Source organism: Salvelinus alpinus, chromosome 32, assembly GCF_045679555.1.
Source record: "Salvelinus alpinus chromosome 32, SLU_Salpinus.1, whole genome shotgun sequence".
NCBI classification, from domain to species: domain Eukaryota; kingdom Metazoa; phylum Chordata; class Actinopteri; order Salmoniformes; family Salmonidae; genus Salvelinus; species Salvelinus alpinus.
Window position 1 is genome coordinate 8,595,537 of NC_092117.1, and position 144,179 is coordinate 8,739,715.

The following is a 144,179-nucleotide window of genomic DNA, read 5'->3' on the forward strand; positions in this document are numbered from 1 at the left end:
TTTTTGTATTGCATTTATTATATGTTGAGTAAAATACGTTTATTTACTCATATCTGCTGTCTTGCGCCTGACTCCTGCACCACTCCTACACCAGCTACACACAGACTTCCTTACACAAAGACATTCATACCTGAACTGTACCTTTATTTGCCAATGTAGAGTACATGATCAGTGAATATATTAAATGTACATATACGACTTGCTTCCTTGGCACAAAGTTATTTTATATTCTACTTAATCCATAGGCTTCATTAATGTCATTCAGACTGTTTTGACATTGATACAACTGGCTATGATAGCTGAGGTTCATAGCTAGGTTCTGAACTAATATGTATACCAAACGTTTTAGGGTCCATACACAGACTGGCTACATAGCTAGCTACACATCCATAGGCATACAGGTATTTTTTATCCTCCACTGCACAATAAGCAAAAAAAATAGTTAGCTAGCTACGTTACTTCATCTATCTGCATAGCATGGCAAATATCAGCAAGGCAAGCTTAAAAAATTGTACATTAAATTTGCAGTATATGCTTTAGCTAGCTAACGTTATGGTTCTTTACATCCACTGTTTCACAAGACGTCAGCCTGGTTTTCTGGTTGTTTCAGGAGCCCCTAAAACATGAAACAACCAGAATTACAATTTCATACTCATGTCACAACACCCATAAAGCTAGCCAGCTAGCTGGCTAATGTTAGCTAGTCAGCTAGCTTGCTAAATCGCGATTTTTGTAAGTTTACTTTATGACCAAAAAATATGCATAATGCTCTCAACTGTGCATTTTTTTTGCATGATTGATTGTGATGTTATATTCACTTACAATTGCTTTCGACCTACTATTTTTGTCAGCCATCTTTGCTGAAGAAAGTCTCCAGCCTTGGGTCGCGTAGGGTTAAATTTGTCATGGGAACCACTCGACATGATTGGTCATTGCCCAGTGGTCGCCGCTGGTGATTTGCATGAAGTTGGGAAAAGTGTATCTTTTTCACCGCCTCCCACGCCACCTTCGCACTGCCCAAAGGTCCCCGCTATATCCGCTTCTCACCACTTTCCTTCCATTGAAAATGGTGTTTACCGCATGGCACCGCATGCTAGTGAACACCGGCATTAAGTTTCGACTACACAAAAGGACCCGCGCAAAATAAAGGCAAAAAAGGTGAAGCTAGCTAGCGCTAAAGCTAAGGGAGTGGTTGTTGTTACGAATCACTAATTAGGCCAAAAAGAAAGTATTCCCCTAACACAGAAGAACAACTGAGAGATGGAGTTCAAAAAAATACTTGGACAAGATGGAAACTACGGTGACTGTTAATGTTTGCTAACAATCTAACTTAGCTAGCTAGCTAGCATACACACGTTTAGCTCATAACATGTTTCCACTGCGCTAGTGCCAAAGTTCATATAGCTAGCTAGGTTAAGAAGTTATACATTATCTTGTCATTTAGAGGCAACGCTAGTTTAACTCGCTGGCCAACTAGCTTGAGGATTTAACTAGCTAGTAGATCATCTTAGCTAGCTACTGTCACCCAGTTAGCGCAGAACACTGAACTGATCGCCGATTGTGGCTTTCCCTGGGATGGACATGCTCACAATCCTAATCTGCCAAATGCCTTTTTTTCCGGAGGAGAATTTCTAGAACCTTGATAAATCTCGGATGTAGTAAAGAAAGAAACCCCGACTTCACTGTTCCATAAAATGTGAGTACTCGTCTTTTGATAGGACTGCCACAGTTGTTATAGTGTTGTACAAAGTTGATATGATGTTCTTTAAGATATTTATAACGTTTTAATTATGTGTATTTTACACATTGTCATTTACAGGAGAAGCAAAATGAATTAAAGGAGCAGATACACACAGCTGTCTTCACAGTGGCTGAGGTGAGTGCGACCTATTTAAGACTCAGCAAAAAAAGAAACGTCCCTTTTTCAGGACCCTTTCAAAGATAATTCGTAAACACCCAAATAACTTCACAGATCTTCATTGTAAAGTGTTTAAACATGCTTCAATGAACCATAAACATTTAATGAACATTCACTTGTGGAACGGTCATTAAGACACTAACAGCTTACAGATGGTAGGCAATTAAGGTCACAGTTATGAGGAGTTAGGACACTAAAGAGGCCTTTCTACTGACTCTGAAAAACACCAAAAGAAAGATGCCCAGGGTCCCTGCTCATCTGCGTGAACGTGCCTTAGGCATGCTGCAAGGAGGCATGAGGACTGCAGATGTGGCCAGGGCAATACATTGAAATGTCCGTACTGTTAGACGCCTAAGACAGAGCTACAGGGAGACAGGACGGACACCTGATTGTCCTCGCAGTGGCAGACCACGTGTAACAACACCTGTACAGGATCGGTACATCCAAACATCACACCTGCGGGACCTGCGGGACAGGTACAGGATGGCAACAACAATTGCCCGAGTTACACCAGGAACGCACAATCAGTGCTCAGATTGTCCGCAATAGGCTGAGATATGCTGGACTGAGGGCTTGTAGGCCTGTTGTAAGGCAGGTCCTAACCAGACATCACCGGCAACAATGTCACCTATGGGCACAAACCCACCGTCGCTGGACCAGACAGGACTGGCAAAAAGTGCTGTCTGGGGGTGATGGTCAGATTCGCGTTTATCGTTGAAGAAATGAGCGTTACACCGAGGCCTGTACTCTGGAGCAGGATCGATTTGGAGGTGGAGGGTCCATCATGGTCTGGTGCGGTGTGTCACAGCATCATCGAATTGAGCTTGTTGTCATTGCAGGCAATCTCAACGCTGTGCATTACAGGGAAGACATCCTCCTCCCTCATGTGGTAACCTTCCTGCAGGCTCATCCTGACATGACCCTCCAGCATGACAATGCCACCAGCCGTACTGCTCGTTCTGTGTGTGATTTCCTTCAAGACAGGAATGTCAATGTTCTGCCTTGGCCAGCGAAGAGCCCGGATCTCAATCCTATTGAGCACGTCTGGGACCTGTTGGATCGGAGGGTGAGGGCTAGGGCCATTCCCCCCAGAAATGTCTGGAAACTTGCAGGTGCCTTGGTGTAAGAGTGGGGTAACATCTCACAGCAAGAACCGGCAAATCTGGTGCAGTCCATGAGGAGGAGATGCACTGCAGTACTTAAGCAGCTGGTGGCCACACCAGATACTGACTGTTACTTTGGATTTTGATCCCCCCCTTTGTTCAGGGACACATTATTCAATTTCTGTTAGTCACATGTCTGTGGAACCTGTTCAGTTTATGTCTCAGTTGTTGAATCTTGTTTTGTACATATGAATATTTACACATGTTAAGTTTGCTGAAAATAAGCGCAGTTGACAGTGAGAGGACGTTTCTTTTTTTGCTGAGTTTATATCTAGTTCTGGATGCCCCAATGAAGTGATTATGTTTGTTAAGGTCTCTGATGTGGTCCATTGGTAGATTGGCATTATACATCATTGACTGGTTTTCCTAAACAGTTCAATATGGTGGTTTTACCGCAGGGGCAACTATTATTTCTCCTAGTCTCTGTCTCTTTTTCAATCTCTCTCTCTCTTTGTCTGTCTTTATTAATCTCAATCTCTTTTTATACCCCCACCCCTTCTCTTTTTTTCACATGAGTGAGAGCAGAGTAAATCCTTGATATGATAACATAAGGTCTCTGTTGTGGCCCCTTGGTAGATTGGCATTATACATCATTGTATAATAGCTTATCCAAAACAGTAACATATATATGTTACCACTGGATCTCTCTCTCTCTCTCTCGTTTTTCAGATCATGAGAGCAGAGTAAATCCTTGATATGATAACATTATTGGCATGTTTTTTAATGAGTTGTTAATTTCTTTCTTACCAAGGATACTCATGAGATTGATGAGAAATGCCAAACCAAACACTGGATCATATAGCAACACATGGTTGTATGGTTGTGGACTGTGCCTACAACCTGCGGTGCAACACATAAGGGGAAATTGAACGTCAAGGGGTTTAAACATGTTTAGATAAGAAACCGAATGACAGAGATCACCAAACCAATGGGGAGAAATTGCTGAGACTGAAGGCTAGGCTATTTTGGCCATTAAAGGCTCATCTGCCATTTTGGGTTTACCTAAGTTTGATTTGATCAATGGAATGTTCCCTGACTACATGCACTGTGTGTTACTTGACGTGTGAGACAGATGGCTACTTTAAGGATTGATTCTAAGAGCTATGCGCAGCTATAGTACATTGGTACACAAACACAGATAATTGACATACAGTGCCTTGCAAAAGTATTCATCCCCCTTGGCGTTTTTCCTATTTTGTTGCATTACAACCTGTAATATAAATAGATTTTTATTTGGATCACATGTGATGACATACACAAAATAGTCCAAATTGGTGAAGTGAAATGAAAATTAAAAACGTAAAAGTGGTCTGTGCATATGTATTCACCCCCTTTGCTATGAAGCCCCTAAATAAGATTTGGTGCAACCAATTACCTTCAGAAGTCACATTGTTAAATAAAGTCCACCTGTGTGCAATCTAAGTGTCACAATCTGTCACATGTTCTCAGAACATATATACACACACATGTTCTGAAAGGCCCCAGAGTCTTCAACACCACTTAGCAAGGGGCACCACCAAGCAAGCGGCACCATGAAGACCAAGAAGCTCTCAAAACAGGTCAGGGACAAAGTTGTGGAGAAGTGCAGATCAGGATTGGGTTATAAAAAAATATCAGAAACTTTGAACATCCCACAGAGCACCATTTAAATCCATTATTAAAAAATGGAAAGAATATGGCACCACAACAAACCTGCCAAGAGAGGGCCACCCACCAAATCTCACGGACCAGGCAAGGAGGGCATTAATCAGAGAGGCAACAAATAGACCAAAGATAACCCTGAAGGAGCTGCAAAGCTCCACAAGTGGAGATTGGAGTACCTGTCCATAGGACCACGTATCATGACTCAAGCTGAGACCCAAATGCAGACACAGGAGGCAGATGGTTGGAGTTTAAGATGTTTAATGAATCCAGAATGAGTAGGCAAGAGAATGGTCGTGGACAGGCAAAAGGTCAAAACCAGATCAGATTCCAGGAGGACCAGAGTGGCAGACAGGCTCGAGGTCAAGGCAGGCAGAATGGTCAGGCAGGTGGGTACAGAGTCCAGACCCTGCAAGGGTCAAAACGGGGGGGACTAGAAAAAGGAGAATAGCAAAGGCAGGACTACAGGAAAAAACACTGTTTGACTTGGAACACACAAGACAAACTGGGCCAGAGAGACAGTAGACACAGGGATAAATACACTGGGAAAAACAAGCAACACCTGGAGGAGGTTGAGACAATAACGAGGACAGGTGAAACAGATCAGGGTGTGACATCACTTTAAACAATACACTCTACAGAGCAGGGCTTTACAGAAGAGTGGCCAGAAAAAAGCCATTGCTTAAAGAAATAAATATACAAACACATTTGGTGTTCGCCAAAAGGCATGTGGGAGACTGCCCAAACATATGGAAGAAGGTATTCTGGTCAGATGAGACTAAAGTTTAGCTTTTTGTCCATCAAGGAAAACACTATGTCTGGCCCAAACCCAACACCTCTCATCACCCCGAGAACATGATCCCCACAGTGAAGCATGGTGGTGGCAGCATCATGCTGTGGGGATGTTTTTCATCGGCAGGGACTGAGAAACTGGTCAGAAATTAAGGAATGATGGATGGCGCTAAATACAGGGAAATTCTTGAGGGAAACCTGTTTCAGTCCTCCAGAGATTTGAGTCTGGGACGGAGGTTCACCTTCCAGCAGGACAATGGCCCTAAGCATACTGCTAAAGCAACACTCGAGTGGTTTAAGGGGAAACATTTAAATGTCTTGGACTGGCCTAGTCCAAGCCCAGACCTCAATCCAATTGAGAATCTGTGGTATGACTTAAAGATTGCTGTACACCAGCGGAACCCATCCAACTTGAAGGAGCTGGAGCAGTTTTTCCTTGAAGAATGGGCAAAAATCCCAGCAGCTAGATGTGCCAAGCTTATAGAGAAATACCCCAAAAGACTTATTGCTGTAAAAGGTGGTTCTACAAAGTAGTGACTTTGGGGGGGGGTGAATAGCTATGCACGCTCAAGTTTTCAGTTTTTTTGTCTTATTTCTTGTTTGTTTCACAATAAAAAATATTTTGCATCTTCAAAGTGGTAAGCATGTTGTGTATATCAAATGATACAACCCCCCCCAAAATCCATTTTAATTCCAGGTTGTAAGGCAACAAAATAGGAAAATTGCGAAGGGGGGTGAATACTTCCGCAAGCCACTGTATATGCATCTCATGAGAAAGAAGTTAGATTTGTAGCAAATTATACTTTTTGTACAGCAACAACACCTCTGCCACACCTTATTCGATCTTCCCAAAAAACGAGTAGCAGGTGAATAGCACGCTATTCTCATGCTTAAATTCAAGGTCAGAATACACATAGAGAGAAAAGAGGAATTACGTTTCATTTACGTGCAATTTAATCAGGTCGGAATTGGGGGCCAAGTCTGGAGTAAATAGGACCTTGAACAGCTTCTACCCCCCAAGCCATAAGACCGCTAAAGAAGACTGCTGAAAAGCTAATCAAATGGCTACCCGGACTAGATGCATTGACCCTTTTTTTGCACTAACTCTCTTGCACTGACTCTATGCACACACTCTGGACTGTACCCACACACTCACACATACGTACACTGACACACACACACACACACACACAGATAACCCACGCACACATGCATACTGACGCCACACACACACTAACACACACACTCAAAAACCCACTTCCAGACTTACCACAAACACTGCTTTTACTGTCTATTAACTATCCAGGTTGCCTAATCACTTTACCCTATATGTACAGTACCAGTCCAAAAATTGGACACACGTACTCATAAATTGATTATTTTATTGGTTACGACATGATTCCATGTGTTATTTCATAGTTTTGATGTCTTCACTATTATTCTACAAAGTAAAAAAATGTAAAAATTAAGAAAAACCCTTAAATGAGTTTGTCACGTTCCTGACCTGTTTTCTGTTGTTTTGTATGTGTGTGATGGTCAGGGCGTGAGTTTTGGGTGGGCATTCTATGTTGTGTGTTTCTATGTTGGTTTAGGGTTGCCTGGTATGGCTCTTAATTAGAGGCAGGTGTTTTGCGTTCCTCTAATTAAGAGTCATATTTAGGTAGGTTGTTTCACTGTGTTCGTTGTGGGTGGTTGTTACCTGTCTCTGTGTTTGTGTTCTGCACCAGATAGGTCTGTATCGGTTTTGCACGTTTGTTATTTTGTAAGTTGTTTGTAGTGTTCACTTGTTCTTATAATTAAACATGTTGAGCACTGGCTACGCTGCATTTTGGTCCTCTCCTTCACCCCAGGAAGAAAACCTTTACAGAACCACCCACCAAACCAGGACCAAGCAGCGTAGCAACGGGGAGCAGCAGCGGCCCAGTACACAGGACTACTGGACACAGGAGGAATGGTCTTGGGAGATCATGGACGGAAAAGGACCCTGGGGAAGGGTTGGAGAGAATCGCCGCTCTCGGGAGGTGAAGGAGGCAGCCACAGCCCAGGAGCGGTGGATTGAGGAGGCAGCACGTAAGAGAGGCTGGAAGCCCGAGAGGCTCACCCAAAAATTTCTTGGGGGGGGGGGGGGGCTAAAGGGGAGTGTGGCGAAGCCGGGTTGGATACCTGAGCCAACTCCCCGGGCTTGCCGTGGAGTGAGAGAGCGTCGTACTGGTCAGACACCGTGTTATGCGGTAAAGCGCACGGTGTCCCCAGTACGCGTGCTTAGCCCAGTGCGGGCTATTCCACCTTGCCGCACTGGGAGGGCTAGGTTGGGCATCGAGCCGAGTGCCATGAAGCCGGCCCAACGTATCTGGTCTCCAGTACGTCTCCTCGGGCCGGCGTACATGGCACCAGCCTTACAGGTGGTGTCCCCGGTTCGCCTGCATAGCCCAGTGCGGGCTATTCCACCTCGCCGCACTGGCAGGGCTACGGGGACCATTCAACCTGGTAAGGTTGGGGAGGCTCGGTGCTCAAGAGCACGTGTCCTCCTTCACGGTCCGGTATATCCGGCGCCACCTTCCCACCCCAGCTCAGTACCACCAGTGCCTACACCACGCACCAGGCTTCCAGTGCATCTCCAGAGCCCTGTTCCTCCTCCACGCACTCTCCCTATGGTGCGTGTCTCCAGCCCAGTGCCTCCAGTTCCGGCACCACGCACCAAGCCTCCTGTGCGTCTCCAGAGCCCTGTACGCACTGTTCCTTCTCCCCGCACTCGCCCTGAGGTGCGTGCCCTCAGCCCGGTACCTCCAGTTCCGGTACCACGCACCAGGCCTAGAGTGCGCCACGAGAGTCCAGTGTGCCCTGTTGTTGTTCCCCGCACTAGCCTGAAGGTGCGTGTCCTTAGCCCGGTACCTCCAGTTCCGGTACCACGCACCAGGCCTACAGTGCGTCTCAGCCGGCCAGAGTCTGCCGTCTGCCCAGCGGCGCCTGAACTGCCCGTCTGCCCAGCGGCGCCTGAACTGCCCGTCTGCCCAGCGGCGCCTGAACTGCCCGTCTGCCCAGCGGCGCCTGAACTGCCCGTCTGCCCAGCGGCGTCTGAACTGCCCGTCTGCCCTACGCCGTCTGAACTGTCCGTCTGCCATGAGCCTGCAAAGCCGCCCGTCTGCCATGAGCCTGCAAAGCCGCCCGTCTGCCATGAGCCTACAGAGCCGTCCGCCAGACAGGAGCCGCTAGAGCCGTCCGCCAGACAGGAGCCGCTAGAGCCTTCCGCCAGACCGGATCAGCCAGAGCCTTCCGCCAGACCGGATCAGCCAGAGCCTTCCGCCAGACCGGATCAGCCAGAGCCTTCCGCCAGACCGGATCAGCCAGAGCCTTCCGCCAGACCGGATCAGCCAGAGCCTTCCGCCAGACCGGATCAGCCAGAGCCTTCCGCCAGACCGGATCAGCCAGAGCCTTCCGCCAGACCGGATCAGCCAGAGCCTTCCGCCAGACCGGATCAGCCAGAGTCCCTCAGCCAGGACCTGCCAGAGTCCCTCAGCCAGGACCTGCCAGAGTCCCTCAGCCAGGACCTGCCAGAGTCCCTCAGCCAGGACCTGCCAGAGTCCCTCAGCCAGGACCTGCCAGAGTCCCTCAGCCAGGACCTGCCAGAGTCCCTCAGCCAGGACCTGCCAGAGTCCCTCAGCCAGGACCTGCCGCCCCTTATCCCGGTGCCGCCCCTTATCCCGGTGCTGCCCCTTATCCCGGTGCTGCCCCTTCATTTAGGTGGTTTTAGTTGGAGGGTGGTCATTGGGAGGGGGATACAGAAGCGGGGAGTGACTATGGTGGTGTGGGGACAGCGTCCGGAGCCTGAGCCACCACCGTGGTCAGATGCCCACCCAGACCCTCCCCTGGACTTTGTGCTGGTGCGCCCGGCGTTCGCACCTTGAGGGGGGGGTTCTGTCACGTTCCTGACCTGTTTTCTGTTGTTTTGTATGTGTGTGATGGTCAGGGCGTGAGTTTTGGGTGGGCATTCTATGCTGTGTGTTTCTATGTTGGTTTAGGGTTGCCTGGTATGGCTCTTAATTAGAGGCAGGTGTTTTGCGTTCCTCTAATTAAGAGTCATATTTAGGTAGGTTGTTTCACTGTGTTCGTTGTGGGTGGTTGTTACCTGTCTCTGTGTTTGTGTTCTGCACCAGATAGGTCTGTATCGGTTTTGCACGTTTGTTATTTTGTAAGTTGTTTGTAGTGTTCACTTGTTCTTATAATTAAACATGTTGAGCACTGGCTACGCTGCATTTTGGTCCTCTCCTTCACCCCAGGAAGAAAACCTTTACAGAGTTGGTGTGTCAACTTTTGACTGGTACTATACAGTCGTTGCCAAAAGTTTTGAGAATGACACAAATATTAATTTCCACAAAGTTTGCTGCTTCAGTGCCTTTAGATATTTTTGTCAGTTGTTACGATGGAATACTGAAGTACAATTACAAGCATTTCATTAGTGTCAATTTTTTGTTGTTGACAATTACATGAAGTTGACGCAAAGAGTCAATATTTGCAGTGTTGACCCTTCTTTTTCAAGACCTCTGCAATTCGCCCTGGCATGCTGTCAATTAACTTCTGGGCCACATCCTGACCGATGGCAGCCCATTCTTGCATAATCAATGCTGGGAGTTTGTCAGAATTGGTGGGTTTTTGTTTGTCCACCCGCCTCTGAGGATTGACCACAAATTCTCAATGGGATTAATGTCGGCGGGGTTTCCTGGCCATGGACCCAAAATATCGATGTTTTGTTCCCCGAGCCACTTAGTTATCACTTTTGCCTTATGGCAAGATGCTCCATCATGCTGGAAAAGGCATTGTTCGTCAACCAAACTGTTCCTGGATAGTTGGGAGAAGTTGCTGTCGGAGGATGTGTTGGTACCATTCTTTATTCATGGCTGTGTTCTTAGGCAAAATTGTGAGTGCGCCCACTCCCTTGGCTGAGAAGCAACCCCACACATGAATGGTCTCAGGATGCTTTACTGTTGGCATGACACAGGACTGATGGTAGCGCTCACCTTGTCTTCTCCGGACAAGCTTTTTTCCGGATGCCCCAAACAATCGGAAAGGGGATTCATCAGAGAAAATAACTTTACCCCAGTCCTCAGCAGTCCAATCCCTGTACCTTTTGCAGAATATCAGTCTGTCCCTGATGTTTTTCCTGGAGACAAGTGGCTTTTTGCTGCCCTTCTTTACACCAGGCCATCCTCCAAAAGTCTTCGTCTCACGGTGCGTGCAGATGCACTCACACCTGCCTGCTGCCATTCCTGAGCAAGCTCTGTACTGGTGGTGCCCTGATCCCGCAGCTGAATCAACTTTAGGAGACGGTCCTGGCGCTTGCTGGACTTTCTTGGGCGCCCTGAAGCCTTCTTCACAACAATTGAACCGCTCTCCTTGAAGTTCTTGATGATCAGATAAATGGTTGATTTAGGTGCAATCTTACTGGCAGCAATATCCTTGCCTGTGAAGCCCTTTTTGTGCAAAGCAATGATGACGGCACGTGTTTCCTTGCAGGTAACCATGACTGACAGAGGAAGGACAATGATTCCAAGCACCACCCTCCTTTTGAAGCTTCCAGTCTGATATTCGAACTCAATCAGCATGACAGAGTGATCTCCAGCCTTGTCCTCGTCAACACTCACACCTGTGTTAACGAGAGAATCACTGGCATGATGTCAGCTGGTCCTTTTGTGGCAGGGCTGAATTGCAGTGGAAATGTTTTTGGGGGATTCTTTGCATGGCAAAGAGGGACTTTGCATGGCAAAGAGGGACTTTGCAATTAATTGCAATTCATCTGATCACTCTTCATAACATTCTGGAGTATATGCAAATTGCCATCATACAAACTGAGGCAGCAGACTTTGTGAAAATTAATATTTGTGTCATTCTCAAAACTTTTGGCCACGACTGTACATACAGTAGCTGCCTCAATTACCTCGTACCCCTGCACTTTCACTTGGAACTTGTACTCCCTGTAAATAGCCATGTTATTTTTTACTTGTTATTGTTATTCCACCCTAATCTTAATTCTAATGTTATTCACTTTGTATTTATTCCTCTGCCCAAACAGCTTTGTCTTCTAAACACTGAGAGGAAAATCCTCCTGTGCTCTTGAAAGTTTACTTTCTGGAGAAAATTCATTAACATGCTAACTAGAGCTGTATATTCCCAATACAGTACTTCCCAAAAATATTTTGATTAAAAACTCTTGCACAATTTTAGGCAGTTTAATTTTATTACATTAATCAATATTGAAACATCAAATAAACATGCAAAGTAAAACTATCTATTTACAACAATTTCAGCGAACAAAATGTCTACATTCAAATGTTACAGTATGAAACAATTTTACAGGAAGATGTCCCAAGAACGTTGATGTCAATAACACAACATCACCTTGAAAATCTTAGGAAAATAGGCTTCTCCAACGTTGGCCAATCAGTCTGTCAGAGGCAAGTGGGTAGGGGAGGGAATGTAGTATAGTACACTCTCATTGGTCAGGTTGGTTGCTTAGCCTTGCAGTACCTGGACTTGTGTCCTGTGTATCATGTGTCCTGCCATTGCGGATATTTATCCAATACTGTGTCCATTCACTGCAACAAAACAGATCACTAATTATGTAGTTACGTCTTGGGAGAGGATACATTGAGTCTGGAGTCCAAAAAGAGGGGCTCACTTGACAACATTATTAAATAGCAAACACATTTGTTGCGAATCGGCAGTAAAGGGAAATTGGAAATGGGAATTTGTGGGATTCTCGTGAAACAAAGGGAATATTTCCTTAGTGGTTTGATTTAGTGGATCATTTTTGCTCCATTTTGGCTCTGGCTACAGTAGCGTAGGGGATATCAGTGGAACCCAAACACAATGACCATGTAACATACACTGTAACTTGACCGCATTGATTTAGCACTGATCTAGATATATATTAGTTCATTGCACATTTTTCTTCTTTACCATAGACCAAATTCTAAGAGAAGATCAAACTGTTCTTATAAAGTTGCTCTAGTAACATAGAGAAGCATTTTGTATCAAATCTGTAGTAAGTTCAATATAAGTGTACATTCAATGTAAGTAACAGCTAAGTTTGGTCCCCAGTGATAGTATAATTGAGGGCAGTTCTCTATTATATTATATTATTTTTAGATAACCTCCATTTGTATTGCATTACAATCAATACTTATCTTCCCTAGTCTAGCAAACAACCCAATGAAAACCCAAAACAAGCAAAGAAACAGAAAGCAAAATAAAGTTATCATTGGTAACCGTGCAAAACAAAACCGAAATCATTTTTTTTTCTATTTTCATCAGTAGTTAGCTCATTTTCAAAGATATTTGATATTTCATTCTATTGCACTGAACAAGACCATGTTTGGCAGAGCAAATGCATTGGATTGCATTTTAGAAAAAGAGAAAGGCTAGAAGAAAACCCTTATGGCGAAAATGAGATTAACACAGATGTTAATGTTGCATTCTGGTGAATTATTTCAAATATAAACTTCCATTATGTACATTAATTAAGAGAATGCATTACTGTGATCAATATCATAAAACAAATCAATATGTTGTTATTCTATGCTCTGGACAACCTGCTTGTCAATGGCGTTACGGAAATGGGTGAAAGCATTGTAACAGAAAAATGCACTTAATATTTAGGATATAAACAAACATGCATAGATTGTGAGACTGTGTCTGTCTGCACAGGACTATGGAATGTTGCGGTGTTCCTTTTGCATGCTGATATAGCATGCTATTACCTTCGATGGAGGATTTTTCACGCAGCAATGGGAACTAAGAATGAATCATTTCAAAATGTACGCAACAAAGTCAAAAGGGAACCGTGAAGGATTACAAATCAAATTGAAATCTTTGGTCCTTTGGTTATTACTTATATGTGAAAACAGTATCGGGAATATATGACATTCATCATCACACACACAACAGAGAACAAGGACATTGACAAAAGATTGCGGGAGGAAGCTTTGCATGTTAGTTCAACATGCAAAGCTTCCTGGATGATGAACCGATGATTGATGATGACATCCTGTTAAAATACAGTAGCGGTTTCACCTCTATTTAAAATGTCCTAAAACATCTAATACAAGGTACTAGCTTTACGATTAAGACGGCATGTATCACAAAGCACAGTGGAAAATACTATCTACCAGCTCCAATGAAACAATACTGCATATATTACTGTTACTCGCATGTCCACTAGGTGCTGTATATCCACATCATTCTATTGCATTATTACGGCATTACTCCAGTTAAGGTGCTGGCAGTTGTGTCCCTTGTAAAACATACTGGAAACAGAATAGTATGATGACAAATTAAATAAAATGGTGTATAGGTGCCTTTGAGAGTCAATTTCCATAATGTGGTGGAGAGAGCCAAGGCTACTGGATTTATAATGGCAATAAAGTGAGAGAGGAAAAGGTAGGGGGGGGGGTGGGGGGGTGAGAAAGAGAGTGGATGAGAGAGAGAAAAAAAGAGAGAGTGAAATGTCTTTATTCTTTTGGAACTTTTGTGTAATGTTTACTGGTAATTTTTGTATGTTTATTTCACTTTTGTTTATTATCTATTTCACTTTCTTTGGGAATGTAAACATAATGTTTCTCATGCCAGTAAAGCAACTTAAATTGAAATTGTTTTGAGAGAGAGAGTATTCAAGGTTTAAAAAGGCTTCTAAAGTTTGACATTTGTACTTTAAAATGTCACACTTGATTTGCCGTAATGAAAAATGTATCAACCCCTACAAAAAAAGTTATTAATTATTGTCCATATAATTCACATTTCATGTTGCTGCAGGATAATTTTCCTGCTGTAGAAAACTGGCTCATATTAAGGTCCTATATCTGTAGGTCGTCTATGACCATCAGCAGGCGAGAATAAAATAACAACATGGAAATCAATCAATTATGAAAGCTGTAATGAGCCAAATAAGGTATAATAAATGTGGCATGGACATTTTATTCTCCTAAGGATGTTGACTGTACACTATGCCTCACTCATGACATGAATGTAAAAATGTGCATTGTTTGAGAAAAAAACACATGAATGAATCACAGACAGAAACATATGCAAACACACTCCCACACCCCTGTGATTACAAGTACAGGTAGTATGTCCAATAGAGGAGGTTGACAAATACAAAGGAGAGGGGGAAGGTCATCCTGGAGTAATTGTCTATTAAGTGGGGATTCTCCACATGGCAACAGTTTGCAGCTTTGCGCAGGACCTTGCGGAGGAAGACCAGGACAATGAGGCAGCGGTTGGGGGGCTCCTCAGGGGCCTCAGGCTTGGGCTCACTGCCAGTGGGGCTGGAGGGGCAAAGTTCCAGGTCACCTGTTGGCGCTAAGGCCGCCTCATCTGCAGCAGCTTTCTCCTTACGCCTCTTGGCCCTGTTGTTTTCAGCGGCGATGGTGGTGACCATGCCGTTCATCTCCTCGTCAAAGCCTCCCATCTGGTGACCGTACTGGAGGAGGGGAGGGAGAGAGAGCGAGAGTGACAGTGAGAAGAGGATTGTAGAGTACTACCCCAATCAACTGAAGCTCTCATCTGAAATAAACTAAATGGTGGAGATACTTACATCCATACAGTACGAGCAGACGAAACATGGCAAAGGTGATGAAGATGATGATTCTGATGATGATGGTGATGAGGATGACGACAACGATGACGATAATATTAATGCTGACGATGACAATGAGATAGAGATCATGTAAATTATGGCAATGCTAATGATGATGAACATGAAAATAATAACCACACGACTGACGTTAACAATGCCGAAGGCCTCACCATGACAATGTTGGCATCGGGATGGTTAAGGGTGCAGAAGTGGGCCACGGCGTACTCGATCAGGGCTCCGAAGATGAAGCTGAAGCAGATGCCCAGGTACACGTCGATGGCTTTGATGAAACAGTTGGCGTTGGGCAGGGACGTCCTGGCACCCATCATTAACGTGGTCATGGTCAGAACCGTGGTCACTCCTGTCACAATACACAACACAATGGTTGGATGATTCATTAAATGTTTGAAATCATCAAGATGTCCAGTGTCCTGGAGTTTTTTTTTTAAATGACGGACTACATCTGTAGTCACTCCACACATGAAGAATTCAGCTTGAGTTGACTTACCCGACATTAATACATTGAACAAAAATATAAACGCAACATGCAGCAATTTCAAAGTTTTTACTGAATTACAGTTTGTAAGGAAAATCAGTCAATTGAAATAAATAAATGTGGCTCTAATCTATGGATTTCACATGACTGGGAATACAGACATGCATCTGTTGGTCACAGATACAGTACCTTAAAAAAAAGTAGGAGCGTGGATCAGAAAATGAATCATCATCCGGTGTGACCATAATTTTCCTCACAAATATCATTCACATTTAGTTGATTTTACTTTTGATTGTGGACTATGGAATGTTGTCCCACTCCACTTCAATGGCTGTGCTAAGTTGCTGGATATTGGCGGGAACTGGAACGCGCTGTCGTACACGTTGATCCAGAGCATCCCAAAAAAGCTCAATGGGGGACATGTCTGGTGAGTATGCAGGCCATGGAAGAACTGGGACATTTTCAGCTTCCAGGTATTGTGCACAGATCCGTGCAACATGGGGCCGTGCATTATCATGCTGAAACATGATGTGGTGGCGGCGGATGAATGGCACGACAATGGGCCTCAGGATCTCGTAACGGTATCTCTGTGCATTCAGATTTCCATCGATAAAATGCAATTGTGTTCGTTGTCCGTAGCTTATGCCTGCCCATACCATAACCCCACTGCCACCATGGGGCACTCTGTTCACATTGTTGACATCAGCAAACCGCTCGCCCACACAATGCCATACACGCTGTCTACCATCTGCCTGGTACATATGAAACAGATTCATCCGTGAATCTAGCGTGCCAGTGGGGCCATCGAAGGTGAGCATTTGCCCCCTGAAGTTGGTTACGATGCCGAACTGCAGTCAGGTCAAGACCCTGGTGAGGACGACGAGCACGTAGATGAGCTTCCCTGAGATGGTTTCTAACAGTTTGTGCAGAACTTTCTCGGTTGTGCAAACCCATAGATTCATCAGCTGTCCGGATGGCTGGTCTCAGACGATCCCGCAGGTGAAGAAGCCGGATGTGTGGGTCCTGGGCTGACGTGGTGGGTGCTGGGCTGGCGTGGTTACATGTGGTCTGCAGTTGTGAGTGAGGTTGGACATACTGCCAAATTCTCTAAAACAAACTTGGAGGTGGCTTATGGTAGAGAAATTAACATTCAATTATCTGGCAACAGCTATGGTGGACATTCCTGCAGTCAGCAAGCTAATTGCATGCTCCCTCAAAAGATCTGTGGCATTGTGTTGTTTGACTGCACACTTTAGTGGCCTTTTATTGTCCCCAGCACAATTGGACCTGTGTAATGATCATGCTGTTTAATCAGATTCTTGATATGCCACACCTGTCAGGTAGATGGATTATCTTGGCAAAGGAAAAATGCTCACTAAGAGGGATGTAAACAAATTTGTGCCAAAAATTTGAGATAAATAAATTTTTTGTGTATATGGAAAATACCTGGGATCTTTTATTTTAGCTCATGAAACATGGGACCAACACTACATGTTGCGACTCTATATTTTTCAATGTACATCAGGCTAGATGTATAAGTAATATTACAGTTATGTGAAGGTAAGCGAACAGGAGTATGAGTCACTTGTGGAACAGTCTGTTTTCTCTAACCGCCTGCATTCTACAGATGAAGGATCTCAATCACCCTTTTGCAAGATAACTTTCCTGGACATTTTTTTTTCCAGGACATTTTTTACTTGTAGTGTATTTTAGTTTCAAAACAACAAGCTCTCACAGTCTCACGTCAGAATTAGACGTTCTTCCATGTTTGTCAAACGTCAAATTTCGAAATTGTTTCAAGTGTTTGGTTACTTCTCTGTATCATTCCAAGTTTAAGTTAAGGCATTAACTCCGAATTCTTAAGGTTAGGAATGAACTCCGAATGGTTAAAGTAAGGCATCTGCTTGGTGGGTGTGCTTCCTGGTTTGAGGAGCAGTGGTTTACCGATACAGATCCTTGCGGGGACGGAAGACTGGCTGATCCAGAAAGAGACCCAGGAGAGGACCACCAGCAGGCTGGAGGGAACGTACGTCTCCAGGATGAAGTACAGGATGCTTCTCTTCAGCTCAAAGTGGAAGATCAGCTTGGGGTAGTGGCCTGTGAGAGAGAGACAGAGCGAGATGACAGCACAGAGACATGAGAACAAGTGCGCAAGTAGAACCCAAAGGTTCCCGAAGGTTTCAATTTACTACTAACCATCAATTTAAAAGATGAACGTGGCTAACATTTATAGGTAGATTATAATTTATGTTGAGTTGCTTGTCATGCCCATAATTGCCAAAAGCTTCATGCTGCTAAATATCATTTTAGGCACCCCTAACTAAATGTGTCACGCATGCTAATGTTTCATCTGTCACAAGAGACTAAAACTAAACAGTAGCCAAACGGTAGTATATGTGTGAAAGGATAATGTTAGAGGTAGGACGTGAAAGTTGAACCTGTTTCATAGATGGCCTCAGACGCAGAGGTGTAGTGGTCCTCTACTGTGTACTGAGCCAGACGCAGTGTATCCAAACCACTGACCGACTCATTCCCTCTGGTCCAGTAGAACATCACATCATTGATGTTGTAGCCCCCTGTATAGAGAGAGGGAGAGAGAGAGAGAGAGAAGAAGAGAAGAAAGATGATGTCAAGTCAAAGACAGCAAGATGTGTTTTGAAGTAGCACTTTATCACACATACCAATGTTCTACTTATGCATCTAAAATACAAACTACCATCCATAAAATAATGAATAAAGGTTAGCTGGTCACTGAGCTGTAAGTGTGCGACAGCCACAAGCAAGATTTACAATGTTAATGTTTTATTCAAACTACTTTTTATTAAATATGGTTTATTAAATAAGTAACGTACAGCAACAGCCCTCCATTGCTCATTGTGAAGAACTGTGACAGTAAGACTGAATAGGAAATGCTAATGCAAATGCAGGGCAAAAGGGAAAAAAGAAGGCCAGAAGGAAAGAACAGTTTCCTTCCTGCCTAACGCGGCATCGGGTGATTCATACATATTTCACGTCTTATATATATCAGGACTTTACATAAACCCAGTGGTGGAAAAAGTACTCAATTGTCATACTTGAGTAAAAGTAAAGATACTTTAATAGAAAATGACTCAAGTAAAAGTGAAAGTTACCCAGTAAAATACTACTTGAGTAAAAGTCTAAAATGTACTTAAGTATCTGTCACACCCTGATCTGTTTCACCTGTCTTGAGATATTCTCCACCCCCTCCAGGTGTCACTTATTTCCCTGGTGTCTATATCCCTGTGTTTCCTGTCTCTCTGTGCCAGTTTGTCTTGTATGCCTTTCAAGTGAACCAGCGGTTTTCCCGTACTCCTGCTTCTATTCTCTTTTGCTAGTCCTCTCGGTTTTTGCCCCTTGCCCGTTTTCTGGACTCCATTCCCGCCTGCCTGACCTCAAGCCTGCCTGACCTCGAGCCCGCCTGCCACTCTGTACTTCCTGGACTCTGAGCTGGTTTTGACCTTTTGCCTACCCCTTTTGGATTGTTTAATAAATATCAAGACTCAAACCATCTGCCTCCCGTGTCTGCATCTGTGTCTCGCCTTGTGCCCTTATAGTATCAAAAGTAAAAGTATAAACCATTTAAAATTCCTTATATTAAGCAAACCCGACGGCACAATATTTTATTTTATTTTTTATTGACGGATAGCCAGGGGCACACTCCAACACTCAGACATGATTTACAAACAAAGCATTTGTGTCTAGTTATTCCGCCAGATCAGAGGCACTAGGGATGACCAGGGATGTTCTCTTGATAAGTGTGTGAATTGGAAAATTTCTGTCAAGATGTAATGAGTACTTTTGGGTGTCAGGGAACATTTATGGAGTAAATAATACATTATTTTCTTTAGGAATGTAGTGAAGTAAAAGTAAAAGTTGTCAAAAGGATAAGTAGTAAAGTACAGATACCCCCAAAAACTACTTAAGTAGTACTTCGCACCACTGCATAATCCTACAGTCCATCTTACGTAGGATTTAGAAGAGCTCAGTGACACTTTGTAACGCGTGTTCTCCTCCTCTTCGTCTGAAGAGGAGGAGTAGGGATTGGACCAAAGCGCAGCATTGTGATCTGACATAATGATTTATTTAACGAAACCAAAAAACACGAAGAACACTAGAGAATTACAAAAACAATAAACGATGTAGACAGACCTAGACTTGAGAACTTACATAAACACGAAGAACGCCCGAACAGGTACAAACTACATCAAAACACGAAACAGTCCCGTGTGGTGCATAAAGACACAGACACAGGAAACAACCACCCACAACAAACAATGTGAAACCACCTACCTTAATATGGTTCTCAATCAGAGGAGATGAAAACCACCTGCCTCTAATTGAGAACCATATCAGGTCACCCATTAACCAACATAGAAACACATACCATAGAATGCCCACCCACACTCACGCCCTGACCGACTAACACATACAAAAACAACAGAAAACAGGTCAGGAACGTGACATAACCCCCCCCTCAAGGTGCATACTCCGGACGCACCACCAAAAGTCTAGGGGAGGGTCTGGGTGGGCATCTGACCACGGTGGTGGCTCAGGCTCTGGGCGAGGTCCCCACCCCACCATAGTCAATCCCAGCTTCCATATCCCCCTCCGAATGACCACCCTCCTATTCAACCCACCTAAATTAAGGGGCAACACCGAGATAAGGGGCAGAACCGGGATAAGGGGCAGCTCCGGACTGAAGGACGGCAGCTCCGGACTGAGGGGCAGCACCGGGACAAGGGGCAGCACCGGACTGAGGGGCAGCTCCGGACTGAAGGACGGCAGCTCCGGACTGGCTGATGGCTCTGGCTGCTCATGGCTCGCTGACGGCTCTGGCTGCTCATGGCTCGCTGACGGCTCGCTCATGGCTGCTCATGGCTCGCTGACGGCTCTGGCTGCTCATGGCTGACTGGCGGCTCTGGCAGACCCTGGCTGACTGGCGGCTCTGGCAGACCCTGGCTGACTGGCGGCTCTGGCAGACCCTGGCTGACTGGCGGCTCTGGCAGACCCTGGCTGACTGGCGGCTCTGGCAGACCCTGGCTGACTGGCGGCTCTGGCAGACCCTGGCTGACTGGCGGCTCTGGCAGACCCTGGCTGACTGGCGGCTCTGGCAGACCCTGGCTGACTGGCGGCTCTGGCAGACCCTGGCTGACTGGCGGCTCTGGCAGACCCTGGCTGACTGGCGGCTCTGGCAGACCCTGTCTGGTTGGCGGCTCTGGCAGATCCTGTCTGGTTGGCGGCTCTGGCAGATCCTGTCTGGTTGGCGGCTCTGGCAGACCCTGTCTGGTTGGCGGCTCTGGCAGACCCTGTCTGGTTGGCGGCTCTGGCAGATCCTGTCTGGTTGGCGGCTCTGGCAGATCCTGTCTGGTTGGCGGCTCTGGCAGATCCTGTCTGGTTGACGGCTCTGGCAGATCCCGACTGACAAATGGCTCTAGCGGCTCCTGACTGACGAACGGCTCTGACGGCTCGGGAGAGACGGGCGGCTCTAATGGCTCGGGACAGACGGATGGCTCAGATGGCGCTGTGCAGACGGATGGCTCAGATGGCGCTGGGTAGACGGATGGCTCAGATAGCACTGGGTAGACGGATGGCTCAGATGGCGCTGGGTAGACGGATGGCTCAGATGGCGCTGGGCAGACGGATGGCTCAGATGGCGCTGGGCAGACGGATGGCTCAGATGGCGCTGGGTAGACGGATGGCTCAGATGGCGCTTGGCAGACGGGCAGCTCTGGCCGGATGAGGCGCACTGTAGGCCTGGTGCCGGAACTGGAGGTACCGGGCTAAGGACACGCACCCTCAGGCTAGTGCGAGGAACAACAACAGGGCACACTGGACTCTCAAAGCATACTATGGGCCTGGTGCGTGGTACCGGCACTGGTGGTACCGGGCTAAGGGCACGCACATCAGGACGAGTACGGGGAGAAGGAACAGTGTGTACAGGGCTCTGGAGACGCAGATGTGGCTTGGTGCGTGGTGCCGGAACAGGAGGCACCGGGCTGGAGACACGCACCATAGGAAGAGTGCGTGGAGGAGGAACAGGACTCTGGAAACGCACTGGAAGCCTGGTGCGTGGTGTAGGCACTGGTGGTACTGGGCTGGGGCGGGAAAGTGGCGCCGGATATACCGGACCGTGCAGGCGTACTGGCTCCCTTGAGCACCGAGCCTGCCCAACCTTACCTGGTTGTATGCTCCCCGTCGCCCGACCAGTGCGGGGAGGTGGAATAACCCGCACCGGGCTATGTAGGCGAACCGGGGACACCATGCGTAAGGCTGGTGCCATGTATGCCGGCCCGAGGAGACGCACTGGAGACCAGACGCGTTGAGCCGGCTTCATGGCACCTGGCTCAATGCCCAATCTAGCCCTACCAGTGCGGGGAGGTGGAATAACCCGCACCGGGCTATGAACACGTACAGGAGACACCGTGCGCTCTACTGCGTAACACGGTGTCTGCCCGTACTCCCGCTCTCCACGGTTAGCCTGGGAAGTGGGCGCAGGTCTCCTACCTGCCCTCGCCACACTACCTTTTAGCCCCCCCAATACATTTTTGGGGTTTCCTTTCGGGCTTCCAGCCACGTCTCCTTGCTGCCTCCTCATACCACCGCTCCTGGGCTTTCGCTGCCTCCCTCTCTTCAAACGAGCGGCGATATTCCACTGTATGAGCCCATGGACCCTTTCCGTCCAATATTTCCTCCCAAGTCCACGAGTCCTGATTACTTGGCCGCTGCTGCTGGTTCCGATCATGCCGCTTGATCCATTGTTGGTGGGTGGTTCTGTAACGCGTGTTCTCCTCCTCTTCGTCTGAAGAGGAGGAGTAGGGATTGGACCAAAGCGCAGCATTGTGATCTGACATAAAGATTTATTTAACGAAACCAAAAAACACGAAGAACACTAGAGAATTACAAAAACAATAAACGATGTAGACAGACCTAGACTTGAGAACTTACATAAACACGAAGAACGCCCGAACAGGTACAAACTACATCAAAACGAACGAAAACACGAAACAGTCCCGTGTGGTGCATAAAGACACAGACACAGGAAACAACCACCCACAACAAACAACGTGAAACCACCTACCTTAATATGGTTCTCAATCAGAGGAGATGAAAACCACCTGCCTCTAATTGAGAACCATATCAGGTCACCCATTAACCAACATAGAAACACATAACATAGAATGCCCACCCACACTCACGCCCTGACCGACTAACACATACAAAAACAACAGAAAACAGGTCAGGAACGTGACACACTTTATAACAGTGCACATAAACATTTGTTGTAAAGTGCTTACTCAATGTATACTGAAATCTTGAAAGAAGGTTCAGGAGGGCAACTTAATTCCCTTCAATAGTATTTATTGCTGACATGTTTTAGAATAAGCTGTTTACTTTAATTGACCTACATTTATAAGGAATAAAGCCACAAGCTATATAGGATCAACATTTCTTCCTGATAATATGGCTACAGATCCGAAACAGAAAAGTCTCAAAAGTTCAAAGCCCAACCACCTGGCACTTCAGATGGGCTAAAGCAAACATTTGAAGCCAGATCTGCTCCGAAATACACGTTTTCTATCCCCACGTCAACCTTGCCTTTAGAGATTCATTATGAGATGTAGTTTAGTAATTGACCTGCAGAGGGAGATGTAGAATAAGAAGCCCTACGACACGGCTGTAACTGGAGGAGAAGAAATCTCCATTAAACTGGGACACACAGAATCCCCATTTCCTGTTACTTCATTACATTAAACACTCATTATCTTATGGCTCTCACCATCTCCCGAGAGACACAACATGTGTGAAAATCCAGGGAGACATAAGTTATTGAGGAAAGTGTGTTTAATGTAATGCAGAGCACCCTGACGAAAAGTTACAGAGACATTGAAGCCGCTGAGGATCTCTTGTTGTAACTTTTTCAGTGTTATGTTTGTGACTGCCGGATCAGGGCAATGTGCAAATTAGGTATGAAGCATGTGAGGGCGCCGTGGTCCTGTGCAATAGCACGGGAAGGGTTACATTAGAAATTAGGGGCTCTCTTAAGGTGCTCTGAAGCCTGAAAAGTGTACTGCACTGCAGCCTGGAGAGATGAAAGCTGTTGCCTTTTAAAATATCCTGCTCACTGAGACACTGAGATGAGTACATCTTAAAAATGGCTGCATAGAGACTTAAAATCTTCAAAACCAAATCTCGCTAAAGTATCCTCCACTGTGGTGAGCGTGGTCTCATCATTAAGCAACAATCAAACATGGCTGTGAATGTCTTCTGACTCCAGGCCTTTTCTGCTGTCAATAGCCACTAAAATATGTCACCGCCATATCTATCTAAACACCTGGTGCTTGTCTTGTCTTTAAACTTCCTTGTTGGAAGTAAAGTGTGGGCTGGGGAGCGAGGAGGAGCGGGGAGCAATGTTCAAATTTTGGCAGCACATTAAAAATAATGAAACCTCACAGTCTGGCTCTTTTCAGTGTGCTGCTGAAGCAAGGCTGTGTGAGTCTGGGATGCACAGTATACGTTTAACCTGACAGTAATGTAAAGGGGAAAATCCTTGACTTACCTCGACATGTATTGAGTGGGATGAGTGGGAGAGGAGCTCCCTCTGGTTGAGTTTGTTGTTGACATGAGGTTCGAAGTGTTGCTTTGGCAGCGATTTGGCTATAGCTTAGCACGACTTGCTGTCATTAAAGAGTGTGTAGGCGAGCGAGGAAGAGGGAGGGAGAGAGAGTGGGAGAGAGAGAGAAAGAGAGAGATAGCGAGGAAGAGAGAAATGAAGGGAAAAAGAGAGACTTCTGCTCTAAACCCTTTGCGTTCCTCCCTTGCTAGCTCCCTGCGGTTTTGAGCTTATGTAACACAGAGCTACAGCTAGAGCTGGGGCTGTATCAGAGACAAGACAGGCGTGATGCCAATATGTGGATGGCTGGTGACTAACGTGAAGAGGGTTTTGGGGCCAGCCAAGGATAAGAAGCTGGGCCGACGGGGGCAGACACTGTCCCCGTTTCCATGAGTTACAGGCAGCTTTGGGTATGACCCAGTTTTGCCATATATATATACAGTATATACACTGCTCAAAAAAATCAAGGGAACACTTAACTTCTTGTCAATACGGGGGCGCTGTTTTCACTAAGGAAAAAATCTCTCTCTCTCTCTCTCTCTCTCTCTCTCTCTCTCTCTCTCTCTCTCTCTCTCTCTCTCTCTCTCTCTCTCTCTCTCTCTCTCTCTCTCTCTCTCTCTCTCTCTCTCTCTCTCTCTCTCTCTCTCTCTCTCTCTCTCTCTCTCTCTCTCTCTCTCTCTCTCTCTCTCTCTCTCTCTCTCTCTCTCTCTCTCTCTCTCTCTCTCTCTCTCTCTCTCTCTCTCTCTCTCTCTCTCTCTCTCTCTCTCTCTCTCTCTCTCTCTCTCTCTCTCTCTCTCTCTCTCTCTCTCTCTCTCTCTCTCTGTGGGTGTTTTTGGAGTCTGAGTGTTTGGTGTGGAAAGCTCTATCCTAACTAACTAACTTTCTTGATTCTTTTCTTTACATGTTATTTTCTATGGTGGAGGGTTAATGCAATATTTGTTTTTGGCGGTATCCAAAGTTTTTTTTTCAAAGTTAGGGTGGAAGAGGACAGAGTAACTTTCCTGGGGGTTGGAAGGTGTAGTGTGCGCAATGGCTTCTCAGCCTAGCGCGGAGGAGACGCTGTCTATACAGCATGGATTCAGGTGTGTTCCTGAGAACGGAGTTAAGGTGGAGGAGGTTCTGCTCGCGGTCGGTGAACAGGTAGGAGCTGAGTTTATACATTCTGCTTCTAGAATGAACAAAGCTGTGGTTGTGTTCATGAAAAGGGCTAATTTGGTCGGTAGGCTAATTGCTAGCGGAATATTTGTAAGGGATGTGTTGGTGTCAATTTCACCTCTCTCTACCCCTTCAACAAGAGTTGTAGTGGCAAATTTGCCTCCGTTTATCACGGACGATCAAATTAGGAAAGAGCTGAGTCGTTTTGGTAAGTTTGCTAGCGGTTTCCGTGTACTGTCAGCAGGGTTTCAGGCAGATGCCGTTAAACACGTTGTTTCGTTCCGGAGGCAAGTGTTTATGTTTCTGAACAACAACGAGCAACAGCTAAATGTGCATTTTAAAGTGAGGCATGGGGAGGGGCTCTATGCAGGTTTTGCCAGCACAGATAGTCTACGGTGTTTTGAATGTGGGGATTTGGGGCACAAGAGCTTTGCGTGCCCACATAAAGGCCGTAGACAAGGTGAGGATACAAGCGCAAATGGGGGAAATCGAGGTCAAAATGCAGGGGGTAAGGAGATGCAGACAGCAGAGGCTGGGCCTAGTCAGTCTAGAGATGGTGGTGTAGATGAGGCTGGGCCTAGTCAGGCTAGAGATGGTAGGGTAGTGGAGGCTGGGTCTAGTCAGGCTAGAGATGGTGGAGAAGCAGAGGCTGGGTCTAGTCAGGCTAGAGATGGTGGGGAAGCACAGGCTGGGTCTAGTCAGGCTAGAGATGGTGGGGTAGCTGAGGCTGGGCCTAGTTATGCTATGGAGGGTGGTGTAGAGGGTGCTGGGTCTAGGCAGGCTATGGATGGTGGTATAGCAGAGGCTGAGTCTAGTCAAGCTATGGATGGTGGGGTAGCTGAGGCTGGCCCAAGTCATGCTATGGAGGGTGGTGTAGATGATGCTGGGCCGAGTCATGCTATGGAGGGTGGTGCAGATGATGCTGGGCCGAGTCATGCTATGGAGGGTGGTGTAGATGATACTGGGTCTAGTCAGGTTATTCTAGTTGATGAGGAGAGTATAGTGGGGAAGTGTAAGAGATTAGGGGGGGAGGAGGAGGGTGTCAAGCGGAAAAGGAAAAAGGGTGTGGACAAAGGCACCATGGAAATGTTGCCTGTTGCTGTGGGTGAGGCCCTAACCAGAGAGAAAGAGCAGGTGGTCAGGGTGGGAGATAGAGAAGAGGAGGAAAGTGAGTCTGAGGAAGAGGATGAGGAGTTATTTTTTTTAGACTCCTCTTCAATTGGCCCGGAGCTGACAGCCAGTCAACCAGAAGGGTCTAAGTACACGTTGAGAGAACTGACAAGGTTCCTGAATGAGACTAAGGGGAAAAAAGTTAATCTTGAGGCTTTTTTTCCTGATTCTAGAAAGTTTGTAAGATCAGTACAACATGCTATGAGAAATGAGGGGCATGGTGTCCTCTCACCCAAGAAACGGTTTAGGTTGAGGAAGTGGGTCACAACAGTGCGTAAAGGTTTACCTTCAGACACTGTTTAAATGTTTAATTTCTTACTGACACTGGGGCTTTTTGAGCTTTCCTATTGGTCTATTTCTCTGCTGGCTTTTCTCCCACTTCTTATGGAGACTCTTTGGGTAGGCTCGCTTAATATAAATGGTGCCAGAGATGCGGGAAAGAGGAGTGTGTTGGGTGAATATGTAAAACAAAAGAAAGTACAGGTGTTGTTTCTGCAGGAGACGCATAGTGATGTGGTGAATGAAGTTGATTGGGGGCTCTGGTGGAAAGGGGCAAGTGTGTTGAGCCATGGGACAAATCTTAGTGCAGGGGTGGCAGTCCTTTTTGCACCGGGTCTGGCTGTAAAAATGTGCTCCTCAAAGGAGGTGTGTAGGGGCAGGTTGCTTGTTGTTAAAGCAGAGATTAACAACATGGGTTTTGTCTTTATAAATGTGTATGCGCCTAACACAGGGAGAGAAAGAGGGGTTCTATTTGGGAGTCTTAGACAGGAACTCTCACAAGTAGCGCCTGAGGAGACGCTGGTGATCGGAGGTGACTGGAACTGTACAATGGATTTTACAAAAGACAGAAATGGGGAAGAGCCTCATTCAGTGTCAGTGGGAGTGTTAAGGGACATCTTTAATCAGTTTGACCTAGTGGATGTTTGGAGAACTAAACATCCAAACACAAGACAGTATACGTGGGTGAAGGTTTTTGGGGCTAGGGTGAGTGCAGCTCGACTTGATCGTTTTTACATGTCCAGGAATCAGAGCAATAGGCTGCTGGGTGCTACCATTCTCCCAGTGGGGTTTTCGGATCACCACATAACCATGGCTCGGCTGTCTATTTCACCAGGGCCCCGGCAGGCATCTTATTGGAAGTTCAATGTAAAGCTCTTACAAGATGCCACTTTTTGCTCAGGTTTCCAGACTTTTTGGGAAAGATGGGGGCAGCGAAGAGAGGAGTATGAGTCTCTGAGTCAATGGTGGGATGTGGGGAAAGTGCAAATTCGGCTTTTCTGTCAACAGTACACAGCTCTCTCATCCTCAGAGGCTAGGAGAGTATTGGGGGAACTAGAGCGGTGTATTAGTGAGATGGAGGTAGAGATGGTGGGGCAAGGCAATGTAGGCCTCCAGGCTAACTTAGCCGAATTACGTAGGGACCTGGGTAGTTTTTTCCAGGTTAAAGCAAAGGGAGCACTTGTAAGAGCTAGGTTCTCCATGCTCAAGGAGATGGATGCTCCCAGCTCCTTCTTCTTTGGTTTGGAAAGACAGAGCAGTGAAGCCAAGGGTATGCATTGTCTACGGCTGTCTGATGGGCGGGTGACCTCTGTGGTGGGGGAGATGCGGGAGCGGACTGTGGAGTTTTATACTGAATTGTATAGGGCAGAAATGTGTGATCCTATGTGTGCTCAGGTCTTGTTCGCAGGACTCCCTAAGCTCTCTCGGGCACAGAGGGATGAAATGGACATTCCTCTGTTGTCACATGAACTGGCAGAGGCCGTAACCCAGATGTCCCCCGGTCGTGCACCCGGGGTCGATGGACTTCCAGTGGAGTTTTACAAAAAATTCTGGGGAACTATTGGACAGGATTTCTTTTGCGTGTTGCGTGAATGCGTCGAGGTAGGAGAGTTGCCGATGAGCTGCCGTCGGGCGGCACTGACTCTCCTGCCCAAAAAAGGGGACTTGTGTGAACTTAAGAACTGGAGGCCTGTGGCATTACTCTGTGCGGACTATAAGATATTTGCCAAGGTCCTCTCTAACAGACTGAAGTCCCATCTGGACTCTATAATACACAAGGACCAGACATATTGTGTACCGGGACGCTCAATCACGGACAACTTGTTCTTGATTAGGGACATGTTGGACTTGTCGAGAGGTTCTAATGTGAACTTTGGACTGGTCTCTTTAGATCAAGAGAAGGCTTTTGATAGAGTGGATCATGAGTATCTGTTTAATGTGATGTCTGTGTTTGGGTTTGGGAAGAGCTTTGTGAACTGTGTGAAGCTGTTGTATGCTGGGGCGTCATGTATGGTTAAGGTGGGAGGGGCGCTCAGTAGGCCTGTCTGGGTGAGACGGGGCATTAGACAAGGATGCCCTCTATCTGGGCAGCTGTACACACTAGCCATTGAGCCTTTTTTAGGACTGCTACGCAGGAGACTGCGGGGAGTGTGCTGGACAGGCATGGAGGTGGTGACAGGAATAGCAGTCTCAGCATATGCAGATGATGTTTCTGTGATGGTCAGGGATGGGCAAGATATGCAGGAGCTAGAGACCAGTCTGAAGGTGTACGAGGGAGCTTCATCAGCTAAGGTAAACTGGGGAAAGAGCAAAGCTCTGTTATGTGGGGCATGGGGGGATAGGGCTCCTCCTCTGCTTCCAGGGGGTTTGCAGTGGGGTTGTGAAGGGCTTAAAGTGTTGGGGGTGTACCTGGGCTCGGAGAGGTGGGTCAGCAAGAACTGGGAGGGGCTGTCACAGGCAGTGGTGTCAAGACTGGCCAGGTGGAGGTGGCTCCTGTCCCAAGTGTCATATAGAGGGAGGGTGCTGATAATCAACAACCTGGTGGCATCTTCCTTGTGGCATAAACTGGCTGTCCTCAACCCCCCCGCCGGTCTGCTTGCAGACCTGCAACGCAAGCTGGTGGACTTCTTTTGGTCGGGCCATCACTGGCTGAAGGCAGCAGTGTTGTACATGACCGTCCACGAAGGAGGACAGGGCCTGGTGGAACTGGAGAGCAGGATGGCTGCTTTCCGGCTAAAGGCGGTGCAGAGACTGCTGTACCATACTGATGTTGGCTGGAGGGAACCAGCATGCGCGCTGCTGAGGAGAGCTGGCGGATTAGGGTTGGACCGGCAGCTGTTCCTCATGAAGCTGGAGAGGCTGAGTACAGCAGGTCTCTCAGAGTTTTACTCTGCGGTGCTGAGGGCCTGGCAGCTGCTAAGGCCCACACGAGAAGGGGGTGTGGAGCCTGGGCAGTGGGTGTGGGAGGAGCCTATTTTCCACAACCCAGCCATCCCTTTGAGATCGGTTCAGTCGGCCACCCTGCAGAGGCAACTGATGGCAGGGGGTTTACAAAGGCTAGGTGACCTGAGACTGCTGGGAGAGGAGGGGTGGAAAACCCCGGAGGTCTTGGCGCAACAAACAGGAATAACGTCTCTTAGGCTGCTGGAGAGATTCCTGGAGGAGGTCCAGGAGGCACTGTCTGAGCCGGTAAGGGGGGTGTTTGAGAGGCCAAAGGGAGAGGGGCCACCAATGTTTCCGCCACTGCAGGTGACGGCAGAGACTGGAGACTGGCAAGGGGGTCTGGAGGACTTGTTAGATTTTAACACTCCGAGCCTGGGGGAGTTTGAGGGGGTGGGAGGTAAAGCCATCTACAACCTCTGCGTTAAGGTTAGGAACATTAGAAGCCTAACAGGAGTGAAGGCACATCAGTGGCAGGGGGTATGTGGGGCGGAGAGTATGGTGGGTTTTAGATGGAGGGCGCTCTACAAACCCCCAGTACCAAAGAGGTCAGGGGACCTCCAGTGGAGGGTTCTTCATGGAGCCCTGGCCACTAACAGCTGGTTGGCACGGGTTGATCCGGGAATTGGGCAGGGGTGTCCTTTCTGTCAAATGAAAGAAACTGTGATTCATGTGTTTTCTGTGTGCACCAGGTTAATGCCTTTAATGTCTCTGCTGGAATGTCTGTGTGACAGGTTGGGGGTGGTTTTTGCTGTTGGGATGTTTATAATGGGATACAGGTATTCGAGTAAGGAGAAAGAAAAATGTGTTTTGTTGAATTTTCTGTTTGCTCAGGCAAAATTAGCTATTTGGCTAACAAGGAGAAACAGGGTCAAAGTTGGGGGGATAACAGACCCTTTACTACTGTTTAATGGGATGGTCTCTGCGCGCCTTAGGGTTGAGTTTGAGTTCTATAAACTGATCAAATGTGTGGAGATGTTTGAGGAGATATGGTGTGTTGGGGGGGCTGTCTGTATTGCTGGGGAAGATGTTTTGGATATACGGTTGTAGGAGAGGGTATTGTTTTTGTGTATGGTGATGGTGGTTTGTATCATGTGGTAGATGGAAAGGTGAGTATGGTACATGTATGCAGTACAGGATATATTTTTGTTTTTTTATTTTAGGGGGGGGTGAGTTTTAAATGAAATGAGAATGTTTCAATAAAGAAAGACAAAAAGTCAAAAGTCTCTCTCTCTCTCTCTCTCTCTCAAAACCATCAAGCCCAACAGCTCCTTTCCTTAGTACTAAAGTTGCCAAGGCACCCTAGTAGCAGCTTAGGCAGAGAGCTCTGTACATTTTCTTACTATTTATTCACTTTGAAGTGTTTTTCTGTTTGAAGTCTAAGTCTATTTGTTTCCTGCCCGTGAATTCATGGCAAATCAGCTTTCTTAAAATAATAAACAACAAAAAATAGGCTGGTGTATTGGAACCAAATGAAACAACACTAGCTAGCCAACTAGCTAGCTTGGTAGCATTACTAGCTAGCTAGTGTGTTTTGATTTGATTCTAATACACCAGTCTATTTTTTGTTGTTTCTACACTCCACGCTGGCAGTGATGATTTCATTGCTCAGGAAGTTTCCTCTAAAATTATGTAGTAAGCTGGCTTTCGTTGTTATCCTGAGTGTGTGGAGAGCTCAAAAACGTAATCTCGTTTTAAAAGACCAGAGAGAGTCAACGGCTACAGAGAAGTCGCAGTCAGAATGCGGGGACGGCGAGGCACCGGTGAGACACCTTGAATGGAGAGGGAACTGTGTTGACCATATACTCCCTGTGCTCAAGCCATGTGGTTCCCTCTTGACTGTTGCTCCGTCTGATGGAGGCTTCAAACACTCAAAACGTTCAACTCTTGGCTGAAAATCGTTGTCCAGACCTACACTGTCATGTAGCTGTTTTAAAAAAAATGTTTTATTGGTTTTGCTTTTTCAAGTGCTTTGAGATTCTTTCTGTAATGAAAAGCACTTTAGAAGATGAATACATTCTTACAGCTCTCCAGTTGCAAAGTGCAGGTCTGCTTGTCCATGGGGTACTTGGTCAGGTCCATGTTGCAGGCCACAGTGGTGGTGATCCTGGAGAGATAAGAGAGAAACAGTCGTCAACCTCAAAGGTTTCTTTCCCCCTCGCCGAACCACCTCATTGTTTACCCATGTATTCCTTCTGGCCTACCTCTGAAAGCACTACTACAACTGTTTCTGTCCCTGGCCTCTCCTCAATCCTAACCTTCGTTTTATGATATCTCATTTAACCCTTTCCCTATAGAACCCTCTTTCACTCTCTATCACCCCTTCCTTGCTCTCCTCCTGCCCTCCTTATCGTGCCCTCTGTCTTCCCTGGCACTTCAACCTCTGCACACAGCTCCTCTCTCTGACAGACCCATGTCCCCGGGCAGTATGCATCCATATATGGAAAATTCTACCAGGGGTAGGCAACTAGATTCAGCCGCGGGCCGGTTTTTGTCGGGGTGGATGGTCGGGGGGCCTGCAAATTGACCACAATTAAGCTCAAAAAGAGATTGTTTTTAAAAAATAACAATAATTTCATGCCTTGATTACATTGAGATACGATCACATACAGTGGGGTCCGAAATGATTGACACCCTTGATAAAGATGAGCAAAAAGGACAAAAATAAATCATTCAAATACTGAGCTACATATATGGTTAAATAAATGGGGAAATGATATGAATTATACTAAAACAACTGTTCAGAGAAATAATAATAAGTAATACTTGTATATGTTTTTTCTCCAATAGGTAGGGGTCAAAATTATTGACGCCCTGTTTTCAATACATTTCAATTCTTCACCTTGCATGGATAACAGCACTGAGTCATTTTCTAAGACGTTCTATGAGTTGGAGAACACATTGGGAGGGGTGTTAGACCATTCCTTCAGGATCCTTGATATCCTTGGTCTGCGCTTATGGACTGCCCTCTTCAATTCAAACCACAGGTTTTCAATGGGGTTCATTTCGACGCCAAGCCCACCACTGGTGTGTGTGGCCAAAGAGCTCTATTTTCATGTCATCCAACAAATGTAAACACCTGGAGTGTTTATTGGCATTGGGACATGGATTGGAACTGGTGCTTTGGTCAGATGGCATGGAAATAGTGCTCTTTGGTCACGCGCACCAGTGGTTTGGCATCGAAATGACAATGCATAAGCAGAAAACAACCCCATACTTACTGTAAAATATGGTGGTGGATATTTGATGTTGCAAACACACATGCAGTCACACGCATATGCCATGCACACTGTACAAATACAAGCAAAAGTAAAGCTCACACGTATAGATAGATTGGCATGAAATTAACCATACACATACTGTGCCAGTAAAAAGTTTGGACACACCTACTCATTCAAGGGTTTTTCAAAATTTTACTATTTTCTACATTGTAGAATGACAGTGAAGACATCAAAACTATGAAATAACACATGGAATCATGTAGTAACCAAAAAAGTGTTAAACACATTTTAGATTCTTCAAAGTAGCCACCCTTTGCCTTGATGACAGCTTTGCATACTCTTGTCATTCTCTCAACCAGCTTCATGAGGTAGTCACCTGGAATGTGTTTCAATTAACAGGTGTGCCTTGTTAAATGTTAATTTGTGGAATTTCTTTCCTTCTTAATGCGTTCGAGCCAATCAGTTGTGTTGTGACAAGGTAGGAGTTGTATACAGATATCCCTAACGTCCATACTATGGCAAACAGCTCAAATAAGCAAAGAGAAATGACAGTCCATCATTACTTTAAGACATGAAGGTCAGTCAATCTGGAAAATTTCACGAACTTTCAAAGTTTCTTCAAGTGCAGTCGCAAAAACCATCAAGCGCTATGATGAAGCTGGCTCTCAAGAGTGCCGCCACAGGAAAGGAAGACCCAGAATGACCTCTGCTGCAGAGGATAAGTTCATTAGAGTTAACTGTACCTCAGATTGCAGACCAAATAAATCCTTCACAGAGTTCAAGTAACACACATCTCAACATCCACTGTTCAGCGGAGACTGCGTGAATCAGGCCTTCATGGTCGAATTGTTGCAAAGAAACCACTACTAAAGGACACCAATAAGAAGAAGAGACTTCCAAGAAACATGAGCAATAGACAAATAGACATTCATTTTTTATTTAACCTGGCAAGTCATTTAAGAACACATTTTTATTTACAATGACAGCCTAGGAACAGTTGGTTAACTGTCTTGTTCAGGGGCAGAACGCTAGATTCTTCACCTTGGCAGCTTGGGGATTCGATCTAGCAACCTTTCGGTTACTGGCCCAACGCTCTAACCACTATGCTACCTACCGCCCCATTAGACTGGTGGAAATCTGTCCTTTTTTCTGATGAGTCCAAATTTTTGGTTACGACTGCCGTGTCTTTGTGAGATGCAGAGTAGGTGAACGGATGATCTCTGCATGTGTGGTTTCCACCGTGAAGCATGGAGGAGGAGGTGTGATGGTGTGGGGGTGCTCTGCTGGTGACACTGTCTGTGATTTATTTAGAATTCAAGGCAGACTTAACCAGCATGGCTACCACAGCATTCTTCAGCGATATGCCATCCCATCTGGTTTGGGCTTAGTGGGACTATCATTTGTTTTTCAACAGGACAAGAACCCAAAACACAGGCTGTGTAAGTGCTATTTTACCAAGGAGAGTGATGGAGTGCTGCATTAGATGACCTGGCCTCCACAATCACCCGACCTCAACCCAATTGAGATGGTTTGGGATGAGTTGGACCGCAGAGTGAAGGAAAAGCATCCAACATGTGCTCAGCATATGTGGGAACTCCTTCAAGACTGTTGGAAAAGCATTCCAGGTGAAGTTGGTTGAGAGAATTCCAAGACTGTGCAAATCTGTCATCAAGGCAAAGGGTGGCTACCTTGAAGAATCTAAAATATAAGTTGTACAATGTAGAAAATAGTAAAGTGAAGAAAAACCCTTGAATTAGTAGGTGTGTCCAAACTTTGGACTGGTAATGTATGTGCTCACTCACATGATACAGAACAATGCAGTGTATCATTGATGGGGGTTGTGAATCAATTAACAGAAGCCTTGGACTACTGTCCGTTCAGCACCACCATACCAGTCTAAACAAGTCAGCACCACAGACAGCACCTATACCCCTATAGAAAATTCAAGGTGTGTCAATAAGCAGAGGCAGAGACATGCTGTTCGTTCAGCACCACCCCATCTGGGGTGCGTTCAGTTCGCTTCAACGTTTGCCTTGTTGCGTGACGGTTTGTACTGAACAACACATTTCATTTGAGGTACATTTGCTCCTGCTTGGTTGGTATGGTGAGGTGTGGTGTGGCCTGATCAATATGGGTTTGACCACCTGAAATCACAAAACTGCTGAATGTATCTGCCATCTGGACCACCATAATCACAACGTTTTTCAACTGATTGTTCAGTACAGTGCCATTTCCGTTGAATTCAATGTTGTACACCGCTCTGTCGTACTGAACGCAACCCAGTGTAAACAAATCTGTGTAAATAACAATTTGTTCTTAATTGACCTGCCTGGTAAAAAAACGTTGAATAAATGAAAAGGGGACTTATCTAATTCCAATAGTTCAAGGACTTTGCATTGTTGGATCCATGTGTGTGTGTGTGTGTGCGTGCATGCGTGTGTGTGTGTTTCTCCCACCTCAGGGCGTAGAGCACCGTTCCATTGGGGAAGATCCTGATCAGCCTGTTCTCCACAGTGATGTCATGGAGGAAGGACTTTTTGGAGTCTACGATGAAGGTGTCTGGTACCCAGAGCAGCTCCACCAGCCTGCCGTCCAGACTCAGGCTCTTGTTACCCTCAAACACCAGGCGCTCGTCTGTCCAGCGCTGACGCAGGAAGATAGTGGCCGTGTAGTCCTAAAGTTCAATTCCAAGGGTCACCATAGTGCAGTTGTACACAAAAAACTTCAATTCTAAACACTGATTATGTAACATCATAAACATACTGGAATGTAATATGTATTTTATTATCACAATGTGTCATATGACACAGGAAGTTGTCTCACCATGTTGATCTCTGATATGGTGTCAATGCTGGCAATGTCCAAACTCATGCCCACAGTCACTGGCCCATCTGCAGAGATGAGAGATAGACACACAGAGAAAGGGTGAGGGGAAGGAGAGAGAGGAATAACAGACAGAAAGAGAATAGAGAGAGCGAGAGAGAGAGAATGTCCTTGCTTTACTTTCCGTGTCAATAAAGTATACTGAATTGTACTCAACACAGAGAGGGAGGGACAGAAAGAGAGAAAGAGAGAACAAGGGAAACTGAACAAGACATGAAAGAGAAAGAGAGGATTCAGAACACCGTGAGGAATCATAAAAGCAGTAAAATGAAAGTAGTGTTATTCAAAATGCCTCAAGACAAAAAAAGAAGCATGTTTAATTAAGAAACGTATTGCTGAATACTTGACATCAGTGGCAACAGCAAGAGTGTCACATGCAGCCCCACACATATGAATGCTCTTCTTTTCCCCCTCTCTCGTTCCCTCTCTTTCTTTCACTTACCCACTCTCATTCTTGTACTGTATAACACTGTAGTATTTCTGCTTTTTCTTGCCAAAAAACACGGTCGCCTAACCTTTGTGCATGTGTAACCCTGTATGTATGTATGCACGCATGGGGGTAGGTCTGGACCCCAGGAAGAGAAGTGGGTGTGATTGTAACAGCTAATTGGAATCCAAATAAATAAATACTTGCGTGCATACCAAGCTCACCTACACTGAGGACTCTGTAGAGAGAGAGCGAGAGCGAGAGCGAACGTGTGTTTGTATTCATGTGTGTGCATTTCCATGCTTTCCAGGAAGCTGACCTCTTGTGTGGGGTTCATGGCAATCAGGAGTGCACTCATCTCTGCTAATTACATTTGCTCTGATTCGGTTCAGTCTCAGCGATCACTAATCAAACGTTAGGCACGTTTAGAGGGATTCTCTGAAGCAGCAACAATGAAACTGACAAGGGATTTGTGTGAACTACAAACACTGTGTGGAGGATCAAAGGCTACAATACCTTTATGTCACTGTCTCGAGGTTACACTGTATGAACGGATTCCATATTAGGAAGTCACACTGAGTATGCATAACATACTTTGTCAGCTGCTTACTCTTGATATTAATAGCCTAGCCCTATGAATCAAATCTCCATCTGTGTTTTGTATCATGTATTTATTAGTATTTAGTAAAAGCGAATGTTCGTCATTCACATACTGTGCTATGCATTGGGAATGAGATTGCTTCCATCTGCCAGGTAAAAGCTCAGGGAGATTTATGCTTAGCCAAAATATGGTAATATTGAAATGAATATGGGAATATGGTAAGCCACACAATCACAGACAAAAAAAAACACTGACGCACGCAAGCAGACACACACACACATATACACAAACAGCTCCTTTGAGCCTCATCTCATTTTCCAGGGATGTGTGCAATTTCCCTTACTGTCAAAAAAAGGCCTGAGGTACTTGTTGTATCCTTTCATCAGCTTCTGAATGGTGGGAGGCAGAATCTCTCCCTCTTTCACTTCAGCTCTGAGCAGCGAGTTCTCTAACATCCTGAGGAGAAGAAAAGAACGGCAAAAGAACAAATTCAATAATTTAGTGTCCTTCCCCTCAGTGCATTTATCCTCAGTGGATATCAAATGGTTCCTGGTATTCAGCCTGACTATCCTATCGCTGTGCTTTGCCAGTTGAGCTCAACGGTACTTTCTGAATAACTTAAGCTGTGGTAAGAGAAGCACCAGACTAAAAGGCCTCCGAACAATTTGGAATGAAAAGGGAGAAAAGAACAAAACTCATTTTTCATAATTGGTTTACTTCGATCCCAACTGGGTCAGAATACTTGACACATTCCATCCTCAGCAATCTTCAACTCCCCCCTCTTCCTCTACACGCTTGACTCTGCTCATCTCCTGAGCTCAGATCAGCTTCCATATGCAGTTCCACTGATTGTTCTCCTTAAAGGCATGTAGCGTTGTAGGGAGATGATTATTTCACCAGGGATTGAGGGGAGAAGAACACTGTAGAATACATTCAGGCACCTTCCCCCGTGGTGGTGCTGTCCGTTTGTGCATAACAATCTGGAATCTAAATATGCTCGCAAATTGATGAAGCCCTGGAGCTTAGTTAGCGATGTAAGGAACATTGAAGCAAAGCAGATTAGGCCAAGTGTAGTAGGCAGATACAGTACATTCATCTCCATGCGCTAGCAGGGATGTATGTGCCCTAATTGTGCTCACAGTCAACAGCCACTCATTCGCAGTCACTAGAGTTAATTATCTGTTCAAGCAAGGTTGAAGGCTTTTACTCATGAGTCCAGAGAGCATTCGTTGCTGTGTTGAATTTAAAGTCCATTTGTAGACTTTTCAACACTGCCACAGTTTCAGAGGTTCACATAAAACTTGATGAATGCATACAGAAAGACAGTGACTTGTAATGGCAGTAGCGTTTGACACTATCTGAGAGAACTGGACTGTTTATATGTTAAAAGGGATCTTAACTAGCTTTAAAAGCCTCTAGTAAGTGACTTTTTTTTAAGTGTGCTTTAGCTTGTAGTAATCAAATTCCCTACACAACTCTCAGACTGACATGTCAGCCATATTCTAACAATGCAAAGACACGTCATGATTCCAGATGAACTCAAATGCATTCAGGACAGTCTTTAAATAAGAATGACTTTAAGAGTGACTTTTTAAAAAGTCAGGAGCAGGAGCACATAATTCATATTCACTCATAACACCCGAGACTTGTTCTACCTGACCATGTCAAAATCGTTTACAGGATTCCGTGAGCAAAGTATTGATGAAACACTTCCAGGAATGTGTATGACAGGCAGGCTTCACTCCAGCCCTGGAAAGGAAAAGTCATGTTTGTGACAGGGCCCTTCATTATGAAACTGGGTCACATCGAATGACCCATACCTACACACACACGGTCACACACTCCCTCTAATGCGCACGCACACGCACACACTCCCCAGTGTAGGTGAGCTTGGCATCTATAGGAGCTCACATCAAAACACTGCCACCAGTGTCAGGGATGAGTCCATTGAAGCAGCAGTAGCATATACACTGAGTGTACAAAACATGACATAGACTGACCAGGTGAATCAAAGGTGAAAGCTATGCTCCCTTATTGATGTCACTTGTTAAAAATCCACTTCAGTCAGTGTAAACAAAGGGGAGGAGACAGGTTAAAGAAGGATTTTTAGGCCTTGAGACAATTGAGACATGGATTGTGTATGTGTGCTATTCAGAGGGTGTATGGGCAAGACACAATATGTACAGTTAGGGTCTTTGAACAGGGTATGGTAGTAGGTGCCAGGCTCACCAGTTTGTGTCAAGAACTGCAGCGCTGCTGGGTTTTTCCACGCTCAAGTTTCCCGTGTGTATCAAGAATGATCCACCATCCAAAGTACATCCAGCCAACATGACTCAACAGTCACACCCTGATCTGTTTCACCTATCTTGTGCTTGTCTCCACTCCCTCCAGGTGTCACCCATTTTCCCATTTATCCCCTGTGCATTTATACTGTGTTTTCTGTTTGTCTGTTGCCAGTTCGTCTTGTCTCATCAAGCCTACCATCGTTTTTCCTGTACTCCTGTTTTTATTTCTAGTGCCTGTCTTCTAGATTTCCCAGTTTTGACCATTCTGCCTGCCCTGACCCTGAGCCTGCCTGCCGTTCTGTACCTTTCAGACTCTGCTCTGGATTACTGACCTCTGCCTGCCCTTGACCTATTGTTTGCCTGCCCCCTGTTTTTGTAATACACTTTTGTTACTTCGAACTGTCTGCATCTGGGTCTTATCCTGAGGTCTGATATCAACTGTGGGAAGCATTGGAGTGAACATGGGCCAGCATCCCTGTGGAATGCTTTCGACAACATGTAGAGTCCATGCCCCAATGAATTGAGGCTTTTCTGAGGGCAAAAAGGCTGGAGGTACAACTCAATATTAGGAAGGTGTTCTTAATGGTTTGTACACTCATTGTAGTCTGCTGGGATCTATTATTTTGGAGTGAGATGGGGAGAGAAAGAAAAACAGGATGACAAAAAGAGAAAGCGCACAGTTACACGAAAGGTGCTGTCTGTACAATGAGACAAATGCTCATGACGACTAATCCTAGAAATCCTCTAGAGTCCACATCAAAATTATGAGATAATAGATCATAAAATCATAAGATTGTTCTCCCAGTAGATTTATTCCCCACCAAACCTATAACCTATTTCAGACCCAATGTCAATCCCTTCGAGGGGACGAAGGCAGGCAGACTAAGTGAAAGAATCCCACTACTGCCTGGCTCATCACTGTCCAAATGTCTACACTATAGAAACACTGGAGGAAGCATTCTCTCTCCTACCTGCCAAACAGTCTTGGGCTTCATCCTGTGAGCTCTGACATTGTATACAGAGAAGTGGACCTTTGATGGCTCCCAAGGGATCGTCTGGAGAATCAAAGGTTAACACTCCAAAGGGATTCTTCGGCTGTCCATATACAATAACCTTTTTTGGTTCCAACCTTTTTTGGTACCTGGAACCAAAAATAGTTATTCAAAGGGTTTTCCTATGGGGAAAGCTGAAGAACCCTTTTAGGTTCTAGAAACTAACTTTTTTTCTGACTGTGTACCAACACATACTATGGTACTAGTGGGCATTTTATCTACTCAATCATCCGCTATATTGCTTGTGTGTAATGTGTGCGTACTGGCGGCAGAGAAGTCAGGCGCAGGAGAGCAAAGACTATGTTACAACGGTGCAGTTTAATAATAAAAATCACAGTGAACAAACACAATAAATAAATACAATGGGACAAAACCCTTCGCATGCCAGACATAATGTGCACAAACTCTTACAATCAACAATACCGGACAAGGACATATGGGGAACAGAGGGTTAAATACACAACATGTAATTGATGGGATAGAAACCAGGTGTGTGGGAAGACAAGACAAAACAAATGGAAAATGAACGTCGCCCGAACAAGGAGAGGGACCGAACAAGGAGGAAGTCGTGACAGTACCCCCCCCCCCCCCCTTTGACGCGCGGCTCCAGCAGCGCACCGACACGGGCCTCGGGGACGACCCGGAGGGCGATGCGCAGAGCGATCCGGACAAATACGGTGGAACTCCTGTAGCATTGAAGGGTCCAACACGTCCTCGACCAGAACCCAGCACCTCTCCTCCGGACCGTACCCCTCCCACTCCACGAGATACTGAAGGCCCCTCGCCCGGCGCAAACAAGGAGAGGGACCGACTTCGGAGGAAGTCGTGACATTGTGAAAAAGGTAAATAAAAATACAATATTAATATACACCAGTCAAGCTCTTTTCCCTAGATGAAAGCCTTGCTCTGTGTAGTGAGAAATCCCAGCATGCACTCTGACAGACCTGGTACACCTGCCTGCCTACTGCTTCATCACCTGACACAGTAAGGCAATAGTCATGCTGCATTCATAGCCAAGTTGCAGGTGTGAATTTCCCAGTTGTGAAGTCATAAATACCAGTTAGATACATTCATGTTCTTTGAACTCGTTGAGAAATGCATATTGGCTAATGGCCAACAAGCTGCATCAACCATAATCTAAAAGTACAGCTTTCATGCTTGTAAACATTTAACAGAGTTTAAAAAAAAACTTCTCTAGGGTAGGTGGCAGCATTCGGAATTTTGGATGAAATGCATGCCCAAATTAAACGGCCTGTTTCTCGGGCCCAGAAGATATGAAATGCATATACCTGGTAGATTTGGATAGAAAACACTCTAAAGTTTCCAAAACTGTTAAAATAGTGTCTGTGAGTATAACAGAACTGATTTGGCAGGTGAAAACCTGAGAAAAATCCATTCAGGAAGTAGTTTTTTTGTTGGTTTTGTAGTTTACTATTCAATGCCATTACAGTATCCATTGACTTAGGACTCAAATTGCAGTTTCTATGCCTTCCACTAGATGTCAACAGTCTTTAGAAAGTGTTTCTGTCTTGTATTCTGAAAAATGAGGAAGTAAGAGCAGTCTGAATGAGTGGACGCTAAAGTTTCACGGAGCTTTTTCATGCGCGAGACCGAGAGAGTGCATTTCTTGTTTACATTTTATATTGACAACGTTATTGTTCCGGTTGAAATATTATCGATTATTTAGGCTAAAATAAGGTTTGAATATAAACATAATTTGACATGTTTCTATGAACTTTACGGATACAATTTGGATGTTTTTGTCTTCCTGTTTTGACTGCGTTTGAGCCTGTGGATTACTGAAGAAAACGCGAACAAAATTTAGGTTTTTGGGTATAAAGAGACTTTATCGAACAAAATGAACATTTATTGAGTAAATTGTTGTCTGCTGAGTGCAACCATATGAAGATAATCAAAGGTAAGGGATTAATTTGATCTCTATTTCTAAATTGTGTAACTGTTCTATCTGGCTGGCTACTGTTTGTAATGATTTGTCTAGTGGGCTATGTTCTCATAATCGTACGGTATGCTTTCGCCGTAAAGCATTTTTAAAATCTGACACCGTGGTTGGATTCACAAGAAGTTCATCTTTAAACCTATGTAAAATATGTTTTGTTTTCTGAATTTTTATAATGAGTATTTCTGTATTTGAATTTGGCGCCCAGCAGTTTCACTGGCAGTTGAAGAGGTGGGACGCTACCATCTCACGTGCCCAAGAGCGGTTAAGAGAGAACGTGGGTAAATACAGATGCTGTTTCGATACCCATGCCGGACGCGACCGGGCGACCCATGAGGCGATGCACAATTGTTCCAGCATCGTCCGGGTTAGGGGTGGGCTTTTGGTTTCTCTCCCTCTAAAAAACAGGAGAGAAAACAAGTGTAGCAGGCAGTGAATTCTGCAAACAACATTTTGAACAATAGATGTTTTCCTTTGATTCAGATTACAACTGCTCACTTTCAGGTTATTTGAAAACAAAATAATCTCCAAAATATCGTTATTTTTTAAACAAGGTGAGATCGTAAACTCTGCAAACAACGTTTCTAGTCCGAGCATGACAATGGTAAATGACTGTAATTAATACATTCGTTCAATACATTGGAATACAAAATAAGCCGTCCATCCACCCATTATGGGCTTTTAGCAGGACAATAGACCCTTGCCAAGAAGGAGAGTAGGAGGAGAATTGTATCGGTAAGGATGAATGTTTTCAGTTTATGTCAAAAAAGTTGGATTGGGTTTAAATCAGGAGACCTACATGTAGAGATGAAAAAAATATTTGTTTGGATATACTGTAGGCCTACCGTAGGTGTTGTAGGTCTTTAATTTATTTAGATTTTTATTTTGGTGCTACCCGTTCCAAGGTTGGGACTGTAACCACCAGAGGACTTGAAAATGAGCCGGAGCTGAGAGGATCACCGAAACTAAAGGTATTTTGGTATTAGTACATTTTCTTAAAAAAATATTATATAGTCTATCAATGTGTAGGCATGCTGTGAAATAAAATCGATAATTGTGTACTAAAAATGTGAATATGTTTTTGCAGAGCATACAACTATGCCGACAACCATCCGTGGAGATCAGTGGACGAAGGGCTAGACAACAGGTCGCACCGAAAAAAGGCATGGTTCCACAGAATACCAGCTGGGATGGATCCCGAGGCAAATGTGGCTTCTTCATCAACATCTTTATGCTTCCGTTAATAAAATAATTATAAAAATACTCTCGCCAGCTTTGATCCATGCCTGGGCCTGCAGGACACACATTTCTTTGTTTGTCAGACGAATCATTGGGTAGAAACGACAGAAAAAAAAATATATATATATTGGTCATATTGGACATGGCTCCCAAGTGGCGCAGCAGTCTAAGGCACTGCATCTCAGTGGTTCAGTGCCTGGTTCAAATCTAGGCTGTATCACATCTGTCTGTGATTGAGAGTCCCATAGGGTGAAGCACAATTGGCCCAGCGTCATCTGGGTTTTGCCGGGGTAGGCCATCATTGTAAATAAGATTTTTTTCTTAACTGACTTGCCTAGTAAAAATAAATTGTAATGTGTTTTGTTTGGTAAATATGAATTCACATTTGTGGTGCCACTAAATAAACAATGACTTATTTAAATCAATATTGTCAATATTTTTATTATAATTTTTTTAAATTATTATTATGGAGGGAGGTGGAACAGGGAGTTAAAACCTGTTACGGCTCGACGTTCCGAAAGTTTCGACAACATCCGGTGAAATTGCAGAGCGTGAAATTCAAATTAAATTATTAGAAATATTTTACTTTCATAAAATCACAAGTGCAATTCACCAAAATAAAGCTGAACTTTTTGTTAATCCAGCCACCGTGTCAGATTTCAAAAAGGCTTTACGGCGAAAGCAAACCATGCGATTATCTGAGGACAGCACCCCACCATGCAAACACATGAAAATCCTATTTCAACCAAGCAGGTGCGACACGAAAGTCGGAAATAACGATATAATTCATGCCTTACCTTTGAAGAACTTATTCGGTTGGCACTCCAATATGTCCCAGAAACATCACAAATGGTCCTTTTGTTCGATAAACTAATTTTTAATATCCCCAAAATGTCAATTTATTTGGCGCGTTTGATTCAGAAAAACACCGGTTCCAACTCGCCCAACATGACTACAAATTATCTAAGAAGTTACCTGTGAACTTTGTCCAAACATTTCAAACACCTGGGAGGGTGGCTTCAGCTTCCCGCATCGCCATGTCGCCTGGGTTGCGCCCAACCGGCTCCATCCCCCCTTTCCCCGTTAGGCACGGCCGCATGGTGCACCCCCTTTCCCCAATTAAATAGAGATTATTTCCCACTGGCCTACACACAATATGCCATAATGTCAAAGTGGAATTATGTTTTTCTAATATTTTACAAATTAATACAAAATAAAGCTGACATGTGGAAAGCCTAAATAATTTCAGGAGTAAAAATGTCTAAAAACACTGTTTCACTGTTTTCATTTTGGGGTATTATGTGTAGATGGATGGGAAAAAATATATTTAATACATTTTGAATTCAGGCTGTAAAACAAAATGTGGAATAAGTCAAGGGGTATGAATGCTTTCTGAAGGCACTGTATGTTAAAACTGCATGTTTCGATGATCTGTTATAAATATTAGAAATATAAGAAGGTTCTAAAAATGTATTCTCTGTGACATCACATGGTAGGATTAAATGTAAGGGAGGATATTTTCTTGCTCCCTACGTCGCCGTGAATCTCAGTGTTTGAAAATCACAGTTTTTTTTATATGTTTTAACTTTTCATAATGTTATCGGGTAGAACTTTTTAACGTAATATTTTTTATACAAAACCTATAAATGTGTCATTTTCACATATGTAATAACCTGGTATTGTGCTGGAGACAATGAAAATGATTGGAATTGCCCTATAACTGCCGTTATCAAGGTATTTCCGTAGTAGGTGACGTCAGAGGTCTGCATGTGGGAGTAGTCGGGGCTCAGGGATGATAGATGAGTTTCCCACTAGTATTTATCAATTGGTGGGCCATCCAAGTGGATTTTTCCCAGTCATATGTGGTAAATACCCACTTCCCACTTGGTAACGAACGCAGCATGACTGATATAATAGTGCTGGGCTGCTGGTCCTATCCAGCATTATTGGAACATACAGTGATCCCAATAACTGAAACAATGACAACACTGCTGCTAGGAATTGGGGATATTGGTTGATTACTCACTCTCTCTTGCTCTGGCTTTTGTGATCTCTAATCTCTCCCCCACTCCCCCCTCTCGCCCACTTTCCTTATCTCTCTCAATGCTTCTGGGGGATTCAGAGAGGCATCCTCCACAAAAAATCTCTGCAGAGAAAATTATTTATCTGTAAAATACCAAAAAACTGCTGTCCTTGGTAAAATACCAAATCACACTTATGGCCAGTGAAATGGTTCTCAAAGACCAGTGCCACAGTGGGACTGGTCATTGAGTAGGACTTTAACGACCGTCGTAAACTTTCTCTCTCTCTTGCCTTTGCAGTATCCAAGAATGGAATGTCTGAGTGGTATAGAGAGACTCTTGCCCAAAGAACTTCAACATCCAAAAGGGGATATTGAAACAATATTTCTAAACAAAGAATGTGGGAAATGGTCGGTGGGGATCCAAACAATGACTATGTCGTATCATTTGTGAGGTCATTAAAGACAGTATAATGGAAACATTGTAACTTTAACCTCTACGGGACCGGTCCCCCTCCCACACACACGGGACGGTTGAGCTAACGTACGCTAATGTGATTAGCATGAGGTTGTAAGTAACAAGAACATTTCCTAGGACATAGACATATCTGATATGGGCAGAAAGCTTAAATTATTGTTAATCTAACTGCACTGTCCAATTTACAGTAGCTATTACAGTGAAATAATATCATGCAATTTTTTTGAGGAGAGTGCACAGTTATGAACTTGAAAATGTATTAATAAACCAATTAGGCACATTTGGGCAGTCTTGATACAACATTTTGAACAGAAATGCAATGGTTCATTGAATCAGTCTAACACTTTTTTCGCATACAGTGCTGCTATCTAGTGGCCAACATATAAATTGAGCCTAACCTGGAATAGTACATTATGGCCTTTCTCTTGCATTTCAAAGATGATGGGACAAAAAAGAAAAGAAACACATGTTTTTTTCTTTGTATTATCTTTTACTAGATCTAATGTGTTATATTCTCCTACAATGATTTCACATGTCCACAAACTCCAAAGAGTTTCCTTTCAAATGGTATCAAGAACATGCATATCCTTGCTTCAGGTCCTGAGCTAAAGGCAGTTAGATTTGGGTGTATCATTTAAGGCAAAAATAGAAAAAAAAGGTTCCAATCCTGTTAAGAGCTTTCACAATGTATATGTCAGAGTTACATCTAAATGTTGTAAATGTTGTGATTAAATATGAAACTATTTGTGAGAAGATGAAATGTGATTTTAGATTTTAGAGATAATTGTTTTTCATGTAAAGTTAAACCCAGTCAGTAACCAGGCCCATGTGAGCACAGACATTATGCCAAAAGGATGGAAAGCCCCTTTTACCAGTTTGCTTATAAAGGACTCCTAAAGAATTAACACATTTGACCAAAACATGCTGGATTGCTGCCGGTGTAGAAAGTGGTTATAGCAGTACCCTGAATAATCAACCATTGAGACCAGAAAACGTGGAGCGGTGGCTACACGTTGAAATGGTTGCAATTTAAATATAGACCAGTACATTCCTGGGTTGCTACTGGCGTGTAAAATTATTTAAAAAATACTAGACAGTAATACAGGCAGTGCGAGCTGAATACGTGACAAATGGTCTAAAATTACAAGACCCTCTGAAACTCGACGAGTGAAGAAGACTAAGACATGCAGCGCTTGCAACTAGGAATTATTTTGTTCGTTAGTAACAAATAATTAAGCCAATTTGTGTAAACTGAGTCATCATGTAGACTAGGGTTTGTGCAGATGTATAGAATATTGCGACATTCAGAATGCGACTGATATGAGGTAAAAACACATTAATAAGTGACTGCTATCTATAGATATGAATATATCTTACAGCAGTTTAATTCAGAAGAGTGTAACTCGTTAAATATGTTTTCCCATGGTGCTCCAAGTTACTGTGGAGAGGGGGTGGGGGGTTGAGGGCATGGTGATGCAGTGTGGTGGGGTGGAGGAGTCAACCCCGTGTGGAATCCTCCTTTTCAGATCTTGTTTCAGTGTAATAGCGCTTCCCGGGGTCCCTGCTCACACAGAGACGAGGCCGGTGTCAGCCAAGGCAGTGCTCACGCATTTCACAACAGATTAAGTCAGTCCAGCACAGACCCTGCAGAGATCTGAGTAACACTTTCCACAGCCCCCCACCCTCTCCCACTCCTCATCCCTCCCACTCCACACCCCTCCCACTCCACACCTGCACACTTCCATCAAAACAGCTCTCTACCTCTTCCATCTTTTAATGGCAATCCTACTCCCCCCCCTCGTCTGCCTTCTCCCGTAGGAACAATCCCTCTGGCGCATGGCACGACATTCCAATCCCGCTCTACAGCAAGATAAATGGGATACATCTAGATCACTGTAGATCTCTGTATAATGTATTTCAACTATTCTTTTTCCAATCATGCCAAATATGGCGAGGGTTTGGTGCCCAGGAGATGTTATGTGCAGCAGTGTTGGTGTAACTGCAATCATTGTACATGTCAGAATACATAAGTCAGAATCGGGATACAAATTAGACCACGGAAGTTAATGTTTCAAGTTTCATTAGTGGCATGTATGGGATACAGATGGTATACACCATCCAACAAAATGTCATCTATATTCAAGGCCATAGTGCCTAGTAGACTGAGTAGACTGTTATGCATGAAGGATCCTTGCACCTCAAGGTAAAAATGTAATCATGCAACTTAATTTCTCAAATGCCAACTAATGACTTTAGAAATTCGATTAACTGTTTCAATGTGCCCTTTTGACCTCCTCACCCAGCCCAAGGCTAAGTCAGAAGAGGCATTCATTCCCCAGTGACAGGCAGGAAGGGAGAACAGGTGAAAACATATGGCATCCTCACTGTGCAGTTGAAATGTTAGTTGGCTGCGCACTGGATGCTTCGCCTGTCAGGTCAAATTAAAAGACATGTTTTTTTTTCTTACTCCTGAGAATATAAATGTTTCTGCTGTGAAATGGGATTTGACGAAAGATCACGCTGTTCTCTTGCAAGATTATTCATCCCCGCTCTGTTGGGACTTAAGCAATGTCCTCAGTCCCTCACCCACTCGAAGACATCGAGGATGGCACAGCAAAGAAAGTCCTTGAGGCGTTCAGATTAAGAAACTGATGTTTCTTCCTTCCCTGCTATCCTAGCTCCCAAAGCTCTTTGACTGATGGTTGGAGAGGAAAACTCTCTTGCCGAATACTTCATACTTCCTCTCCCAGGCTACTGTGTTTCAAATTCTAAACATGACTCCCCTGAGCGTCAAACTTATTCTCCAAATGTGCACCTTCAGCTGTTTTACCCAACATAGCAATAAAGTTAGGAAAGTTATTTTACATAAATTCATAAAATCAGCATAAAATGCGCCGTGTGCAACCTTTTACTGGCATCTATCTCTGTCTACCTGTCATCTTGGGCTTACTAGCATATGACATACAATGGAATCTTTCATGCCAAATATAACATTTTAGATACATTTCTGCTATTTATTTCTACCTGCAGGCTACAATGTTTTCTTTGTTGGCTTTATTTATTTTACCATTATTTATCTAGGCAAGTCAGTTAAGAACAAATTCTTATTTTCAATGATGGCCTTGGAACAGTGGGTTAACTGCCTTGTTCAGGGGCAGAACAACAGATTTTTACCTTGTCAGCTCGGGATTCGATCTTGCAACCTTTCGGTTACTGGCACAACGCTCTAACCACTAGGCTATATGCCACCTAGCCAGCATACAGCATTGTGATTTTATGACAATTTTTTTGTGAAAGAGCCATTGAAGCCTACTGTGTGTGTGTGTGGCTTGCTGATTGTCTGGGAGTCTTTTCAATGGGATTTTCCAGCCTATTACCCATAGATAATTAAGCTGACGTATTGCTAACTTGGTAGCTACAACTGTCATGGCCTCTGCAAACTCTACAATGACGTACAATGAAATATCCAAGCATGGTTGAGCCACCCTCAATCAACTCTGGCTTTTTTCTTTATTTTCTTTGTTGTTTTTACAAGATTTTTTAACATGGGGGTTTGGTTTAATCATGTAGGATCTCATGTTTGTAATGCAATATGTATACATTACACTACTGCCTCTCCAGAGCAATTGTTCACTGTTCAAGTCAAGAATTTACCACAACATATGAAGTTGTATTACTTGTGAAAGTCAATACATGGTCGATACTAGCTTTGTGGGCACAAATGCAACATGCTACTGTAAGGATTTTAATGATGGCAAAAGCTAGATCTTCCGCCCCTGCTCAACAGGCCACCAATCAGCGTACAATGCTACCCACAACAAAAATAGATTGTTCTTGTGTTACCCAAGACAGAATCCCATTGACATTCAAAGGGAAACTTAGTGATTAAGGGCCGAGCAGTGAGAAAAACAACATCTCTGTGGTTGAGCCACTCTGTCTGACGGATCCATCGTTCAGTTATCTGGGCGCTCATATCGCCTAGTCACTGCTCAGAGAATCAGGCATGAGTAATTGATTGGATATGTGCAAAGCCTTTTATGGCTGCAGCCCGACACCGGTACACCTATGAAAACATCCAGCTCAAGTGCAGGGCGCGAAATTCAAAATCAATTTTTTTTTAATATTTAACTTTCACACATTAACAAGTCCAATACAGCATTTGAAAGATAAACATCTTGTGAATCCAGCCAACATGTCCGATTTTTTAAATGTTTTACAGAGAAAACACCACATATATTTATGTTAGCTCACCACCAAATAAAAAAGAGGACAGACATTTTTCACAGCACAAGTAGGATGCAAGTAGCATGCACAAGCCAACCTAACTAACCTAGAACCAACCTAAATAACCTAGAAAAAACTACCTCAGATGACAGTCCTATAACATGTTACACAATAAATCAATGTTTTGTTCAAAAAATGTGCATATTTTAGCTATAAATCAGTTTTACATTACTGCTACCATCATAGCTACAGTCAGAAATCGCACGGGAGTAGCCAGAGAAAATACAGACACCAACGTCAACTACTAATTACACATCATAAAACATTTCAGAAGAATATATGGTGGATAGCTAATGAAAGACAAAGATCTTGTGAATACAGCCAATATTTCAGATTTTTGAAGTGTTTTACAGCGAAAACACACTATATCGTTATATTAGCTTACTACAATAGCTAGCACACAGCAGCATTGATTCTAGTCAAACGGTAGCGATAGCACAGTTCGACAGATATATGAAAAAGCATCCCAAATTGGGTCCTTATCTTTGTTGATCTTCCATCAGAATGTTCTCCAAGGGGTCCTTTGTTCAGAACCGTCTTTATTTGGATCCAGAACGAACGATTTCCCTCTTGAATTAGCAAGCACACTGGCCGTGCGGCGCTAACCTCTCCTTCTTGACAAAATTCTTGCGTCGCATCACGTCTAAAGTCCAGAATAAATTTCAATAATATAATTAAACTATATTGAAAAAACATACTTTAGGATGATATTGTGACATGTATCAAATAAAATCGAAGCCGGAGATCATATTCACCTTTAACGAGGGTTTTCCAGGAGCCGAGTCCAGGTCCTACTTCGCGCCCAGAAAAAAAAATAAAGTGCGCAACTCTCACTCCAAGAGGTTGTGTTCAATCCCAGGACGAGATAATCAAGTCATTTCTGCTCTCACTTCCGCATGACACCCAGGGGAAGGCGTATGACGTGTTTCTACAGTCCTAAGTGACATGCCCTTTTATAGACAAGCTCTTGAAGAGAGACATCGCTTTTGGAAATCTCACTTCCGGATAGGAAATGGGCTGTAAAAAGAGTTCTGTTCCACTTAGAGAAATAATTCAAACGGTTTTAGAAACTAGAGACTGTTTTCTATCCAATAGTAATAATAATATGCATATTGTACGAGCAAAAATTGAGTAAGAGGCCGTTTGAAAATGGGCACATATTTCCAGTTTTTCAATACGCCCCCTGCAGCCATAACAAGTTAATGGGTTCAGCTGGGGAGTACTTGATGCTGTGTAGGCCAAGAGAGAGTAGAGAGCCCCGTGTTTTGCTCCTCTCCTCTCTCAAACAATGACCGAAATAATGTCCTGTGCAATAATGCAATTCCCATGGAGTGCAAACAGTGATGCACATTTGAATGCCTCCAGTCCTGAAGAAAATAAGCAATTGACAGGAAGCATCTTGATACATCACTGACCCTTCCAGCAGCCATTAAAAGGCACTGCAGACACAACTCGACAACCTCAAGAAGAACTTATTGACAGGATTCATACATAAAATATAAGCTTCTAATTGTTGGAATATGTCTGCTTTTGTCAGACAGTACTCCATTTAATGCCTAGGAATCTTTAGGGACGCAAGATATGGAATTCCCAGGAAGCTAAGCATTTAGGTTGGAAAACCAAACCAAACCTATAAAACCAAACCTATATCGGGTCTGGCCAAGTGTGTTTCTTCAAAAAGGTCTGGAATTGTATGTCTGGCAAATGCCCATGTGTATATATATCTACAACTTTTGGATCAGCCACTGTAAGTAAATAGGAAGGGTAACACTTTACTTGAACACCCAGCGTCATAACACGTTATGACATGGTCATAACCAGCTGACATTACTTGTCAAAACCTGTCGTAATATGGTGATAACACTGCCATGACCCATATATTTACACTTGTGACATATATTGTGTTATTTTATGGCTGTTATGACACCTGTATAAAAGAGTGACAAAACCCACATTAATTCAAACGTGTTTTTTTCCCTGCAAAGAAGATTCCTTTTCATTCTTTACAGTTAGGTTTTTTTTCTCCATCATATTTGAAATAACCTAACATTAGGACCACCCTGTGTCAATTTACTTGGACTAAGAGAATGCACTTTATGACACTGTCAAGAAGTATTATGAACATCATAATCATATAAGCCAGATACTGTAGGCCTATGCCATACATGCCCTTATGTCAAAGACAGTGTCTTGTCCTGCTCCTGAAATCTGCTCCTGCATTCATCCCAGTCATCAGCAACTAAGCATTGGGGTAAGTGCACGTATGACATCAATGTGCACGCAATTACAATGATAATTTAAAATGTTCAATTTCAGAAAATGTTATATAACATAAACATACAGTAGGCTATGGTGTAATTGAATGTTTTGCCTTGTGTAGTAAGTTGTGGGTTTTGACACTCTTATGTAAGTGTCATAATCAGCCATAAAATAACACAATATATGTCAAAACAAGTCTAAATATATGGATCATACAGTATGACCATATTTATGACCATATTATGACAAGTTATGTCAGCTGTTACGACGTATTATGACATGGTTATGATTGTGTCATAGTGTCAAGTAAAGTGTAACCATAGGAAGTGTGTGCTTGTTTTTTTTTTTTTTTTTTTTTTTTTTTTAGATGGATGGATCTTAGTCCAGACTGGTTCAGTAAATGTGACTCACCACCTGGATTCGGTCTTATGTAGCAAAATGTGAAATTGTGTTTTTTACATAAAAGTTGAGACTCAGAGCTACAAAATGGTATATTATACACTGCATTTGAGGAACAATGGGAAAGTAATTCTGCTTTGAAAGTTGATAAATTTGTAAACTCACTTTTGAGAAAATCACCTTTGAATGGGTTGGTATCTAGTGAAGAGCTCTTCTTTGTCTACACTCATTCAGCATCGTTCACACCCTCTTAAGCTTTAGCCCCACTCATCTCGTTTCGCTCTCGGAGTGCACACTTGACGCTCTGGACGATGATTTGTTTACCTCTGGATAACATGAAAACAGCCTAACCAGCTCTGCTGGCAACAATTTCATTCCACTTTTTCCCCCAGACGTTTACTGACACCGGCCATATTCAACGGGTGTTGTACACATGTCACGTAACGTTAGCTAATGAGCCTGCCAGCTAACGTTAGCTAGTTAAACAACAATAAACAGTGTGAACACTGCCTAACATTAGGCTCTAACTAGAAAAGCAAACGGCTCTGGGAAACAAATAATAACATCAGCTAGGGAGCCAGCCAGCTAACATTAGCTAGCTAGCTAACAGTACACTTTAGCTTGAAATAAAACCACATTCTTTCAAAATTAAAAATGTGTAATATATGAAAATGCAGCTAGCTAACGCTAGACTAACTTACCTACATACATCAACATGCATCATGGACGCGTCTCCCTATCAGGAATGCCATGCCACGGTTGCCCTTAGTTTGATGATGTAATCTGTAGACAGGTGTTTTCTCCATCTCTTAAGCGAACATACTCTAATTCCACTGATTGCAATACATGATCCTCCAGAAAATGGAGAGCAACACTTATGCAGCTCCACTACATTAAAAAGTTGCGTTCGACAGGATTACCAAAGCCTTCAATATGGCAGACCAATCCAAACTCCTCTCTCGGCATGTCGGCCCACTCATTATCTCAGCCAATCATGGCTAGTGGGAAGGTTGCTAACTTTTTCTGTGGCTTAACCATCAAGGCTCGTAATTTAACAATTTTATTCGTATGTACAGACGGCATACAAGTTTGTTATTAAGACACATTAAAGTTGACATGTTCGAGAAGGCATTTCTGCCAAAAAAACGCATTTTGATTAAAAAAACATCTCTCCTGTGAAGTCGTGACTAGCGACATACGCCTAGTTTCCTGAATTGGTCACACATGTCAATTTTGTGTTTCTTTGGGAGCAGCAGAGCCTGAGGAGGATATGAGAGGAAGCGAGACAGTAATTAGGTAAGTGGCTTTGGCTATATGGAAGATGACTCAGGGAAGGAAAAGAATACAGAGGACGTGAGGTGCTTGTTAGAATCTAAGGTTCAGTCGAAACCCTGCATTCCCCTGTCTCCAGGCTGGTCTAATTGCTGATGCAGACAGTAGAATGTGCTGCTTTGCAGATTTATTTATTTTTCCTCAGCAAAGGAAAATAATTTAAGGGACAATCATTCATTTTTGGATTGAGACATAAAGCTGGAACTACAAAATAGATGACCTGGGACTTGAACTTCTCAACAGAACACTATTTTACAAATGTAAAAAACCATCAGATTTTGGAGTATAATGTACCTTTAAAACTAAACATCTAAAACAGAACCATCAAATATAGATGTTTATTAACGCAATCTATAATTACTCTTTACAAACTTTTCATCCCATTAGTGCACTAATTGACTTGTTGGGGGGAATGGTTGACCACCCAGAAAAAGACACTCAATAGGATAATTACTTTGGTTTCTTCCACAACACTGGATAAGACAGAACAGGCATGTTAATGAGAGCCTGTATAAAAAAATAAAGATATACAAACAACTTTTTCTTCCTGAGGGGTACACTATGAAGGAAGCTAGATTTACTCAGGGTTTTCTAAAGCTAGCCAGCTTCAGTTAGCTTCACATTCCAGCTCAGGCTTCATTCGCACTATGACAGTGGATATTGCTCGTCAGCCTGCCGCCAGTGGTGTAAAGTACTTAAGTACAAATACTCTAAAGTACTACTTAAGTAGTTTTTTGGGGTATCTGTACTTAAATATTTATATTTTTGACAACTTTTACTTGTATAGTCGACTACATTCCTAAAGAAAATATTTATGTATACATACATTTCCCACTGACACCCAAAAGTATTTGTTACATTTCAAATGCTCAGGCAGGTCAGCAAAATGGTCTAATTCACGCACCTATCAATATAACGTGTTGTCATCCCTACTGTCTCTGATCTGGCGGACTCAATAAACACAAATACTGTGTTTGTAAATTATGTCTGAGTGTTGGAGTGTGCCCCTGGCTATCCGTAAATTACAAAAAACAAGAAAATTGTGCCACCTGGTTTGCTTAATATAAGGAATTTGATATAGAGCATTTACTTTTACTCAAATATGACAATTTACTTTTCCACCACTGTACTTACAGTAAGTGCATTTAAAACCAGACACATTTAGACTTTTACTCAAGTAGTATTTTACTGGGTGACTTTCAATTTTACTTCAGTTATTTTCTATTCAGGTATCTTTTTTTTACTCAAGTAGTACAATTGAGTAACTCTAGCAGGCTTGTACGTTTTACGTTGTACGTTTTCATTGAAAGCAATGAAAGAAAAGTTATCTTGGAAATTCAGCAGGTTACGGTGGGCAAATAGTCTTTTAGAATTGGCACCTTTATGATATTGCTTATCGTTAATGGCATCTTTGGTGCCTTTTGGTGTGCTGATCAATGCATAAGCACCTTTTTCCCCACTCCCATCGATAAAATAATTGTATTAAGTCATACAAAGCTGTACTGTGCATGAAGTTTCGAATGCATTCTGTCACTACTAAATGTGTAATATACTAGGTATTTTAACATTACTATTTTTAAAAACACACAAAAAACATTTGATAAAAATATTTATTCACTTCATCAAATTAAGGGGATGATGATGCAACCTTTGCAAGAGGGAGGGAATCTGATATCATTGGTCATCAACTCGCGGCTCAGACACTTCGTTCAGGGTAAATGGAGTTAACCCTGAGTTAGCCTGCCCCGGAGCAGGTTAGTTTTGAAGGTTTCGTTTCCATAGAAATGTACCTGGCTAAAAGGTGAGCCACTTGTGTGGTACCGGTTATCCCAAGTTGAACTCAGAGTTGACCAAAGTTACCTTGGTAACTTCTCAGACCTGATTCATAGTATAGGCCTCTGGTTTTGACAAGCCAAGCAAAATGGAAACAACTGGGAAACAGTAGGTCTGCACACCAGAGATTTAAAACATTTGGGCAGTACATTTCACTATGAAAATCACCACTTTTTGGTCTGTCTAGCAGACAGGAGTATACAGTGCATTCGGAAAGTATTCAGACCCCTTGACTTTTTCAACATTTTGTTATCTTAAAGCCTTATTCTAAAATGGATTTTTATTTTTTAAATCTCATCAATCTACACGTTTGGAAAATTATTCAAATTAAAAACATAAATACCTTATTTACATGAGTATTCAGACCCTTTGCTATGACACATGAAATGCTGTTACCATTGATCATCCTTGAGATGTTCTACAACTCTATTGGAGTCCACCTGTGGTAAATTCAATTGATTGGACATGATTTGAAAAGACACACATCTATTTAAGGCCCCACAGTTGACAGTGCATGTCAGAGCATAAACCAAGGCATGCGGTCGAAGGAATTGTCCGTAGAGCTCCGAGACAGGATTGTGTCGAGGCACAGATCTGGGGAAGGGTACAAAAAAAAATCTGCAACATTGAAGGTCCCCAAGAACACAGTGGCCTCCATCACTCTTAAATGGAAGAAGTCTGGAACCACCAAGACTCTTTCTAGAGACGGCCGCCTGGCCAAACTGAGCAATCGGGGGAAAAGGGCCTTGGTTAGGGAGGTGACCAAAAACCCGATGGTCATTCTGACAGAGCTCTAGAGTTCCTCTGTGGAGATGGGAGAACCTTCCAGAAGGACAGCCATCTCTGCAGCACTCCACCTACCAGGCCGTTATGGTAGAGTGGCCAGACGGAAGCCACTCCTCAGTAAAAGGCACATGACAGCCCGCTTGGAGTTTTCCAAAAGGCACCTAAAGACTCTCAGACCATGAGAAACAAGATTCTCTGGTCTGATGCAGCAAGATTGAACTCTTTGGCCTGAATGTCAAGCGTCACGTCTGGAGGAAACCTGGCACCATCCATACGGTAAATCATGGTGGTAGCAGCATCATGCTGTGGGGATGTTTTTCAGTGGCAGGGACTGGGAGACTAGACAGGATTGAGGCAAAGATGAACAGAGCAAAGTACAGAGAGATCCTCAATGGAAACCTGCTCCAGAGTGTTCAGGAACTCAGACTGGGGCGAAGGGTCACCTTCCAACAGGACAACGACCCTAAGCACACAGCCAATACAACTCAGGAGTGGCTTTGAGACGGAGCCCTGAATGTCCTTGAGTGGCCCAGTCAGAACCCGGACTTAAACCCAATCGAACATCTCTGGAGAGACCTGAAAATAGCTGTGCAGCAACGCTCTCCATCCAACCTTACAGAGCTTGAGAGGATCTGTAGAGAAGAATGGGAGAAGCTCCCCAAATACAGGTTTGCCAAGCTTGTAGCGTCATACTAACGAAGACTCTATGCTGTAACCACTGCCAAAGGTGCTTCAACAATGTACTAGAGTAAAGGATCTGAATACTTTTGTAAATGTGATATTTCAGTTTTTGGAATTAGCAAACATTTCTAAAAACCTGTTTTGGCTTTTGTTGGGGTAGGTTCCTTGTTCCTTGTCAATCATTGGCTTATTGGTGAAATCAGCAATCAGACAATATCTTTAAGTAAATCAATCAAACCTTTATTAATGCAATTGCAGACAGAAGTTGACAACGGAAAATAGCACGCATGTTTCCGAGTAAGTTCTGCAAAATAGGAAAGGTCCAAGTTGCTTCCAATATGCTTGCGGTCAACCCCTAGTGATGTAACTGCCTACGTCGACACCTTCTACTCATGAAACCAAGCCCATTCATATACAGTTATACAAACTTGCAGGAGAACAATAGTCCAGTGTTTTCTAAGGGCTCAGCAGTAATTTTACACTACCGTGTGGCTTACAGTGGTATGTCTGACTTGTCTCTAATCTCTTTCACTCCCCTGCAGGGTTCTGTGTCTATGAATCTCTTTTAGCCTTGAGGAACTTTCTCACAGACACCCTGTTTTGACTGCAATAACTCACCCATCTCTCAGATCATTTCTTATAAGAGGTAGAGACTAGAAAAGAACTGTGGAACAATATTAAACCTTATAATGCATATATATATATATCTAATCTGTGGTCCAGGACCCTATATATGTAGTTGGGGAGGGGTCTTACAGCCCTTCCCCTTCTATTAATACAACATAAGCATAATCAATTATTATAATAAATCAATCATTTGTTTCAGCCCCTATCATGACCCCAAGGTGACCCCATCACGTCATTATGGGGCATTGTGTGTAGATTGATGAGGAAAGAAACACAACAAAATGTGGAAAAATTCAAGCGGTCTGAATACTTTCCGAAGGCAATGTAATCTAGAATCTGCTTTTTTACGCGTCTTCTCCAACTCAACCCCACCTAGTTGCTTCTTTTCTCTTGTGAAGGCAGCTATCAACAGATGCGCCAACACTGTTCCGAGACTTTCTGCAATATTAAAACCACGGTCTGCTAGGAGGATCTTGCTAATTAAGACGTCACCGTTTTCACTATTGTGTTTGTCTCACACTCTCCCACCCCATCCTTTTGAGATATATGCAATTACATCTCGAGGTATAATACCACTGTGTTATCGTGTTTGTAGGAGCATAACGTCAGTGCATTAGCTTTCAGATTTGATGGACATTCTATAAATATCTCAAAGCAATCTATTATGACTGTGACTGATATGCAAAAGTTCCTTCTAAAACCAATAGGCATGGTGTTCCATAGCTGTTCCCTATCTGGCCAGTAGATTAGAGATTTCAAGTGAAAAAAACAAAAAATCGACATTACAGGAGAATGTTTGGGACACAGTGGATACAGATACTCTAAACGCGTGGCTTAAAAGTTGGACAGGTGTATTTAGCCTGAGGCGCATAAAGAGCAACATGAGTCCCTGGAAGGAGGTGAGGTATGACCTTGCTCGGGGTAGACCTGGCCACGCAATAATTAGTCAAACCTGTGAAGTAGAGTACTTTCCCATCAGAATCCTGAAAAGACTGATGTAAACATTAAGTTATTTAAAGTAGACTGTAGTGTAAAGTAGACTGTAGTGTATGGTTTTGTCATTCACCAGTGTCTCAATGTCTGACGCTGTCACGTTTGTCTGACTTCCAACACCACCATCCCTCTCCACAGCATATAAAGCCTGTGCCAAGGCCACATCTGCTTCTTCACATCTCTTCTTTTCTCCTCAGCCCTCATCTGGGTCCTTTCATATCTGGAAAAGGACGAAGTAGCGGAAGCAGAAACTGATGCTGCTGCAGCGTTGCTCATTCACAGTGGGAATCCAGTCGACATGGATGTCTTGATAGTGGTCAGCTGGTGAACCTACAGTACGTAGACAAATAATAATCACACCTGGAGCTCTATTTTAACAAACATATCGCAATAGTAAAGCTTAGTGCTGGCGGATAGCATTATAGGTTTGGGGGTGTGTCAAATATTTTAGTTATTTTCGCAACCGGAATAATGAGCGCAATAGCTGGCGGTGGTGTGAAAGGGCTGGGTTTTGATGAATAAACATAGGCTGTAGCATTCACACTGATTTAGGGGCTAGGCCTGTTGTAGGTTGCAGTCTGGACATCCCAAATGCCACATTTTGACAATAAGAAAGATTCAATTCACTAGGCTATTGATAAGGCCTGAAAAGACAGTATATCATTTGAATACAATGAAAAAACAACTTGTTTTAAATAAACTGTTAAAATACAGTTACAGGCACCATAATTGCTCCCCATGCGTGTACAATACAGACAAGGCAACTTAGAGTATGGAGGGTTACACAAAAATATAAACTTTTCACAGGAGCTGGATAAAAATCCAAAATAAAGAGAAAAGGGGAATGCCTACTCACTGTTACATTTCTGCCAAATGTAATGTTTTATGTACATCATGGAACCATCTTACAGGTCATATTTGTACTTCTCCAGAAACAGCAGACAAAATTGTATTGCATTCAAGCCATGTACAAGCCATGTACATTCTCACCATAAACGGTGAATCTTTCTAATGAGTTTTGTTTTTTAATCAAATGAAACTAAAAACAATCAGTTTTTTAAGTAATATTACTAAAAAGGATCGGGTTAAGAAGCAAGACATCATAAATCGCTTCTCTAGTTCCATGGCACTGTGTTCACAGAGTGAACACATACATGTCTTAATAATACGCGTAACATTCACACGTACAAAATACTAGGCTCCTGTAAATTGTATCATTGCCTATGAGCAAGGCCAAAAAATTCATACATCTTCCTTTGTTATGGCATTACAGGAGGACTGAATAGTTTGCAGAAGCATGTCTTTGGTAATCAGATGAGGGACACTGAAAATGGATCTGGATCGCCTACTTGGACAAGATAAATGCAGGTATGTGAATTGTGAATAGTGAAAAAGCATGAAAGCAAAAACCTCAAATATTTCAAAGCACTCTCAGTAGACCATTTAAAACCATTTTATTCATAGGCTACTTTTGGCTAATGGCCAGGATAAAAATACGCACTTATGCAAGCTGCTAAACCAGCCTTGATTAAGGGGAGGATAGGCAATGCTTGGTTTTTAATTAAATGAAATGAAGGGAAACCATTCGATTTTTAATGCTTCTAAATACGAGATTCACTAGCACAAAAGGCACATCTCTCCTTCAGTGGGCACTGTGCATCATGGCTGGATGGGCTGCATTTCCCCTCTCCAAATTCATTCCGTTTTCAACTGCATTACAGTTAAGACCTGCTTTTTGTGGGTCTTAAAACTTCCCATTAGCTCTTGATTGTTTATTTCATTCAGGTGTTTTAGTGTCATAAAAGATTACATCTATTGTTGGGCTGGTCAAAACAGCAGGTTATCCTATCCCGTTGAGGCCTTTGTCCTATGCTGTGAAGTCCATCCATTATCCTTCCTCTTATAAATAAAGTTCTCAACTAATTATTTCCATTGACTTACCCGTGATGAAATGATCAGAGCAGACCCTGCACTGACTGCTGTCTTGAGTTCAGGTGTCTTCGCTTATCTGACAGTTCTTGCATCTCATCTCTTTACATATTTTGCATCTCATCGCTTTACATATTTTGCATTACTCTTCTCATATGCATATACTGTATTATATTCCACTGTATCTTAGTCTATGCCCATCTGACATTGCTCATTTATGTATTCTTAATTCCATTCCTTTACTTAGGTTTGTGTGCATTGTGTGTATTGTTGTTAGATATTACTTGTTTGATATTACTGCACTGTTGGAGCTAGAAACACAAGCATTTCGCTACACCCGCAATAACATCTGCTAAACAATACAATTTGACCAATACAATTTGATTTGATCTCCTTGGTGTTTCATGATTGTGGGTAACCTGTTTTTTCCTGTTGTCTTTCCTGCCTTGTTAGAGCAGCCAAATACGGTACAGAAATTGACCATAGTGTTGAACCATTTATTTTAGTCATGGTTACCATAAAGCTTGGGGTTGCCACTCAGCTGTTGTTGTTGGAAGAACTGATGCAGTGGTCTTCCAACATGGCCGCCAGGAAGTGTCGTACGTCACTTGGCAACTCTCTATAGTGGGCTACAGCAGTCATAGTTTTATAGTGCAGTAAAGTGGTCTCTTAACACCCCACATAAACAAATACTACAGTTTACAATAGAATACTATAGTACTTACTATAGAATTCTGTAGTATTCTGTAGTAATCTTAGCCTGGTTGCCATCTCTATTCAGCTATTATGTTCCTCTCCTTGCCACTCCTCTCATTTGCCAAAGAATACTGTCCTTTCAGCAATCTTCAAATGTGAACATTCTATCATTAACTTCTTGAGAATACAGGGGGTGCTATTTTCCCATTAGCATAATTTGCTCTACAGATTAAACTGCCTCTTATTCAATTATTGCTCTTACTATATGCATATAAATAATACCATTGGAAAGAAAACAATCTCTAGTTTCTAAAACCGTTTCAATTTTGTCTCTGAGTGATACAGAAGTCATTTGACAGCACTTTCCATGACCAAGAAGAAAAAAGCAAGGTGTATGCCAGCTTCAACGCTCTGCCTATATATGGTCGTGCCCCCTATGACCCGAAACACACCTCATTGGCCTTCCTCTGGGTGTCAAGAGGACGTCAGAGGAAAAATATCTTGTTTATCTGGGACTGACGTGAAATGAGAGCTAATTCTTTGGCGTGACCGACAACTTCCGGTTGTCTAAATCGTGCGACTTTTAGCTGCGATTGTCTTCTGTTGTGCGGCCATTATGGATGAAAACTATCTCCGTCTCGAAGTTTGTTTGATACATGTGACCAGATCATCGTAATGTATGTTTTTTCAATATAGTTTAATCAGATTATTTGAATTTTTTCGGGAGTTTTGTGGTGTTCCGTTGTCTGAATTTTTTTTACGTTTGAGAGATCCGTGCCACTCGACCGGTACCTGTGCTAAATGGAGTGGGAAAGGAACAATTCTGAACGGAACCAACGACTCATCTTGACAAAGGACACTTTGATCAACATTCTGATGAAAGATCAGCCATAGTAAGACCCAATTTACGATGTTATATCATATCTGTTGTGCATGTGAACTGGCCGTGGGCGCCTAGCCGAATCTGCCTGGTATAGCTATGCTAATTTAGCGCTACATTTTGTTTTCGTTATAAAACATTTCATAAATCTGAAATATTGTTTGGATTCACCAGATGTTGGGCTTTCAATATCTGTACGCTGTGTATTTTTCTGAAATGTTTTAAGATGAGTAATTCGTTATATGACGTTGGTCTCTGTAATTGTTCTGGCTGGGTCAGCACTATTTCAGATTGCAGCTGCAATGTAGAACTGTGATTTATACCTGAAAAATGCACATTTTTCCCCAAAAAAACTATGCTATACCATAAATATGTTATCAGACTGTCATCTTATGAAGTTGTTTCTTGGTTAGTGGCTATATATATTTTTATTTAGTCGAATTAGTGATAGCTACTGACGCAGGAAAAAGCTGTTGGGAGTAAAAATATCGTGTCCTTTGCTAACGTGGTTAGCTAATAGATTTACATATTGTGTCTTCCCTGTAAAACATTTAAAAAATCTGAAATGGTGGCTTTATTCACAAGACCTGTATCTTTCATCTGGTGTCTTAGACTTGTGATTTAATGATATTTAGATGCTACAAGTTACTTGTGACGCTATGCTAGCTATGCTACTCAGTGGGGTGGGGGGTGGGGGGTGCTACCGGATCAGGGTTGGTGACTCGTGAGAAGCTTGAGGAGATCAGAGGATTTGATCCTGATTCGATAACCCTCACAGCTATCATCCAATCACAATGTTTATGCAAATTAGACCGATAGGAAAACGTTCTAATTTAATTCATACATTTGATTGGTAGCATTCTAACATTGGACATTCTGATGTAATACATTTAGTTGTAAACATAAACATTGGGCGCAGGGAGAACAGAGGATTCCCGTTTATTGCATTTTTACCAACAACCAATGTGATCACATCACACCAGAGCTCTCACCATTCAAACTTCTCAGCCAGTTCATTGTGAATGCTGTAGCCTATTTTATATCCAGCAAGCAAGAGTAAGATGCTTCTTTCCTCGAAAATAGTCTATATATTTTTTTTTCTTGCTCAAAATAAGTGACCAAACTATACTGCTACTTCTGGGACATGCATTGGACTAGGCTGGTTCAAGAGCTATACGAAGAATAGAGAGAGGATGGAAGCGAGAGAGGCCAGTGGAGATGCCAGCGGAGATTAATGAATTGCACAAGAAGGGAACAGCGAAGACAGAGATGTGTAAGTTAGAAATTAATTCAAAGGATGGGCTATTAATCCACCATTTGTAGGCTAGCCTACAGTATATATTAGGCCTACAGTGAATTTAGGTGACCACCACCTGTGCTATACAAGCCAGGGACAAAAAATATATTTATCTGATGCACATTTTGTGAATTGAAGTTAAACATTGACAAATGCTTCAGTTTAATTAAATGTGCAATACAAAAGTACAGTGCCAAGGCCTATTTAATAAAACCCTGACTTTTATAGCATTATGCTATAACACTTTAACATGCAGGTCAACCGGGTGGTTGAGCAAATTTTGACAACCAATTTTAAATTAAATCAAACATGAATTTTGTTTGGCATATTTTATCACCTCAACCAATGTCAATTAGTAAAATGATCATGTGGTTTTCATTATCAGACTCCTGCATTTTTGGTTAAAAACCAGGAATTGAATCTTAGCAAAACCGAAACTCAAATCGCACAATTTTAGTACTAATTGTGTATAAAATGGAATATTACAAGACTGTAAAATGTTGTTGACCTCTAAAACATCATTTCGGAATTATGCAATTATTAAAATATTGGTTTTTATTATATAATTTTAGGAACTCTTGAAAAATATGCTCTACCAGGCAGTTGATTTGCCCATTTAAAGAAATTATATTTAGTCAAAGCTAGTCATTATGGACAAATATTATTCTGGGATTTTTTTGTCTGCAAATATAAAATATTTTCATATTCATACCAGTATTTACTGATATTATTCAGTACAAGAACAGTAAACACATTCAGTTACATATATTTTTATATTAATAATATTTGAAAACACAAAAGTATCATTTTATTTATATTTCAAATCTGTCCTCATTTATCCAGGCCTGTCTGGTTTAACCAGACCTGTCAAGTAACTGAGGCAGACATAATGTTAACTAATATATTATTTTTTAGATGAGTTTACCCTAATTGGGAAACTCAACCAGCTGGTTGAGATGTTAGAGATGCCTTATCTATCAAATTTTAAACATTAATTTATGGCCTATACTAAGGCTATTCTTCTGATTTTTTTCCCCTTTCTGATATGTATTTCTAGGTGTGCCAGTTAACCCTTGTGTTGTCTTGAGGGTCAAAAATGACCCGCCACTATGTTTACCAGCAGAGAAAACCCCTAAATGATATTTTTTAAACTTGAAATTTGATTACTTTTCCTAGAGTGACCCCAACATTAGAAAAAGTGAAAGTGATTGCCTTTGTTCATATTTCCATGAAAGCTGTACACCACCAGGGTGTACAAAGATTGTCTTAGGGTCATTTTTGACCCGGCAGTTATAAAATCATTTACATACACACACACACTGGGAAATTGAGATTATGTGTGCTACTGATTGAACTCAGCCAGCAGCTCCTGAAAAAGAAGATCACTATGGTTGGTACAGTTATAAAGAACAAGTCTGAGCAACAAGGGGGAGAGAGGCCTTCTCATCAAAGTTTGCCTTCACCCACCACCACCACTCTAGTATCTTACCTCCCAAAGAGGAACAAGAATGTGGTCCTCCATAGCACACTACACAAAACGGCTGAGATTAGTGATTGTGAGGATAGGAAGCCAGCCATCATCCTGGACTACAACCACAACAAAGGAGGCGTTGACAACCTGGACAAGGTGATTGGAACTTAAAGCTCCAGGAGGATGATTGCCTGCTGGCCCCTGGTCATCTTCCATAACATCATTGACATGTCCTCATACAATGCCTTCGTGATATGAAACAAGGTCAACCCTACCTGGATGCCTGATAAGCGGAACAAGAGGAGGGTATTCCTGGAGCAGCTGGGAAAGGCACTTGTAACCCCACACATTCAAAGGAGGGAGCGCCTCCCCCGCACAGCAGCCTCTGCAGCACTTGTGAAAGCTGTTCAGGGGGATGAATCTTGTCCTGATCCACCTGAGGCTGCAGCTGGGGCAGGCAAGAGGAGGAGATGGCAATTCTGCTCCCCAAAGAAGGACTGTAAAACAAATACTATGTGCTGCACATGTGAGAAATACATCTGCAAAGTCCATGCATGTGCTAATTAGAGTTGATGGATTTATGTTCTTCACATTTTTATTTTATTCTTATTTATTGTTGTTGTTTATACACCTTGTGGGTGGGGGCAATGGTTAAAAAAAAATGGGAGAAGACTAGTATTTTGTAGTTGAATTCCTCATTGTACAGTATATAAGAATACATCACTATGTTGCCAAAAAAGTTCAAAACTGTTATTGTTTCCCTTCAATAAAATGCATTCAAAATGACTTTCTTACTCTGCACATTTCTTCTACTTTCTTAGGCTTTACAAGTGCTATCTCTTGCTAAAACAAAATATGTTTACACCTATGCAGTACCTTTTGGCAATAATAATAACAATAATAATAAACCTCTACTTTAGTAAAGAAAACAATTATGACAGGTGTGTTGTAATAAAAACGAGTGGTGTCCACTGATTTAACTGCAGTCTTTCTGCATTGTGAAGAGGGAAAACCCAGATATTCACAAAATTTGTGATGAATGACAGATTGTTTCTTCATGCAAAATAGATTTGGGGTTTAAAATTAAATTAAACTGCTTTGTTTTTGGGCTTTAGTGAAGGCGTTTTACCCTTAGGACAAGGGGAGTATACAGAATGTTAAGACTGCACAAGGGTTAAAGGGATAATGTAGCCTACATTCTGATGGACTTCAGCCAAGATTTGAGCCTAGGTTTTGAACACTTTTTTAGGAAAGGAGAAATGTGATTTGAGTGTTTTTAAGATGCGCTGATGGCTTTGATTGATGGGTCCTTTTAGCATGTGTGTGTGGCTGTGAGTTCGCTTATTCTCTCTATGTCCATTCAGAACGTTTCCTAAAGTAACCTGTTATATTCCTCGTATAGCTCAAAATTGTAAAAATGTAAGCAAGTCATGATGATCCGCATATGTGCGAGGAATGACAACAGGTGCCAATTTTATGTTTATTTCCGCTCATTAAATGGGATGCAACTGAAACAAACGTAGCTCGATTAACTCTTGTAGGTTAATATTTTCTGTATGATTATTTCACTCTCTCATTAGGGAGTCCTCTCTAGCCACTTTGCACAACATGATCTTGCATTGACACTTCCTTCTAACAAGGGAATGAGAACGTAACGAAATTGTTAAATGTTGTTCTTAAAATTCAAATTCTTTACTGCGCAAAATTGCGCACACCCCTGTTCCACAACATTGTCATGGAAAATATGAATGTTGTTTCAAACTACCAATCAACAACTGCGCCGTAAATCCGGCTGCATATTGAACGTTGATATTGCTGAAAGGCCAGTCTCTTTGGCAAATGACAAGTGATACTACACACTGTAGTATCCCTCGATCATGTGTAGTACTTACTATATAATTGTGTAGTATACTATACTACACACTGTATTGATATACTAATATAACATTTGCATATGTCCCGCCCAATCCTGGCCCTCATATCCCAATATGTGCCACCCATGACTGAAAAACATACATGCCAAGTATAGACCATATAGTGTTCCCTACAGGTTATAAAATTGAGTAGAAGGTCTGAACTGAACAGTTCAGACCACAAACCTACTTACATACAGGTTATGGACAATTTGCTCTTTTAGTGTTTGTCTATTAAGTTCTCTCAAGGAGAAAGTACAAAAATCGAATTAAAAAGATAGTAAAACAATCAAATAACAACACTACAGAAAATAATACAGTGTACTACAATAGAAAACACAACAGTGAGTACTGTAGTATATACTGTGCCTTCAGAAGTATTCACACCCCTTGACTTTAAAATGGATTCAATTGAGATGTTGTGTCACTGGCCTACACACAATGCCCCAAAATGTCAAAGTGGAATTATGTTTTTAGAAATGTTTACAAATTCATTACAAATGAAAAGCTGAAATGTTTTTAGTCAATACGTATTCAACCCCTTTGTTATGGCCATCCTAAACACCTTACAGGAGTAAGAATGTGCTTAACAAGTAACATAATAAGTTGCATGGAGTCTGTGTGCAATAATAGTGTTTCACATAATTTTTTTAATGACTGCCTCATTTCTGTACACCACACAAAGAATTATCTGTAAGGTCCCTCAGTTGAGCAGTGAATTTCAAAAACAGATTCAACCACAAACACCAGGGAGGTTTGCCAATGACTCGCAAAGAAGGACACCTATTGGTAGATAGGTAAAAATTGATAGAATCAGACACTGAATATCCCTTTGAGCATGGTGAAGTTATTAATTACACTTTGGATGGTGTATGAATACACCCAGACACTACAAAGACAAACATCTTTCCTAACTCGGTTGCCGGAGAGGAAGGAAACCGCTCAGTGATTTCACCATGAGGCTAATGGTGGCTTTAAAACTATTACATAGTTTAATGGCTGTGATTAGAGAAAACTGAGGATGGCTCAACAACATTGTAGTTACTCCACAATACTAACCTAAATGACAGAGTGAAAAGAAGGAAGCCTGTACAGAATAAAAATATTCCAAGACATGCATCCTGTTTGCAATAAGGCACTAAAGTAAAACTGCAAAAAAAGTGGCAAAGAAATTAACTTTATGTCCTGAATACAAGTGTTACGCTTGGGGCAAATCCAACACAACACATCACTGAGTACCACTCTTCGTGTTTTCAAGCATGGTGGTGGCTGCATCATGTTATGGGTATGATTGTCATCGGCAAGGACTAGGGAGTTTTTGGGGGGATAAAAAATAAACGGAATAGAGATAAGCACAGGCAAAATCCTAGAGGAAAACCTTGTTGAGAAATTCCCCTTTCAGCAGGACAATAACCTAAAACACAAGGCCAAATATACACTGGAGCTGCTTACTAAGATTACATGGAATGATCCTGAGTGGCCCGGTTACAGTTTTTACTTAAATCTAATTGAAAATATTTTGCAAGACTTGAAAATGGCTGTTTAGTAATGATCAACAACCAACTTGAAAGAGACTGACCCAGCAAGACTCACAGCTGTAATCACCGCCAAAGGTGATTCTAACATGTATTAACACAGGGTTGAATACTTATGTAATCAAGATATATTATTGTTTTATTTTTTACAAATGTTCAAATTTTTATTCCACTTTGACGTCAGAGTAATTTGTGTAGATCGTTGACAAAAAAATTACAATTCAATCCATTTTGATCCCAACTTGTAACACAACAAAATGTGGAAAAACTCAAGGGGTGTGAATACTTTCTGAAGGCACTGTAAATATAGTAATTCTACAGTATACTGTAGTATATTTTCATGTGGGACTCTTCATCCTATGATTGAAAATGGTGTTTGTTGTTTGTAAAAAAAAAAGTGAGCTATCGAGGCTTTACGCAATGAACGATCCAATTAGAGTCCTGTCCTAACTCAGTGAGTTATGGGGCTGAAGTACTGTACATCAGAGCACAGCCATTAACAATTTGCAAGTGTTTTAGCTCCCTTCAGGGGGAAAGGATATCTACAAACACCCTACTTTTGAGTGTAGAACAACTTCTGTATTGTATCATTCTGAAAGACAGTAGGGTCGAAGATTTCAGCTAATTCCAGTTCAGCATGATTTAGGGAGAACTACAACGCACTAAAAGAGGCCAAACTCCCAAAATAAGATGAAAAGGTTTGATTTGGCATGATATCCCTCAACACAACTTCCCGCACCCTTAACATATTAAGACAAGGCTAATGCATGACCCCACTGTGCAGAGGATTTTCTGTGGGACTTTGTGGATCTCAAAAACTCTGGTACTGTATAAATAGGGACTGGGAAGTGAAAAGTGCATGGGCAACCTAACACCCTAGTAAAGTTAGCCTTGGAATGCTCCAACAACTCAGTGATATTTAATTTGACAGATTTTTTTCTTTCTTACAAAACACCCTGTCAGAAGCAGTAGAACTGCAAATTGGTTCTGATTGACAGTTGGGCTATTTGATGTAATAGATGGATAAATAAAGGGCGTGGATCTCTCTGAGTTCCGTGATGAACGACTCCAACTGGGAAAATAGATAGCCTTTGATGTTTATGTGATTGTCACAGTTCATACACATGTTTAATACATCTGGCACGGCTACACAGTTACAGTACCTGTTGCATTATTTGAACATCTTCTCCAAACATGTCTGTTTTTTTCAAGTCACCCAGCTGTGATCCAGCCTCCATCCTTGATTCTCTCCAATGGGAGGAGAATAAAACATTGTAGTGAAGTTGCTAGTGCTTTCAAGGGGAGTCACAGGGACATGAGGAGGTAGTTATCTGAGGGCAGACTGACTGACACTCAGACATTGCCTCTTACTATAAATGTACCTCTATGATTGAGAACTATGACCTCCATAATGCTTGTGTGTCCTATTTCTGTTATGATATGACACAGGCCACAGTGTGAAAATTAGTTTGTTTGCTATTGGGAAATGACCTCGGCAGAGTTAACATTGTCAGGGTCAAGGGTCATATTTGTATGGCTGCATCTCATTCGTTGTCATGGTTGTTGGTGCCATTATGCTCTGGTGGCCCTTCTATAATAGCCATCTTTCAAATCACCTGGGTAACGGTGAGGGTGAAGGTTATCTCACTTAGTTATGTCCATAAAATACACTGGGCTACACTGAGCTGAGCTGCCCTCTCTGCAATGATAGAGATGAAGCCATTGGATCCGTCACTGCGTCATCGAGAAGCTACAAGCAGAACTGGAGGTCATTACGCTCAAACAATCTGCTAATGTTCTGCCATGGCTAATTCGTGCCTGCGGCCTGGTGCCATTCCTGACCGTCTGCAGGACATGACCTGCTACAGAGGACCACAGTGAATGTCAGCCTCTCACTGGGGAAAATACACTATATATACAGTATATACGTATGTGGACACCCTTTCAAATTAGTGGATTCGGCTATTTCAGCCACCCCAGTTGCTGACAGGTGTATAAAATCGAGCATGCAATTTCCATAGACAAACATTGGCAGTAGAATGGTCAGTTCGGAAAATTACTGCCCTGCTAGAGCTGCCCCGGTCAACTGTAAGTGCTGTTATTGTGAAGTGGAAACGTCTAGGCGCAACAAGGGCTCAGCCGCGAAGTGGTAGGCCTGACAAGCTCACAGAACGGGTCTGCCGAGTGCTGAAGCGCGTAAAAATCATCTGTCCTCGGTTGAAACACTCAATACCGAGTTCCAAACTGCCTCTGAAAGCAACGTTAGCACAATAACTGTTCATTGGGTGCTTCATGTAATGGGTTTCCATGGCCAAACAGCCGCACATAAGCCTAAGATCACCATGCGCAATGCCAAGCATTGGCTGGAGTGGTGTCAAGCTCGCTGCCATTGGACTCTGGAGAAGTGGAAACGTGTTCTCTGGAGTGATGAATCACGCTTCACCATCTGGCAGTCCGATGGACGAATGTAGGTTTGGCGGATGCCAGGAGAACGCTACCTGCCAGAATGCAAATTGCCAACTGTAAAGTTTGGTGGATGAATAATGGTCTGGGGCTGGTTTGGGCTAGGCCCCTTAGTTCAAGTGAAGGGAAATCTTAATGCTACAGCATACAATGAGGTCCATACAGAAATGGTTTGTCAAGATCGGTTTGGAAGAACTTGACTGGCCTGCACAGAACCTTGACCGCAACCCCATCGAACACCTTTGGGATGAATTGGAATCCCAACTGTGAGCCAGGCCTTATCGCCCAGCAGCAGTGCTCAACTTCACCAATGCTCTTGTGGCTGAATGGAAGCAAGTCCCTGCAGCAATGTACCAACATCTAGTGGAAAGCCTCCCCAGAAGAGTGGAGGCTGTAAAAAACGGGGGACCAACTCCATATTAATGCCCATGATTTTAGAATGAGATGAGCAGGTGTCCACATACTTTTGGTCATGTAGTGCAATAGAATTGGGGTTACCTGTAAGAGTTGTATTTGATGCCAATTAAATGTCAATCAAGACACTAAGTAGCTACTCTTAAAAGTAACTAATTGAATGGAAAAAAGTATTTATACTGTCCAAAAACTGCCACGGTCAGTAGAACGCTGAAGGGCAGCTGAAGTTGGGCTGAGAAGATCCAATGCCCAAAAACGAGTGATCTTTAATTTCATAATTTAAATAATCCCTCCAAAATTTGGCAAGTAGTGAAAGGTTTGGAGAGCAAAAAGGTTACACAGCTTCCCAAACAATTGTTGGTAGACACACAGATTGTAACTGAGATAATCTCTATTCTGAAAGCCTTAAAATCAGCATTTTCTAGATGCAGGCAGTTTATATGAAAAGGTCAAAGGTATAAATGAGCCCCCTATGAATTTACCTAACACCCCTGTGCACTCATTCGCCAGGTTATCCTTCTCATCCTTCTCTGTTTCAGAAGTGCGTAAAGCCCTGAAGCCCTGAAAATCCCCTGGCCCTTAAGATCTAGATCCCCGCCTCTTACGCCTAGCTGCAGACATCAGTGCTCCCCCTTAACAAGTATTTTTAACCTCTTGCTTGACGTTAAGGAAATCACGAAGCTATGGAAATGTGCTTTTGTACTGCCTCCTGAAAAGGTGGAGATCCTTCGCTACTTGACAACTATCGACCCATGTCAACACTGTCTGTACTGTCTAAGGTACTGGCGTCCATAGTTAGTAGGCAGCTGAAGGCCTACCTCCAAGAAAACAACATCTTAAATGGAATGCAATCAGGTTTTAGGGGTGGCCGCTGCACTGTTTCAGCAACATTGAAGGTTTTAAATGACATCCACTGTGCTCTTGATAAGAAGTTACACTGTGTGTCTGTCTTTACGGATTTGTCAAAGGCATTTGACACCGTGGACCATGCTGTGTTGGTGTAAAGGTTAAAATGTTGTGGAATTACTGGTCAATCTCTAGATTTGATAACTAATTTATAACCAATCGTGGACAATGTGTAATGGCGGATGGTTGTAAATCTGAGTCCATAGAGTTGTGCTCAGGTGTTCCGCAAATTCCAGGGTGGCGCATAATTGGCCCAGCGTAGTCCTTGGATAGGGTATGGCCGGGGTAGCCGTCATTGTAAATAAGAATTTGTTCTCAACTGACTTGCCTAGTTAAAAGGTTAAATAAAAAAATTAAAAAAATTAAAAAAAATCGGGTTGAGGTTGGGTGATTGTGAAGGCCAGGTCACCTGATGCAGCACTCCATCACTCTGTGTTGGGTCATTGTCCTCTTGAAAAACAGATTATAGTCCCACTAAGAGCAAGCCAGATGTGATGGCGTATTGCTGCAGAATGCTGTGGTAACCATGCTGGTTAAGTGTGCCTTGAATTCTAAATAAATCACAGACAGTGTCACTAGAAAAGCACCTCCACACATCACACCTCCTCTTCCATGCTTCACGGTGGGAACCACACATGCAGAGATCATCCGTTCACCAACTTTGCATCTCACAAAGACACCGCGGTTGGAACCAAAAATCTCACATTTGGACTCATCAGACCAAAGGACATATTTCCTCTGCAGCAGAGGTAGCTCTGGGTCTTCCTTTCCTGTGGCGGTCGTCATGAGACCCAGTTTCATCATAGCAAGTGATGGGCTATCTTGTGTATACCACCCCTACCTTGTCACAACACAACTGATTGGCTCAAACGCATTAAGAAGGAAAGAAATTCCACAAATTAACTTTTAAAAAGACACAGCTGTTAATTGAAAGGCATTCCAGGTGACTACCTCATGAAGCTGGTTGAGAGAATGCCAAGAGTGTGCAAAACTGTCATCAAGGCAAAGGGTGGCTACTTTGAAGAATCTCATATATATTTGTTTAACACTTTTCTGGTTACTACATGATCCCATATGTGTTATTTCATAGTTTTGATGTCTTGATTATGATGTCTTGATGTTTTGATTATTCTAGAATGTAGAAAATAGTAAAAATAAAGAAAAACCCTGGAATGAGTAGGTGTGTCCAAACTTTTGACTGCTACTGTACATGCAGGCCTCAACCACTACCCTGAGAGCATTTGATTCAGTATATCATGCGGCCCTCCAGTTCATTACAGATCAAAAACGTCCAACACATCATTGTGATCTCTACAGCACCGTTGGCTCGTCGCCATTGATCTTGCGTAGGCTTAAACACTGGTATACACTGATTTATATGGCCATATTGGGTTAAATGACACTTTCTCTGTTCTTCTTTAATCAGGTCAGTAAATAAATATAATTTACGATTCCATTCTCATTTGCTTCTAACAGTAGCAAGAATTAGAACATGTCATGGTAGAAATAGTTTTAGTTAGTCAAGTCAGTGGTCCTGGACATTAAAACATTTGATGATCTAGTCACGTTGGTGGAGTTTAAACACTTGGTCGATGTAAATATCAGAGAAGAGTGTAATTGTCTTTAGGACAGCAGTTTTTTAGTTATGACAGTTGCGTTTCTTTAGGTAATATGTAATTGTTGTATTGTATGTGTGTCTATAGTTTTGTTCAATGTTGTGTCAGTGTATGTCAGTTGTTTTGTCTGAAACTGTTCCCCCTACGGCTGTTGGACCAGGTCTCTCTTGAAAAATCGATTTTATCTCAATGAGAAAAACCTGTATAAATAAACAATTATCTGTGTGCATGAATGGACAAAGACTGTGTGGGATGGGACACTGGACCAAAGCATCTGTACCCAAAGCATATAACACTCGACACCACTGACTTCCAGGCCTCCTGCTGTTATGCTCATCTCAGAGGGGATGGGGCCAGAGCTAGTGTGCCATGGACCAACATTTTACGGCAGAATAAGGTGGTACCCAGTGGGTTGGACTTTTCTAAGTTGTGCATGGAGGATATTGTGCCAGCAACAAAATGGACTGGCAAGAACAGGATGAGTTCCTGTCACGGTAAGTGTCAAATATGCACCACAACATCCCATCATCCTCTCTGCATGACCCCTGAAGGCATTAGCACAACCGATTTGACTCAGTGCTTGGTGCATGTGGCGCTGAGGGCTGCCTCACTGGTGCTGCACCGTGGCAGTGTCAATGAGAATTTCAATGCTTCTGTGGAGAATTCCAATGCTTCTGAGTAATGCATGGGGAGTCATGATTGAGTATTGATGTGCATCAGTAAAATAATAAAATGGAGAATATCTCCCTCTCGATCGCTCTCTTACACACGCACACACATATACACACACATATATACAAAAAATAAATCCTTCACACTGGTCCCAGTAACACCTCATTTAAAAAAGAGTATGAGACATTGTTACATTTGTTGACTGACTTTTGTAAAATCACCATTCATACATACAGGTCCCAGGCAGTCCCTGTAACGCTTCTACCGTAAGGTATCTTACCTGCTAATGAGGAGCATGATGAACACTCTCCCTCCCGAGCGGAGCACAGCCATCATTGCTGGAGGTGTGGAGGTGTCTAGTGGAGTCTATCTGAAATAAGAGGATACAGAGAGCACTAAATCCATAAACATAGGTATACTCAGTCTATTGTGTTTTGACGAGTGCAGTTTGTACCAGCATTTTCAATGCATACGTCCATCTACCGAATAATATTTAGTTCAGAACCAGTGAAACTTAATCCCAAACCCCAGTTTTTTCAGGTGCTGTTTTCAAACTCAAATTGGCCGAGGGGCATCACAGATGTTTCTGAGCCTTCTGTGTTTTTGTAACACTGTCAACCTCCTTGGTCATCTTATGACTGAACTGACATATATCATCCAGATTCCCCCATTTGTCTTGTGCTGTTATAAAGAGAAGTCAGCACATCTTTGGCTGGAAGTCATCCTGGAAGTCATCCTGGAAGTCATCCTCCCAACAACCAACTCACTAAGCTATAGACATGACCGCAGGGCTTCATTTGAACTGAATAATCACCTCACAATAATGACTTATCTGAAACGTCTACTGCTTAAGCTCTCGGCTTAGGTAGAGGCAATGAAAGACATTTCATTGCTACCTTCCTTAGAAAGCACTCCCCTTTAAGGATTTCGAAATGACTGTACATTTAGCTGTTGGGTGAAAAGGAATGTGGCTGCAAAATGATATGCTACTGTAGGCATCATCAACTGCAGCGTTACCTAGTAATGCTTAGTGACAGAAATGTTGCTCTCTTTGTACTGGATTTCTTTAATAAACAGATGCATTGTGTTATTTTATACAACGGGTGGCTCTAATACTGAATGCTGATTGGTTAAAAGCGCATTCCAGCTGGTGTCTATTTCACGAGTTACCACCGGTTAAATATATTACGTTAAAATGCGTATTTACTCTGTTCCATCCGACTGCGCAATCCAGCCCAGCCAGGCAAGTTATAAACTTGATCTCCACTATAAAAAGCATTTAGACATTATCTCACATTTTTTAAACTTACATTTAGTTATCAACAGCTGAGATTTGTATTAACCTTTGTCTGTCTCTCCGACATTTGCAACATTGTTTCAATATTCAAATTCGATCTCCAGCTGTCCCATAGTAATGAACGTGTAGGGGTCGGGAGTTGGCACGGGACAGACAGGCAGGCAGCGTTTCTCAGCCAGTCGAAATCACAAAACAGCTGTCATCATTTTTATGGATATATACAAAGAAATGTCAACTGAAAAAGGTCAAACGAAACGAAGTGCAGCTAGTTTGCAGTCTTTCCATCTTCAGTTTGAAGTGATTGTGTTTGCTGTGTTGTTGGCTAGCTCCTCTGTGGCTGGAAAATGGCTGTGTGTGTTTTTGTGACTAGGCTCTGACCTAACATAATCATATGGTGTGCTTTCGCTGTAAAGTATTTTTGAAATCGGACACGATGGGTAGATTAACAAGAAGAAAAGCTTTAATTTGGTGTATTGCACTTGTGAATGTATGAAAGTTACATATTTCCCAAAAATATTTTTGAATTTCGCGCTCTGCCTTTTCAGCGGAATGTTGTTCCGCTAGCGGAACCCCTAGCCATAAGCATTTAACAACAGTGTAACATACAGCACTTTCATTAAATGTGTTGAAGTCAATAAAGCTTTTTAGTCATCTCTAAACCACAAAGCACTAGCTATTTTAAGATATGAGGCCATACATATTTCTCACTGTCTCAATCATTTTCAGTGTAGGGGCCTGTTGCCTAATCTGCCATGTGCTTAAGTACAGTATGTCAGTCAGCTAAAATTCTACTTGTCACTCACCAAATCCACTGACCACCCTCAAACACACAGCAGTGTCGAATTAAACCTCTCAAGAGTTATCAGCCATATTTCAGAACCCTGTCATCTTGTCTACCATTTGATTTTAAGCTGACTTGAAAAGGGCAAAAGTGGGTGGGAATAATATATATGTTTGAGTTACTGAGCACATGATCAAATGTTCTGCCCTTTTCTGTGTTTTCTCGCTTCCCGCCTGGTGTGCTTGGTGAGTCACCTCATTGTCAGACCCCCTCGTGGTCTTGATTTTTCATTTTGTTCCTTGTCCTGTATCCTGACTTGTTCTCTGACCTCTTAAGGCAACTGGGACTAAGACCCTGACCACTGACTTATACCATTTTTGCACTACCGGCCAAGCAGGGCTGTACTGAGCTGGCCAGTTTACGCATCCACCACAGTTGCTGAAAAGGACAGTGTGGAAAAATATCAGAGTCAGAAGAGTTTGTTTTGGGTCGGTGTAGCGAATGTGAGTAGGGTTCACGGTCTCGTGATAAGATAACCCTGCCTGCGACATTAAAAACAGTGTCACTCTCAGCCCAAGACTGATATACAGTACCTCTTGGTGTAATGGTCAAAACGTTGCTTTCTTCCATGGGAAACAGGTATTATAGTACCCACTACATCCCACACTGCGGCAGCACTTAGAGCTGAGCTGATTTTATAAATATGTTCCACCAGCCCAGCTCGCCTCTCTTACAGGCACAGCAGGCCCTGAGGACTTTGTCTGAGCAGTCGGCTAACCACAGCGGATCCTTCTCCTATGCAACACTCTGTTTGGGCTGTAATTGACTTATCCTCATCATTCCAGACGAGTTTCTTGCTCCCGTCGCCCTGCATCAGCGTTGGGATGCTTGTGGCTATGCTCCCGCCTCCTAAAACATTATGGGAAATCTGCAGGCTTTGAGTGGATATGAATGTGGTTGGAAAGGAGCTTGCCTTTTGAGATGGTGGTGCTGGCGGTACTGATGAAGAAGAAGATGATGATCATCATCATCATCATTATGAAGATGATAATAACGATCAAATAAGAAGAAAAAGAAGAAGACAATCAAATATTTTTTGTTTAAAATATCTCTAAAAATAGTTGATCTGAATGTACACCTGGACACTGTGACAGCTTGAGGTAGTGGTTGGCTACATCAGGACAATGTTTGGCATCAGACCTCATCCCAGATGAGTGATGACAGTGCAACTGCATTATCCCAAGTCGGACAGGGCACAAAGGGCCACACGGATGGGACAGCCAGGTCAGCCCAAACCCAAATGTCCCTGGCCCTCACTCCCATGATGCACCTGGGCCAGAGAGTGGGCGGTTGGGAGATGAGGCCCATCAATCTGAATCAGGAAGGAGGGATGAGCCACCTGGTGCTCTGTGCCACCCTCCAGGTCCCAGCTGCACCCATACCTCATCATCTCATAGCACTGCCTGTCTGCCCAACCACCAATTCTGCAGAGTAATGTTTGCACAGGGCATAGTCTCTACCCACACCTCAGACAGCATATAACGAGCACAGCAGGGAGGAAAAAGGGGAGATATAGAGATAGAAAGGAGTTCCTTACCACTGTGCGTCATCCAATACATGTTTGTTGCCTTTGGATTACTTTTTTAAAAATGTGTTAAATCTGCTATGTTGTCACTGGGTGGGAAGAGGAAATGACATTCTGAGCACTGGTGTTTTTAAGATAAGGAGCGGGACTTCCCATCACCTCTCTGCACAACCCAGTTAATGTTAATCACAGACTTCAGCTCCCCTCTTCCTCTTTTAATATCATGCTTGACTGGGAGCTAAATCTACTGTGCAACTGGTTTAAGCATACTGCAGTGAGATATATTGAAACCAAAAATTGAGCAAAATAAATAAGTAACATTGTGTTTTTTTTTACAGAGCTGCACCGGAACAGAGACGGTTGTCTTGGCTGTTACTCAAGTCACACAAATATACATATATTTGGGAGAGAGGGACATTTCAAAACCTCCAGCCTCCATGAACAGGTCAAGTGTTTCTATTTTCTTTCCAGATAAGATCAGACCTGACTCAGTATCTTTTGTATACACTACTTGATTACATGAAACAACATCAATGTACTCTAGAGCTGTTTGGTGCTTGAGAACTCTTGCCAACAGCTGACAGCTATCTTTAATCTGATAGGCTTCATAGCCTGAGGGTAGCAATAGGCTAAAGTGGAAATGACTAGGGATGTGCATCTCTCATACTCATCTAGATGCATTGGGTCCTATATGGTGAGTTTCGGTTTGATTAGGGGAACGAATTGATACGATTCAGTTTGATTCGATACACTAACATTTTTGGCATGAACATATTAATTTTCCATTTTAAATTAATATCTGCTGCTGATATCTGCTGCAGGATCTGTCTGAGATGACTTTTCTAAGATGAGTGTGTGTGTGTCGATGTCAAGGTTGTGTATTTGCACCTGAGCTGTGTCATGGCTAGAAGGGATTCATCTTTTGTCAAATTACTGTCAAAAATCGCATTTTAAAACCCTAACCATTATTTCGACAAAAGCTGGTTCCCTTCCAGCCATTTCCCCTTAGCTGAGCCATAGGGCATGCTGAGCATCTACCACCCCACTATCAATGTATGCCCCCCCTCCCTTTTTGGGGGGCTAGTTCTATGTCAACATTTATCTTTTGTAATTAGCATGACATTTAGCCAACTAATATAATGCAACTTTGTAATTTTACACCCGTCTCAAAAGCCAATAGTTTAGACGTTTGGAATTTTACTGGAGAACTTCTCCAGCTTTTTCTAATGAATGCCAGCACGCACAGCTCGCAGAAATGATTGATGTACTTTATGAAATTACCTGTTATTGAAAAAAATAACCAAATATAAATACTATGACTGTTTAAAGCTAAATTATCAAAAATATGTTTTATTGCGAACCTGAACAATTCAACTAATAAAACATATGATTTGATATTGCAAAAGCCATATCTGAATGCTGACGGTGCCGAGCAGATGTACGAATAGCCTAGAACCGAGATAGACCTACCTTGTTGGCGTGATTAGCTGTCTACCGCACTTGTGCGACGTGCGCACGCACAGTTGTTATCAGACAGTCACACGCAGTTACATGCATACAAGTTCGGTGGGCTACTGAACAGCAGGAGAGGACACATCAATTGTCACAACAGATAAGAATAATTTTCGGAATAAAACAATATGAGTAAAAAACATTAGTGAACCGGAGATTAGTAATGTTTGAATCGGTTTTCTGACCAATGCATGCTTCATGTGGATCGGTTTGGGCTCCAGCGGACAGATGAACCCGGAACGATGCGTTTCGGTGAATCGTTACGTACCTTGAAATTACCCCATGATAAGAAAAATCTATTAATTGTATGCACCAAATAAAGATTAGCCTGCATTACATAATAATGAATAACCATATAAATCCTCCACTCCATCAGCACATGAACACCCACTTCCACTAAAACGCGCACATCCACACATGGATGCAGGTCTACATATATCACGAGGGGCTGTATGAAATGTGTTTATGACCTTCACCTGGTGTGAGCGCTGCCATTCCTTGTCACTTTGAAATCCCCGTTCCCAAAAATAATTCAAGTGCATAAAAGGTGATGGCAATTTGTCGAAGTCTTGAACCCCAACTAAAATGTTCTAATTAACCGCAATGGCAAAGTGAATATTGTACTCGGTAATATTCAATCAAGCATTCAACATAAAGCATGGCTACCCATACAGTAAATTATAATTCATCCCCACAGCATCCTTTTTTTAAGTGGAACATTTACACACGACCTCCACTCTTTTTGAGCGCAACAGTCACACAGCATTGATTTCCACAAACCTGAATGAATATGAAATGTTCACTCAATCCCTATAAAGCTGTTTTCACCCGATACAGAAGATTATAATTACATTATTATAGGATAGGCTATTGTTCAGTGCTTCACTTGTATACGACACAAATGTGATATTGGAGATATTTTTTTATTTTTAAACACAACAAAAAAAACATTAACCTGCACATGTTATTGAACAATTGTTTTAGGCTATTTTTCATATTCAAAACATACATTCGCAAACCATTTAAAAACCATTGAAAGTCTACGAAGCTTCAAGTTTACGAAGCTTCAGCGTACTGATTTGGCTGAAAACAAACCAATATGCTCAACAAACGAAACATGTTCCTTTGATTGAAGGTAGGGTAACTCAACCATATTCAAACATGTAAAACGTAAGTACAAACCCAATAATCATTCATTGTACATGCCAAACTTCGAGGGTGGTTGTATCATATTGCAAAACAGGCTACTACAAAGTTAAAAGCACGTAGGCACATTCTTACCTGTAGTGATTGGTGGCCGAGCGCATACCATACATTTCAGTTTAAACTAGCGATAAGAGCACGTGTCATCGAATTTTCCTTAGCATTAAAATTAAAGTTGTAACCGGTAGCCCACTTCAGTCGCCAACATCTGCCTGCGAAAACAACTGGTGCTCTGTCAGCGAATTCCCGTCAACAAGGAGAAGCCGCTTACCTTGTGCACAATGAATCGCAACGGTCCTACCAACCAACCCTACCGCCGCTTTTGGGTCTCTAAAGACAATGCACGAGATGAATGTCACCAACAATAACTTGGCCCACTCAGAACAAATTTATTTATTTACACTATTTATATAATTCCCTTGATGAAAAAACGATTAACATTAAGACCACCATTGGATAATGTGATAGCTTTAGTTAAAAAAATAAAAAAAAGAATTGGGAAGCTACATTGACAGTGGCAAAATCACCTACCATTTAACACTGGGACAAAGCCGTTGTAGAACAAAGCATAGTAGCCTGTCAATTATTGAAGCCCAAAGGAGCCAATCGCAGAGGAAATTAATGTCATTTCTGGGATGGCAACATCCAAGCAGATGGAAGACATCCTATTCTTAAATTAGCCAACACTTTACATAACAGCCTATAACATGTATTTATTCCATTACATGTAGTCCTATTTCAACTTTGAAAATCGACAAAGAAATATGATTGGTGGCATATTTGCATAGTTATAATTGGACCTTTGACACAGCCCGTAATGTGCCTTTGCGGATTTATTGGTACTCTGAAGTAATGAAGTGAAAATAATCCTATCAGTGCTAGTTTAACAGTTCGCCTCACTACAGAGAAGTAGCTACACACATTGAGTGAGTCAGTGACAAAGCTTTCACCCGGATTCTCCTGGTCAGTCTATGATCCCTTATTGATGTCACTTGTTATATCCACTTCAATCAGTGTAGATCAAGCCGAGGAGACGGGTTAAAGAAGGATTTTTAAGCCTTGAGGAAATTGAGACATGGATTGTGTATGTGTGCCATTCAGAGGGTGAATCGGCAAGACAAACTATTTCAGTGCCTTTGAACCGGGTATGGTAGTGGGTGCCAGGCGCACCGGTTTAAATGGGTCAAGAACTGCAACTCTGCTGGGTTTTTCACACTCAAAAGTTTCCGTTGTGTAGTGCTGTGGCGGTCATGAAATTTTGTCAGCCAGTGAATGTCAAGCAAATAACTGCCGGTCTCACAGTAATTTACCAAAAATTAACATAAACAAGTTTAGCATCTCCTGGCTTCCACGCATAGTCTATAAGCCACTGATGCAGACCTGTTAAAAAGTCTAATAAATCCATGATTTATTTTAGACAGGTCTAAAGAAACATGATATGAAGAAAATGTAGTCTATTTCAGAAGAACATAATAGCATTATCTGAGTTGTCCTTATGTTGTTAGGCCCTGATATGGCTATGACATATGGCTGTGGGCTACACTCAATCAATCACATTTATTTATAAAGCACTTTTTACATCAGCAGATGTCACAAAGTGCCATACAGAAACCAAGCCTAAAACCCCAAACAGCAAGCAATGCACATATAGAAGCACGGTGGCAAAGAAAAACTCCCTTGAAAGGCAGGGGCGTAGGAAGAAACCTAGAGAGGAACCAGGCTGAGGGGTGGAAAGTCCTCTTCTGGCTGTGCCGGGTGGAGATTATAAGAGTACATGGCCATTTAAGGCCAGATTATTCTTCAAAATGTTACAACGTTCATAGATGATCAGCAGGGTCAAATAAGAATCACAATGGTTGTAGAGGGTGCAACAGGTCAGTACCCCAGGAGTAAATGTCAGTTGGCTTTTCATAGCCGAGCATTCAGAGGTCAAGACAGCAGGTGTGGTAGAGAGAGAGAGTCGAAACTGGCAGGTCTGGGACAAGGTAGCACGTCCGGTGAACAGGTCAGGGTTCCCTAGCCGCAGGCAAAAGAGTTGAAACTGGAGCAGCAGCATGACCAGGTGGACTGGGGACAGCCAGGAGTCATCAGGCCAGGTAGTCCTGAAGCATGATCCTAGGGCTCAGGTCCTCCGGGAGGGCAGGGAGAGAGAGAGAATTAGAGGGAGCATACTTAAATTCACACAGGACACCAGGATAATTACACCAGATATAACAGACTGACCCTAGCCCCCCGGCACATAGATTATTGCAGCATAGATCCTGGAGACTGAGACAGGGGTGGGTCGGGGACACTGTGGCCCGTCCGACAATTCCCTCGGACAATACCCCTATGTCCTCCACATGGCTCGTCGTGGGCATGGGCTTTCTTTATCCCCCTCTGTTTTAGGAACCACCCACCTTCGTGTGGCGTCGGTTTCTGAAACATACACCAGTAGGTGTCATCTACAAGTGTGAGGTGCTGTTTGGTTGTGTACAGCGAACGCAAGTCGTGTGAACCTGCCAAAGCCAGTTCGGACACTAGGTGATTGACAGGAAAGCCATCAAAGTGGCGAGGGACTCATCTTAGTGTTGCATTGCTACTGGGTCACCATTCAGGAATGAATGAGTTAGCAACACATTATGTTCGTGCAAAGACATTTCCCGCGGTGCTTTACATGGCTACGCGTTACCGCAGACACCATGCATCTCGAACATCGAACACCCAAGGGGAGCCGTGAATTACCCCAGATTTCACCATGCTGTCGGCATGGTAGTTGCAGAGTTTGTCACAACCAGGTGATTTGGAGTGTCCCTTGACTTTCTTCCAATACGCTTGTATGTCGTGTTTGGTGATGAGGTCATCGCAAGCTAGAATGAGCTCTTTGTTTTTCACTTCTTTGCCACTTGAAGTGGTCATGTGCTTGGCATATGCATATTGGGATAAGAAGTTGAGTCTGGCGTAGTCTGAGTGGGTGCAGATTGCGAGTTAGGACAAGTTGTGTTTCACTGCCTTTTGCAGTGTGATAAGCACGCCCGCCACTTTTGTGAACTGGCTGGTCTTGTTGCCTGGCTGAAATTGAAGTGGTTTGCACGGAATGTCATTGTGCCATACAAATCCCACACCAACTTGCAAGTGGTCTAGATAGTGGTAAGAACAGCCATCCACAAATGCCATCGGCATGCCAAGACATAAGTTCTCTTCGAAGTAGTGATGGTTCGATTGCAATGGCGGAGCTACCACACGCTGGGGTGGTGTGAAGTCGGTTTCATCATCACCACACTACTGTCACACCGCCAAAGCCCCGCCCAAAGGCAGTTTTTTTCCTCGCTTTTGCGTAGTTGACTACTACATCATGGCTCTGCAGCGTCATCAGCCAAGCCGCTATTCTGCTGTTGTGTACAGCACCCTCCCGGATTCGTTGGCTTTCCAGAAAAGTCACAGGCTGGTAACATGTTTCTATGATCACCTTTTGTCCGCCGACATTACTGGTGAAGTCTTTGACCACCCAAACTGTCGACAGCAGCGCTTTTTCGCAGTCTGAGAACTTGTGTTCAGCAGGCTTGAATGTTTTGCTCGCGTAAGCAACCACATGTTTGTCTTGGTTGTATTTTTGGTACAACCCAGCACTAAGGCAGTGCTCTGAGAAACCGACTTCCAAAAATAACCTCACAAAGCAGGTTTTTCAAGGAAGCCACAGGTTTTTCAAGGAAGCCACAGGTGTCTTTCTGAAGAAGACGGGTGTTACGTTCCCCAATTTCTGTGTTTTGAGTTTGTTTGTGTACATGTATGTGTGTATTTCAGGAAATGGCTTCCTGGATTCGAAGCAGCTGATTGGTCAGCCCCATCGACGATTGGAGGTCTAATCCCGCCCTCTCGTTAGGGGATACAGCTGTCGGCAATTACAAACTCCATCTGCAGCTGGATGGAAGCCAGTGTTCCTTTTTTAGGAGCGAGAGCGTCTTGGATGTCCTGTGTTGGTTGTTGCTCAGAGACAGTTTTGTTGAAAGTATTTTGTAGCCGCTACTTCTGAAGTATGTGTGTGACAATAGGACTCAGTATTTTTGATTATTGAAATTGTTCACTTTAAGTTTGTATTATTCTGTTTAATTTGTTCCCAGGGGGGAAGGGGAAGGGGAAGGCACCTTGGGAGTGCTTAGGCAAGAGGCCTGCGGGCATACATATACCCGTTGTATGCCTCTGTCTATGCACACTAGGTAAGACCTGGGCAGACCACCCCCTGTATTTTGGTTAGCGCACCAGGTGGCGTTAAGGTTAGGTAAGTAGTGGGTAGGCAGGTAAGGGAGGAGAGGGGACTCTAACTTTTACTCTCTTTGCTTTGATTCTGTCCAGCCTCTTTTCCCCACAATTACCGTGTGAAGGAAATAAAGTCTCTGTAAATGGTGATATTCTCTGCCTCTGTCATCCTTACCTGCACCGAACATCACATACCTATGTCACGTTCTGACCTTAGTTCTTTTGTTATTTCTTTGTTTTAGTATGGTCAGGGCGTGAGTTGGGTGGGTTATCTATGTTCGTTTTTCTATGTTGGTTTTTTCGTTTGGCCTGGTATGATTCTCAATCAGAGGCAGGTGTCGTTAGTTGTCTCTGATTGAGAATCATACTTAGGTAGCCTTTTTTCACCTGGGTTTCGTTGGTGGTTGTCTTCCGTGTCTGTGTGTTCCACACGGAACTGTTTCGGTTTTAGTTCGTTCACTTTATTGTTTTGTATTTCAGTGTTCAGGTTTGTTCCATTCCATTCCATTCATCATGAACACTTACCACACTGCGCTTTGGTCCTCCTCTCTTTCTCCCAACGAAGATCGTTACAACCTATTTCACTCCACGGGGAGTGTAGCAGGGTGTTGCGTTCCCTCCAAGAGGCGTACGTAACAACGGATCAAAGGCTTTGACAAGTCGACGTAGTTTTCTATGAATTGACGGGAGTTATTACATACTCCCAAGAAACTGCGCACCTCATGAAGGTTTGTAGGTGTTTTGATGTTGCGGACTGCTTGGATTCTGTTAGACTGTGGTATGTTGCCCTCAGCACCCACCAGAAGCCCAACTTAGTTTACTTTGGTCCTGCACCATTGTCCTTTCATGATGGCCAACTTAGCCCCTGCCGTCCTGAGTTGGGTAAGCACGTTGTCCATCTCGTTGAGGTGATGTGACCAAGTCTCACTTGTCATGAGAACATCGTCCACCTAGATTATCGTCCCCCTGGAGGTTGCGTCTGGCATTGTCCTGTGCAGGAATATGTTGAACTCTGAGGGGGAGTTCGCATACCTGAACGGGCAATGATTGAATGTAAAGAGCTTGTTCGAGAAAGAGAAAGCCAACTTGTGTTGGTCGCGAGGGTTGACTGTCATGGCCCAGAAACTATTCGCCATGTTGACAGTGGAGAAGTACTTGGCGTTTTCCACCTTTGGCAACTCGAGCTGTGCCATTGGCCAACGAGACAATGGAACCAGCTTGTTGAGTTGTGTATATTCAATGGTAAGACACCATTTAACTTCTCTGTGCTTTAGCAGGATCACTTTCCTAAACAACTGCGAGAATTGCAGGGCGCCAAATGCAAAAATATTACAAAAAATATTTATAATCATGCAATCACAAGTGAAATATACCAAAACACAGCTTAGCTTGTTGTTAATCCACCTATCGTGTCAGATTTTGAAAATATACTTTACAGCGAAAGAAATCCAAGCTTTTGTGAGTGTAGCAATCAATGCTAGAACAGTTAGCCTTATATTAGCTTGGTTAGCTTGGTCATGAAAGTCAGAAAAGCAATAAAATGAATCGCTTACCTTTGATAATCTTCGGATGTTTGCACTCACGAGACTCCCAGTTACACAACAAATGTTATTTTTGTTCGATAAATATCACAAAAAAAACGCCATTTGAGTTGTGCATTATGTTCAGAAAACCAAAGCCTTGTTCCGTTCGACAAATTCCAAAAAGTATCCGTAATGGTCGTAGAAGCATGTCAAATGTTTTTTATAATCAATCCTCAGGTTGTTTTTAACAAACATAATCGATAATATTTCAACCGGACCATAACCTATTCATTAAGAGCGATAAAGAAAATGGAGAGCACCTCTCTCGTGCGCAGGAACTACCTAGAGGACACGTGACTACTTTTGAAAAATCGCGCTCATTTTTCAAAATAAAAGCCTGAAACTATGTCTAAAGCCTGGTCACAGCCTGAGGAAGCCATTGAAAAAGGAATCTGGTTGATACCCCTTTAAATGGAAGAAAGACGGCCCAGGAAACATAGATTTAAAAAATATATATATCTTCCGGGTTAGATTTTCTCAGGTTTTCGCCTGCAGAATAAGTATTGTTATACTCACAGACAATATTTTGACAGTTTTGGAAACTTTGGAGTGTTTTCTATCCTAATCTGTAAATTATATGCATATTCTACGATCTGGGCCAGAGAAAATGTCCGTTTACCTTGGGAACATTATTTTAAGAAAATAAATCATTCTGACCCCTAGCGCTAAGATGTTTTAACCGGTGGTTTCAGAACAGGCCACACGGGAGCGTAGTATGCACTGTTAAATAACCTGATTATCCGTTTAGCTAATAGGGAGTCAATCTCTTGTACCACTGCGTACGCTGCAAATGGAATTTTGTATTGTCTCACAAACGTAGGAGCTGCTCCGGGTGACGTAGGAATACGCACCACATGAATGCCCGTAACACTGCAATCCAGCGAGTCTGTTGACCAGATCTCACTGTGATTGTTAAACAATTCTCTCAATTGATGCCTTTCAGTGTCATTGACAAGTGCATCAGCCTCCGACAGTATTTGTACTAACTGTGCATGGAAACCAGGATATGGTTCGGAGACATTGTACAGGTCTTCATCGGGTGGTGACGGCATGTCAATGGTGGGAGAATCATTGGTTGTCACCTCACAAGAGTGTACCTCGCATGCAGGAGGAGATGCGATATCGGCCTCCGTGACGATGGAGTATATTAACAGGTTGTTGTCAGAATCAACTTCCAGCCTGAACGTTGATGTGTCATCAAGTGGCAATATGGGAGTTATTGTGATTGCTTTTGGCGGACAAGTAAATAGCGTACCTCCCTCGCCACCTAGGACTAGGGAGGATGGAAGAGGCCCAATCACGGGAACAACCAGTTCAAAATCATGGAAGGAGTCATCAATCAATGTTCCTAGCTGAGTGTGCCGAGGAATGGAAATATCCGCTCGAGTCAGATTCTGTACCAGGAGGTAAGTGCGTTTAGCGTTTAGTTCCAACAGCGGGTCGCCATTGATAGTTAGCCCCAAGTTGAATAGTCGCAGAGAGAGTTAGAAAAACGCAGTGGTGCCTTCCATCCGGTATCCGGGTGTCAGGTTCAGTCTTACAGAAACCTTTGTGGTTCTTGCCGGAATCACCATGGCGGACTCAGTTATCACCTTGCAAGCTTCAGGAATAGTCTGCCCGGATGCCATTCGCACCGGGTTGAAAGACAAGGCATGTTGGTCTGGCTGCGCCAAAGAACTTGGTGTATGGTATCAAGTGTAACACCCAATCTTATAAACATTTCCGCTCCCATATAGACTGAATGTGGGAGGTCTGCGACAACCAGTACGTAGTGGGATACTTCCTTGGTTATAATGCGGATTGATAGCGCACACTCCCCTAATGCGGTGTGTCGTCTGGGGAGTCGTTCCCAGTGGAAATCTGAACGTTTTCGGAACAAGGGGATGGCAGTTAGCCGTTTTCAAAATTGCGTTGAACATTTTCAAACTGTTTGCGGATTTTTCCGACCAAGTTGCCTGTATGACATCCTCAACCATAGGTGGCATGTGCCTAAACGGCACTATCAGAAGAGGGTGGTAAGTGTCGGCTGGTGAATCACCCAAGCCACACAGGAAAACCTCATATTCAGTTAAGTTCTGAGTTGAACTTGTAATTTGCTACCAATGGCGAGCTCATGACCAAGTTCACCGGGGTTGCGTCAGTTGCTGACGTCGAACCCACATTGTTGCACATTGTATGGCATGTAGCCTTGGAAGAATGCAGTGAAGTCAATGGAGTTGGCATAGTTATTTTTGACCAGATTTGGTTGGTTTTCCAATCCATTAGGGGTACCCAACGGTCAATTATATCTATCGCAAACAGCATCCGTTCGGTGTTAGTGCTAGTCACGTACACAGAGTGGATCAGTGACACGCTTTCGAAGCTGAGTTTAAGTAGGATACGCTTGGTTAGGGGCGAGGTAGCTTGAGTGAAACCTAGAAGATTTGTGTCGCAATGTTCCATTTTCAACCAATGTTTTGCTGGGTCCACTGCCCTTTTTAGTTCATCCAGCAAAGTTTCTGATATGAGGGAAATCTTCGAACCCGAATCTCAGAGCATCACAGGTCAAACAGTCCTCCAAGACTGCTCTAAGGTATTGGCTGTTCGATTCGTTTTTTTTCGTCATATCCCCAACAAAGTGGAGTAGGTTGGAAGACGGGAGCGGTTTGTTGTGTTGATTTTCAAGACAGATAACCCACCTTCGTGACCCAGTGGGCCCTCTATCGGAATGGGAGAGGAATCATCTGTTGCTACGGTGCTTACCTTGTGCGTCTCCACATCCGTATCAACATCTGTAGACAAATCCTGCGGGCTTGTGTCTAGAAGGAGCGGTCCCTGGAAAGCGATTTGAGTGAGTGTGGGAGTAATGGAAATGTTGACGTCCTCGCGAATTGCGTGAATTTCGGTGGACTTGGTCTCCAACAATTTTACGCCTCGTCATGATTACTTAACCTTGTCCTCTTTCTCAAATGTATTCTGCTGCAGTACATCTATTATCATAGCTTCTATATCGTTTCGGTTAGCGTTTAGATCGTTGTTGAACACTTTGTTGCCCATGTTACGCTTGTTACCCTTGTGTCCTGACCCTTTGTGAGGGTTAGGCGCAGTGACGTATCGGCCAGGTTGATCTCTACGGGACCTGTTAGGTTGGGGACGTTCATCATAGCTATTGTTACTGCGGTGGTTATCGGTATGGTGGTTACTTGGTAGCCACTCCTTTTGTGCGTAATCTTTTACTGCCAAGCGGATAAGTCAAGTTGTGGTTGTGTTGGCGAGGAGGCGCCATGTCACTGTGGGCCGAATGGCCAAGAGGAAAAGGCTAAAATTTCCTGTCGTCTACATTCCCTCGTTCCCTGAGCTCCGGATGTGAGCTAGGTTGCTTGGTTTGGTTGTCCCGCGATAGTGCGTAACTGTTCAGGTTTTCCTCCAGATGATACCTAACACGGAACCCAAACCGGCTGCGCGCGTGCGCTATCGTGCATACATTTATTTTGTCCCCCTATACCAAACGTGATCACGACTCGCAGCTTAAAATATCAAAACAGACTCTGAACCAATGACATTAATTTGAGGACAGGTCGAAAAGCCTTAAACTGTGTGCAGTATAATTGGTTCCCACACCACTGGTTCCCTTAAACCATTCAACAGCGACAACAATGACACGCAGCAAAAATTGCTCAGCTGAGCCTCTCAACAAGCTCTGCTTTGGTATCTGGGGTAAATTGTTTGGAGTTTTTTTCTTCTTCTCCAGAGCAGAGAAGAGTGTGGATTAGAGATGAGACTGAAAACAATATAGTCATTTCACCTGAGGTTTATAGTCATTCCTTTTCCAGTGTGTTCATATGAGGAGAGTTTTTGTGTTAATTGTACACAAGCAATGGGCTGAGCAGTGACGTGCAAATTAACCGTGGGAAACCATAGAGTGATTGCTGGCAAAACGTAATGAAAAAATTTAGACTTGAATTTGGGTTGGGTTGTAGGGTTTGAGCATAGCCTGAAGGTATGGAGGAGCAGTTCCTCTTCCTGCTCTGTAAGCAAGCACCATGGTCTTGTAGTGGATGCGAGCTTCGACTGGAAGCCAGTGGAGTGTGCGTAGGAGCGGGGTGACATAGGCGAACTTGGGAAGGTTGAATACCAAGCAGGCTGCGGCGTTCTGGATAAGTTTCATGGGTTTGATGTTACAAGTTGCGAGCCCATCCAACAGCGAGTTGCAGTAGTCCAGATGGGAGATAACAAGTGCCTGGATTAGGACCTGTGCTGCTTCCTGTGTGAGGTAGGGTCGTACTCTATGGATATTGTAGAGCATGAACCTGCAGGAGCAAGTCACTGATTTGATGTTTGCAGAGAACGACAGAGTGTTGTCCAGGGTCACGTCAAGATACTTAGTACTGGGAGGGGGGACACCGTGGAGTTGTTAACCGTGATGGAGAGGTCTTGGAGCAGGCAGGCCTTCCCCGGGAGGAAGAGCAGCTCCTTCTTGTCGAGGTTGAGGTGGTGGGGCGACATCCAAACTGAGATACTGTATCTGCCATGCACGCAGAGATGCATGTCGCCACCTGGGTGTCAGAAGGGGGGTAAGGAGAAAAGCAGTTGAATGCTATCAATCCATTAAAGAAAAGGATTTCATAAAATAAGCGATGTCCAGAAACAATATCATACAAAATCATCAGCTTGATATAGAGTGCCACTCGGTCCAAGTGCAGGCTTAACCTGCATCTGTGCATCTGACCCTTTATTGGTACCCGTCACATCTGATGAGTAAAATGTATGATATTTCATAAGGCTCTACTCTAATTTGATAGTATCAGTGTCTTCCTTCACACTGTGAGCCTACTGCAGTGAGTCATTATACCACTTGCTTGTTCAATTGCACATCTAGACCTTCAACAAGCCCCTAGACATTTCATGTGGCTTTACCCAAAACATTTTTATTTGTTTTGCTGAAAGAACCGTTGGGCGGGAGAAAAGCTTTTCTTTCCTTTTTTCAAAAGTTTCTCAAAGACAGCTGCATTGCCTGCATAGCCAAATCTGAACATCATTAATTTTGAGGAGCTGTGAGCACACAGTATGATTTGTTCCCACACCACTAGTTCCCTTTTTTCTTCCTACTTTACAATTTTTTCCTCTCTTTATGTTTTACTGTTTCCCTGTCTTGTTCGTCCTGTCTCTTTGTGTTTGTGGCTTCTTCTCTTTCAACATTTTGCCACCGCCCATGTTTCTAACACAAACAAGGCTTAGACTTTAGCTACAGTAAGTGCGGATTCTACTTTTTTCCCCCTCACACATCAGCAAACACACACCCTGGCATCACAAGGAATGGCCAAAGAGGCTCAAGAACATTCAAACTGGCGTGCCTCATTTATGGTGCTTATTCCCCCATAATTAGGGAAAGACACACTTCCGGAAAACTGACAAACACTCCTTTTAACAAGGATGAGCCACACTACAAAACCATCTCTAACACCTCACAGCAGTGCGCTATTAAACTTTTTTTTTTCACACCTCACAGGAGTGTCCTAAATTCACAGTTTTCAGCACAAATGGGACTGCCCTACAGACCAACTTGAAGAAATGTGTACCAAACAAACCAGCCTTTTCCATTGGACCATTGAATAATAAAGTCTTAAATGTGGTATAATAATGTTGTTCACAAAGCTACATGCACGTCGGCCACATTTGAGAGGAGATGTGTCACAAACGATTTGCTTTAAACAGGAGATTCTTTGGAGATGCATGCCAACATGAGTGCAAATAGTGTCTCTCAGAAGGCTTGATTTGAACACTTGAAAGAAAAGTGGCCACTTCATATCCCTAAAGATGACAAACAATTCAAACATAGAACAAAGCATTTACGATGGACTTAATGGACCCAGTAGGGCCATAAATGATCACAAAATAGTTGTTTCTGTACATTTAATTGGGTCTCATCTAAAGTCGGTAATGCTAATATGCCAACTTCTGTCTGTAGCGTCTGAACTGTTTGGGCTACAAACTAATATGTGGAAAGGGGAGACTCACGAACACAATATTATTTCCCTCCGTTTTGGTCTATGACCCCCACAAGTGTCATGGTCAGTAGACCATGTTCAACAGTCTATGAAAAAACATTACAGTTGAAAATCATTCAAAACATGCGTCTTTTGGGGACTATATATAGCACCTTTCAAATCTTGAGCGTATCACACTCAAGAAAGTGACAATTAACCCTTTTACTGGACATGAAAAAAGGGACACTACACTTAGAGGTTTATAGGGTTCTAGAATAAATGTGACCCGTTACTGGAAGCTGGGTGTATGATGCAACATGTCACTACTTCACAGGAGAGGCATTTGAACATGTGAACTTCCATGTGCCTTAATAACAAACGTGTATGTAATCTGTAAATAGAAATGAAATGTGAAATCACTAAGCTGTTTAGACAGGGAATACTAGTGTTGTCCTGAATCCAGCTGCTGGTATCGGCACAGCTGTCTACTCTGGCTAAAGCAGTCTGAACTAGTTGAAGACGAGTGGGAAAGATAGCTACATTTATTGCCACTTTAATAATGTTTACATATCTTGCATTACTCATCTCATACAGTTGAAGTGGGAAGTTTACATACACTTAGATTGGAGTCATTAAAACTCGTTTTTTAACCACTCCACACATTTCTTGTTAACAAACTATAGTTTTGGCAAGTCGGATAGGACATCTACTTTGTGCATGACACAAGTCATTTTTCCAACAAGTGTTTACAGACAGATTATTTCACTGTATCACAATTCCAGTGGGTCAGAAGTTTACATACACTAAGTTGACTGCCTTTAAACTGCTTGGAAAATTCCAGAAAATTATGTCATGGCTTTAGAAGCTTCTGAAAGGCTAATTGACATAATTTGAGTCAATTGGAGGTGTACCTGTGGATGTATTTCAAGGCCTACCTTCAAACTCAGTGCCTCTTTGCTTGACATCATGGTAAAATCAAAAGAAATCATCCAAGACCTCAGAAAAAAAATTGTAGACATCCACAAGTCTGGTTCATCCTTGGGAGCGATTTCCAAACGCCTGAAGGTACCACGTTCATCTGTACAAGCAATAGTACGCAAGTATAAACACCATGGGACCACCAGGCGTCATACCTCTCAGGAAGGAGACGCGTTCTGTCTCCTAGAGATGAACGTAATTTGGTGCAAAAAGTGCAAATCAATCCCAGAACAACAGCAAAGGACCTTGTGAAGATTCTGGAGGAAACAGGTACAAAAGTATCTATATCCACAGTAAAACAAGTCCTATATCGACATAACCTGAAAGGCAGCTCAGCAAGGAAGAAGCCACTGCTCCAAAACCGCCATAAAAAAGCCGGACTATTGTTTTCAACTGCACATGGAGACAAAGATCGTACTTTTTGGAAAAATGGCCTCTGGTCTGATGAAACAGAAATAGAACTCTTTGGCCATAATGACCATCGTTATGTTTGGAGGAAAAAGGGGGAGGCTTGCAAGCCAAAGAAAACCATCCCAACCGTGAAGCACGGGGGTGGCAGCATCCTGTTGTGGGGGTGCTTTGAGGGACTGGTGCACTTCACAAAATAGATGGCATCATGAGGTAGGAAAATTAGGTATATATATTGAAGCAACATCTCAAGACATCAGTCAGGAAGTTAAAGCTTGGTCGCAAATGGGTCTTCCAAATGTACAATGACCCCAAGCATACTTCCAAAGTTGTGGCAAAATGGCTTAAGGACAACAAAGTCAAGGTATTGGAGAGGCCATCACAAAGCCCTGACCTCAATCCTATAGAAAATGTGTGGGTAGAACTGAAAAAGCATGTGCGAGCAAGGAGGCCTACAAACCTGACTCAGTTACACCAGCTCTGTCAGGAGGAATAGGCCAAAATCACCCAACTTATTGTGGGAAGCTTGTGGAAGGCTACCCAAAACGTTTAACCCAAGTTAAACAATTTAAAGGAAATGCTACCACATACTAATTGAGTGTATGTAAACTTCTGACCCACTGGGAATGTGATGAAAGAAATAAAAGCTGAAATAAATAATTCTCTCTACTATTATTCTGACATTTCACATTCTTAAAATAAAATGGTGATCCTATCTGACCTAAGACAGGTAATTTTTACTTGGATTAAATGTCAGGAATTGTGAAACTGAGTTTAAATGTATTTGGCTAAGGTGTATATAAACTTCCGACTTCAACTGTATGTATTCTATACTGACATTGCTCATTCATATATTTATGTTTTATATTTTCTTATTCCAGTCCTTACTTACAGTATATTTGTGTGTATTAGGTATTTGTTGTGGAATTGTTAGGTATTGGTGCACTGTCAGAATTAGAAGCACAAGAATTTCGCTACACTCACAATAACATCTGCTAACCATGTGTATGTGACCAATACAATTTGATTTGAGGTACATACGTTATTGTCTCAACTGTATCAAAAGTTGTTTTCATTGCTAGCTATTGAGTTGCTAGAGAGTTGCATACAGGTACCATTATAGCTTGCTTCATCCCACAAAAAGCCGTTGTTTACAGATGGCTCGTTGCGGGATGAAGCAACATTAAGCCAACTAGCTGAGCTGGCTAGTTGCATTCTACTGTTATTGTTGATTGCTGATATGCTAAGGCATGCATGACATGACAATCCTCTTTTTAATGTTTGTCAGTTTGTCATGTTTAACCAGCTAGCTACTAAAAATTGCCTCTGTGGTGTGAATGGCAAACAACTAGCAAGCTAATCAAACCCCATTTTGCATTATAGGGACACATACTAAGTTGGCTAGCTAGCCACAATGAAATGATAGCTAAATATCTAGCTAGCTATTGGATTATAGATTTTGAGGTTGTTTGTTTGCATGTTCAACTAGCTGGGTAGCTAGATGAATACAATTTACATCTAACCAACTGGTAATTCTGAGGTTAAATGTTAGTTATCTAGTTATCTTGTGTCTGCATTGCCATTGTTGGGCTGTAAGCAATTTAAGTGTGTACATGGCATTTTAGTACAGCTGTAGCAGTCAACATGAAACAACAAGCTATAGGACATTAATGAATGTTTTATGAATTTTTTTCTTTCTGGATTTAGTCTTTCAGCATAAACCTGCTCTCTGACACCAGAACAAGGAGATGATCGATGGTGAACAAGCAACACTTCAAGTATTTTTTCTTTGTACTCTGAGCTTAATACTTGAATTTGGTGGTCAATGAGTGTTATTGCTGGTATGCAGGTTTCAATATCTTATCTATTTTTTGTTGTCTGCTTTCCTCCTTTACAGCTTTAATTGTCTGGATCCCAGTGTTGTTGTGGCCAAGGAGCTTCCACTCAGATGGAACCTGGTTTCAGTTCCTGTGCTATGTTGACGTCCTTCCTCCCAGAGATGTGAAAGCATCACCCGGACTGGACACAACCCGGCCAATATATATTTTTGAGAAGATCAGGACTTTGCAATGAAAAGGGCTTGAACATTACATGTCCTGCTCCAAAGGGCAGGAAAGAAATATGGGCTCAGGCTAGATTCCTTTGTTCCTAACATAACATGACCTGAACCAGTTACTGGAATAATCTTATGATATAGGCCTTGGTCTAGATTTTGTTTTTACCTTTATGTGTTTTAAGTTGTTCCTAATTGTAGGCTACTACCTTTAGCGCCTGAAGTTAATAAATAATTTTGTTGAAATCTTTCTTAGTTTTTTTTAAGCACTACCTCACTGCTTTAGCACTTCGCCACAGTCGCATGTGTTCCAGTGTGAATTATTTAAGAGATGGGTGGGTCTAAGGCTTTAGAGGGTCTGAATGATGCTAAATGGGCGTAAACAAAGAACAGCACTGTAGTCATTCAATGTGAAAGGTTATCTTTATTACACAACAATAGGCTATTTAATACTCTAAATTGTTTTCCTATTGGGGTAAGTTGGTGAGATAATGTTCAGAAAATCAATTTTGGCAATTTGGTGAAAGTAACCCTTTTCTAAATGTATGTCTCCCAAGGATGAATGTAGAAGTGTAAAAATCCCAGCAAAATGTTTGAATGCCTTTTTCTTCTAAATACTGTAGGATTATAAATGTATCAACTTTGAAAGCATCATTACTTCACCATGTTTCCTCTAACCACAGTGTATAATATGCCATTTTGAAGCTCTGAGTCTGTACTTTTATCCAATGTAAAAATCAACATAAGAATGAAAAGAGACTTCAACTTTTACAGTGCCATCTCCAATCTTATACCCTGAATATGACCTATTCCTTCACACGTCACTAATCTGTGAAAATCATCAAACACAAATTTACACACAAGGTCAAGCATTCCGTAAAAAACACCTTATTCTCAGTAAACAGGGGTCACTAGTTATCTCACATTCTGAGATTGCAGGAGGGATGTGGGTTGGGATGTACGTTTGCTGAAAATAAACGCAGTTGACAGTGAGAGGACGTTTCTTTTTTTGCTGAGTTTAGTCACAAAATAGCTTTAAAAAAGTAAGTAAGTAGCTCAAATGCTAAAGTTTTCCGTGATGAGATTTGAACACACAACCTTCTGGTTGCTAGACATTCATGTTATACGCCTACCCATCCACCCTGACCAACCAACCTACTTTTAATTTTTTTGCTTAAGTAACCTACTATCTTATGTAACCATACCAAATGTAAAATATCATACTAATTTGAGTGTCCTGGATTTACTTTTACCATGTTACATCTAGTCTGAAAAAGGTGCCTCCTCCACCTCAGCAGAGAAACAGCAACTTATACTCATATTGTACTGTATTCACCATGCACTCATACATACAGTATAAACAACTGTACATGTATACAGCCCTCTTGGGTAATATGTATAGTACATCTGCGTGAATATTAGACAAATATACAGTAAACATCTGAGTCAATGTGAGTGTAGCCGTACAGTTGCCACACATACTGCACAACACCAAAAATGCACATTCATCTGAATCTCGTCAACTCTAACACGCTGACCACACTGCTCACGTGGGTGCCATGTTATTCAATCATTGCACCCACACTGCTTGCGCACGTCAAAGAGCGTATGCGTAGCCAGGCGCTAAAGTAGAACCTGGTTCTATTTGTAACGCTTGAAGCACTGCATGTCCCGCCTCTCCCATCTTCTCATTGGTTTTTAGGAGCATATACCCACGTGCCATCTCCTCATTGTGGGTGATTGAAAGATGAACTGAGGTCCACACTCCAGTCCAGTTGGTAGTGGTAATGCACCTAAAAGTTGGTTGCCAACCGCCATCCAAAGAAAAAGAAGGAGAAGAGATTACTAGAAACAAACTTTTACCCTTTTATCTGTGAATTAATTGTTGGAGTAGAGGACTGTAACGCTCATCTTCCTCCTCTTCTGAGGAGGAGTAGTATGAAGGATCGGAGGACCAATGCGCAGCGTGGTAAGTGTCCATATTTTAATAAAGAAAATAGAATACTGAAACAAAAACAACAACGTGAACGAATGAAAACAAAACAGTCCTGTCTGGTGATATACACAAAGACACAGGAAACAGGTACAATCACCCACAACCCACAATGACAAAACAGGCTACCTAAATATGGCTCCCAATCAGAGACAACGACTGACACCTGCCTCTGATTGAGAACCATATCAGGCCAAACACATAGAAACAGACAAACTAGACATACAACATAGAATGCCCACTCACATCACACCCTGACCAAACAAAACATAGAAACATACAAAGCAAACTATGGTCAGGGCGTGACAAGGACCTTGTGCATTTCAGGTAAAATAACAACCCAATGTTTATATCCCAAGACAAACTAGCAAGCAACAGCAAGCTAGCTAGCTAAATTGCCATAAATGTTCAATGCTTTTCGACCTGTCCCCAAATACATATAGTTCAGAGTTTGTTTTGATAGTTCAACCTGCGTGTGGGTGGAATAAATCAGCGTGGGCTCGATTGCACACACGCGAGCCGTCTGGTCAGCATGTTACTCTCTCTGCACCGCATCTCTTCTTGCACAGCATCTTTCCTGTATCTCTGCCCTAAACACATTAGCTACAGTTTCCACCACTCTTTTCTCTGAGTTGCTGTCATTTGGGTTCCAGAATCATCCTAACAGATCAGGTGACAGGGGTGTACTCCATGTCTGATGAGCAGGTCTGCCAGATCGCAGAGTAATGTGAGGGACTACAAAGCCCTGTCAAGCACGATATCTGCACTGTGTAATCTCTCAGAACTAACTTTGCCTCAGGACACAGCAGCTGTTTTTCTGCTCTTCTACCAAGCGTAATCTTGCCCCTTCATCCTTTTAAAGGATATCGCTAAAGCAAGTTAAATCCTCCCCTCCCTGGTTTTCAGTATGAGTAATGGTTTGTATCTGAAGACGCTGACTGTTTGTGAATAAATCTACTTTCATATGCAGAGATATGGTGATAAATGAAATGTTGTCCTCTCTGAAAGGGACAAGGTGTGGGAAGATTGATGGGCGGTGAAGTGTTTCTGGGCCCCTATTACAGCTGGTACAAGAAAACTGATCCTTTAGGAAGGGACAGAGAAATAGAGGCCCGCCCATTATGGTGTTAGGGGCGGCACCCCACTTGTGATTGGTCCCCCCAAAAATTCAGATTTATTTAAAACAAAAAAATATATATATATACATGAACTACCAGTCAAAAGTTTTAGAACACCTACTCATTCAAAGGTGTTTCTTTATTTTCTACATTGAATAATAGTGAAGACATCAAAACTATGGAATCATGTATTAACCCAAAAAGTGTTAAACAAATCAAAATATATTTTATATTTTATATTCTCAAATAGTCACCCTTTGCCTTGATGACAGCTTTGCACACTCTTGGCATTTTCTCAACCAGCTTCATGAGGTAGTCACCTGGAATGCATTGGGATTTCTTTCCTTCTTGAGCCAATCAGTTGTGTTGTGACAAAGTAAGGGTGTAAACAGAAGATAGCCCTATTTGGTAAAAGACCAAGTCTGTATTATGGCAAGAACAGCTCAAATAAGCAAAGAGAAACGACAGTCCATCATTACTTTAAGACATGAATGTCAATCAATACGGAAAATGTCAAGAACTTTTTTTCAAAGTTTCTTCAAGTGCAATCGCAAAAACTATCAAGAGCTATGATGAAACTGGCTCTCATGAAGACTGCCACAGGAAAGGAAGACCCAGAGTTACCTCTGCTGCAGAGGATAAGATCATTAGAGTTACCAGCCTCCGAAATTGCAGCCCAAATAAATGCTTCATTTAGTTCAAGTAACAGACACATCAACATCAACTGTTCAGAGGAGACTGCCTGAATCAGGCCTTTGTGGTCGAATTGCGGCAAAGAAACCACTACTAAAGGACACCAATAGTAAAAAGAGACTTGCTTGGGCTAAGAAACATGAGCAATGGACATTAGACCAGTGGAAATTTGTCCTTCGGTATGGAGTCCAAATCTGAGATTTTTGGTTCCAACCGCCGTGTCTTTCTGAGACGTGGTGTGGGTGAACGGATGATCTCCGCTTCTGTATTTCCCACCATAAAGCATGGAGGAGGAAGTGTTATGGTATGGGGGTGCTTTGCTGGTGACACTGTGATTTATTTAGAATTCAAAGCACACTTAACCAGCATGGCTACCACAGCATTCTGCAGCGATACACCATCCCATCTGGTTTGGGCAAACTATCATTTGTTTTCAACAGGACAATGACCTAACACACCTCCAGACTGTGAAATGGCTATTTTACCAAGAAGGAGAGTGATGGAGTTATGCATCAGACCTGACTTCCACAATCCCCCGACCTCAACCACTTTGAGATGATTTGGGATGAGTTGGACCGCAGAGTGAAGGAAAAGCAGCCAACAAGTGCTCAGCATATGTGGGAACTCCTTCAAGACTGTTGGAAATGCATTCCAGGTGAAGCCGGTTGAGATACCACCAAGAGTGTGCAAAGCAGTCATCAAGGCAAAGGGTGGCTATTTGAAGAATCTCAAATATATTTTGAGTCCTCTCACTGTCCTCTCACTGTCAACTGCGTTTATTTTCAGCAAACTTAACATTTGAATGAACATAACAAGATTCAACAACTGAGACATAAACTGAACAAGTTCCACAGACATGTGACTAACAGAAATGGAATAATGTGTCTCTGAACAAAGGGGGGGGTCAACATCAAAAGTAACAGTTAGTATCTGGTGTTGCCACATTAAGTACTGCAGTGCATCTCCTTCTCATGGACTGCACAAGATTTGCCAGTTCTTGCTGTGAGATGTTACCCCATTCTTCCACCAAGGCACCTGCAAGTTCCCAGACATTTCTGGGGGGAATGACCCTGGCCCTCACCCTCCGATCCAACAGGTCCCAGACGTGCTCAATGGGATTGAGATCCGGGCTCTTCGCTGGCCATGGCAGAACACTGACATTCCTGTCTTGCAGGAAATCACGCACAGAACGAGCAGTATGGCTGGTGGCATTGTCATGCTGGAGGGTCATGTCAGGATGAGCCTGCAGGAAGGGTACCACATGAGGGAGGAGGATGTTCTTCCATGTAACGCACAGCATTGAGATTGCCTGCAATGACAATAAGCTCAGTCCGATGATGCTGTGACACACCGCCCCAGACCATGACAGACCCACCACCTCCAAATCGATCCCGCTCCAGAGTACAGGCCTCGGTGTAACGCTCATTCCTTAGACGATAAATGTGAATCCGACCATCATCCCTGGTGAGACAAAACCGTGACTCGTCAGAGAAGAGCACTTTTTGCCAGTCCTGTCTGATCCAGTGACTGTGTGTTTGTGCCCATAGGCGATGTTATTGCCGGCGATTTCTGGTGAGGACCTGCCTTACAACAGGCCTACAAGCCCCCAGTCCAGCCTCTCTCACCCTATTGCAGACATTCTGAGCACTAATGGAGGGATTGTGCATTCGTGGTATAACTCGGGCAGTTGTTGATGCCATCCTGTACCTGTCCCGCAGGTGTGAGGTTACGATGTGCCCGATCCTGTGCAGGTGTTGTTACACGTGGTCTGCCACTGCGAGGACAATCAGCTGTCCATCCTGTCTCCCTGTAACTCTGTCTTAGGCATCTCACAGTACGGACATTTCTATTTGTTGCCCTGGCCACATCTGCAGTCCTCGCAGCATGCCTAAGGCACGTTCACGCAGATGAGCAGGGACGCTGGGCATCTTTATTTTGGTGTTTTTCAGAGTCAGTAGAAAGGCCTCTATCATGTCCTACGTTTTCATAACTGTGACCTTAATTGCCTACCTTCTGTAAACTGTTCGTGTCGTAACGACCGTTCCACAGGTGCATGTTCATTAATTGTTTATGGTTCATTGAACAAGCATGGGAAACAGTGTTTAAACCCTTTACAATGAAGATCTGTGAAGTTATTTGGATTTTTATGAATTATCTTTGAAAGACAGGGTCCTGAAAAAGGGACGTTTCTTTTTTTCCTGAGTTTATATATATATAGATTATGTTTTAAATGCTCGTAAAAGTGCTGTAAATGTGCACATTTTCCTATTTCAAAAATATATTTTGTTCAAAACAAGCTGTTCAGTTACTTACTACTCTACCCCACAGTGACTCTGCCTGCAGCAGAAGCTCCACGGGCGCATGGGCCGTGCGAACATTGCTTGGATTGTTTTGCCAGCTATTTGCTATGCGGGGATCTGCCCCAATGAAATCGCAGGCTTTCATAGCATCAATTATTATAGCACAAAGTAAATGGACCGTCCTGGGGTGCTCAAATGTGCGTTCAGTCAGAACTTCTGTGTCTGCTCTAGTCTCCCTCCCAATCAGTATTTTGTGCCAGAATGCTTACTTCCGCACGTTAGACTAGATCTTCTCTATCAGGTAATTTGCAAAAGCAAATTCGAATTAACTTGTAAATAAATAATCCTAACACTAATGGGAGCCTCGGTGTCACGCCCTGAACTTAGAGAGCCTTTTTATTCTCTATTTTGGTTAGGTCAGGGTGTGACTAGGGTGGGCATTCTAGTTTTGTTATTTCTATGTTGGCCTGGTATCGTTGTCTCGGATTGGGGATCATATTTAGGCAGCCTTTTCCCACCTGTTTGTTGTGGGATCTTGTTTTTGTGTAGCTGCCTGTGAGCAGCCCAGAATGTCACGTTTCGTTTTCGTCTGTATTGTTTTTGGTGAGTTTCATATTTATTAAACATGTGGAACTCTACGCACGCTGCGCCTTGTTCCACTCATTTCAACAAGGTGACACTCGGACCTGATAAAAATCTACATCCAACAAGAATGGAAGGACAGAGGGATACACTAGCTATAACCTCATCGTGGATCTGGTCGTACAAAAAAGCATGATTGTGGCATGATTGTGGCTCGCCAATTTTATTACTTCTTCCCCATGGTGTTCATCAGGGTTTACTGTAGGTGACAGGGCGACATGGTGTGTGGACTAAAACAGCATAAAACCGGGTGTATCACAAAGCATTATTCAATTAATTAGCCAGTTATGGTAATTTTGAGAAACATTGAGAAATAGCTTGGTCAACTATTTTGTCAAAAAAGAAAATTAGCCAGTTATCTAACTTTGATAAGCAGCTAGCTAGCTCCTATGCCAATTTCTAAACTAATATCTGACTAACTTTTAATATGACGTTATTTCAGAAGGAAAGGTAACTGGCTAACGCATCATGCTTTGTGAAATCATGTTAGCTATTTCCAGTTAGATCATGTGTTATCACTTATTGCCCCTGCATGCTTGTTATGTTCTCTCTGGTGCACTAATTTGTTCGTGAGCTGCTTGCTTGTTCTAAATAGTATAATCTAATCTGTTCAAAACAGTGGCAGCATGTGCAGCAGAGGTAATTTGTTTTTTGACAAGCAAAAGTGAAACAGGTGTATTTCTGCTGTTGTTCAAATGCACAGATCACTTTACACATCTTCTCGAAGAAACTACCACTATTTCGAAAAATTGGCATCATATATCTGTCATGCTGCTTTGTTGACAACTCCAACCACCCCCGCGACCCATCTATTCGTCCAATCAGCGGCCGCCAGTGGGACAGCGAGTTGAAGTTTAGACTACGTGACACTGCACCATTTCTCTCTGTCCATCCCAATTATTAAGTCTTCGCGAATGTTATAGGATGATGATGGAATATGCCCAGCTCTTTAGTGAGCCTTTAATGATGTTTCTGTTGCTCAAAGTAAAGGCTAAACAGCATCTCTCTAATTGGGAGCCCATTCGGGTAGATAGCTGGCGTGATGTTCAGTCCACGCAATTACCAGTGCTAAACATAATTTATATAGGTTCAGAACATGACCTAATCAAAGCTACAGAGGCAACTCTGAGCTAGTCGCTTGCTGGGAAGTTCATGATGAAGAGCCTCAACGTTTTGGCTTCAAAACAACCCAAACTGATGCTTCAAAAGCTCAAAGAGCGGCCTACTTTCACACCCAATTACACGATGCTCCTCACTTGCATTTCTAATACCCAAATACGTTTTCACCATAAACAGTCATGGCATTATTCTTCCCTCTGATGATTAATGGATGTCTTGAGTCGCCAGGGGAATTAACAATACATCACCCAGATAGACAGCAGTCGGCTCAAACGGCAAGACGAGACAGATTGAGAGGAAAGATAAAAGACTCACTGACTGTTGTGATAACGCAACATTAGGCAGTGTGGTATTGACTTCAGCAATGTCATGCCTCTCTGTAAAAGTAATCTACTGTGTGTGGTGTCTAATTGTAATAACCATGACACTGGGCTGACTTTTGACCTGTCATATTTATCTGACTGAATACACTTTGAAATAATCAACTGTACAATAGTGGTTCCCCAGGGATACCTTTTGTGTCCTTTACTCTTCAGCGTACATATACAGTGCATTCGGAAAGTATTCAGACCCCTTGACTTTTTCCACACTGTGTTACAATACAGCCTTGTTCTAAAATGGATTAAATCGTGTTTTCCCCTCATCAATCTACACACAATACCTCATACTGACAAAGCAAAAACAGGTTTTTAGAAGTTTTAGCAAATGTATAAAAAAAAGATCTGAAATATCACATTAACATATGTATTCACCCCCTTTACTCAGTACTTTGTTGAAGCACCTTTGGCAGCGATTACAGCCTCGAGTCTAATTGGTTATTACGCTACAAGCTTGGCACACCTGTATTTGGGGAGTTTCTCCTATTATTCTCTGCAGATCCTCTGAAGCTCTGTCAGGTTGGATGGTGAGCGTTGCTGCACAGCTATTTTCAGGTCTCTCCAGAGATGTTTGATTGGGTTCAAGTCTGGGCTCTGGCTGGGCCACTCAAGGACATTCAGAGACTTGTTCTGAAGCCACTCCTGTGTTGTCTTGGCTGTGTGCTTAGGGTCGTTGTCCTGTTGGAAGGTGAACCTTTGCCCCAGTCTGAAGTCATGAGCGCTCTGGAGCGGGTTTTCATCAAGGATCTCTTTGTATTTTGCTCCGTTCATCTTTCCCTCGATCCTGAATAGTCTCCCAGTCCCTGCCTTTGAGAAACATCCCCACAGCCTGATGCTGCTACCATCATGCTTCACCGTAGGGATGGTGCCAGGTTTCCTCCAGATGTGACGCTTGGCTTTCAGGCCAAAGAATTCAATCTTGGTTTCATCAGACCAGAGAATCTTGTTTCTCATGGTCTGAGTCCTTTAGATGCCTTTTGGCAAATGTTTTGCTGTCATGTGCCTTTTACTGAGGAGTGGCTTCCGTCTGGCCACTCTACCATAAAGGCTGATTGGTAGAGTGCTGGAGAGATGGGAGAACCTTCCAGAAGGACAACCATCTCCACAGAGGAACTCTGGAGCTCTGTCAGATTTACCATCGGGTTCTTGGTCACCTCCCTGACCATGGCCGTTCTCCCCCGATTGCTCAGTTTGGCCTGGAGGCCAGCTCTAGGAAGAGTCTTGGTGGTTCCAAACTTCTTCCATTTAGGAATGATGTGTTCTTGGGGACCTTCAATGCTGCAGAAATGTTTTGGTACCTTTACCCAGATCTGTGCCTCGACACAATTCTGTCCCGGAGCTCTACAGACAATTCCTTCGACCTCATGGCTTGGTTTTTGCTCTGACTACTGTGGGACCTTATATAGACAGGTGTGTGCCTTTCCAAATCTATTTTTTATTTTATTTAACTAGGCATGTCAGTTAAGAACAAATTCTTATTTTCGATGATGACCTAGGAACAGTGGGTTAACTGCCTTTTTCAGGGGCAGAACGACAGATTTTTACCTTGTCAGCTCGGGGATTCAATCTTGCAACCTTTCGGTTACTAGTTCAACGCTCTAACCATTAGACTACCTGCCGCCACAAAACATGTCAAATTAATTTAAATGTACCACAGGTGAACTCCAAGTTGTAGAAACATCTCAAGGATGATTCATGGAAACAGGATGCACCTGAGCTCAATTTTGAGTCTTATAGCAAAGGGTCTGTAAACGTATGTAACATGTTTTTTTTTATAAATATGTAAACATTTTTAAAATTATATGTTTTTGCTTTGTCATTATGGGGTATTGTGTGTAGATTGATGAGGTTGATATTTAATATATTTTACAATAAGGCTGTGCGTAACAAAATGTGGAATAAATGGAAGGGGTCTGAATACTTTCCGAATGCACTGTAAATTGCCTTCCATATATCTGTCATGATGGTGATATCTAAATCCATGCAGATGATGCTCCTCCACCAAACTTTACAGTTGGCACTATGCATTCGGGCAGATAGCATTCCCTTGGCAACCGCCAAACCCAGATTAGTCCGTCAGACGGTGAAGTGTGATTCATCACTCCAGAGAACGTGTTTCCACTGCTCCAGAGTAAATTTGGCTGTGAGCTTTACCCCACTCCAGCCGCCGCTTAGCATTGTGCATGGTGATCTTAGGCTTGTGTGCGGTTGCTCGGCCATGGAAACCCATTTCATGAAGGTCCCAACGAACAGTTCTTGTGCTAACGTTGCTTCCAGAGGCAGTTTGGAACTTGGTAGTGAGTGTTGCAACCGAGGACAGATGATTTTGACGTGCTACGCGCTTCAGCAGTCGGCGGTCCCGTTCTGGGAGCTTGTGTGGCCTACCACTTCGCTACTAAGCCGTGTTGTTGATCCTAGACGTTTCCACTTTACAATAACAGCACTTACAGTTGACAGGGCAGCTCTAGCAGGGCAGAAATGTGAGGAACTGACTAATTGGAAAGGTGGCATCCTATGACGGTGCCACGTTGAAAGTCACTGAGCTCTTCAGTAAGGCCATTCTACTGGCAATATTTGTCTATGGAGATTGCATGGCTGTGTGCTCGATTTTATACATCTGTCAGCAACGGGTGTGGCTGAAGTAGCCGAATCCACTAATTTGAAGGGGTGTCCACATACTCTTGTATATATAGTGTATGTGTACTGTGTACGTCTTGCACACACAAAGAGAGCAGAAATGTCACATTTCTGAGTAGTCAAACCAACTCAGAAAAACAACCAGGCAAACTTTACACACTTACTTTGTTACTTAGCAAAACGAACTAGGGCTGTCCCCAACCCCAAAAAATCTTGGTCGACTGAGAGTCGTCTGTTCTTTCGACCAATCGATTGGTCAAAATGTTTTTAACGGGTATTTTCTCATAGACAGTATAGACACCCTAATTTTTTGAATAAAATCAACTATAGGTAGGCTACTGAGCTTGTTCGATGCTTTAAGCACTGCGATTAAAAATGAAGATCCACCATTTTCTAAAAAGGGAGGCAAAGATCAATATAGCCCAATCAGAAGAAAGAAACCTGTTCCCGACCCTTCTCCTCCCACTGCCTGCTCCTGCTGGCCTTCACAGATTCTGCAGTTACGCTCTTGAAGTTGCCAGTAATTGGCTACACCAGAGGTCGGCAACTTTTTCCATTTGGAGGGCCAAGTAATCGTACAATTTCTACTGATCTGCCTGCCAGAGGATTTTCATGTGCATATTTTCGTGGAACAGTTTCAATTCATCCTTTATAATAGAGTTTTCATATCTCAAAAGCAATGTGGTGTGGTTAATCAAAATCATATCTAAATGATACAAATCTAAAAGTAACTTCTATTGCCAAAATGTGAAAATAGCCTACATAAAGCCAACAAATAAAAACATTGCATCCCGCGGGTAAAAAATACCCTGATAAAAATAGATATCCTATAAATCACATTGTATCAACTATCAACTTGGTCCACCCATAAGCTTTTGCTAGCAAACTTGTAACATTGCATAAAATATTCTGGGCCCTCAGTTTCCCACGCTAGTGAGCTCCGGACAGACAGACACAGATGTAGGCTCTTTGCACAAGGAATAAGAAGTAATCAGGCCAGTAGTGGGAAAAGTACCCAATTGTCATACTTGATTAAAAGTAAAGATACCTTTAATAGAAAATGACTCAAGTAAAAGTGAGTCACCCAGTAAAATATTACTTGAGTAAAAGTCTACAAGTATTTGGTTGAAAAAATACTTAAGTAAAAGCATAAATAATTTCAAATTCATTACATAAAGCAAACCAGGCTGCACCATTTTCTTGTTTTTTAGCCAGGGGCACACTCCAACACTCAGACATAATTTACAAACAAAGCATGTGTGTTTAGTAAGTCTGACAGATCAGAGGCAGTAGAGAAGACCAGGGTTGTTCTCTTGATAAGTGCGAGAATTGGACCAATTTTCTGTCCTGCTAAACATTCAAAATGTAACGAGTACTTTTGGGTGTTTAGAAATGTAGTGAAGCGTCGTGACATGACTCTCATTAATGTGATGACTGTTATTTATCGAATAATTACCTACTATGTATAATTGTTACTAGATTAAATTAATCATGTAACAATTAACTCATTAGGAATTTGGGGCACCACGGGAAAAATGTTTAACGAGTTACCATCTCCCGAATTAAACTCAAGAATATATATATTGATAAGTCACTTATTAATCATTACCTCATATCAGTTTCTGTCACGATCGTCAAAGGTAGAGAGTGAGGACCAAGGCGCAGCGCGTGAAAATAACATCTTCTTTTATTTAGAAGAGGAAAAACACGAAGGCGAACACTATACACAAACTAACCAAAATAACAAACGACCGTGAAGCTATAAACGTAGTGCAAACAAAAAGCAACAAACGTTCAACATAGACATAGACAATTACCCACAAATACATGATGCCTATGGCCACCTTAAATATGGCTCCCAATCAGAGACAAATGGAAAACATCTGTCTCTGATTGAGAACCACTCAGGCAACCATAGACATAACTAGACACATTCACTCAACCATAGACTTCCCTAGAAACATTCACTCAACACAAACCCATACACTCTAACCAACACCCCCTATACCATATAATCACCCAAAACACACACATACCCCATGTCACACCCTGACCTAACTAAAATAATAAAGAAAACAAATAATACTAAGGCCAGGGCGTGACAGTACCCCCCCCAAAAGGTGCGGACTCCGGACGCAAAACCTGACATAAAGGGAGGGTCCGGGGTGGGCCCTAATATGGCGGCGGCTCGGGTGCGGGACGTGGCCCCCACTCCAGCATTGTCAATATCCGCTTCGGTGTCTCTGGTAGATCCTGGCTGACTGGCGGATTCAGACGATCCCGACTGACTGGCGACTCTGGTTGCCCATGGCTGGCGGGCGACTCTGGCTGCCCATGGCTGGCGGGCGACTCTGGCTGCCCATGGCTGGCGGGCGACTCTGGCTGCCCATGGCTGGCGGGCGACTCTGGCCGCCCATGGCTGGCGGGCGACTCTGGCCGCCCATGGCTGGCGGGCGACTCTGGCCGCCCATGGCTGGCGGGCGACTCTGGACGCTCATGGCTCGCTGGCGGCTCTGGACGCTCATGGCTCGCTGGCGGCTCTGGCAGATCCTGTCTGGTTGGCGGCTCTGGCAGATCCTGTCTGGTTGGCGGCTCTGGCAGATCCTGTCTGGTTGGCGGCTCTGGCAGATCCTGTCTGGTTGGCGGCTCTGGCAGATCCTGTCTGGTTGGCGGCTCTGGCAGATCCTGTCTGGTTGGCGGCTCTGGCAGATCCTGTCTGGTTGGCGGCTCTGGCAGATCCTGTCTGGTTGGCGGCTCTGGCAGATCCTGTCTGACGAATGGCTCTAGCAGCTCGGGACAGACGGGCGGCTCTAACGGCTCGGGACAGACGGATGGCTCAGACGGCACTGGGCAGACGGATGGCTCAGACGGCACTGGGCAGACGGATGGCTCAGACGGCACTGGGCAGACGGATGGCTCAGACGGCACTGGGCAGACGGATGGCTCAGACGGCACTGGGCAGACGGATGGCTCAGACGGCACTGGGGAGACGGATGGCTCAGATGGCGCTGGGGAGACGGATGGCTCAGATGGCGCTGGGGAGACGGATGGCTCAGATGGCGCTGGGGAGACGGATGGCTCAGATGGCGCTGGGGAGACGGATGGCTCTGGCCGGATGAGGCGCAGTGTAGGCCTGGTGCGTGGTGCCGGAACTGGTGGTACCGGGCTGGAGACACGCATCTCAAAGCTAGTGCGGGGAGAAGGAACAGGGCATACTGGACCCTGGATACGCACATTAGGCCTAGTGCGTGGTGCCGGCACTGGTGGTACCGGGCTGGGGACACGCACTTCAAGGCTAGTGCGGGGAGCAGCAACAGGATGCACAGGACTCTGGAGACGCACAGGAGACTTGGTGCGTGGCGTAGGCACAGGTGGTAATGGGCGGGAGACACGCACCATTGGACGAGTGCGTGGAGGAGGAACAGGGCTCTGGAGACACACTGGAAGCCTGATGCGTGGTGTAGGCACTGGTGGAACTGGACTGGGGCGGGGAGGTGGCGCCGGAAATACCGGACCGTGCAGGCGTACTGACTCCCGTGAGCACCGAGCCTGCCCAACCTTACCTGGTTGAATGGTCCCCGTCGCCCGCCCAGTGCGGGGAGGTGGAATAACCCGCACCGGGCTATGTAGGCGAACCGGGGACACCATGCGTAAGGCTGGTGCCATGTAAGCCGGCCCGAGGAGACGCACTGGAGACCAGACGCGTTGAGCCAGCTTCATGGCACCTGGCTCAATGCCCAATCTAGCCCTACCAGTGCGGGGAGGTGGAATAACCCGCACCGGGCTATGAACACGTACAGGAGACACCGTGCGCTCTACTGCGTAACACAGTGTCCGCCCGTACTCCCGCTCTCCACGGTTAGCCTGGGAAGTGGGCGCAGATCTCCTACCTGCCCTCGGCCCACTACCTCTAAGCCCCCCCCAAGAAATTTTTGGGTTGTACTTGCGGGCTTCCAGCCTTGCCTCCGTGCTGCCTCCTCATATCGCCTCCTCTCGGCTTTCGCTGCCTCCAGCTCTTCACGAGGGAGGCGATATTCTCCCGGTTGTGCCCAAGGTCCCTTTCCATCCAAAATCTCCTCCCATGTCCATGAATCCTTTGTACCTTGCTCCTGTTGCCACTGATCACGCTGCTTGATCCTTGTTTGGTGGGTAATTCTGTCACGATCGTCAAAGGTAAAGAGTGAGGACCAAGGCGCAGCGCGTGAAAAGAACATCTTCTTTTATTTAGAAGAGGAAAAACACGAAGACGAACACTATACACAAACTAACCAAAATAACAAACGACCGTGAAGCTATAAACGTAGTGCAAACAAAAAGCAACAAACGTTCAACATAGACATAGACAATTACCCACAAATACATGATGCCTATGGCCACCTTAAATATGGCTCCCAATCAGAGACAAATGGAAAACATCTGTCTCTGATTGAGAACCACTCAGGCAACCATAGACATAACTAGACACATTCACTCAACCATAGACTTCCCTAGAAACATTCACTCAACACAAACCCATACACTCTAACCAACACCCCCTATACCATATAATCACCCAAAACACACACATACCCCATGTCACACCCTGACCTAACTAAAATAATAAAGAAAACAAATAATACTAAGGCCAGGGCGTGACAGTTTCATTCTGAACGTCGCAGACTTCTTGAATCTGCACAAACCCGAGTCTTACTGATCATTCCGTACCACACATTGATTTGATAATTTTTTTTACTAACAAACTAAATTATATCACAGGATACACACACACACTGTTAAGTGGAGCAGCACTGGGGAACCCAAGAGCAGACTCAGACCAGGAAACAGGGATGAATGAACCAAGATATTTATTGTAACACAGGGAGAGATGAAGTGCAGATACAGGGAAGCTTGGATGAGTTGTAGGAAACCAGATGTGGAGGCTGAGGTTGGAGTGAGCTGGGTTGGGACAGGGTAAACAGGTCTGGAGGGGAATCCAAGGGAGTGATGATGAGTTAAATCCAGAACAGTGTAGCAGGGTGGTGAGATGTGGAACAGGAGACAGGAACCAGAGTCAGAGTGGCAAAACTGCAGTGAGAGGAGAAACAGCATCAGGCAAGGAAATGGGCACAGCAAGATACAGGATCTTAAATAATAACAAATAGATAGAAGCATGACTGACTGAACAGAGATTACGATGTGGCAGAGTGGAAGTGGCTGGACTGAGTATTTTGTAGAGGTCTTGATTATGGAACGGGTTGCAGCTGATGGGGAACTGCTCTGACTCAGCACACCTGTCTCCAACCACACAATCACACACACAGAGAAGTAGAGAACTTGGGGAATAGCTGCAGGTCAAGGAGACACCGGATGTCCACTAGAGGGTGTAGCAGGAGCAGATGTGACACACACACATATCGGTAATTGATTAGAAACTTAATACAATGACAACAGTTCCCTAGCAGACTAACACAATATGACACTTGTTACAAAAGATGGAGAGTTAAATAGAGAGAGAGACAAAAAACGAGAGAGAAAGAGGAGCAACACTTGGATACATTTAGGAATTACGCTCACAGTAATCCTAATACCTTGCCCCGAACTGCCATCTTTTTGGGTAAGACATAATGCATGTATTTACGTGTTGAAGCTCTTCGTTTTGTATATCTCTGTTGGACCCAGGCCTTCGTGAAAAGGATTCCGCTTTGTGAAAAGGGTTCGATTGGGCCTTCTCCTTCATTCTCAGGTTAAGGCTCTGATTGTAGACAAGAGGTCACAATGTGCTTCTTCTTAGTTGACTGTGTTTACTTGAACTCGTTCTGGAGGAGTGGTCTTCCATGGACGGCTAATCAGCAGTGTCAATTATCCCCAGAGCGGTGATGAAAGCAATGGAGTCGGCGATCATTTGAAAAGAGTAACCGGATGGTCTTAGATACACTTTCGTCGATACAGTACTTACAACAGCTACTCAAATGTAACATTGACTGTTAGAGGCTACTTCATCTTCTTCAACCTCGTGTTGATTTTCAGGGTCGTGACTAATGTAGACCTAGCTGCAGCTTGTGGTCATTTCAGTCTGGTATGTTAATTCTTAACTCAATCTTTTATACCCTCGGGTAAAAAGGTCAGTTTTCATCAGGCTGACACGCTCTCTGGGGTGTGGCTAGTTACGAGGCAAAGTATCATCATCATATGATCTCGTTAGAGAACTAAAATCACATTCCTATCGTCGTAAGAATATTCTCTACACAACGTAAAGGATGTAAACCTGATATACATAGTGTAAAAGCTCCTCAAGTTACAATGTTTTTCATTATAATGTCTTTATACCATTTTTAATGACATCACAAAATAGACATACATTTTTCATATTCCATCTCTCATCCTTACCCCCCCATTCGGATGTTGAAATATATTGTCCCGGTGTTCAGTGTTGGATGTTGAGGTTTTTGGGTGGCAAAACCTTCTGTAACAAAGGAATAGTTATTTCCCAATACTGAGGAGAAAAGGGAGAGATTCCCCTCTTGCCTAATTCACGACCGAGTGGTAAGGTGTCAAAATCGGCCCACCCCCTCCCCCACCCCAGGGTCTGGTAGTTGTTAGCTATTTACCCAGCTGATGTGAGGGCTTTGATACTCCCCCAGGAGAGTCATGACAGAAGTAAAAGTAAAATGAGCATTGCGTGCGGTGTGGTCAGCATAAAAAAATTAATGTACACCAAGGTTATTCAATCATTGCACCCACACTGCTCGCGCGTGCCAACGAACGTCTGCGTTGCCAAGCGCTAAAATAGAAGTCAGTTCTATTTGTGACGCTGAACGTGGTGCAAGTCCTGCCTCTCCCATCTCCTCATTAGTTTATAGAAGCATATACCCACGTCCCATCTCCTTATTGGTTATACCCATGTTGTCACGTTCCTGACCTGTTTTCTCTTGTTTTGTATGTCTTTATTGGTCAGGGCGTGAGTGTTGGGTGGGCAGTCTATGTTTTGTATTTCTATGTTGGGTTTTGTGTTCGGCCTGGTATGATTCTCAATTAGAGACAGGTGTGTATCGTTTGTCTCTGATTGAGAGTCATACTAAGGCAGCCAGGGTTTCACTGGTGTTTTGTGGGTGTTTGTTTCCTGTGTCAGCGTTTGGGCCACACAGGACTGTTGCAGGTTAGTCACGTTTGTTGTTTTGTTAATTTTGTAGTGTTTGTTGGTTTGCCATTAAAATCATGAATACCTCCTACTCCGCATCTTGGTCCGATCCATGCTCCTCCTCGTCTGAGGAGGAGAACGACATTGACAGCCGTTACAGAAACACCCACCAAACCAGGACCAAGCGGATTGGAGAAGGACGGCAAGAACCAAAGCAATGGAGAGAAGAGGAATGGACTTGGGAGGAGATCCTAGACGGTAAAGGACCCTGGGCACAGCCAGTGGAGTGTCGCCGCCCCAAAGCGGAGCTGGAGGCAGCGAAAGCGGAGAGGCGGCATTATGAGGTGCTAGCAAGGCAGAGCGGCTGGAAGCCCGAGAGGCTCACCCCAAAATTTCTTGGGGGGGCCTAAAGGGGTGTGTAGCTGGGTCAAGTAGGAGACTTGAGCCAACTTCCCCTGCTGACCAGAAGGAGCCAAGGATAGAGCCAGTGAGGGCAGTATTGGAGGTGAGCGAAATAGAGACTGTAAAGGATCTAATGGGGAAATTGAAGGAGAGAGAAATGAGGGATTTGTTGGTTTGGTGCATGAGGCACGACATCTGCCCGACGGAACATGTCGGGGATTTGATGTCACCTGAGTCACGTCTCCATACTCGTCCTGAGGTGCGGGCTAGCCGTCTGGTGAAGACTGTGCCAGCCTCACGCACCAGGCCTCCTGTGCGCCTTCCTAGCCCTGCACGTCCTGTGCCAGCTCAGCGCACCAGCTCTCCTGTGGCACCCCCATGCACCAGCTCTCCGGGGCTGGCGCCACGTACCAGGTCTCCAGTTCCAGTACCCCGCACTCGCCTTGAGGTGCGTGCTCTCAGCCCAGTACCATCGGTGCCAACACCACGCACCAGGCTTCCTGTGCGTCGCCAGAGCCCGGTTCCTCCTCCACGCACTAGCCCTGTGGTGCTTGTCTCCAGTCCGGTACCTCCAGTTCCGGTACCACGCACCAAGCCTCCTGTGCGTCTCCAGAGCCCTGTACGCACTGTTCCTTCTCCCCGCACTCGCCCTGAGGTGTGTGCCCTCAGCCCGGTACCACCAGTGCCGGTATCACGCACCAGGCCTATAGTGCGCCTCGAGAGTCCAGTGTGCTCTGTTCCTGTTCCCTGCACTAGCCTTGAAGTGCGTGTCTCCAGTCCAGTACCACCAGTGCCTACACCACGCACCAGGCTTCCAGTGCATCTCCAGAGCCCTGTTCCTCCTCCCCGCACTCGCCCTGAGGTGCGTGCCCTCAGCCCGGTACCTCCAGTTCCGGCACCACGCATCAGGCCTATTGTGTGTCTCAGCCGGCCAGAGTCTGCCGTCTGCCCAGCGGTGCCTGAACTGCCCGTCTGCCCAGCGGTGCCTGAACTGCCCGGCTGCCCAACGCCGTTTGAGCCATCTGTCTGCCCAGCGCCGTCTGAGCCATCCGTCTGCCCAACGCCGTCTGAGCCATCCGTCTGCCCAACGCCGTCTGAGCCATCCGTCTGCCCAACGCCGTCTGTGCCATCTGTCTGCCCAACGCCGTCTGAGCCATCCGTCTGCCCAACGCCGTCTGAGCCATCCGTCTGCCCAGCGCCGTCTGAGCCATCCGTCTGCCCAGCGCCGTCTGAGCCATCCGTCTGCCCAGCGCCATCTGAGCCATCCGTCTGCCACGAGCCATTAGAGCCCCCCGTCTGTCCCGAGCCGTTAGAGCCGTCCGTCAGTCAGGAGCCGCCAGAGCCGCCAGCCAGTCAGGAGCTGCCAGAGACGCCAGCCAGTCAGGAGCTGCCAGAGACGCCAGCCAGTCAGGAGCTGCCAGAGACGCCAGCCAGTCAGGAGCTGCCAGAGACGCCAGCCAGTCAGGAGCTGCCAGAGACGCCAGCCAGTCAGGAGCTGCCAGAGACGCCAGCCAGTCAGGAGCTGCCAGAGACGCCAGCCAGTCAGGAGCTGCCAGAGACGCCAGCCAGTCAGGAGCTGCCAGAGACGCCAGCCAGTCAGGAGCTGCCAGAGACGCCAGCCAGTCAGGAGCTGCCAGAGACGCCAGCCAGTCAGGAGCTGCCAGAGACGCCAGCCAGTCAGGAGCTGCCAGAGACGCCAGACAGTCATGAGCTGCCCTACGGTCATGAGCTGCCCTACAGTCATGAGCTGCCCTCCAGTCATGAGCTGCCCTCCAGTCATGAGCTGCCCTCCAGTCATGAGCTGCCCTCCAGTCATGAGCTGCCCTACAGTCATGAGCTGCCCTACAGTCATGAGCTGCCCTACAGTCATGAGCTGCCACTCAGTCCGGAGCTGCCCCTTATCCCGGAGCTGCTGCCCCTTATCCCGGAGCTGCTGCCCCTTATCCCGGAGCTGCTGCCCCTTATCCCGGAGCTGCTGCCCCTTATCCCGGTGCTGGCCCTTATCCCGATGCTGCCCCTTCATTTAGGTGGGTTGAGTTGGAGGGTGGTCATTGGGAGGGGGATACGGAAGCGGGGAGTGACTATGGTGGGGTGGGGACCTCGCCCAGAGCCTGAGCCACCACCGTGGTCAGATGCCCACCCAGACCCTCCCCTAGACTTTGTGCTGGTGCGCCCGGAGTTCGCACCTTAAGGGGGGGGTTATGTCACGTTCCTGACCTGTTTTCTCTTGTTTTGTATGTCTTTATTGGTCAGGGCGTGAGTGTTGGGTGGGCAGTCTATGTTTTGTATTTCTATGTTGGGTTTTGTGTTCGGCCTGGTATGATTCTCAATTAGAGACAGGTGTGTATCGTTTGTCTCTGATTAAGAGTCATACTAAGGCAGCCAGGGTTTCACTGGTGTTTTGTGGGTGTTTGTTTCCTGTGTCAGCGTTTGGGCCACACAGGACTGTTGCAGGTTAGTCACGTTTGTTGTTTTGTTAATTTTGTAGTGTTTGTTGGTTTGCCATTAAAATCATGAATACCTCCTACTCCGCATCTTGGTCCGATCCATGCTCCTCCTCGTCTGAGGAGGAGAACGACATTGACAGCCGTTACACATGTGGTTGATTGAAAGATGAACTGATGTCGGTCGGTCGGTCAGTTGTGGTAATACACTTTATGAAAGTTAGATGCCTGTCGCCATATAAAGTCCAAAGAAGAAAAAGCCGCGAAGGAGGAGCGATGACTAGAAGTGATTTGGTTGACTGTTTTATGTGTGAATTAATTGATGGATTAGAGGACCATTTCAGGTAAAATAACAATTAAGTGTTAATATCCCAGGACAAATTAGCTAGCAACAGCAAGCTAGCTAAATAGGACAAATTAGCTAGCAACTGCAATCTAGCTAGCTAAATTTCCAAAAATGTTTAATGCTTTTCGACCGGTCCCCAAATTAATATAATTGTTTCAGAGTTTGTTTTGATATTCTAACCTGTGTGTGGTGATCACGTTTGGTGTGGGGGGCAAAATCAGTTTGCGCACAATGGCGTACACGCTCGTCCGGTTTGGGCATGGTGTAAAAGTTGTCCAAAATTTAAATAGTAAGGTACAGATACCAAAAAAACTACTTTAGTGGTACTTAAGTACTTTACACCATTGAATCAGGGAGGGCTTTTTTTATGACGTTTCCACTTGGTCAGAGCATGACATTGTTTCTCCTTTCATGATGAGTGGTTATCAAAAGGGAGAGGGCTGCAAAGATTTTTCAAATAAGCTACATTGAGGAACAATTGTCATTCTCAATGGATGCAAAAACAGATTTTGTTAACATGCTGTTTGAGGTGAAGAAAAAATTACTTTGAGAAGCTGCACAGTGATGGTGAGTTAAGACAATCAGACAGTGTCAGATGGGCACATTTATAAGCCTACATTTGTGCGCAGACCAAGTAGCATAGGCCTACTTCTATGCATAATCAGGTGCGTGTTCTTACTCAAGATTTACAGGAGTGCTCATAACAAAAGACAATGAATGAATTGACAACTCATAAATGGAATGAAATAAACCCCCACTTTTTTTCCACAAGTGTAGCCTAGGTTGTGCGCTCTACAAACAACGTATCCACTCCTACAATGACAACGCTAAGACTGTGATGTGATAATAATATATTGACTGCATTAACAGAAATGAACATAAACAAACATTGTAGATTAGAAATTATGGTTATTAATGTTGAATGTAGCCTACTACTGGTGAGCCATCCTTGTGGCCTATGCAATGGATTAGTCCACTCAGACAGGCATGAATCAGACAGGTGTCTCGTGTGCCATACATGTTTTGTATTTATGTATTTGCCACTGCTCGACTAAAAAAGTCTCGGTCAACCAACAGCATATCGACCAAACAATCGACCAGTTGAGTAAATGGGGTCAGCCCTACACCGAACTTTTATCAATATTGACAAGGCGTGGATATTTAGGCACTGGAGAGAAAGACAGAATGAAGGAAAAAGGAAAGGAAAGACAAAGTCAACGGAGTCTATGCTGGATTGAATTAGACTGGAATGCATCGTTATTGAGAGAGAGAACTGGGCTGTGAGTGAGTGAGTGTGTGTGTGTGTAGTGCGACATAACTGGGCTGGAACTACGTGATATAACAATGATAACTATGACAAACAAAGAAGAGGACAGGGTCTTGCTTGCGGAGGTGAAATATATTTTAAACCAACAAAAATCATCCTACAAGGTTCTACCATTCATGGACATTTGAAACATGGAAATAATGTATCTGTGGAACTACAGTTGGAGTCATTAAAACTCGTTTTTCAACCACTCCACAAATTTCTTGTTAACAAAGTATAGTTTTGGCAAGTCGGTTAGGACATCTACTTTGTGCATGACACAAGTCATTTTTCCAAAAATTGTTTACAGACAGATTATTTTACTTATAATTCACTGTATCACAATTCCAGTGGTTCAGAAGTTTACATACACTAACACGGAACCTAAACCAGCCGGGCACGTGCGCCATCGTGCACAAATTGATTTTGTCCCCCCACACCACACACGATCACAACACGCAAGTTAAAATATCAAAACAAACTCTGAACCAATTATATTATGTTGGGGGCGGAACGATGTTTTTAGCTCATTTTCTTGCCTGCATTTTTCAGTGACCCTTTTCAAATGTATTTTGATTCTTCTGATTTTACCGGGATTGAGGAGTGATAACATGGGTAAGTACATGATTGCATATTGTACAATAGTGATGCCAGGACAGGAGTTAATACTGTACATGTAACTTTTTAGGGATTGGGGGCAGCATTTTCACTTTGGATCAATAGCGCGCCCAAATTGAACTGCCTCCTACTCTGTCCCAGATGATAATATATGCATATTATTATTACTATTGGATAGAAAACACTCTGAAGTTTCTAAAACTAATTGAATTATGTCTGTGAGTATAACAGAACTCATATGGCAGGCAAACTTCCAAACAGGAAGTGGAAATTCTGAGACTGGTCGATGTTAAACTCATCGTCTATTCACATCCCAGTAAGATATGGATCTGTTCGCACTTCCTACGCCTTCCACTAGATGTCAACAGTGTAGAATGTGGAATGAAGCCTCTAGTGTGATGTGAGGCCGGATGGCAGCTATTTGAGTCAGTGGTCTGGCAGAATGCAAGTTCCTGGTCATGCGCATTACTCATGATATCGCCTTGCGTTCCATAACTTCTACAGACACGAAGGAATGCTCCGGTTGGAACGTTATTGGATATATATGATAACAACAACCTGAAGATTGATTCTCTACTTAGTTTGACCAGTTTATTCGACTATATAACTTTTTGAAGTTTTTGTCCGACGTTTGCCTGCATCTACGCGAGCGTTTGGAAACGTGTACTACACATGCTAGCAAAAGTAACTACTTGGACATAAGTAATGGACATTATCGAACAAAACAACGATTTATTGTGGAACTAAGATTCCTGGGAGTGCATTCTGATGAAGATCATCAAAGGTAATATTTATGATGTAATTTCGTATTTCTGTTGACTCCAACATGGCGGAGAAATGTTGTTAAATCTGAGCGCCGTCTCAGATTATGGCATGGTGTGCTTTTTACATAAGTTTTTTGAAATCTGACACAGCGGTTGCATTAAGAACAAGTGTATCTTTAATTCTATGTAAAACATGTATCTTTCATCAAAGTTTATGATGAGTATTTCTGTTATTTGACGTGGCTCTCTGCAATTTCTCCGGATATTTTGGAGGCATTTCTGAACATGGCGCCAATGTAAACCGAGATTTGTGGATATAAATATGCACATTATCGAACAAAACATAAATGTATTGTGTAACATGATGTCCTATGAGTGTCATCTGATGAAGATCATCAAAGCTTAGTGATTCATTTTATCTCTATTTCTGCTTTTTGTTACTACTATATTTTGCTGGGAAAATGGCTGTGTTTTTCTGTGGCTATGTACTGAGCTAACATAATTGTTTGGTGTGCTTTCCCCGTAAATCCTTTTTGTAATCAGACATGATGGCTGGATTCACAACATGTGTAGCTTTAATTTGGTGTCTTTCATGTGTGATTTAATGAAAGATTGATTTTTATAGTAATATATTTGAATTTGGCGCGCTACATTTCTTCTGGATTTTGGCCAAGTGGGACTTTAGCATCCTACATATCCTAGAGAAGTTAATCAAAGATCATTGGGTTAGTGAAGTATTTCATGTCAGCTCAACAATTTCCCAATTTGAAGTTCAGTCAACTTGGATATTTCATTAACATGGACTTTTTATTCGTTGCATTTTTGCACATACAGACACAGGCTGCAGAACAAATGGAAAATCTATGGGGGGAATCGACTCCAGAAGACTCTCATCAACAGTGAAGAGTATGCAGAGCTCAAGCCAAAGGGGCTTTGAAAACTCCATTATCATTCAGACCCCTGAAGACAGAATTAAAATGGAAGTATGGATGGAATCCACGATCCACGTGCTGATGCAAGTCACAATTGGTAAGCATGAGGAGATGTTAAGCTGGTCCCCATCCCTGTGCTTCTCACACCATGCCTTTAACGCAAACCATCACCACCACCTCACAACTAGAGTTTATTTATTTCTGGAGCCAAGCACTCAAGCTGTCCAGTCTGCTTAATATCCTGTCATTTTGTTCCCTACTATCCTCCAGTCTGTGGGTTTCAGCCTCTGTTTCTACCCCTGTCACCCGAGAAACAGACCTAATGACTTGCAGGCCCAGCCATGGAGGTTTGTAGAGAGAAGTTTGTTAGGGATATACTGCAGTGAGAGCCTCCCATGCACCATTAAGCACAGAAAGCCTCAATACAAGCCTAAGCACAGCCAGCCAAGGCATTTTGGTGTGTGGAGCTACTGTTGTTCTCACTGACTGGAGGGAAGGCAGAGGGAGGAATATGCCAGGGATGCTCTTGGCTCAGAAATAATCACCCTGTCCCACTCAACCACAGTCTGTGATCTATCAGTGGTTACTGCCACCCACTCCCTCTGTCCTAGCTTGCTCACAAATACTGTGCATACAGTGTGCAGTCAAACTGGTCCAAAGTGCTCAAACTAGATCTTGGAAAAACACAAGCCCAGGAGCAAGATTGAAATTACATTTCAGTCAGTTTACGAACTTGTTGGGGAGGCTTAGCCTGTGGGTTCAAACCTTTAGGAAACAGCAACATCATAAAAATATTGATGAAGCAATAAGGCTGTTGGAATTTTGTGAGTCATGCATTAAAGCTTTATACAGGTTTCTATTTCCATTGTCTTATTCAGCGAGCAACCGAGCGAGAGAGACAGAAAAATACAAAAAGTGCAGAGAGCCAGGCAGCATGAACTGAGACTCACAGTGATCATGTAGGGATGCACAATGGGAAGACAGAGAGGGTAAAGAGGAGTGGAGAGGAATGACAGATGCATACAGAGGTGAGACAGGGACAATTTGAATTTGCTGAGGTTTGTAACTTAAATATTTACTGCTTGGTCTGGTAAAGAATTTTACAAGTACAAGATATGATATGCTGATTTTCCATAGCTTGAACCCACCCTCATCTACTAATGTGTACAGGATTGTGTCTAAAGTTACTGTGACACATTTTTTATCTCCACACCTACAGTACCAGTCAAACATTTGGACACAACTACTCATTCAAGGGTTTTTCTTTATTTTTACTATTTTCTACATTGTAAAATAATAGTGAAGACATCAAAACAGAAATAAAACTTATGGAACCATGTAGTAAGCAAAAAAGTGTTAAACAAATCCAAAGATATTTTATTTGAGAGATTCTTCAAAGTAGCCAGCATTTGCCTTGATGACAGCTTTACACTCTTGGTATTCTCTGAACCAGCTTCATAAAGTAGTCACCTGGAATGCATTTCAATTAACAGGTGTGCCTTGTTAAAAGTTACATTCCTTTCCTTCTTAATGCGTTTGAGCCAGTGAGTTATGTTGTGATAAGGTAGGGGTGGTATACAGAAGATAGCCTTATTTGGTAAAAGACCAAGTCCATGTTATGGCAAGAACAGCTCAAATAAGCAAATAGTAACGACAGTCCATCATTACTATAAGACATGAAGGTCAGTCAATATGGAACATTTCAAGAACTTTTACATTTTCTTCAACTGCAGTCGCAAAAACCATTAAGCGCTATGATGAAAATGGCTCTCATGAGGTCGCCACTGGAAATGAAGACCCAGAGTTACCTCTGCTGTAGAGTATAAGTTCATTAGAGTTACCAGACTCAAAAATCAGCAATTAACTGCAGCTCAGATTGCAGCCCAAATAAATGCATCACAGAGTTCAAGTAACAGACACATCTCAACTCTTCAGAGGAGACTGCTCTGAACAGTTGAATTGCTGCAAAGAAACCACTACTAAAAGACACCAATAAGAAGATACTTTTTTATCCATATACATACACATACATACCCATACATATACACAGATTTTTTTAGAATATACCTTTATTATTCCCCACAAACCCTACCACCCTTCACCCAATTGGAGTAAACTAATAAACAGTAACACTTAGGCTTCTACCTTCAGTTTATACATATTATACACATTTCAGACACAATCTATTTTACAATAGTTATATTTAGTTTGTTTTTAGTCCTTCCTCTATTTCTGATGTTCATCCAGTTTGATTTCCATTTGTAAGTGTGCTATTTCACAACATTTCTGATCCTATATACATTTTACAGACCCCGTATGTTTTACATTGGTTATCTTGTTATTAGTCCCACCCTTCAGCTCCATTCAAACCCTCCCATCTATCTCTTAAAGAAATCTATTTTGGATTTCTATTTGCCATATATTTCAACTGTGCTGTGATGCGTCACAAAAGTACTGAACCTTTCTATTCTCATAGCTTCTACCGATTGTATATTAAAGAAACATTTTTGTTAAAATAATGATTATGTTATTGATTGATTGACTATGGCTTTTCAAATCAACCAGATTGCTATCTGCAGTGTTAGTTCTAGGTAAATGTTGCAATTCTTCAGCCATTCCTGGACCTGTGATGAAAAACGAGCTACATATGGACAATACCAGAATAAATGATCTAATGACTCTGCCTTCTCACAGCAAGATCTGTAGAGCTGGGAAGATTGTATTGCCCATATATATAACATTCTATTGGTTGCAAGAATTTTGTATAGTAATTTAAATTAAAAAATGTGAAGTTTGGAATCAAGCGTTGTTTTGCGTGTCAATTCATAAACCATATGCCATGGAATTGGTACATCAAAAATCTCTTCAACTATTTTGCAATTTATATGGCACAGCTGTCAGTTTATTTGTCCTTAAATGAAATTGGTATATGTTTTTATTTATCACACTTTTCTTTAACCATTTATGTTCTTTAATATAGGGCCGACATACAAGTTCCTTACTTTTCCCCCCTTCTACTTGCCTCTTACATTTTTGTGGTAATGCTGCAATTAGTTTGTTGTAATTTTGGGTAGAGCAGACATTTCCATATGTCTGTGTTAGCTGCATGTGTGACATAACTCCACCAGTCCTATTTATGATATCATTCACTAAAATTATTCACGAAAAATATGTTTTTTTAATCAATTAGTATATTTGAGTTTAACCACAATATTTGTTGTATTATTTGTTCTCTGTTTTCAGGTGGATTAAACTGAAATTGCAACCAACTTTAAAAGGCTTGTTTAAAAAATAACGATATTTTGGAGATTATTTCCTTGTCAAACAACCGAAAGTGAGCAGGTGTAATCTGAATAAAGGGAAAAGGCCATTCTTGAACATGGGGTGAGACATTCCTACCAATTTACTAGAGAACCAGTTTGGATTTAAGTATAACTTTTGTATGACTTATGCCTTTAGTGAGAGGTCTAATGCTTTAATATTTAATCATTTCTGCCCTCCGAATTCATATTTGTTAAATAAATAGACCCTTTTAATATTGTCTGGCTTGCCATTCCAAATAAAATTGAATATTCTTTGTTCATATAATTTAAAAAGCAGGTCACTAGGTGTAGGCAAAACCATAAGAAAATAAGTAAACTGTGATATGACTAAAGAGTTAATCAAGGTGATTTTTCCACAAATAGACAGGTATTTTCCTTTCCATCCATGGTAGCAAGTTCTTATCTATTTTTGCTAACTTTCTATAAAAATGTATTGGAGTGAGATAATTTCTTTCTTTTGGGATTTGTATACCGAGTATGTCCACATCCCCGTCAGACCATTTCATTGGTAAACTACACGGTAATGTAAAATATGAATCTTTTTGTGATCCAATACGTAATATAGTAATACACTTATCATAATTTGGTTTTAATCCAGAGAGGTTAGCAAAAGTATATAGATCCTTTGAGACTAGCTTGGGCCAAGAAACATGAGCCATTAGACCAGTGTAAAGGTGTCCTTTGGTCTGATGAGTCCAAATTTGAGAGTTTTGGTTCCAACCGCCGTGTCTTTGTGAGATGCAGAGTAGGTGAACGGATGATCTCTGCATGTGTGGTTCCCACCGTGAAGCATGGAGGAGGAGGTGTGATGGTGTGGGGGTGCTTTGCTGGTGACACTGTCAAAATCAAATGAAATACATTTTATATGTCACATACACATGGTTAGCAGATGTTATTGTGAGTGTAGCGAAATGCTTCTGCTTCTAGTTCCGACAGTGCAGCAATATCTAACAAGTAATATCTAACAATTCCACAACAAATACCTAATACACACACATCTATGTAAAGGGAGGGAAGAAGAATATATACATATATGGATGAGCAATGACAGAGCGGAGATGCAATAGATATGAGATGAGTAATGCAATATGTGCAAACATTATTAAAGTGGCATTGACCAGTGTTCCATTTATTAAAGTGGCCAATGATTTCAAGTCTGTATGTAGGCAGCAGCCTCTCTGTGCTTGTGATGGCTGTTTAGCAGTCTGATGGCTGTTGCGCCTTCCTCACCACACAGTCTGTGTGGGTGGACCATTTCAGTTCGTCAGTGATGTGTACGCCGAGGTACTTGAAGCTTTCCACCTTCTCCACTGGTGTCCCATCAATGTGGATAAGGGGATGCTACCTCTGCTGTTTCCTGATGTCCACAATCATCTCCTTTGTTTTGTTGACGTTGAGTTAGAGGTTATTTTCCTGACACCACACTCCGAGAGCCCTCACCTGTCTCGTCGTTGTTGGTAATCAAGCCTACTACTGTTGTGTCGTCTGCAAACTTGATGTTTGAATTGCAGGCGTGCACAGCCACACAGTCATGGGTGAACAGGGAGTACAGGAGGGGGCTGAGCACGCACCCTTGTGGGGACCCAGTGTTGAGGATCAGCAAAGTGGAGATGTTGTTTCCTACCTTCACCCCCTGGGGGCGGCCCGTCAGGAAGTCCAGGACCCAATTGCACAGGGCGGGGGTTAGACCAAGGGCCTCAAGCTTAACCTCTCTAGGGTATGTGGGACGGTAGCGTCTCACCTCGTCCACAGCCAGTGAAACTGCAGGGCGCCAAATTCCAAAACAACAGAAATCCCACAATTAAAATTCCTCAAACATACAAGTATTTTACACCATTTGAAAGATACACTTGTTGTAAATCCAGCCACAGTGTCCGATTTCAAAAAGGCTTTACGACGAAAGCACACCACACGATTATGTTAGGTCAGAGCCAAGTCACAGAAAAACACAGCCATTTTTCCAGCCAAAGAGAGGAGTCACAAAAAGCAGAAATAGAGATAAAATTAATCACTAACCTTTGATGATCTTCATCAGATGACACTCATAGAACTTCATGTTACACAATACATGTATGTTTTGTTCGGTAAAGTTCATATTTATATCCAAAATTTGAGTTTACATTGCCGCGTTATGTTCAGTAGTTCCAAAACATCCGGTGATTTTGCAGAGAGCCACATCAATTTACAGAAATACTCATAATAAACATTGCTAAAAGATACAACTGTTATGCATGGGATTTTAGATCCACTTCTCCAGCCGCTGTGTCAGAATTCAAAAAAGCTTTACGGAAAAAGCACACCATGCAATGATCTGAGTACAGCGCTCAGAGACCAACACAACCCAAAGAGATATCCGCCATGTTGTGTAGTCAACAGATGTCAGAATAGCTTTATGAATATTCATTAGGTGCAGTCGAAAAGTCAAAAAAGTTCCGTTACAGTCCGTAGAAACATGTCAAACGATGTATAGAATCAATCTTTAGGATGTTTTTAACATAAATCTTCAATAATGTTCCAACCGGAGAACTCCTTTGTCTTCAGAAATGCAATGGAACGCAAGCTAACTCTCTCACGTGAACGTGCCTGGTCAGCTTGTGGCTCTCTGGCAACCCTCTGACTCATTCCCCTCTCATTCGCTCCCACTTCACAGTAGAAGCCTCAAACAAGGTTCTAAAGACTTTTGACATCTAGTGGAAGCCTTAGGAAGTGCAATATGACCCCATTTCCACTGTATCTTGGATAAGCAAAGAGTTGAAAAACTACAAACCTCAGATTTCCCACTTCCTGGTCAGATTTTTTTCTCAGGTTTTTGCCTGCCATATGAGTTCTGTTATACTCACAGACATCATTCAAACAGTTTTAGAAACTTCAGAGTGTTTTCTATCCAAATATCCTAATTATATGCATATATTAGCAACTGGGACTGAGTAGCAGGCAGTTTACTCTGGGCACGCTTTTCATCCGGTCGTGAAAATACTGCCCCCTACCCAAGAGAGGTTAATGATGAGCTTGGAGGGTACTATGGTGTTGAATGCTGAGCTATAGTCAATGAACAGCATTCTTACATAGGTATTCCTCTTGTCCAGATGGGATAGGCCAGTGTGGAGTGTGATGGCGATTGCATCGTCTGTGCACCTATTGGGGCGGTAAGAAAATTGGAGTGGGTCTAGGCTGACAGGTAAGGTGGAGGTGATATGATAGGTGATAGTCTCTCAAAGCACTTCATGATGAAAGAAGTGAGTGCTACGTGGCGATAGTCATTTAGTTCAATTACCTTTGCATTCTTGGGTACAGGAACAATGGTGGCCATCTTGAAGCATGTGGGGACAGCAAACTGGGATAGGGAGAGATTGAATATGTCCGTAAACACACCAGCCAGCGGGTCTGTTCATGCTCTGAGGACGCGGCTAGGGATGCCATCTTGACCGGCAGCCTTGCGAGGGTTAACACGTTTAAATGTCTTACTCACATCGGCCATAGTCCTTGGTAGCGGGCCGCGTCTGTGGCACTGTATTATCCTCAAAGCGGGCAAAGAAGGTGTTAGGTTTGTCTGGAAGCAAGACGTCAGTGTCCTTTGGCTGGTTTTCCTTTTGTAGTCCGTGATTGCCTGACACATACGTCTTGTCTCTATACTGACATTTTGATTATTTGATTGACTTGCAGAGGGAATAACTACACTGTTTGTATTCGGCCATATTCCCAGTCACCTTTTAATGACTAAATGTGGTGGTTCATGCTTTCAGTTTTGCGCAAATTCCGCCATCTATCTACGGTTTCTGGTGAGGGTAAGTTTTAATAGTCACAGTGGGTACAACATCTCCAATACACTTCCTAATAAACTCACTCACCGAATCAGTGTATACACCGATATAATTCTCTGAGGCTACCCGGAACTTATCCCAGTCTGTGTGACCAAAACAATCTTGAACACCCCCGCCCTTCTTCTTCCCAGAGAGATGTTTATTCCTGTCTGCACTGAGAATCCAGGTGGCTTTACCGACTCCGACAGCAAATCCCGAGAGAGACATGTTTTCGTGAAACAAAGTATGTTACAATCCCTGATGTGTCCCTGGAAAGCAACCCTTGCCCTGATTTTGTCTACCTTATTATCTAGGGACCGGACATTAGCGAGTAATATACTCGGAAGCGGTGGGTGGTGTGCGCGCCTCCAACGTCTGACCAAAAGACCACTTCATCTCCCTCTTCTCCGGCGGCGTTGTTTTGGGTCGTCCTCTGGAATAATTTCAAATGCCCTGGGTGGTGCGGACAAAGGATCTGCTTCGGGAATGTCATATTCCTGGTTGTAGTGCTGGTAAGTTGACGTCGCTCTGATATCCAATAGTTCTTCCCAGCTGTGTGTAATAACACTTAACATTTTCTGGGCTAACAATGTAAGAAATAATGCATGAAAAAACAGAATACGGCAAAATTTCCTAAGGACTAGAACCGAGGCGGCAGCACTCTCTGTCAGCGCCATCTTGAACTACCGGGGATTTATGAGCTGGATGAGTTGGACCACAGAGTGAAGGAAAAGGGTCAAATTGCAGGTCAAATTTACCCAGAACATAAACAGTGTAAATGTGTTTGTACAGAGTAGTGTTTTTTTGCAGTAAATGGTATATACATGTGATATGAGTAATGTAAGATATGTAAACATTATTAAAGTGGCATTATTTAAAGTGGCATTGTTTAAAGTGACTAGTGATCCATAAATTAAGTGTCCAGTGATTGGGGCTCAATGTAGGCAGCAGCCTCTCTGAGTTAGTGATTGCTGTTTAGCAGTCTGATGGACTTGAGATAGAAGCTGTTTTTCAGTCTCTCGGTCCCAGCTTTGATGCACCTGTACTGACCTCGCCTTCTGGATGATAGCGGTGTGAACAGGCAGTGGTTCGGGTGGTTATTGTCCTTGATGATCTTTTTGGCCTTCCTGTAGGTGTCATGGAGGGCAGGTAGTTTGCCCCCGGTGACGCGTTGTGCAGAGTGCAAAGAAAAAGGAAATGCATGTGTGCATGAGAGAGGAGAGGGGGAGAGAACAAGCCAGGGAGAGGGAGAGAAATATACCCAGAAAGAAGTCTCAGATGTCTTTCGTCATAGAGGAAAAATCTACAAAGTGCAAGAGTAAAAGAGAAATGCATGAGAGTGAATGAGATACCCCGAAAGAACTCTGAGTTAGATGTCTTGCATCAGGAGCATAATGGCCCATCTGTGCCCTTACATAAAGTGTTTCCCTCAAGTGGGATTAGGGAATGGAGGAAAAAACATGCTAATCTGTGCCACTCAGTCTGCTGAAAGGAAAGCCATGTGAACCGTAAACAGCTGGGGCTATCCTAAAGGGTGACAGATGAGAGAGAGCGAGAGGTACAGTATCACGTCCTTCCACTCTTTCTCTACCCCTCTCTCTATTCCCGCTATATCCTAGCTCTATCCCTCCCTACTGTATTTCTCTTTGGCATGCAGTGCCATGCTATGCACATGTCAGTCTCTATACATCATGCTTTTATCAGAAGTGAGGGAGAAGTGTATATAGACTTTTCAGATTTACCATGTTCAGTAATTTCGTAAAGCAAGATTGCTCCTTTGACAATCTACAGTTGCTACATCGATTTCTGGACTTAATGATATATGTCTAATGATTCTTGAAGAATATAATTTACTGTATAAATGCCTCATTAGCTTAATTCAACTGTCACATCCAGTCAGAACCCAATAAATGAACTTGTTTTACTCCAATGTTTGTGAGCATTGCAAATGTAAACAAACACTGTACAGCCTCAAAACATGGTTAAATCATATATGGTCAGTCCTTACATCCATAGCTCTGTCTATGAATTTGAGAGTGGTAAAACATTTCCAGGCCCATTCCTTAGCTTTTTAACCAAAACAGAGGCGGGGTGTCAACTTTGTTATTGTTTCAAGTGCGGAGTGGCCCTTTAAGCCAATTGATCTTCTAAGCATTTTATAGAAATAGAAATAATACAATGTATAGTTATAAACTCGTTGTAAACCTTTCACTCAATAGGAGCATACATTTCTAGGCTCCAGAAGTTGAATGTATTTGTGTTTGCACTGTTTGAGGCATAATACAAATTAAGCGCACTGTAAAAATAAAGAAAATATCTTGATTCAACGTACAATTGTAAGGAAATCAGCTGCAATAGGATTGGGAGTTTGCTAAACAACATTTTCACACAAACTATTTGTTGTGAGTTTGTTCAACAACATTTTTGTTGAGCAAACTCACAATCCTATTGCAGCTGATTGCATAACAATTGTACTGTACGTTTAATCCCAAAACATTTTTACAGTGTGGTTTCTATTCAATAATTCATGAAGATAATTCAAAAGTTTCTTTTGTTTTTGGGAAGACATTAGTGGGACACTAGCATTATGTGTTTAATAGGACTCTGATTGGCCAAGCTATGTAAGAGACATTCTCTGAGGGAAAAGAACCCAACAAATCCTGCAATAAAGGACATTATATAACAAACACCACCTAAATATTGTCCCTAAGATTTAGTAAAAGCATTAACACATTTTGGAACACATTTTCATTTGGTTATAGAAGTATTTCAAATCCCCTTACACGTTTTAAGAGCCCATTCATTAAAAGATCTTGTATCCAGCATATTTAGGGTTGCAAAATTCTGGGAAATGTTGATAAATTCCCTGGTTTCCAGGAAATCCTGGATGGAGAACTCCGTATTTCCTGCTTATTCTCTTCTGTTTGGGAGAAGAAAGCGAGCATTTTTTCAGATATTGCACTGATAATGTGACCGAAGAGTGAACTTTTAGTAGACGCTTGTTGGATGTTGACATGATAGTGCCTTTTCCCTTCTAATACTATTTGAAATCATTTCAAATACTTTAGCCGGGCTTGTTTGCAATGGGAACAATAGTGCAAATAGTATTTGAACCCAGGTCTGCTGTACATACAGTAACACAGAGAGCAGAGGGGTAGAGAGAAAAGAATAAAGAAATATTACAGTATGTGGGCAAGGCAATTTTGTGGTAATTGGCAGTTAATGTAGAGGTATTTGTCAGTGCTAAGATCCTACATTATGCACTTGAGGTGAAAATAGCTATTTGATTGTGATTAAAATCATCTGACAATCCTTGTCAGTTTTGACAGGGCTGAGTAAGAGGCTTACATAAACAAAGCATTTAACCGCTACACTATAGCCTAGCTATTGTTTGACAGTGTGCAGTAATATGAACATATGATGTGGCTTATGGACAGGCCAATCTAAGAGAAGAGGAGGCAGTCCCAGTCCTTCCTGATGCCTCCCACTAAGCATTTGCCTCCCGCTACGCATATTTTATTTGTCTATTTTTTATGCAGTCCGGACCGGTCTTGATTTTATTTGGTCCGCACCAGCCTTTATTTGGTCCTTACATAGACTTCTATATTTGGTTCAGGTTTTGTCCGAATCCTGACCGGCCTTGATTTTATTTGGTCCGCACCAGGCTATTTTTGGCTCAAACATAGATATCTATAATTGGTTCAGATTTGGTCCGAATCCTGACCGGCCTTGATTTGGCCCAAACATAGACGTCTTTAATTGGTGACTCCTCTAGCAAACCATCACGGGGACGGAGAGGCCATCGTGACGGAGGTTGGGGGCAAGACTCTACAATTTTAGTAAGACACTGCACCTGGAGATCTACAACACCACCCATTGTAATGTGATGCACATGTCCACGTGCAAGGTAAAGCTAGACTAAAGGTTCGCCAACTCCATTCCTGGAGAGCTACCTCACCTCGTCGATGAGGTGGTAATTGAGTCGCCTTCTTTTTACAGAAGGTGAGAGCCAAATTGGCATATTCTGAGGGAATGCGCACGGTGGAGACTTGGTCTGGACTCTCCACCGTAGTAGCACCTATGGAAACTCCTACACACCTGCCTGAGCACTCATCTGACCACCCCTTCAGAGCCCTCTCTTGCCACGAAATGTTGGGGTTGTGACGGGCCAACCAGGGTATCCCCAGCACCATGGGAAACGCAGGTGAATCAATAAGGAAGAGACTAATTCTCTCCCCATGACCCCCCAGCTTAACCATGTCCAGTGGAGCCGTGGCCCCCCTGATTAGCCCTGACCCTAATGGTCGGCTATCTAGGGAGTGCACTGGGAAAGGCTGATCTACCTGAACAAGGGGGATCCCTAGACTAGAAGCAAAACCACGGTCAATAAAATTCCCAGCTGCGCCTGAATCTACTAGCGCCTTATGCTGGGAATGAGGGGCAAACTCAGGAAAAGCAATCAACACATACATGTGAGCAACAGGGGACTCTGGGCGAGTCTGCTGCCTACTCACCTGGGGTGCCGAACAGTGCCCTGCCTGTCGTCTCGACTCCCAGAAGAGCTCCTCCAGCACCGGTCAGCTGTGTGCCCCCTCCGACCACATCTGGCGCAGGAAAGAGCTCCTCCTCTGGTCGCCCTCGCTGCAGCACCTTCGAGCTCCATAGGTGTTGGAGCAGAGGTGCTGGGGGATGAAACGGACAGGGCCCGATCCGGACGTCCGCGGGTGGCCAGCAAGTTGTCCATCCGAATAGACATGTTCACTAGCTGGTCCAAGGTGAGGGTGGTATCTCTACAGGCTAATTCCCTAAGGGCATCCTCACGCAAACTACACCTATAGTGATCGATCAAGGCCCTGTCATTCCATCCCGCGCCAGCGGCCAAGGTCCGGAACTCCAGGGCAAAGTCCTGCGCGCTCCTTGTCTCCTGCCTGAGATGAAACGGACTTTGAATTCTGGGTAGTGGTCCCTCGCCGAGTCTCCATCATTCCAGACCGCGTTGGCCCACTCCAGAGCCTTGCCTGAGAGGCAGGAGACAAGAGCGTTCACGATCTCACGTCCCGAGGGAGCCGGGTGCAGACCGCCGAGCCCCGCCCGAACAGGGAGAGGAAGTCGTGACACTTGCGTTCTGTGCAAGCAGAGTCAGGGTATATGCAGCAGTTTGGGCCGCCTGGCTCGTTGCTGTGTGAATTCATTCAAAGCACTTTCCTGTGTTTGCCAGCAGCTCTTCGCAATGCTTGAAGCACAGAGCTGTTTATGACTTCAAGCCTATCAACTCCTGAGATTAGGCTGGCAATACTATAGCGCCTATAAGAACATCCAATAGTCAAAGGTATATGAAATACAAATGATATAGAGAGAAATAGTCCAATAATAACTACAACCTAAAACTTCTTAACTGGGAATATTGAAGACTCATGTTAACCTCTCTAGGGTACGTGGGACGGTAGCGTCCCACCTGACCAACATCCAGTGAAATTGCAGAGCTCCAAATTCAAAAACAGATATACTCATAATACAAATTCATAAAACATACAAGTGTTATACATCGCCTTAAAGATTAACTTCTTGTTAATCCAGCCGCTGTGTCAGATTTCAAAAACGCTTTACGGCGAAAGCATACCATGCGATTATTTGAGGACAGCGACCAGCACACAAAACATTACAAACAGTAACCAGCCAAGTAGTAGTAGTCACAAATGTCAGAAATAGCGATAAATTTAATCACTTACCTTCGATGATCTTCATATGGTTGCACTCACAAGACTCCCATTTACTCAATAAATGTTCGTTTTGTTCGATAAAGTCCCTCTTTATATCCAAAAAAACTCATTTTGTTGGCGCATTTTGTTCAGTAATCCACAGGCTCAAAGGCAGTCACAACAGGCAGATAAAAAATCCTAAAAGTATCAGTAAAGTTTGTAGAAACATGTCAAACAATGTTTATAATCAATCCTCACTTTGTTTTTAGTCATAATAATCAATAATATTTCAACCGGACAAAAGCTTCGTCAATATAAAAGGAAAACAAGAAAGGTGTGCTCTCGGTCTCGCGCATGAAAAACCTCTGGGACACTGCAGTGTCCACTCATTCAGAGCGGTCTTACTCCCTCATCCCTCACAAGCCTGAAACAATTTCTAAAGACTGTTGACATCTAGTGGAAGCCATAAGAAGTGCAATTTGAGTCCTAAGTTATTGGAATCTGCATAGGCAGTCAATGGAAAACTACAAACATAAAAAAATCCCACTTCCTGGATGGATTTCTCTCAGGTTTTCGCCTGCCATATCAGTTCTGTTATACTCACATACATAATTTTAACAGTTTTGGAAACTTTAGAGTGTTTTCTATCCAAGTCTACCAATGATATGCATGAACTGGCTTCTGAGCCTGAGTAACAGGCAGTTTACTTTGGGCACGGTTTTCATCCGGATGTCAAAATACTGCCCCCTACCCTAGAGAAGTTTTAAAAGGAACCATCAGCTTTCATATGTTCTCATGTTCTGAGCAAGGAACTTAAACATGAGCTTTTTTACATGGCACATATTTCACTTTTACTTTCTTCTCCAACAGTATGTGTTTTTGCATTATTTAAACCAAATTGAACATGTTTCATTATTTATTTGAGACTAAATTGATTTTAATTTATGTATTATATTAAATTAAAATAAGTGTTCATTCAGTATTGTTGTAATTGTCATTATTACAAATATATAAAAAAATTGGCTGATTAATCGGTATCGGCTTTTTTTGGTCCTTCAATAATCGGTATCGGCGTTGAAAAATCATAATCGGTCGACAATCGCATTCTGGTTTGCGCTTAGTGGGACTATCATTTGTTTTTCAAATGGACAGGTATGACGCTACAAGCCTGTATTTGGGGAGTTTCTCCCATTCTCTCTCAAGTTCTGTCAGGTTGGATGGGGAGCGTCGCTGCACAGCTATTTTTAGGTTTCTCCAGAGATGTTCGATCGGGTTTAAGTCCGGGCTCTGGCTGGACTAATGAAGGACATTCAGAGACTTGAGCCACTCCTGCGTTGTCTTGGCTGTGTGCTTAGGGTCGTTGTCTGTTGGAAGGTGAATCTTCATCCCAGTCTGAGGTCCTGAGCGCTCTGGAGCAGGTTTTCATCAGGGATCTCTCTGTACTTTGCTCCGTTCATTTTTCCCTCAATCTTGCCTAGTCTCCCAGTCCCTGTCACTGAAAACATCCCCACACCATGATGCTGCCACCCCCATGCTTCACCATACAGATGGTGTCAGGTTTCCTCCAGCTGTGACACTTGGCATTCAGGCCAAAGTGTTCAATCTTGGTTTCATCAGACCAGAGAATCTTGTTTCTCATGGTCTGAGAGTCCTCGAAGTGCCTATCGACAAACTCCAAGCAGGCTGTCGTGTCTTTTACTGAGGAGTGGCTTCCAATGCTGTCTCGGAGCTCTTCGACCTCGTGACTTGGTTTTTGCTCTGACATGCTCTATCAACTGTGGGATCGGGTAAACTGTGTGCCTTCCAAATCATGTCCAATCAATTGAATTTTCCACAGGTTGACTCAAATCAAGTTGCATAACATCTCAATGATGATCAATGGAAACAGGATGCCCCTGAGCTCAATTTCGAGTCCCGTAGCAAAGGATTTGAATACTTATGTAAATAAGGTATTTCTGTTTATTTTTAATAAGTGTGCAAATATTTTTTTTAACTGTTTTCACTTTGTCATTATGGGGTATTGTGTGTAGATTAATGAGTGAAAAAATATTTTAATCCATTTTAGAATAATGCTATAACGTAACAAAATGTGGAAAAAGTCAAGGGGTCTGAAAACTTTATGAATGCACTGTACGTCTCCATCGCCTCCTCACCATGACGTAGGATGACTCTAACCACTTTTAACATCCCTTCTGGCGAGCGGTGTAGTTAGAGGGCCCCCCCGTCTCAGCTTTGTCTGTGATGACCATGAGGACGCTCCTGTGCTTCTGTTGTATGGCTTTATGTAGCACGATGATGTGTAACTCCTTACAGGTGTTGCATGGCTTTTTTAGGGTACACTCCTTTGGGGAGTGTTTTCTCCCCCACACCTCCAGCAGCAGCCTTTAACTGAGATCCAATCCCTGACCTCCCTTGAGAGCTGCTTGAACTCAGGACATGAGCCTAGGAAGTGTTCTACCCCTTCACAGTAAGGAAAATTGAATTGAAACGTGGACTTGTTCTGGTTTCTTGTTGCTGCTTACCACAAGAAGAGTTGTTTCCTGCTTATTTGTGGTCCCGTTCACTGATCAGGAACATGTTGGTAGTACCCAGGTGCTGTGGTTATTTCCAGTTAACCTCCCTCTTGTCCTGTTAGAGAACAGAGTCTGTCTGGAGAGTCTTTTGGCACTTGCATTCACCTGCAACCAATCAGACAGGTTTTGGAGTGTATAGATTTGGCCTAGTCTATCTCCTAAGATACCACGAGACAAGCAGTTCTCAATAAACCCATCACGGTATGCAAGTGTGGTTCCATATGTGAACCACACTTGAGCTCAGCGCCCTGGTCATCTTCCAATGTCCGCAGCATGCTTATCAAGGATTGGATGGAGAGTACGAATTCTTGGAAGGCTGTGTCTTTTCTACCCTCATATGTGCCGCATTGAGGATGTTGCCAATTTCACTCTACACGAGCTGACGGGTCTGTCCATACTTGGCATTCAGGGCATTGAGAGCTGAGGTGAATGGACTGGTGTCGTACATGTATGACTTTGCCAGTTTCTCTGCACTTAGCAGTTTCAGACAATCCAGGAGCACTTGAAACTTGTACTGCTCTGAGAGGTGACCATGGTCAACTAGGAGGCCATCTAGGGCCATCTTCAAGAGGATGAAAGCACGGTCTTTCCCACTTTTGAGGAAATGCAGCTTAGGTCTGGGTATACCATAAGCGGAGGCAACAAGGAGCTCCATCATGTTTGAACCATTATCTGGCTGTGGTAGAGATAGTGAGAGAAAGGGACTAGGGTTCTCCACCCCTGTCAGTTGCTGAGTGGAAGGCCGGGAGGTTAGCCGTGTTGGTGGTTCAGAGCCAGGGCCAGATTGGGCCCCAGGGCATTCTTCTGGTGGGTGTGGCCCAGAAGGTTGAGGTGGCTTTGCAACCCAGCTAAGCAGGGAAGTCTGGGGTAGCTCACCCATTTGGACCCCACTAGTTTTCATTGGAGTCAGAGGTGAGTCCAAAACCCTGCTTGGAAGCTCTGGTTGAGGTGGGGTTTGGGTTTGGAACCCAAGGCCAGTCGGCTGACGCAGAGGTTGGTTCGGAAACTTGCTTAGAGGTGATGGCAGACATGGGGATTGACTTTGGACTCCAATGGTCTGCGAGGGCTGAGGAGGTTTTGGAGCCGGGCGTGGCACAAGAGAAGGTGGGGTTTGGGTTTGATCCTCACTATTCTGTGGACGAGGTGGTGGTTTCGGGCCGGGTGTAGGAAGAGGCCGAGAACGTGATGGTGATGGAGTTCGTTGTGAAGTTGACTGATCCTGTGATGCATCCGGATCTTGAAACTCCGAATTCTCTGACTCCTCATCTTGAACCGGCAACTCCTCCTGATCCGGACCTGAATCTTGAACCTGTGACTCCCCCTCTGACTACTCACTGGCAGAGGAGAATGACAACATGTGGTGTTCTGCCTGCTCCTGTCAGCTCCTCCTCCACCCACTGTTGAAGAGGGCCATGATCTCTATGGTAGGGGTTAGGCTCAACCCTTTGTTGTTGCTCTGGGTCAGGTTTTCTGTTGGTTCTTTTCTAAGAAGGCTGCTATCATCTGAGCCTCCTCCAGATCCCTTTCAGTTTGCCGTAGATACCGCTATTTTTCAAGCCATTTGAAACATGTGAAACCATGGCCAAAGGTTTGGGTATCCAAGCACCTACACTCCTTGTCAGCTTGACTATCCTCTATGATTTGGTGTTTAACCTCCTGTAGTTTAAGGAGCTTCATACGCTACATGAGAGAAGCAGCTTGTGAGTCACTCAGGGCCTCTAATAGGACTCCAATCCATCCACTCCCATGTCTCTGAGATGACCGGTATGACGAGCACTGACGGCCCTCTATTATCATTAAATTAGATTATTTTGTGGATCTGAGAGATTTAATAGAACGTCACTCTGATCCCACAGCATGTCTCCTCCGTGAGGTGTCTTCCAGAGACTGGTGAAATGGCAGGCCTTCTTGTGTTGGGGCCTACATAGGCTCTGAGGAGGAGAGCTTGGATTGAGAGTGTCGAGGCAGGGAGGCTGCCACAGATAGCTGCTGTGGTTGTGTAAATAATCTCTTCTGTGATCGGGTTATGTGGGGGTAAACCTCATTGTCTCTCAAATGGGTTGGGGGCTGTTTCACCCTTCCGGCTCTTCCCACCCAAAACAGGCTCCTCTTTAGGCCTAGCTCCTGCTGGATGTGTGCTTACTGCGCTTGGATGTGAGACAGTGAAGTTTCCACTTGCTTGCATCTCACGTTCCGGGCCCGGCTATGGCGGAGTCAGGCTGAGGTTTGCAATTGAGGGTGGAGTAGTTGAGGTCCTCATCCATGGGAACCACCTGTATCCTACTCCATATTGGGCTTATTTTAAATGCACTGGGTGAGGTAGGAGCTGATACAGGTGCAGGTGCCCCGGTTAGAGGACAGGGAGAGAGACTTGAGATTGCATTTTAGAGAATCTATGCTGTTTATTTTCTTCTTTCAATCATAATTCCATTCAAATACCTTATTGACTTGTGTGTGTGTGTGTGTGTGTTGTTGGATACTGTGACGCTATATTTGACAGTCTTCAGTATTGACACTGACGTTAAAATAAGCTAACAATAACCTACTCTTAGCCTAGCTAGCTACTTAGCTACAAACAGTAACTACAGTTCTAAATATTTTGATTAAACTACACTCTATAACTTTTAATATCCCATTTCTAACATTAAACTAGATATTGTAACTTGCTTTTCTATTTTGCTAACGTTTGAAAAGTCTTCAATGACAATACTTACTATCAACTTTGTTAGCAATAGCAAATCAAATGATGAAGTTCCTCTCCTCCTGCTTGTGACCAGCTGGTGTTGCAGTAGGAGAGATGGGAGAAAACCATAGCATGCAAGAACATTCTGGAAGCCTTGAGGGAGAAAGAGTTTCTGATTGACCGGAAATTGGCTATAGGCTGTATTTAAAACTCAGATGTTTTAGTGAATCATTCACTGATGTCAAAGGGAGACTCAAATTTCAAGTCTCTAAATATCCCCCTTATTGTGTACAGCTCTGGTAAAGCCGAAATAGGACAATGAAGTGTTGAAAACATACATTTTTAGATGCTTTAACTGTGTTTTTACAATTACTGAGTAGGTTGCTGAGGTGAGTAATAGGTGAGTTTGAGGTCAAACGTTGGAAAATTAACCTGTATAAAATCCTGCCTGTAGCCAAATTTCTGCCTGGCAGATCTTAATGTCACTTTAGCTTATGCCAAGCTCCATTCGTCTCCTATGTAAACTACACCCAGTAGAGCGTTGTATATGATGCAGAATGAAAAGGCCTATGTTGTTAAGTAAATCAAATCTTATCAACACATTAAAATACTGTTGCATTCCTAATGAGCCATCTTTGTTTACAGCAATTAGAAACTCAGGCTAATGACAAAAAGACGTTTAAGATGCTGAGATTTCTGTTTCTAATAGACTATTTGGGTCAGGGTGGAAAGCATAGAAAAGTCAGAGTGAATAAGAATCACATTTGTCTTCTTTTTCTCAGAGATCCATGGGTCATAAGCAATGGTTGAATAATACCTTATTCTTGCCAACAACAATATTAGATGGGGCAAATCTCAAGAATGTACGTGTTTAACAAGATTCAGCATTATTCATGACACCTTTCAGAAGACTTAAGTGAAATCCCATCAAAGTCTGCTCCGTATTTACACGGGGTACTGGTACCATGTGTATATAGCCAAGTTATCGTCACTCATTGTGAATGTATTATTACTTTTATTATTAGGTGTTTACCTTTTCTGTTACTTCTCTATTTTCTTTCTATCTGCATTGTTGAGAAGGCCCCGTAAGTAAGTATTTTACGTTTAGTCTACACCTGTTGTTTACGAAGAATGTGCCGAATAAAATTTGATTTGATATTACATGTAACAACACCCTGAGCTCATCGGACACGAAACGCAGCACAAATGTAACAAATGCACAACAAAATAGATGAACAAGTTCCTTGAATGTTATTTTGCTGGTGCCTGTTCATTACAGTGTAGACACTTGTGGTTTAGCTGCACCAATCAAAGCAGTGAAGTGTGTAGTGAAGCAAGACTTTAGATGTCAAAACCGTTCATCTTGGGGCGACGGGGGACGCAAAATGCAATCATATCATGCAATTATACTATTTATAAAATGAACGTGTGTATATATACAGTGCCTTCGGAAAGTATTCAGACCCCTTGACTCTTTCCACATTTTGTTACATTACAACCTTACATTGTTTTTCCCCCCACATCAATCTACACACAATACCCTTTAATGACAAAGCAAAAACCGTTTTTAGACATTTTTGCTAATTTATTAAAAATAAAAACTGATATCACATTTACATAAGTATTCAGACTTCAGACCCTTTACTCAGTACTTTGTTGAAGCACCTTTGGCAGTGATTACAGGCTTGAGTCTTCTTGGGTATGACACTACAAGTTTGGCACACCTATATTTGGGGAGTTTCTCCCTTTCTTCTCAGCAGATCCCCTCAAGCTCTGTCAGGTTAGATGGGGAGCAATGCTGCACAGCTATTTTCAGGTCTTTGGCTGGGCCACTCAAGGACATTCAGGACTTGTTCCGGAGACACTTCTACGTTGTCTTGGCTGTGTGCTTAGTGTCGTTGTCCTGTTGGAAGGTGAACCTTCGTCCCATTCTGAGGTCCTGAGCACTCTGGAGCAGGTTTTCATCAAGGATGTCTCTGTACTTTTCTCTGTTCATCTTTGCCTCGATCCTGATTAGTCTCCCAGTCCCTGCCGCTGAAATAAATCCCCACAGCATGATACTGCCACCACCATGCTTCCCCATAGGGATGGTGTCAGGTTTCCTCCAGATGTGACACTTGGCATTCAGGCCAAAGAGTTCAATCTTGGTTTTATCAGACCAGAGAATCTTGTTTCTAATGGTCTGAGAGCCTTTAATTAAGTGCCTTTTGGCAAACTTGAAGCGGGCTGTGATGTGCCTTTTACTGTGGAGTGGCTTCTGTCTGGCCACTTTAACATGAAGGCCTGATTGGTGGAGTGCTGCAGAGTTGGTTGTCCTTCGGAAGGTTCTCCACCCCCACAGAGGATCTCTAGAGCTCTGTCAGAGTGACCATCAGGTTCTTGGTCACCTCTCTGACCAAAGCCCTTCTCCCCCGATAGCTCAGTTTAGCAAGGGATGGCCAGCTCTAGGAAGAGACTTGGTGGTTCCAAACTTCTTCCATTTAGGAATGATGGAGGCCACTGTGTTCTTGGGGACCTTCCATGCTGCAGAAATGTTTTGGTACCCTTCCCAGATCTGTGCCTCGACCCACAATCCTGTATCGGAGCTCGACAGACAAATCCTTCGACCTCATGGCTTCGTTTATGTTCGGACATGCATTGTCAACTGTGGGACCTTATATGGACAGCTGTGTGCCTTTCCAAATCATGTCCAATCAATTGAATTTACCACAGATGGACTCCAATCAAGTTGTAGAAACGTCTCAAGGATGATCAATGGAAACAGGATGCACCTGAGCTCAATTTCCAGTCTCGTAGCAAAGGGTCTGATTACTTATAAAGTATCCATTTTTAATTTGTAATACTTTTAAAATTATTTTTAATTTGCTAAAATGTCTAAACCTGTTTTCGCTTTGTCATTAGATTGCTGAGGATTTATTTTTATCAATTTTAGAATAAGGCTGTAATGTAACAAAATGTGGGAAAAGTCAAGGGGTCTGAACACTTTCCGAAGGCACTGTATATAGGGCCCACAGAGATCCTATTAAATTACAGTTCTAATATGTAATTTTATGTGTCAATAAAGGGCTGCCTGAACGATCCATATTAAGACCAAAGGGAATACATATCTAGCACAGCCCAGAGTAATGTACGCTGTCATCCTTGGTGGATAAATTAGCAACACTCAAATAGTCTCCACACCCTTTTTGTTGATCAATTCCCCCCTCTGAGATTTACCATAGGGATAAACTCTCCAGTGAAAAAAGGGTTCCAAAAGGGATATTTGAGGAGGGATAGGTTTCTACCAATAATCGTTTTGATCGGAAAAAACCTTTTTGAAAGACAAGGGTTCTTTGTAAAGCAAAGGGTTCTACATAGACCCTTTAACATCTATAACCTGTAATGTGATTCAGAAATTAGGAAAATACAGTTTTAATTACAGAACAATGGATTCACTTTTTCAATGCTAGTTAAGGATAATATAGTTATCACGTTTCACATTGAATTTATTAACTACATAAAGGTAAGACTTGTTTCATTTTAATTCTGGTGCCATTCTGCACACACACGCTTGTTACCTAGCTAGCTCTGGTCTAGCTCTCGAAAGCTCTAGTCGGCATTATGTGTAATGTAATGGAACTGAGTGTCATGATCAAGGGCTAGCTCTGGTCCAATGTTAGTTAAGACAACTCTCTGAAATTAAAAGACATTCATAGTTCTTTCATAGAAGCGTAATTCTGTGGACCTAATTTAGATAATGCATGTCATAACAACAAGTTTCCAGTGCTCTCCTCACCTGCAAAAATCTAAAGTCCCCTGTCGCACCCTACACTACACTTACCTGTTCAGTGCATGTACATAGCTTGCCCGCTCCATAGCAAGCTGCTATATCCATTGGTGAAGTAATTTAATATCCAGCTAAATGTACAAAGAAATAGATTTCAGAGGTTTAAAAAGGAACAGAAAGGAACAATAAAAAAATTGTGGGTTCATACCGGTTCAGAACTTTTATTTTACTGGTTGGAACAGTGGAACGGAACAAAAAAAAAAAGATGGTTCTGTTCAGAACAAACATCACCAAAAATGGTTCCCCTATGGGTACAAACCAAAGAACCCCATATGGTTCTACCTAGCACCTTTTTTTCTAAGAGTGCAGGGATTTTCATCCCAAGGTCAACACTTGGACTAAATTGAGATGTACTGTATAACTGCACTAAAAATATCAGATAGCGTTTTTCCGCTTTGTAAATGTTTTTATTTTTTTCTTCTCTCCCTCATCCTCTTTACTTTTGGGCAGATACCACTTTGTGGTGTTCTATGCCCTGGTGCTCTACTTCCACATAGTCCGGCCAGACTACAGTTAAAGGGCTTTGACTGTCATGCTCTGTCTCATCATACACTAAAGATCGGTAATGTCCCTCTATTATGACTCGGAAAGTTGATGAATCAGAATAAAGGAATATTTGAGTACAACGATTTGTGTTGAGGCACAGAATATTATGATTGCTGTATCTATTGTTTCTGTACATGCAGAAACCTTGTCGAATGCCTTGTGGATGCAGGAAAAGCGAAGGAAGCTCCTAGTCCAAGGCCACCTCAGACTTCATAGTGTCACATACCCGTGACCTGTATCCAAAGATCTTTTCCCTCTTTAAGAATGTGCTGAATAAAGTAATGAACTCCTTTCCTGATGTTGTGTTGGGTCTTGGAAAGAAACACAGCTAGGGTCTCCCTTGTTTTCATTGTTTT

At 43.3% G+C, this 144,179-nt stretch overlaps 1 protein-coding gene across 4 annotated transcripts; it reads right to left on the reverse strand.

Moving 5' to 3' along the window:
- Nucleotides 1-11,727: 11,727 nt before the first annotated feature.
- LOC139562097 (gamma-aminobutyric acid receptor subunit pi-like) lies at nucleotides 11,728-81,891 on the reverse strand. 4 transcript variants are annotated; one of them, XR_011672300.1, is made up of 11 exons: nucleotides 81,420-81,891; nucleotides 75,244-75,333; nucleotides 37,290-37,402; nucleotides 35,859-35,926; nucleotides 35,492-35,709; nucleotides 31,839-31,921; nucleotides 18,077-18,214; nucleotides 17,583-17,735; nucleotides 15,313-15,503; nucleotides 15,101-15,204; nucleotides 11,728-14,986 (listed from the first exon to the last, which is right to left on the reverse strand). XR_011672300.1 is itself a non-coding variant. In XM_071379433.1 (10 exons), the coding sequence occupies exons 2-10, from the start codon at nucleotides 75,297-75,299 to the stop codon at nucleotides 14,618-14,620; spliced, it is 1,389 nt and encodes a 462-aa protein (XP_071235534.1). In that variant the 5' UTR covers nucleotides 75,300-75,333; nucleotides 81,613-81,887; the 3' UTR covers nucleotides 11,728-14,617. The 4 variants fall into 4 exon arrangements, 3 of the variants coding, with proteins under 3 accessions (XP_071235534.1, XP_071235535.1, XP_071235533.1); XM_071379433.1 differs by lacking the exon at nucleotides 15,101-15,204 and having other exon boundaries at nucleotides 81,613-81,887; XM_071379434.1 differs by lacking the exon at nucleotides 15,101-15,204 and having other exon boundaries at nucleotides 75,244-75,329; nucleotides 81,420-81,887.
- Nucleotides 81,892-144,179: the final 62,288 nt, after the last annotated feature.

Coding starts and splice junctions, on each gene's coding strand:
- LOC139562097 (XM_071379433.1), bottom strand. CDS start 75,299: ATGATGGCTGTGCTCCGCTCGGGAGGGAGAGTGTTCATCATGCTCCTC. Junction 35,710..35,858: donor CCATATCAGAGATCAACATG/GTGAGACAACTT, acceptor ATTGAACTTTAG/GACTACACGGCCACTATCTT. Junction 31,922..35,491: donor ACGGTGCTCTACGCCCTGAG/GTGGGAGAAACA, acceptor TTATCTCTCCAG/GATCACCACCACTGTGGCCT.